Raw genomic sequence first — 123,500 nt, forward strand, 5'->3', positions numbered from 1 at the left:
CCTTCTCTTTCTCATCCATCCCATTCTCGTTTTCCTTCTCATTCTTATCCTCTCAAACAATCTCACCACTACCTCCTCCTCCTCCTCCTCCTCCTCTTTCTTTCCTCCAATTCCTTCTCTTTCTCATCCATCCCATTCTCATTTTCCTTCTCATTCTTATCCTCTCAAACAATCTCACCACTACCTCCTCCTCCTCCTCTTCATGTTCTCCCTCCTCCTCCGCCTCCCCACGCAGTCCCCTCAGCGGCGCCTAACGGGGTGGAGTGCGACCCTCTCTCCTCGCAGGCCATCAGGGTGCGCTGGAACCCCCTGCCGCTCAACCTGTCCAACGGGCCGGTGCAGGGCTACAAGGTGTTCTACAAGCGGACCTCCAATATCGAAGGTGAGGCCCAGGTAGACGGGAGGACAGGTCGGCGGGAGGTGAGAGGAGAGGAAGTGAGAAGAGGAAAGGAAGGTGAGAGTGAGGTGTGATAGTGAGGTGAGAGTGAAGTGAGTGAGTGTGAGTATGTGTGTATGTGTGTGTGTGTGTGTGTGTGTGTGTGTGTGTGTGTGTGTGAGAGAAAAGATGTCTTTAGTTTCTTGAAGATTAGTGTTTTAATGTTTATTTTTTATCATTATTACCATTAACTACTACTACTACTGCTACTACTACTACTACTACTACTACACCACCACCACCATCTTACCATCCTATCCACCTCTCCTCTTACTCCCTTCCCCACCCCACGAGTTCAAGCCGCAACCATACCTGGTGAACACCTTGCAGGAGCCAACGCCGTGGAGGTGAAGCGAACGACCAACCTGGAGACAAGCTTGCAGGGCGTCGGGCGGTACACCAACTACAGCGTACGGGTGCTGGCGCTGACGGGGGCGGGCGACGGCGTGGTGTCTGCTCCTGTTCACTGCGCTACCCTACAGGACGGTGAGTAGACGGGAGGGAGAGAGACAGAGGGGGGGGAGAGGCAGAGCTAGAGAGGGAGAAATCTATAGCCGCTGGGTGAAATAAATACGTAATGCTTTTGATATCTCTTGTGTTTTCCCGGCTCATGTATGTTGCAAGGACGGTCTTAGAGAGAGAGAGGAGGAGGAAGAAGAAGAAGAGGAGGAGGAGGAAGGGTAATTGTTAAAAAAAATATATTATTCCCCTCATTACCTGTATATAAACATTGTGGTCGGTAATTTTTTTCTTCCTTTATGCTGTTTGTTTGTTTGTTTGTTTGTTTCGGATTTATTTCATGTTGTGTTTATTTTCCTTTTTGCTTTATATTCTTTATATTGTTGTTTATTACTTTGATCTATATATAAAAAACTATTATGTCTCCTATTTTTCATTTACGTTTTTCTTTTGTTTCTCTTATTTTTTTCTTCTTATTTCCTCTCTTCATTTGTATTTTTGTTATTTTTTTCTTTTATTTTCTTTCCTTTATATTTTTCTCTTTCTCTTATTTTTTCTGTTCTCTATTTTTTTATTCTCTCTCTTTCTCTTTATTTCATCTATTCTCATTTTTATATTTTTTTCCTTTTTCCTTTAATTTCTTATTTTCTTTATATTATCTTGTTTTCTCTTATTTATTTTTCTCTATTTTTTCTTCTCTCTCTTTCTCTTTACTTCCTCTATTCTCATTTATATATTTTTTTCCTTTTTCCTTTAATTTCTTATTTTCTTTATATTCTTTTTTTTCTCTGGTTTATTTTTCTCTATTTTTTCTTCTCTCTCTCTTTCTCTTTATTTCCTCTATTCTCATTTATATATTTTTTTCCTTTTTTTCGTTTAATTTCTTCTATTCTCTATATATTTTCTCTTTTTTCTCTAATTTCTTCTCTTTTCATCTATTATTTTCTATTATAATCTCTTCTTATATAATCATTGTAATCGTTTTTGTTTTATTTACTTATTATTTTTCTTCTTCTTCCTGTTTCTGGCTTAGCGTTTAATTTCTTTTATTCTCTCATCTACATATTTTTTCTTCCTATATTTATTACTCTCGAGATACACAACATTTTTTTTCTTTTTATTGGTGTTTCTTGTCATGTGTTGTATTATTCTGTTTTCTCTCGCGTTTCCGGTTCACTTTTTCATTTTAACATCTTGCTGTCTTGTATTTCCTTGTTGTTGTTTTTTGTTTTGTTTTTCAGTGCGTGTTTCTCTTACCTCAAAACAACATCAGTATCATTTATTTTATTTTCTCCTGATGTTCGTATTCTAATTTTCTTTTCTTTTTTTCTTATTCTCTTTCGTTTCTGGTTTAGTATTTCATCTTTACGTGGTTTTTTTTTTTTTAGTTTTCTCGTTTATAATTCCTTTCATTCATTTATTTATTCATGCATTTGTTTATGTTATTTATTTTCGTCACTGCTTCGCTATATTTTTTTTATATTCCTACTTTTATTTATCTGTTTACTTCTGTTCATTTATTCCTTCCATGTATTTTTGCTACAGGCTCTCTTGCTCTTCTTCATCTCACCACTTTTATGTATTTACTTATTTCATTCATTTATTTATTTCTCAGTTTTCATTTGCTAATTTAACATAATCTAAACTAAAGCTAACCTTAACATCATTCTGCTTTTTTTTTTTCTCTTTTAGATTCGCTTTTCTCCTCTATTATGCATGTTTTTTTTTCTTTACAGTTCCTGGTGTTTATTGTATATTAGTATTTCACCTTCAATTTGTTTTTTCCTCTACTGTATTTTTTCTTTTACAGTCCCAGTATTTCTCATTATTCTTCCAGTTTTAGATTTCCTTTTCTTCTCTGCTGTAATGTATAATGTGTTTTCTTTTCTGTCTTAACCTAACCTATCCTGACCTAACCTTTATTCTTCTTTATCCGTCCACTTCTAGATTTCCTTTTTTTTCTCAACCATATATTTGTTTTCTTTTTAGTCCTAACCTAACCTAACCTATATTTTCTTGTACTCCTCTTAAGGTCTCCTTTTTCTCTATTCTATAAATATGTTTTCGCGTCAGTCCTAACCTAACGTAACCTAACCTAACCTTTATTTTTCTTTATTTCTCCACTTGAGCTCTCCTTTTTTTTTCTATTCAGTCCTAACCTAACCTAACCAAATCTAATCTAACCTCCATTTTTCTTTATTTCTCCACTTGAGCTCTCCTTTTTTCTATTCAATTCAAACCTTACCTAACCTAATCTAACTTTTATTCTACTTTAATCTGCCAATTCTACATTTTCCTTTTTTCTCTACTATTTTTTTTTTCCGTTCCAGTCCCCGGTCCTCCGTCAGCCATCCGCGCCCTGCCCTCCGGCCCCCAATCTGTGGTGGTGTCGTGGTTGCCCCAGGCGACCAACGGCGTCTGACACACTACACCTGTTTTACCGCCCCCTCAACGCCCACAGGGTATGTACTGCACTGGGGAGACGGAGGAGGAGACTAGGAAGGGGTTGGAAGAGGAGGTAGAAGGAGGAATTGATATAAAGACATGAGAGAGAGAGAGAGATCAAGGGGACGGGGAGGGAGGAAAGGGAGGAAAGAGGTATTGGAGGAAAGGAATGAAAAAAGGAGAGAGAATATGAAAGGAGGAGAGGCAGAGAGGTGAAAAAAGAGATTGATATAGAGGTGAAGAGGACGAGGGAGAAAGGGAGAATGAATAAAAAAGGAAGGAGGTTATGGAGGTGACAGAGTGAAAAGGAGAGAATGTGAAACGAGGTAAAGGGAGGAAAAGAGGGGAATGGGAGAGGAGGTGAAAGGAACGAGGAGAAGGAGAGAGGGAGATATGAGGGGGAAGAGTATGAAAAAAGGGAGAGAATGGGAAAGAAGAAGACCAAAGGGAGGGTGAGGGGAAAAAGGGAGAATGGGAAGGGAGGGTGAAAAGGGACGAGGGAGAGGGGAGGAAGGGATATAAAAGAGGAGAGAAGGAGGTAGGGAGGGAGTGTTTCAAAAAGGAGGGAATGTGAGAGGAAAGGAGGATAGGGAGGAGAGCTTAGGGAGAGAAGGAGGGTGAGGGGAGAAGGGAGAATGAGAGGGAGGGAGAAGAGAAGAGGGAGAATGGGAGAAGAGAGAGGATGAAGAGTAAAAAAAAAGACATCAGATACATCACCACACTTCCCTGTCCAACCTTTTCACTTCATCACCACCACCACCATCATCACCATCACCACCACCACCACCACCACCACCACTACCACCCCCACCACCACCACCGCCATTACCACATACACACCTCCCTTTTCATCACCATATCACGACACTACACCACACCACACTGCCTACATACTCCACCTCCCTACCTTCCCCTCATCACAACCATCACCATTACACTCCTCCTTTTCCTTTCCATCATCCTTCCATCACCACCGAACTCCACTTCACACCACACCTACGTTACCTCCTCACCATCATCACCATCATCACCATTCAACTCCAGCAGGCTCTCCGGACTGTGGTGGTGCCGGTGGAGGGCGCTGCAGGGGTGAGGTCGCCGTGGGAGGAGGTAAGCCGCGAGGTGGACGGTCTTGACGCCCACGCCCGCTACGAGATGTGGGTGAAGGCGTCGACTCGTGTTGGCGAGGGTGAGGCCTCAAGAGTGGTGTCCCAAGCTCCGTCTACTACCGGTAAGGGACGTGAGGGGTGGGTGGGAGGGCAGGGGCAGGCAGGGTGTGTGGGAGGGGGTGTGTGTGTGGGTGTGTGTGGGATTTGTTTGTGTGTGGGAGGGCAGGGGCAGGCAGGAGATTGTGTGTGTGGAGGCAGGGGCAGGCCAGGGGTGTTCTGTCTGCGTTCCTCCCTTTACACGCCTCCTTCTCCTCTCTTCAAGTCCCGGCCAGAGTGAGATCCTTCGGGCAGGCGGTGGAGGTGAAGGCCGGCGCTCAGCTCACTCTCCCCTGCTCTGTGATTGGCCAGCCCGCGCCCCTCGTCAAGTGGACTCACCTGGGCCGAGACACCATCCCAAACTCACAGGTAAGAGGGGATGGGGGGTGGGAATGAGAGGGAGGGGGAGATAGAGGGAGAGAAGCAAATCCGTAACTTCTTCCAAACACGTCATGGCAATATTATCCTTTTCCCCTCTCTTCTCTCCTCTACTTCTTTGCTTCCCATCTATTTATCCACTTTTCTTTTTCTTCCTCTTTTTTCCTCCACTTTTTATTTGTTTACTTCATCTTCTAACTTCATCTATCCACTTTCCTTCTTCATCGTGTTATCGTCACCCTCTCCATCCGCAACCTTTGTCTATCCTCCTTTCCTTTCCTCTTCCTCCACCTCCCTCTACCTCTCTCTCTCTCTCTCTCTCTCTCTCTCTCTCTCTCTCTCTCTCTCTCTCTCTCTCTCTCTCTCTCTCTCTCTCTCTCTCTCTCTCTCTCTCTCTCTCTCTCTCTCTCTCTCTCTCTCTCTCTCTCTCTCTCTCTCTCTCTCTCTCTCTCTCTCTCTCTCTCTCTCTCTCTCTCTCTCTCTCTCTCTCTCTCTCTCTCTCTCTCTCTCTCTCTCTCTCTCTCTCTCTCTCTCTCTCTCTCTCTCTCTCTCTCTCTCTCTCTCTCCTCTCTCTCTCCTCTAATGTCTCTTTTCATCCCCTCTGTCTTTGTCTATCTTTCTCTTCCACCTCTTCTCCACTAACTCCATCTGTCCCCACCTACAGAAGCTTCCGGACCACTCGTTGCACCTGCCCGCCGTGAGCTCCGCGGCCTCAGGTAGCTACACGTGTCACGCCCACAACCCCAGCAGGCAGGACCAGGCTCTGTGGGCAGTGAGGTGGTGGAGACGCCCCCGCCCCCCACCCTTCGGGTCCAATACTCCACCGAGACTACGCTTCACCTGTCCTGGCATACCGCGGGCGACGGGGGGAAGCCAAGAACCGGTGCGCGAGTGAGTGAAAGTGTGGGTGTGACGGAAAGTGAGTGGGGAGTGAGTGGGGTAAATGGGAAAGTGAGAGAGGGAAGGCAAGGGAGGAGAGAGTGAGTGAGAGAGAGGAAAGTGGTGAGAGAGAGGAAGAGTGAGGAGAGAGGTGAGTGAGAGAGGAAAGTGAGGTGAGGAGGAGGTGATGAGAGGAGGAGAGTGATGGAGAGGAGGAGAGTGAGGAGAGAGAGGAAAGTGAGTGAGGAGAGGAGGGTGAGGAGAGTGAGGAGGAGAGTGATGGAGAGAGAAGTGAGTGAGAGGAGGGAAGGTGGGTGAGAGAGGGGAAGGTGATGGAGAGAGAGGGAAGGTGGGTGAGGAGAGGAAAGTGGTGGAGAGAGAGAAAGGTGGTGAGGAGAGAGGAAAGTGGTGAGAGAGGAAAGTGGTGAGAGAGAGAAAGGAGGTGGGGAGGGGAGAGAGAGAGATGTTTTCAGTCTGCTTTTATAGGTTGAAAAAAATAAAGGTTACAAAAATGACAGTTAACAGCATAAACCCATTACACTACCCTTCCCATTCTCCTTTCTTTATGGCTCCCTTTTTTCCCCCTTGTCTCCCTTTCTCCCTCTTTATCTCCCTTTTGTAAACCTTGATCAAACCTATTTACGCCTTTTGTTTTTCCCTTCACTCTTGCCTTCCCTTCCGTTTACGATAACTCTTTCTTTCTTTCTTTTTTTCTTTCTTTCTTTCTTTTTCTTTCTTTCTTTCTTTCTTTTTTCTTTCTTCTTTCTCTTTCCTTTCTCTTTCTTTCTTTTTTTCTTTTTCTTTCTTTTTCTTTCTCTTACTTTCTTTTTCTTTCTTTTTCTTTCTTTCTTTTACTTTCTTTTACCTTTTTTTTTCTCTCTCTCTCTCTCTCTCTCTCTCTCTCTCTCTCTCTCTCTCTCTCTCTCTCTCTCTCTCTCTCTCTCTCTCTCTCTCTCTCTCTCTCTCTCTCTCTCTCTCTCTCTCTCTCTCCCGACTATCCCACTCCCCCCTTACTACTCCCTTCGTTCCTTTTTCTCATTCTTTACTATCTCATTCCATCATTCCTCACCTCTTCCACCCTTCCAACCCTCTCCTTTCCTCTCCTCCCTCCCCAATCTTTTCCTCTCCCCTCGTTATGTTTGATCAACTCACCCCGAATTCTCTCTCCCCACCCCACCTCCCCCTTCGTCCCCTCCCTCAGGTTGGTCCCGTCTCCTGGGGTCTGTTCCCTTCTCCTATAATTCCTTCCCCTTCTGTCTCTCTACGGCATATGACCACAGATGTTGCGCCGACTAAACGAAACTTTCCAACTTTTTTCCTCCTTCAGGTTACATCATACGGTACCGGCTGGAGGGTGGGGAGTGGCTGGAGGAGGCGGTGGAGCCGGGCGAGACGACCCACGTGCTGCAGAAGCTTCGTTGTGGCTCCACCTATCACCTGCAGGTCGCCGCGAGGAACCTGGTGGGCCGCGGACAGGCCTCGCGCACCGTCAACACCAGAACTCGAGGCGCTGGTGGGTGGTGGTGGTGGTGGTGATGTGATGGTGATGGTGGTGCTGTAGTGGTGTATATGTGTGTGTGTGTGTGTTTGTGTGTTGGTTTGGATTTGTAGTGTATGAGAGAGAGAGATATATGTATTCAATGAGAGAGAGAAAGAGAGAGAGAGAACTGATGGTTGGGAGAGGAGGAGGGAGAGTTGACAGCTGCCGCCACCTCCAGTAATCAGTCAGCTGTTGGTGATGACTGCGTGGTGGTGCGTGGTGGTGACTTTATGTGGTGATAGGGATGGCGCAGCGACAGGGAGTGGTGATAAATTGTTGGTGTTGGTGCATGTTGGGTGTGGTGGTGGATGGTGGTGGTGGTGGTGATAGTCTATGTAATGGTGGTAGTGATGATGATGGTGATGGTAGATATATTGTGGTAGGGATGGTGGTGATGGTAATAATAATGGTGATGGTGATAGTCTGTGTAGTGGTGGTGGTGATAGTGGTGATGATCAAGACCTATAAAAAAATAGTGGTAGTGATGGTGATTGGGATGTTTTTCTGCCCATATTTTTGCTTTCTCAGTGATTGTAGTTGTGGTGTCACGTCATACATCCACACATCCACATAATACAATCACCAGTAATACCTACCATGCCCAGTGCGCATATTTAAAGCAGAGACTCGTTAGCTCGTGATCCTGAACCAGTTTCGTTTGCTCGGGTTCGTCTTTCCACTCCGCTTCCGATTTTTCAGCCTCTCCAGTGTTCCTGGTGAGGGCGTGCTGGTGAGTGCGTGTGGAGTGAGTGCAGGCGATATACTTGTGTGCGTAAACTCAGACGCTTTTGGTTCACACAACAAATATTTCCGAAGGCCACAGATTTTACTCTTCGTGTTCCATTCCTATTTTCTTAATCCTGCCCTTCCTGCTATTGTCCTCTTTCGTTTACTCTGTATACAGCCCTTCCTGGTATTGTCTATCCGTCCCTCGCAGCGCCAAAACAACTCCGCCACGGTCTTTGCCTCCCCGTTTGCGTTTCCTCGTTACTAACCTTCATGTTCCTCCCTCTACCTCGCAGGCCCACAACAAGCAGAACTAACCTAACTGCTTTTATCCCTTTCCCTATCCCTCTACACTGCCCTTCCTGCAACTGCCTTTCTCTATTCGTCTATACTACCCTTCTAACTTTCGTCTTCTCGTTTTCTCCCAGCGCCCCGGCAGCCGCGCCACCAAGACCTCGTGAGCGTCAACTCCTCCTCGGTGACGCTGCAGCTGTACACGTGGCCCAGCGGCGGGTGTCCGATCGTCCGCTGGAAGGTCGAGTATCGCGCGCACTCCGAGGCCTCCTTCAGCGCCGCCGCCTCGCACCTCGCTGGGGACACGGACTCCTACACCCTCGGGGACCTGGCGCCCCTCACGTGGTACCAGCTGCGCATCACGGCCCACAACACCGCCGGGGCCACCACTGCCACCTATGATGTTGCCACGGCCTCGCTGACTGGAGGTGAGTGTGTGAGGAGGGGGTTTTGGGTGTTGGGGGTCAGGGATTGGGTACGAGGGGGTAGGGGATTGTGGGGATTGAAGATTGGGGTGTTGCGGACCGGGGGAGTTGTGAGGTTGGGGGTGATTCTCATTTGTTTGTGTTTTCTATGTTTGACTTTTTTCTGTTGTTCTTTTCGGGGACATAAGTGAGTGGACCAGTTTTGAGGGTACAAGTATTTAGTGTCATTTGATAGTGGCGGAATGTATAGTTTTTGAGATCGATTTAATGCTTTATTAACTACCAAACTTGTTTCCCCACAGTTCATAATTTCATAAGTTATTCAACGGAAAGGCTATTCACCCGCACCACTAAAATCCTTCGTTATTTTATAATAGTCGCTAAACATCACGGAAACAGAACAGCTTTTACATAAAATACAAACAAACCCCGACATTTTCATCACAATAGTTCAAAAGGTAAGTCCACAAATGAAGAGAAAGACGCTCCATCACACAACACGTTCGACCATTTTCCTTTGTGTGTTCCGAGTGTTACATTCTCCTTTTGTTGCGAGTGTTGCGAGTAACGAGTTGTAAGCCGAGACAGGTAGGCCACGCAACCCCTTCCTCCCACCTCCCTCACCGCCCCCTCGGCTTCCCCGTCCGCAGCCTCTCTTTTCCCCTCGCTCCCCTCTCACCGACCTCGCGGCTTCACCTGAGAAATTTTTTGGTATCGCGATTGACCTTGCTGATGCTTCGATTATCCAATTGTGACCTTTTCTGTCGTTTTCTTAGGGAGGCGAGTTAGGGTTGTTTTTATTGTTTTATATTGTCATTGTCTTTACTCCTTTGCCATAAAATGTATATATATTAACCTCTATGTTAGTGTTAATGTATTTTTTGTTGGGGCAGCGACTTAAGGGCTTTTGTTTTACCCTTGCCTTACCAACCTCACCCTACAGTAAAACGTATATATATGAACCTCCAACCAAATATTAATTACGGATATTTTCACTGTGTTATTGCAGTTTTTCTAATATTAATGTTATCTTCGCCTCCCGCCCCGCAGCCACCCTCGCGCCGGAGTCCGTGGTGGAGGTGGTGGACCGGCGCGGCTCTCCCCTTTACCTAGACCCGCACATCCTGGCGCCCGTGGTCTCTGGCGTGGCCTGCACCCTCGCCCTCCTCCTCTGCGTGGGGCTTCTCGTCTCCAGAGGGTAAGCGGTGCCTGCCTGACCCTCGCTGTGTAGAATAGAAAAAAAGAGAAAATGATACGCTATCGAAATTGGGTGCTTTTTTAAATTGTTTTATGTGTGCTTGTAAAAATACACCCAATATATTATTTTGTTTTTGTTGTATCGTTGAGCTGTATCCTAAACTACTTGTTCAAATGCAGGCTGTTTATTTTTGTGCTTAGGTTAGGTTAGGTAGGCTTGCTCGTTTGAAAGTTAGTAATACCAGAGAAACATCTGAAGTTTCTATTCACTAAACTCATCATTCATATGGACATTTAAGAACTTTACTTATCGTACTTCTAAATGCAGGCGTACGTATTCTTAGTGGGCTAGGTATAAGGCTTTCAGGGTTAGGTTAGGTTAGGTGTGCTCTTTCAGAATCATATTACCACTGGAAACATTAGATAAGCATTTAAGAGTGGCGTTGAGTGTACGCAGTGTTAAATCGTATATTGTTATCTCTCTTCTTTGTAAATACCGAGATTGCTGCCACTTGTGTTGGTCGGTGCTGTAGCTAAGCACTAATAACGTAGTATAAGTCATCCTCCTAAAAGTTTGTTCTACCTCTGTCTTGTCTTTTCTTATTTATACGTTCGTTGTTCTTTCCTACTTTTTTTTTTGTTCTGTAAAATCTACTGTGTTCAGTATCCCATTTGCCTACTGTAATGGTGTTTGTTTTCATTTTCCAGGCGTGCGCAGTTCATGAAAGGTGCTGACGGTGGTGGAAGCAGCGGCGGCGGCGGGGCAGGAGGCGGAGGCGGAGGAGGAGGCGGAGGCGGCGGCAACACGTACAGTCGCTCCCTCGCGGAGATCCAGAACCACCACAACGACAGCCAGGAACAGCTTTCGCCCCCGCCCGGCCCTCGCAGCAAACACGACGAGGCCTATTCCGGTACTGTTCCTGTCCGTGTGTCCTGTTATTGTTACTTATTGGTTTCAATGTCACTGTTTGGTGTTTTATCGCGTTTTTTTATTATTCTAGATGACAGGACCGCACTAGAAAAATTACATACCTCAAACTACCTGAAGTCACCTTTGGAATACTAGTAACGCAATACCAAGAAATCAGTAGCCCAATATAACGAAAAAAGAACCCTATTTCAGAGGCACCAAATCCTGACTAACGTTGCCAGATTGTCGTACTCTGTCTCTTTATGTTCGCCGATTTCCAACCCAAAAACTGCTTTCATCACCCAAATAACTGCCTTCATATATGGCTAGCGCTTAAATGGTTAATTATTGGTGCTTCTTGGCAACAATTATGGGCCAGAAACCGGTAAATACGCGGCTCTTGAGTACGATAATCTGGCAACGGTGATCCTGACTGCTGAGGAATAGTAACGTAACACCCATCGAATAGTAACACAATCAAACTAAAAAAAGGGTCAGGTTTCAAGCTTACGAATCCCAATCTCTCAACTTAACAAAAATAAAAGTTACCCACAAAAATATTGAACGTAGCTCCACCAAAAGAGGACCAACAATAGTCTCATTTCACTTAAGTGGTAGCATCCTAACCATCCTAACCTAACCCAAACAGTAACCTGACCCCCTCTCTCAACGTAACAAAAAAAAAAAAAAAAAAAGTTACCCACGAAAATATTGAACGTAGCTCCATCAAAAGAGGACCAACATTAGTCCCTCATTTCACTTAAGTGGTAGCATCCTAACCTAACCCAAACAGTAACCTGACCCCCTTAAATAGTAAACTAACGCCTTTGTAAAGTAGTAGGGAGAGAAATTTGGGGTGATCAGGTCTTACTCTTAAAACAATGCGGTCCTGTTATCTATAATCTAACAAACTAATAATAATAATAATAATAATAATAATAATAATAATAATAATAGTAAATCTTGGCCTAACTAATGCTGTAATACTAATGATTAATACTAACAAATCTTGGCCTAACTAATGCTGTAATACTAATGATTAATACTAACAATGCTGACTTTGTTGTTGCTGCTGTTCTAACTAATAGCACTAATATACTGAAACTGTTAATACCTCTGTTAATACTTATGATTTTCACTCGCGCGTGATCATAACCAATCATCAACTTTATTTATGCCTTTAGTTTTCAGTATTTAGTGTGTGTGTGTGTGTGTGTGTGTGTGTGTCCATTACTACTAAATCACTGTGTAGTTCTGTGGTGCCGTTAAATGTGTGACAAAATCCGTGTCTTTGTGCTTCTTCTTAGTTCTCCTCTACGTGTTCGTCCTTCCCACTTCCCCCAGAAAAGCTTGTTACAGTTCGTCCACTTTTTATCCCTCTATCTCTGTCTTGTCTGTTTTTATACGTCAGTTCGTTTTTCCTTCCGTTTTTCCTTCATTTTCTGGTCATGTGTTAAGATCTAGTGTTGTTTTTTTGTGTTTTATCATCATCACGGTGTCTACTTTTCCTGTTGATGTGTTTTTTTGTATGTTTATTGCGACAGACTTAAACCTTTCTCGCGGTCAGCCTGAATATTAAGTTTTCTTTGTATAGTGTCACTTGCGGATGTCTTTTCTTCTTTTTTTGTCTTCATTTTGCTTCCTCGAGGTTGTGATGGTGCTGCGTTATGGCTTCAGCTGCGTCCCGTTGTGTTCACTCTTATCTCACCCTCATCCTCATCCTCCTCGTCCCTATTATCGTTATATCATGAGTCAGTGATGTAGAGAGACTCCCCCTTCCTTTCTGTGTGACTTGCATTGACGTTCCTACTCAAGACTGCGTGCGTGTCATTACTGTGTTGTTATCTGTTAGTCTGTGTTGGATGCGTGCTTCTTGTTTACTGTATCTGTAGGCTGCGTGTGACGTGCAGAAGATAGTTTACGTCTGACTTAATACTTAGCTTACTTGTGATTTGAACTCCGTTAGATTTATTTTACTTTCCCGGACACGACTTTTGACTTACTGAAGACTACTACTGATACTTACTTTTGACTTACTGAAAACTACTACTGATACTTACTTTTGACTTACTGAAAACTACTACTGATACTTACTTTTGACTTACTGAAAACTACTACTGATACTTACTTTTGACTTACTGAAGACTACTACTGATACTTACTTTTGACTTACTGAAAACTACTAATGTTACTTGGTGAGACGTTTTGACTCTGCGTTGACTAGGAATGGCTGAGATATACCCAACCATGAACTCAGAGCAACTTTTTTTGTTAAACTCGTCCATAGCCTGACACTGACATTGACCCGTAAACAACCTTAGCCGATTATTGCCTCAGTTTAGTATAACGTATAGACTGAGAAAGACGCCCTTTTGTCGGGTTTCCTTGGGGTGACTATAGCGTTCCCCTCCATCCACCATTCCCCGTGTCCTCCCTCCCTTCCGCCCTCCGCCCTTCCCTCTCCCCGCTCCTCCCGCCTCACCGCCGCCTCGTCTCGCCCGGCAGTGGACGAGCCCTACGAGATCTGCCCCTACGCCACCTTCAGCATGCCCCAGGGACCTCGTGCCCCGGGATCAGGGAGGGGCACACTCGACTACACATTACAGTTTCACACCTTTGGCCACCAAGAGTGTTTCGAGGGCCAGCCCGCCCCCCCCAGGTCCTCCATCCTGGGCGGCCGGCGGCGTGACGGGGGTGGAGGATCAGCAGCCGGTGCCTCCGTGGGTCAGACCTGACCCCTGCCCTACCCTACCTCCCTACCCCACCCTACCATACCCTGCTGCCTACCCTGCCCTGCCCTGCCCTGCCCTACCAGTTCCTACCCTGCCCGGCTCTTTCCTACTCTTCATATCCCTTTCCTGCCCTTCCTATCCCTTCCCTGCCCTTCCTATCCCTTCTATTGCCTTCCCTGCCCTTCCCCACTCTTCCTATCCCTTACCTGACCTTCCCTAGTTACCTCCTCCACCTCCTTCACAGCCCGAATAACCCTCCTCCTCCTCCTCCTTCTGGTTCCGTAGCTCATCGTAAGGTGGTCAGTCTGTCTGCGTTGCCCTCCCCTCCTCTCCGATGCAGATTTTCTAGACATACCTGCTCCCCTTCCCTTACCCCACCCTTGCCCTTCCTTACCTTACCCTTGCCCTTCCTTACCTTACCCAACCCTACCTTTCATAGTAGCCCTTCAGTCCGGCCAGTAAAGGATCTGATTGATTTTACTAGTTCCAGCTCTTTAATTTCTCGCTTTGTCTGGGAATGGCTTCGACTCGCTCCAACGAAGCAGCTTCACGGTGTCATGGCCCAGCTCCTCTTCCCTCTCCTTCACTACGCATGCCGCCTCTGCCACCTCTTAGCCCTCCGCCTCTCGCTGGGAATATGCTCGCCTTGCCTGCCCGCCTGCATGATGGTGTGATGGCTGCCTGCATGACCCTGGTAACGTTAGCTCCTCTCCTCACCTTCAGCCTCGCCGTATCACCCGCGGGGAGGTCTTGAGGTCTCATTACCGCGTGTTTTGCAGAGATCGCGTGCATATCCAGCCAGCAGACCCTCCCTATCTCGTGCGTGCGGGGCGGGGTGCGGCGTGGAGTCAAGAAGGAGGTGGAGGAGGAGGAAGGCGAGGCTCACGGGGGTTCGGAAAGTGAGCAGGACACCAGTGGCAGTCCCGGCGGGGTGCGGGGCGGCACGCGAGACACGTACAAGGTGCCCGTCAGGCTCAGGCGAGGTGAGAAAGTGAGGAGGTGCCATTAGAGTTACCTGTGATTGGTCTGTCTTTTGTTTGAGTGCCCCCTTAACCTACCCTGATCATCTCCAAAGCCGGTATTCTCTAACCATTTCAACTTGCTATTCTTATTTCAGTTTCTATTTCATCTATTTGTAGGGGGCTTCGTGGTGCAGTGGTTAGCATACTCGGCTCACAACCGAGAGAACCCGGGTTAGATTCCCGGGCGGAGTGGAAAAATTTGGGCAGCTTTTCCGATACCCTACGCCCCTGTCCACCCAGTAGTGAATGGGTACCAGGTATTAATCGGGGGTTGTGTCCCGTCTCCTGATATGTGTCCTATAATTCCTTCCCCTTCTGTCTCTCTCCGGCATATGACCACAAATGTTGTGCCGACTAAACGAAACTTTCCAAGTTTTCATCTATGTATTTGTATTTCTAACATTACCTATTGCTATTTCTATTTGAGTGCCCCCTTAACCTATACCCTGATCATGTCTGGGGCCGGTATTATCTAACCAACTATTTCAACATTGTATTTCTGTTCTATTTTGGGGACACTACTGCGAAAGCCTTGTCAAATATATGTGCCTGGGGCTTGAATGTATAAGAATATGACCCCAGTACAGTAAAAATTGTTAATACCGTAAACGAATCCATATAAACTATTTTGGGGGACACTCTGCATCCTGAGCCCGAGCAGAGGACACTAATAATAAGGGTCGTATTATAAGACATTTCGTCGCCCAAGAACACATATTTGACAAGCCTTTCGTAGGAGTTTTGGGCATTTCCAGGAATACTTTTATGACCCTGGTGGTAGTTTGACCTTTCTTCTGTACCGTGAACCTAAAGAAACGCTCATTAGAACCCGATTGATCCCCTCTTTGACCTTTAGAAATAGATGATGTGAGAAGGGAAAGTATCTTATAATACCGACCTAATTCTACGCCATTCTCCGCAGGTGCTGACTTCAGTTTCCACCCAGACTCCAGCACAGAGAGCAATGACGGCGTTCCCCGTGCCCCCCGCGACCTCAGCACCTCCCCCACCCACCTCAGCATGCCTCTCACAGACTCCATGCCTGTACACCTGCTCCAACACCTTCACAGGGCCTGAGGTGAACGTTTAGCCCCCGTCCTCTCCCTCACTCCCCCTATGCCTGATTCTCTTGTCTTTTGGCTTCTACGCTGCTGGGTTTTTTTTTATCTTTGGCGTCTGCTTCTACTTACTGTCTCTGCTTTTCTCACTCCTGCTTATTCATTATCTCGTGTGTCTTGGCTTCTTACTCCTCAATATTTATCTTTTCCTCTGCTTCTTTCACTGTTTCTGCTTTCTCTCTCCTGCTTATTTATTATCTCTTGTGTCTTGGCTTCTTACTCAATATTTATCTTTTCCTCTGCTTCTTTCACTCTCTCTGCTTTCTCACTACACCTCTGTCCCTCCTACTCCATCACTGCTTTGCTAACTCCGCCTCTGCCTTATATTCTCTACCTCTGCTTCTCTTATGGCTTTATTTGCTTTCTCCCTCTATCCCTGCTTCATTCTCAGCCTCCTAGCATCTGTGTGTCATTAAAAGTTCCCCTCTCTGGCTATTTTTACTTTTTATTTGCAGTCATGTCCTTGCATATTTTCTCTATTTGCTTAACTTTCTTGGTTTTCTATTTTTACTGTCTTTTTGTTCTCCCTGTTCTGTGTCACTCATCCATTTAGCTTCTGTCTCACTGCCTTCCCTTATAACTTATTTACTCCTCCATCCGTTTAGCTCCTGCCTCACTGCCTTCCCTTATAACTTATTTACTCCTCCATCCGTTTAGCTTCTGTCTCGCTGCCTTCCCTTATAACTTATTTACTCCTCCATCCGTTTAGCTCCTGTATCGCTGCCTTCCTTTATCCTCCATCCATTTAGCTCCTGTCTCTACTGCCCTTATAACATTTACTCCTCCATCCGTTTAGCTCCTGTCTCGCTGCCTTCCCTTATAACTTATTTACTCCTCCATCTATTTACTCCTCCATCCATTTAGCTCCTGTCTCTGCCTTCCCTTATAACTTTTGCTCCCTCCATCCTTTAGCTCCTGCTCCATCTGTTGAGCTCTGTCTCGCTGCCTTCCCTTATAACTTATTTACTCCTCCATCCGTTTAGCTCCTGTATCGCTGCCTTCCTTTATGATTTATTTACTCCTCCATCTGTTGAGCTCCTGTCTCGCTGCCTTCCCTTATAACTTATTTACTCCTCTGTCTCCCCGCTCTCTCAGGCCAGTCATAGAGAAACCTTATTGCCTGCACCCAGTGGACTCTCAAACCCAAGAGGCAATTTTGAGTTTTATTAAAGTCTGATAAGTTTAAAGTATTACAGTCCTGGAATATCAAGTTCATTCATGGGATAATTGAGTTTTTTTTTTCTAACAGTTCCAGAAGTTTGATAATATTGGGTGCATCATGTCTTCTTGCACTTCTACGAAATCGCATCCTTTAACATTTTAGTGAATTATAACTCAAATATTCATAAAAGTTTTCAGTGCATTATGACTAAATATATTCACATACAAGTTTCCCATTAACCCAGTAGCAGCGGGGATCATGTTAATGGTCCCTCTAAGTGAGAAAAAATCACCACTCACAAAAACCATTTCATAATATATATCAATGCATTTGTGATCAATTTATACATCATCTATTTTGGGGGGTTTATATTATGGCACAAATTTGGCCCGTCACTGCGCTGCTACACAGTAAAGCCACAAATTTGGCCTGTCGCTGCTACCGGGTTAACCATGGCACAAAAATTCACATACTCCTACATCCTAACTCAAAAAATTCACATATGTACTTAAACTTTCATTGCAACTCAAAAGGCCAAGTGTGATTTGTCTGGAGTCCTCTGCCGCATAATTTTCCTTTAGTTGCAATCTCTTCCTCTCTTCCCTGTGTTGTATTAAATTCCTCAATGATATATCCCCTATTAATCTGTAGTGTTTTGAATGGTGTTTGCAGCCTGTGTGTGTGCGTGTCACTTTTACTGCAGTATTTTTAGACGTCGTACCGTACACTGGAATTCCCTGTTTGTATTTGCATCATGTTGGCATTTTCATGATAGGAGGGCACGGACAAGGCTCATTTGGAAAACTAGAGAAAGTGAGTGAGTGAGTGAGTTGAAAGATAGAGCGAGAGATTTAATTCATGTCTGCATATAGCTGTCATTTTGTCACTCACTGATTGTAGCCTCATGTCTCTCACAGCTTGATTCATGTCATGCACACACTCATACCCTTGTGTTGTGAGGTTAGTGAGAACCTTCCTCCTAATCACCTTCACCCACCACCTAACCCCTCCCACCTCACAATGAACTCTCTCACTCCCCTTACTTCCCCATCACTGTAAGATCCTCCCCTTCCTCCCTTACTACACACCCCATTCCTTTTTCCCTTCACACCTATTCCTCACCCCCATTACTCCCTCAGACAGAATCCAATGCTCTCTACCTCCACCCCATCCATACACCCCCTCCCATCACCCCATTACCTCACCACAAAACCCCTCCCTCCACCCCCTCCCTCTCCCTAGTCACCACCTCCCTGCTGTGACCACCCCTGCCCCCTCCTTCAGGCCCAGCAGTACCCTGGACAGCGTGTACTCTGTGGAAGGGCGGTTGGGACCCTACGTCCCCCACTGGGTTCTCTGACTCCGTGAGCTCTCTGAGGCGGAGTGTGACCGAGACCTGGGACAGGGAGGTCCAAGGAAGGCCACAGCAGCATGGCAGGTGGGGTCACAGTGGGAGGGAGACCACTAGAGGAAGGGTAGACCATGACAGGGGAGGATAGACCAGAAGAGGGAAGAGTAGACCACTAGAGAGGGATAGGCCACTAGGAATGTGTTCGTCTTGTTGGTCTAGGTTAGGTTGGTCCATCAGTCTAGATGTATTTGGTGATCTGAAGGGTAAATTACGCTGTATTTATCCCAAAGGAGTTGAGCCGAGATGATTCACAGAAGGCTTTGACCATGAGTTTCCTTTCCAGAGTTTAGATTTTGCATGGACTCCTCAGCGTTTCATTCCCACCATGAGAGTCACGCTTGGAACGGTCTGTGGAAGAGTCTATACAAAATGATGTCCTCTTGAGTAGCGAGTCATGTACAATGGTCAAGATTTCCTGTGGATCAATTCAACTCAATTCTCTTGGTGTGATTGTAGCCTTATTCCTAGTCTGGTGTGGTGTAATTGTGCATTTGTGTGCATTTGTGATGAGGCTTGTTCTGACATCAGGTTTTTCTGGCGTGTGTGTTATTTCTGGAGTCAGGTATATGATTGTTTGGTGGGTATCAGATGTGGTGCCGGGAATGTGAGTAACTGTATGGAGTGTGCCAGATGTGAAGTATGCAGTCAAATGGTGTATCAGTTATTGGGTAGGCAGTTGTAAAGAGTGTGTCAGGTGTGAAGTATCCGTTAACTGGCCATGGTTTGTGTGCGTGCTTTGGTGCAAGTCCTGTAGGTGTTACTTTTGGCATATGCATCACACATCTAAGTGGTTGGTCTTGAGGTGAATGGGCTGTTCTTTCCTCCTCTTCATCTTTCTTTGATAAAACAAGACAGATGGTGTTCCTGTCTGCCTTGTTTGCTCCTGTTCTCTTATGTGCAGTTGTTAAGTTGCCGTCTCTTTCTGTAGCCGTCGTCTGTAGCCAAAAAAGAACATTACTCTTACTCTTTGCAGTATTAGACATAGGATGAAATGTATTCTATATGATATACTACTCTGGTTGCATGGTAGTGAGTAGCAAGTAGAATAGCTGTGTGTATGCGTCTTTTAACCCGGTAGCTGCGGGGATCATGTTTCTTAAAGGCCCCTCTAAGCGAGAAAAATGAGAAAATATCATCACTCACACAAATCATGTCATAATATATATCAACACATTTGTGATCAGTTTTTGCATCATCTATTTTGGGGGGTTTGTATCATGGCAAAATTTTGGACTGTCGCTGGTACACGGTAAAGCCACAAATTTGGCCCGTCGCTGCTACCGGGTTAAGCTGACTAACAATGCAGAGGTACTAAAGAATTATGTCAGCCACTGTAGTGTGTTTTTGAGTTGTTGATGAAAAACTTAGATAAATTATTGTTTCTGATATTGCTTCTCCCCCCTTTTCTTATTCTTTTCTTTAATTTACTGTCTGTTGGTTGATTTATGAACAATCCACTAACCACGCTAACCTCAGTACATAATTGTGAAACTTAATATTTTTGTAGTTTTTATTGAATGGTAGTGTAAGGGATCAAGTCTTATATGAATAATACCTGCCTCTCATTAGTTTTTATATCCATGTCAGCTCATTGAAGGGACTATGTTTGGGTCTATAGGAATTTCCAATCTTTCCTTTATGCCCTCTCATTCTCGGTAACAATAATAATAGTAACGTTACAGTGTTTCATTCTCGGTAACAATAATAATAGTAACGTTACAGTGTTTCATTCTCGGTAACAATAATAATAGTAACGTTACAGTGTTGACCCAGTTCTTCAGGGTGCTTTCTCATCACTAACATAATTATTGAATGATATGGTGTGTAGAGATTAAGACAAATAAACTAGGAATATACTCACTAACACACTAACTACATGAATTTACTATTTTTCCTCTATGCCCTTTCATGTATCTTGGTAACAACAGTAATAATAACGTTAGTGTTGACCCAGTTCTTCAGCGTGCTTTCTCATCACTAACATGAGTACTGAATGAAATGGTGTGTAGAGATTAAGACAAATAAACTAGGAATATACTCACTAACCCAGGCCATTCTATCACCTTGCAGACGGGCCTTCCCTCCTCGCCCTCCCACGGACTACAGCATCCACGTGTGACCCTCAGTCTTGGGGTTGGACTAAGGCTGGGTCAAGGTTATGGGCGGAGGGTTGTGAGCATTCCCTAACCCCTTTCTAGTCCATGTCGGAATATTCCACGTTCTGTAAATACGTACTTCAGTGAGGGAAATAAATACTCCAGATTAGACTATGTGTAGTGGAGGTTTTATCGGTTGTCTGTTTGGGTATTGAGTGGAGATTGTGATTGGCTGTTTGGGGTGGTGTAATGTGTGTGTGTGTGTGTGTGTGTGTGTGTGTGTGTGTGTGTGTGTGTGTGTGTGAAAAATATTGTGATCCTCGGGTCAGACCCCATATGAAACACTTCCCACGTGGTTGGTAGTTACGTTTTATTTCCCCCCTAGTCCAAGAATTCTGAATGTTAAGACACACACGAATGTATTTTTGCCGTAGACTAACACAGAGTGGGATTAATAATTGTACTAAACCTGCTGCATATCACTCCATCATATCACTGTTGTCTTTGTATATATTAGTGTGTGTATGTGTGTGGGAAAGGGTGCGTGAGCGTGTGTATTTGTGTGTGTGTGTTCAAGTTTCCATATATAGTGTGTGGGAGTGGGGTGGGGTGAACGTTTGTGTGTGCGCGAGTTTCCAGTCTAACCACAGAATATTTGTCTCCGCCGCGCCTCTCCGTCGGGAAAGAGGTGGGAAGTAGTGACTTGGGGTTCTGACCTCTCTATGTGCTAAGGCCAAATAAATCATTACTACATGTGCCCAAAGTGTGTAACTACTTGAAATTTGGTCCTTCTGGTTAACCTCTCTGCTAACTAACTAACCAACCCTTTTTCCTGTTGCTGGTAGATAGAAATTCCTTACAATCTAAGTTCATTAACCTTAATTTGGAGAGCCTATTGATTTTGCATTTAAGTATTGTCCATGAGTCTTGAATTTGTATCTTATCTGCTTTGAATTTTTTGCCGTCACATTACTTTTCTGTTGTTCTAATGGATTGATTTATATCTCGGTCAAACATAGCCTTGGCAACATCTTCTTATGCAGGACTGACTTCTAGCTTGAGAATATGCAGTAAGCCCTCCCTGGCCAGCTTCATCTTCTAGCCTCTTGTAGTTTTCATCCATTCAGCTTTTGGTGGGTTATCTTCTGTCTCTTGGTCTGTAGTGCTCTCCTTACAGTAATGCTGGAAAATAGTATTGTGTTGGTAAGCATGCACTGGGTGAAGCTGAAAGGTGTATCTGAAGAATGAGTTTTTAATTAGGGGATCTTCAGCTGTCTTAAGTAACTAATTGGGGAGGATGTTAATTTTACAGCAAAAGAGGCATGAGAAAGTTGGGGAACCTCTGATGCACCTCTGAATGGTCTCAATGAAACTCTTTATATTATTTGCTATAAGATAGATTTCCAAGGGACTTAGCCCTCCTACAAAGTAACAATACATTGGTCACAGTCTTCCTGTAGTGTTCCGTGTCTCTGGTGGGAAGGGGGAGGCCGCTGCATGGGGTGTGGAATGGTCGCCTTTTCAGATATGGCTTGCAAGCTTCACTGGTATGCTGCTCATGTGCTTGTGCTCGGCTGGCTGGAAGCAGAAAAGGGTAACGCCCCACAGACACATCTAGGCAAAGTGCACGGCAGAAGTGACCACCACCACAGCAGTTGAAGCAAGACTGATCTACTTGGCTGACAGCTGAACTGCACTGCCTCACCTAACCCAGCCTCGCCTCTACCCAACCTCACTTGCAGGCAGTTTGTATAGCAGCCTTGTGGAGGGTGCTTCCTGGATGGTTAGTTTACTCTTTCTTCTGCGAGTTAATAATGTTTTGTATATATATTAAATCTTAAGTCCGTGAAATCAAAATAATCATCATTCTTGTAATTGGGATCATAAACTTGACATGGTGTGACTGATTTCAACATTTCTTACTCTACAGTGTTTTCAATAACTGCTAAAGGAGATATTAACTGCTAAAGGAGATATTAATGAAAGAATATTAAGTTAATTTTGCATGATAAATTTTTTCTTGAAGCTTAATGTGTATCACCTTGCTTGCATTTTCTTGTCTGAACACTGAACACTATCATGCTTGTGCCATCGCCTTCACCCCACGCGCTGGTCACCTCTGCCAGACACGCTATTAATTGGATACTTTCCCTCGCGTCAAAAATAATTTATTTCTACTCTTTTCTCTAGATTAAGGCAGTGGTCAGGTATGGTATTTGTTATCATCAAGCCTTATTGTATTTGACAGACAACCTACTAAAGGGGATATGGCAAGTGTAGAGCAGAGTCCAGAGGAATTGTGGAGCTTAGAGGAAAGAGGACCTTTTATAGTGACCTGCCTGATGTGGAGAGCCCCTTAAAACCCACTCGGCTATGGAGGTGTCTCTTCAGCGGAATGCTATTGGTGGCTTCCTGTCTGCCTGGTTGAGAGTTCAATCCCTCGTGTAGGAAATGTATGTTTGCCCCTTTCCCAGTCCGAGATCAATTTCTTGTGTGTTTGGTTATTACAGAGATGCCGTGGATGATGGGAAGAGGATTCTGGGCATTACAAAATTCACTTTCCCATCATCTACGACATCTCTGTAACCGAAGTTGGTACAGTTATTGGTGTCAAACTGGAAAGGAATACACAAAAATGTGATCTTAGACTGGAAAGGGGTAAAGAAACATTTCTGACACTGGGGATTGAACCTGTGACCAACCAGCCAGGAAGCCACCACTACCATTCAGCTAAAGAGATGGCCCCCTCACTGAGATGACTCAAGTTACTGGTCTTTCCCATACTTCGTGTTCTTCAAATGGCCATGGTCCAATCCATGTTTTTCTTTCCAGTTCAAACGCTGGACTTGAAGACGCCAACGAGTGAAGTGCCAACATCACGGCCAAGGTGTGTGACTCCCTCTGAGCTCTGTGACTCCATCAGTAAGATCCTGAACCACCTGCACCGCCTGTCTGTGCCGCGCAAGTCAAGCTCTCGGGACCTCGGAGAACTGGCGGAACTCTTTGAGGATTCCTGTACTGAGCTGCAGGTGTACTAAGCAGGTGCTCCCTCAGTATGTTCATCACATCCCCTGTAGTGGATTCACCATTTGCTCAAAATCTGTCCGTATCCTTTGCTGCCAGAAAGGTGTCGGCTCCTGCAGGTCCTTTGCTCCTCTCTGCTCGGCCACACAGTCCCAACACCTATCTCTTCCTCTCGTGTGTTACCTATAGCTAACACATGAGAGGAAGAGACTATCTGATGGGGCTGTGTGGCAGGCTGGGGAGAAAAGGATCTGAAGCAATCAAAAACAATCTTGCCAATCTGGTTTCACTGTAGTGCCAACCCCACCTAGTCTTTGTCTCTTTTGATTGGCTGAAGTGGCAGCTAATCATGGTAAACACTCACTTATTTGCAGACATCACATGCAAAACTTCTCTACTGTTGAGTGCGAATGGCCAGTTGGAATTCTTGGGAAACGATCATATTCGTAGTACAAAAAGTATACGTTGCAAATACAATCTTGTCATTGAAGGATATGGACAGGTTTTGGACAAGGTGATGAACAACAATGGACATGATGAAGATACTGAGAGTCTGCAGAGTGGCTGTGATGGGCAGCAAACACAAGATTGATGGCAAGAAGCAACTTTTTTCTGAGGGCCTCTGAAATATATCTGACTATAAGCCTTTCATGTACACCAGTAATATGTTAATTCTCTGTGTATCTAACTTAGTTAATAAAATTTAGTTGACTTACCACAAGCTTTATTTCTCCCAGTTTTGCTTCACCTGGTATAAGGGTCACTTCTTTGGTAATAGGTGAGGAGGACATCTTTCTTCTGGACCTCCTTAAATGAATGTGGACTCCATGATTGATGCTGTACAGTCATTGGAGTCAAACTGTAAAGAAAGAAAAAGAAAAAGTAAAAGCTCTGGACTGGGCAAGGGGTCTGAAAGGAGCAGTGAAAGGAAAGAGATAAACATAGGATGATGACTGTACAAAGATTAATAAAAATAAAGAATTGCAATGTTGAAATCAAGAAGCCATGAAAGTGGGAGTTATTTGAAGGATGAAAAGAGGTGCTGGTGTGTTTGTGAAAGACGGTGAGGCTGTGAAGGAGAAAACAGGACAATCAAATTACTACACAGGACTATGGGCCAGTTTTACAGTCCTATACACTGCGTTCGTAAGCTCCCCAACCAAACACAAAACATGACCAAACTCCTTGTAGCCCTAGTGTTTGGCATTGAGATAAAAAGGAGAAGGAAATTTTAGGAAACCACACAGGTAATCTCTTTATTAGTATCTGGTATTGAGTAGAAATAACGGATCACTGTGGTGAATATAGGTTGGTTTGGGCGCTTACAATGACACGGTGTTGGACTGTCGAACTGGCCGTATGACCATGGAGAGAGAGGAAGGGGTATATAGATGAACCCCTTTTCCTCCCTGGTCTAAGATGGAGTTTGGTATGATCTGTAAGTGATAATTAACAACTGAACACTGTCTGAAATATGCTTAATTAACATAATCTATGACCACACTAAAAATAAAAGGAAATCGATACTCCCTTGATTACATGTCCTAAATAACTGCAAAGACTGAGGAATAGAAGCATGAGTTAAGAAGTTTAAGTGGACAAAGAGACAGAGGGTGGAAAGGGGGGGGGGGGAGACAATGAACTGATGATGATGACAATTATTGATTGATTGATTAATAGTTTATTGTTGCAATTCAAAAACATAGTAGATGTGAATAGCATGCAATACATGGAAACAATAGTATGTATTGAGTACTTTAGGTGGACAATGTTATAAATAGATGAAGAAAAAGAAAAGGAAAAAAGCATGACTAATTATAGAAGAAAAAAAGAGCAGACTAACGATTACTTATATGAAAAGCCATTACAATACTGATAATGATAACAACAACAACAGCAACAATAATAATAATAATAATAATAATAATAATAATAATAATAATAATGATAATAATGATAATAATGCATAATAATGCATAATAATGATAATAATGATAATGATGATAATAATAATAATAATAATAATAATAATAATAATAATAATAATAATAATAATAATAATAATAATAATAATAATAATAATAAAAAGAAGGAGAAGGAGGAGACCGAGAGGCAGATAAGAAACCGTGACACACACACACACATATACACACACACACACGCACACAAACATCCTGTCAACACTTTATAATCACAAGTGGCTGTCAGGAGCGTCAGGAGAGCCAGCCAGCGTGGACGTCAGCCCTTTGTATTACTTTAAGATGTGAGAGACAAACGTTGAAGATGTCACGCGGATCGGTGCCTCTCCCGCTCCTCCTCTTTCTCCTCCTGACGGCGACCACAACGACGAAGGGTAAGGACATTGCTTTCTCTCTCATCTAGTTTGTCTCAGTAATTTCTAAATCACTCCTTTACTTTAGTTACTCTCTTTCCTTCCTCTCTTTCTCCCCTTCCATTCTTCCCTCTTTCACTCACACGGACATTTTATATTCCCTCCTCTCCTTCCTTTTTCATTCCCTTTTCTCATTTATCAACTCCATCACTCCTATTCTTTCCCTTACCCACTCTTCTCCTTCCTCTCTGTCTCTCCTCTCATTCTCTTTTCCTCGCTTCTTTACTTCAATTCTCTCTCTCACTCGCATTTACTCTCTTCCCTCCTCTCCATTTCCCCTTTCATTCCTTTTCTCTCACTTTGCACCCCTTTCTCCTTTCCTTTCCTCTATTATCCGTTTACTCTTGTTCCTTCACTCTTTAAATCGCTTATTAATCTCTCCAATTATTTCGTCAGTTCTCTCTTCTACTCAAAGTCTTTCCTCGTCTCCATCTCTCTTACTACTTCCCGTATACCTTTAACTCTAATTGGCGACACGCACGCAATCCTATACAACACACACACAACATACACACACACACAACACACCGAAAGAAACACAAGCAGAACTCAACACTGTGCTTACGTAACTCTTGGGTCAACAACCTCCGTGTCCTCCCTCCGCCGCAGGACTGAAGGCGGGGCACGACAACTTCATCTCCTGCAGCGGCGGTACAACTAGCGGCTCCATCATCGACGAAATCCTCTGCGACCCCGATGGCCTTGTACCCCCTGTGGAGAGTGAGTTGCTTAGAGGAAGGTTTTTGTGTTAAGAAGAGGAGGAGGACATGATAGGATAGGGGATGAAATATAGTGATTGGAATGATAATGATGGGGTGATTAAAAGGTTGAGAAGGTGTCTGTATGTGTGTGTGTGTGTGCCCCCCTCCAGGTCACAACATCTGCCAGCTCCTGATGAAGTGTGGCGGGAAGGCGGGTCACGTCAGGGTGGTCATGTTCCTCGCCGCCACCTTCACAGCCCCCGACGGTATGGTGGCGCCCTCTCTTTCATTTCTTTACTTCGCACCTTTTCTGATACACCACGATCCTCTTTCTCCTCTCTACCGATTCTCTTAACTGTCATTTCTTTACCTGGCACCTTCTCTCATACGTTTCTTTTCTCTTTTTCTTCTCCCCCAATTCTATTTAAACTATTTTTATTGCTTGGCCTCCTCTCTGATGCATATACTTCCTCTTTATCTTCTCCGCCGGTTTCATTAACTCTACTCAATTCTTTAATTCTCTCTTTCATACCCATTCATATTCACTAGCTTAGCCATTGAACCTGAAACTAACCTATAAAATATTGATTCTCGTACTTCGAACTCCTGATTTTCAACGGAACTCGCTCTCTGTATTTTAGTAAACATTGTGGAACCTTTGAACTCCTTCACCTATTTACCGCCTATTCACTATCTTGGCCTTGGGAGTTGAATATCTTAGCCTCAGGAGTTGAAGCAAGACGTAAAATACTGATTATCTTCGAAGTCGTGATATCTCGTACGTACCTCAAACCCATGATCTTTTAAAGGAACTTGCATCTCTCCCATTCAGCGAACATTGTGAGGTCCTCGAATTCCTACTCTGCCTCCGCCTTCGCTTCCGCCTTCCCCTCCGCCTCCGCCTCCGTCGCCTCCACCGCCGAGAATGTGACAACTGAAGATGATGGTGACGTGGATGACAGGACGAGTATTAATCTTCTGAAGGAGCTCGTGGTGGCCTCTTACAAACTAAACGGCTCCTCCTCCACTTCCACTACCTCCAAAACCAACAACGACGACAACACTTCTACCTCCTCCACCACCTTCTCTCCATCCTCCATTCTCCTCGTGGTGGCGATCAAGGACCCGTTTCAGGTATGTTACGAAGTCTTGGAGAGCTGATTTGTTTGGATTTACTACTACTACTACTATTACTACCACTACTACTGCTACTAGTACTACCTCTGCTACTACTACTACTACCTCTGCTACTACTACTACTACTACTACTACTACTACTGATATACGTGTGGAGGCTGACTGCTCTCTTGAATCATATAGTTCTTTTTCTTTATATTGAAGTAAACAGCTCAAAGGGCAATACAAAATAAAACAACAAAAAACAAAAAAGCCCGCTAAGCATTGCGCCTATAAAAGTAAATAGGATCGAAAGGGTAGAAAATAAATCAGTGTATCGTCGTCCCTTTTCACAGACTCACTTTATCAGATCCATATAAATAACGGGTTGGTGATGCTCAGTAAAGGGGATTCTAGGTTAGTGGCCGCTATTTATAGAATCAAGTCGTATTCGTCGTATTGTGTCTCTCAATCTCGTCTCCTCTCCTCCTCTCTGTCCGCTCCCCGAGACCTCCTGGGTAGAAGCCCCATATCTGTCTGTCCACACACATCCTGAGATAGCGAACCCTTCCCGCCCACCTCTCTCTCCATATATACCATACAGACACACATTGACACCCTCTGATATTGTAACTTCAGCTAACTAATGTAAGATACGAGCTCTACACATCTGTCTGTCCACACACACATCCTGAGATAGCGAACCCTCCCCGCCGGCATCTCCATCTCCATCTCCATCTCCATCTCCATCTCCATCTCCATCTCTCTCTCTCTCCATCTCTCTCTCTCTCTCCATCTCTCTCTCTCTCTCCATCTCTCTCTCTCTCTCCATCTCTCTCTCTCTCTCTCCATCTCTCTCTCTCTCTCTCTCTCTCTCTCTCTCTCTCTCTCTCTCTCTCTCTCTCTCTCTCTCTCTCTCTCTCTCTCTCTCTCTCTCTCTCTCTCTCTCTCTCTCTCTCTCTCTCTCTCTCTCTCTCTCTCTCCAACTTAATATCAACTAGAGTTGAAATGCAATGTTTTGGAGCCTTCTGATTAATGTAAAATCACTTAGGTTTAAGGACAGACCACCTAGTCTGGACCACGGGGTCTGTGTGGTCTGATTCTCTCTCTCTCTCTCTCTCTCTCTCTCTCTCTCTCTCTCTCTCTCTCTCTCTCTCTCTCTCTCTCTCTCTCTCTCTCCATATAGACCATACAGGCACACATCGACACCCTCTGATATTGTAACTTACGCTAACTAACGTAAAATACGAGCTCTTCACAACTATCTGTCCACCGCATTTTAAGATCGCGAACCCTTCCCGCTCGCTTTCTATACAGATCATACAGACATATAGGAACACCCAGACCACAGCGAACAATGTAACTTTTTAATACCCAGAATTCCATTGTCCTATACATCCCCACGACGTCTGCCTGCCACGAAATACACGAGCAATTGATCCAGATTCCTGATCCGGCACCTTACACATCTGTCAGTCATATCATATAGGAGAAATACCAACAGCGCTCTCTCTGTTTCTCTATATTTAGCTTTCTATTTTCTCTACTTATCTATCTATCTATCTATTTATCTATATTTCTTCAATTTTCTCTACTTATCTATCTATCTATTTATTTATCTATAGTTCTTCTATTTTCTCTACTTATCTATCTATCTATTTATTTATCTATATTTCTTCAATTTTCTCTACTTATCTATCTATCTATTTATTTATCTATATTTCTTCTATTTTCTCTACTTATCTATCTATCTATCTATTTATCTATATTTCTTCAATTTTCTCTACTTATCTATCTATCTATCTATTTATCTTTATTTCTTCTATTTTCTCTACTTATCAATCTATCTATTTATTTATCTATATTTCTTCAATTTTCTCTACTTATCTATCTATCTATTTATCTATGTTTCTTTTAACTTCGCCGCCATTTATGCACCCCATTTTATCACCTCGTCAACTCGTGCCAGATTATACCGTTTTTCTTATCATGGGATCTAATTGTATACTCTCAAGGGATGCAATTACATACTCGTAGACTCAATTCCCCTCGTTTAGAGTCGCACCTTCAACGGCAAATACTACGCCATCGCCGCTACGTACTTCTGAGATAAAAATCGTCTTACTTTCCTCCCCTCTCAAGTTCGCTGTCACCTTCATTATCTACACCAAGTACGGGACACTCGAACCTTCTGCTTCTCATTATAACTTAAATGCATTATAGGATATTCGTGGGTGTCGCTGGAGAGTTTAGGTTCCAGTGGCATAGTCAATCGATTCTGACCTCTGTCGACTACTCTCTCAACTCTTTACAGGAGCAGCGCTAGCGGGATTCTAATCTTTCGCCCTTGAGCTGTCTCCTATACTGTATAAAATTAAACTATGCGCCCTTAGCTATACAACTTTTAAGGGGAGGCTCATTTGTATTGGATTGGGTATTTAGCGCTGGTGTATGGATTCACGAGAGCAAGATTATCTTAGCTCAGGAATAAGGTCGCGCATATTCTTGGACGCTACCGACTCACACATCAGTTATTTCTAGAAGCTAAAAAAAGAGGAAAAATGCCTTCTCATGAGTGTTTTTTAGAGTTCGTGATAGAGAAGCCTTGTCACATTCCCACCAGAGTAAAAAACAAGGCCAACAACTACGAAAGCCTTGGCAAACACGTAAACTTAAGCGCTGAAATGTTTAATAATATGACCCTAATTAAGACACTAATTCATGCTTGCCTGCAGGTGGCGACGTGGCACAGCGCGGCCCTGGACGGTACTCTGACGAGGGGGGCGGTGGAGGATGTGGAGCGGCGGGCTGGGACACCGTTGGACCAGCAGTACTTCTCCTCCGCCGTGGTGCACGTGGCCCAGGAGCTGTGTCAGGTGAATAGATTAGTGACAGCCATACCTGCTTCCCCCTTCTGTCTCTCTGCCTGTCAGCAACTCCTCTCCTCCTCCTCCCTTCAGTGTAATATGCTCCTCGTGTGACAGATAATATAGATAAGTATATAACCAAAAAGCGATTAATACTATCATGACAACTTAATTTAAAGAGTCAAGTTGTAAATAAATACACAGATATATAACCAAAAAGCGATTCAAACCTCATCAGAACTTCAGTAAATGCGTCAAGTTGTGAAAGAAGACAAATATATAACCAAAATGCGATTCAAACTTTCTCAGAACTTCATTAAATGCGTCAAGTTGTGAAAGAAGACAAATATATAACCAAAATGCGATTCAAGCTTTCTCAGAACTTCATTAAATGCGTCAAGTTGTGAAGAAAGACAAATATATAACCAAAATGCGATTCAAACCTTACCAGAACTTATTCAAACGGCGTCAAGTTGTGAAAAAAGACGACGAGGAAAGGCCATTTAATTTAACCACATCCAGACTTCATTGCGAGCCAGTTCATTAAGGCCATCAGTTTAAACCCAACAACCCACCCGTGCTTTCGTTATTTTTTGTTATTTATAGACAGAAGGTGAACAACAAACAGCACTGCCGAGGCCTGTATTGACGTTTTGACTGGGGAAGAAAAACCGGTAAAAAAATCTACGTCTAGCGCTTCGAGTAACGGATGGTAATGTGTGTGTGAATAAAATAGCAAACTACAGGCTCACCTTGGTTGGCTCGTCCACTTCCTGACTGATCAATGCAATCTTTGTCACCACTGGCGGATTCAGATTACATTATAGGCTTTCAGGTTGTGTGATGGTGGTGGTGACGGGTGGTGATGATTATTATGATGGTGGTGATGATTATTATGATGGTGGTGATGATTATTATGATGGTGGTGACGATTATTATGATGGTGGTGTTGGTGGTGAGTCGTGGTGGTGATAGAAGATAGATTATGTTAGCGGTCTCTAGTACTGTTTGTTGGTGGTGATGGTGGTGGTGTTAGTGAGCTCAGAGGTTGCTTGTTAACAGTTTAGCAGGTTACTGTAGGTTGTAAATACAGTGAGGCTAGATTAGTATAGTGGGAGCCTATAGATTAGAACTTTAGTAAGGCAGGGTTGCGAATTGTAAGGTTAGGTTGCAGATTTCGTGGGGCTAGGGTACTATGGTGTGGGGCTACGTTACAAATATAGCCAAGGTTATAATATGGTTGACAATCTAATTTATATGGTCATTGTTGGTTAATTCGAGATAGAGTCCAAACTTGGTACGCATGAAGTAGCTCTCTTTTGTCTCTTATCAGAGGAAGCCAATTCTGGTGACCTAGAGAGAGCGAGAAAGAGCGTGTGCCTGGTGCCCAAGACTCGCCCCAAATGTCAACGGGTAAGACTAGGAGAGGATGCAAGGACACGCACACGCACACACGCTCACACACTCACAGGCTCACACACACACTCACACACACTCTAACACGCTCACACACGCTCACACACACACACACACACACACACACACACACACACACACACACACACACTTGACATACTCTACAAAATAATAAAAAAAACGAAAACAGCGGCATGCACTTCATATGGATGCACAAATTAATGAAAAAAAAAGTCAGGCAAAAGTTCATTCTCATAAATTAATCGAAGGCGAAGCAAAATTTAAAGTAATGAATGAAGGCGAATGAATTTAAATCGTTTTCGTGTACTCGAGAAACGCTATTTACGTAATATTTGAAGTCTGATTCCGACATATTTCTGAAACGTACACAAAATCTCATTACATCAACTTCGCTTCCTCCCTTTTAGCATGTTTTTATTTTTTTATTTTTATCTGCACTTAACTCCATATCAAAGCAGTGTGCATGGATGGCTCTCTATGCAGCACACTATATGCATCGCAGGGTCACTTTTAGCACGCGCGGGGAACAGGCTCAGGGCCAAAATATCAAATGCACACTTGAGGATTCCGTAACCCGTTTCAAGTTTTTTCTTCCCGTTGTGAAGGTCAACATTACCTGGTGATGGGAGGAGGAGGAGGAGGAGGGGGGATATTTTTGCCCACTTACCTACTGAATTTCTCTCTTCATCTCCCTGCTTACCTACTGACCTATACTAACCGTCTGCTAAGGTAAGTAGGCTAACTATCTTCAAATTGACTGTCCGCCCGGGTGGTAGATCCATCTCTTCACCTTGACCGCTTGTACAGATAAATCCACCTTAAATTAACAGCTATATACGTCTCCTGTTTGCCTGTTTGTTCCTACTCTTATTATAGTTTACCAATATTTAGGAGCAGTAAGTAGCGGGCTTTTTTTTATTATCGTTTTCTTTTTTTTTACGCTCTTGCACTGTCTCCTCTGCTGTAAAAAAATAACGTATATTATTATTATTATTATTATTATTATTATTAACATTATTATTATTATTATTATTATTATTATTATTATTATTATTTCATGTGATGGTCAGGAGCAGATAGATAAGCGTACCCTGAAAAGCTTAGGTATAGAAAATGGTATAAATAAACCTAGCATGAAAATTATTAAGTACAGAAAATGACATACCAAACACACTCTCTCTCTCTCTCTCTCTCTCTCTCTCTCTCTCTCTCTCTCTCTCTCTCTCTCTCACCAGAAGAGCACACGGCCGAGGGGGTCAAGGACGCTTCGGGACATCGCCCTCACTGTCGTCTGGATCGCCTTCGTCGCCGCCTTCTTCGCTCTTCTCCTGACCATCGGTGTGTGTGTGTGTGTGTGTGTGTGTGTGTGTGTGTGTGTGTGTGTATGTGTGTGGTGTTCCCTCTGATTAGTACACCGTTTTTTTTCTTTTCCCTTACGTCCTCTCTTGCCTTCAGTGCAGTCTCCCCTTCCATTACATTGTTCTCCTTTTTCTTTCTCCCATTTATCCGTCAGCGTCAGCGTCACTATCCTTTGTTGTTTACTTGCAACAATAAACTATCAATCAATCAACCAATCACTATCGCATATTGCCACTGCATATCCACCGCATTTCCACTCAATAACACTTTTCCATCACTATCACCACATTCAGTACCTCTTGCCTGACGCAGAGTAACCAACCACCTATTCACTCCCTCCTCAGTGGTGGCGCTCCTCCGGGCTCACCACCGCGCCGGGAGGACACGCCGCGTCGAGGCCGGACACGAGCAGGTGAGGCGGAAGGAATCGTCTCGGCCGTTCGCCATCACCAGCACCTCGGAGATCCAGGACCTCGGCGCCGTGTACTACAAGTCCTCGGGCAAGGTTCTCCTCGCCACCATGGACATCACAGCCGTGCCCCCTCATAACTGTTCCTCCACTGACAACTTGCTGCAGAATTGAGGTCGCCCGAGGAACGACTGCGTGAGCGTTTGAGATGGAGAGAGACAGCGGTGCGTGAACTCACATTACAACTAACGCTTTGAAGTCCTCGAAGTAATTACGAGAACGTTATTATAGTGCCTGTGTAAAGGAAATGCCAATGAAGTGTCTGAAGAGGTGGGTTTGATGTTCTCTTTGCTGTAGAACTAAGAAAACTGAACTCTTAGAGGGATTCAAGTTAGCGTTCGAAACAGCAGACAGACACCGAGGCACTACACTGCGTCTAAAGCCACCATCAAGTCGTCACAATTAGAATAAGAACTGCATTACTTACTGTACATATATAAAACTAAATAGACTAGCCACGAAAATGAAAAAACGAAGAGGCTGAGGTTATTAAATGGCTCTGTGGGACATGAAACTAAAACAGTTACCAAGGATAAAAAAAAAAGTTTGGTATGATGCTCGACCCTCCCTCCACGGACCTCTGCTATTTACGAGGCTGTGTGAATAGGGGGCGAGGGGTGCCATCTAGTGCGACTATGGGTGTACTATGACGTACAGGGTCATTGGGGATATCATTTGAAATACTGTAGCAAGTGTTTTACATTAAGGTCAGCATAGTGTGTGTATGTGTGTGTGTGTGTGTGTGTGTGTGTGTTGCATAAATAAAGCATGTAATTAGCTATTTTCCTTGATTTTTTTTCCACGACTCGGCAGTTTAGAAACAATATAAGTGTTCCTGACACTAAACTTGACCCACATTATTGTCACAAACGCTAAGGATGGATAACTACGTAAAATGTGAGTTAGGTCAACATCGTCTCAAAGTCTGTAAGCTGTTTTATCGTGCTCACCGCGGAACATTCCATGATGCTTGGCGTGTTGTCGAGACGAAACTCCAAGGCACAAACAACGATCTCTTACCTTTGCCTTCAGGAGCGCCAGGCCGTCACCGCAACCCTTGGTCCACACACTGGCGGCGGCAGCGCAGCGCCCGTGGGTACGCCAGACACGCGGGAGTGATGCTGCTCCGTAAGATGTGCTCTGTCCGTCCCGCCGGCCATTGACCTTCCCTATCACGGTGATAACCAACGGGCGTACGTTATGAACGGGCCGCCGAGGGTGCGATAGCAGTAGTAGTCAGGCCGGGACGCCGCGGGTATACACGAGGGAGAGGCTCTGGCCGTGGCTGGTGTAATGTGTGAGCCAGTGGGTTTTGGGTGAGGCCTGTCACGCCATGAAGCTCGCCGCGCCCCTCTTGCTCCTGCTCCTGCTGATGGGAGGGGCAGCCGGGGTGTGTGGGAGGCAGGGGAAGGCTACATCGCTGGACCAGTTCATGGAGGAGGTGCGGGGAGCGCTGGCCAGCCACTGGGAGCTGCTGCAGAACCTTCGCTACCATACGCTGGGCATCAAGGTGCGTCTGGTCCAGCTGGAGGCGCAGATACAGAACCTCTCGGAGCACCTGCACGCGGGGAAGGGCGGCCAGGACACAGGTGAGGTTTGCTAGCTACGACTTGACACAAAGAATCCAACTCTCCCGTTTCGTGTTTTTGTTTTTATGCCAGACTTTTGTTTTACTCTTACGAACGGGTAGGGAGCAAAGTGTAAAGTGATTCCTTGGTGAGGAGTAACGGCTCTCTGCCCTGACAGAACCGCACGATATTGGGGAGCGAGGATCTTGTAGGAATGGGGACGGAACTATCGGGGATGTCGCGGAAGAAGTCGCTGAAGGAGGAGGAGGAGGAGAGGTTGATGACGAAATGCAAGACCTGTTGGAGGCCATGAGGAATCTCACGGAAGTGTACTCCACCCTCGCCGCCGCTAACAGGCTGTGCGGCGGGATAAAACCTGAAAACGACGGGAGGGCCTCGCTGGGGCCTCATACCACAACCCTCACCACCACGCCGCCCACTGGTACACCACTACGCCTTAGCTCTGAGTGAATGGGTGTGACTAAAAAGGTGTAAAGAGATACCACTGACTCATATCACGTTTAAGAGAGATAAGTGAGTTGATTTCCTCTCTAGGACGCCCTATATTCTCAGACGAGGAGGTGACGCAGGAGAGCGGGACCGAAGACAGCCTGCACACTAACGTCACGGCGGAGATCGGCTCAACGGCTGTCCTGAACTGCCGCCTCGACCGCATCCAAGACCCAGAGGTAAACACTAAACAGAGCTCTTAGTAGGCGAGAGGGAGAATGGTGGGTGGACGTACGAAGCGATACACAGCGATATAGATCAAAAGAAGAAGTAGAAGGAGGAGGAGGCAGTTACGTTCAATTTTAAGTTCAACACGATTATTTTTTTTCATTAACACGCAGTCTGCTCCAGTTTATCTTCTGTTATTAGTGTTCGCTTCTTTCTCTTCCTTATTTTCTTTTCTTCCCTTTCTCCATGTGTCCTCCATCTTTTTCCTTTTTTGTCTTCTCTCCCTCTTCTTCCTGTGTCCTCTTTCTCTTTCTTCCTTTTAAATGTTGTCACTTTTCTTCCTCTTCTCCATATGTCCTCCTTCCTTATCCTTTTTTTCTCATTTTCCTCCTCTCATCTATTGGACCACATCTATTGTCTTATTTTATCGATGGTTTATTTTCGTCAGTAGCAAGACACTTATTACTGGTCACTATCTCAATCTCACTCCATTGGTCTGTTCTTATCACAAACTCGTTGACTCTCACTTTCGCTTCCTCGCCTGCCTCTCTCGGTCGCCTCTCACGCTTCTTACTCTATTTGTCTACCGTATTGTCACCTCTCCTTTGCACCCATCCGCTCAACACGTCTCTTGAATTCCTTTTACATTCTTCTTCATTTGCATTACTCAAGACTGTCACCACCTTCACCTCGTTCAAACTTTCCTTTTTCTCTCTCATTCCACCACTCATCACCTCTTTCTCTTTCCTTCTCTTCCTTATCCCCATCTCCTTCATCTCTCACGTTCCTCCTATCTCTCATTCTCCTGCCCTCATCGTCTCTTCACTTTTCTTCTCTCTCTTATTTCCACCCTCAACAACTCTTTCTCTTTCCATCCCTCTCTCATTCCGACCCTCGCTTTCCTTCTCTCTCCTTCTCTCACTACTCCCCTCCGTTACCTCCTTCACATTCCTTCTCTCACTCCCTCACTCTCTCTCTCTCTCTCTCACACTCTCGCCCTTCCCACCTCCCCTACTCCAGCAAGTCTCATGGATTCGTGTGAGGGACCAGAACTGGCTGTCACAAGGGAGGCACAAGGTGGCGGCCAACGAGGCAAGGATCTCCGTGGACTTCTCTGACGAGGCGCTCCACTACTACAGGCTGTTCCTCGAGGACGTGCGGCGCGAGGACGAGGGCGCCTACGATTGTCACTTGTCCACCACCCCGAGTCTTCGCCGAACGATCTGGCTGACGGTCGCTGGTGAGGAGGAAGGGTGGATGGACGGGGAGACAGACGCAGGGCTAAACAGGCAGATGGACGGATGGAGAACAAGACAGATGGACGAAAAGACGATTAGACGGACGGAAAGACAAACAGACGGACGAAAGTAACAAACAGAAGGACGGAAAAACAAACAGGTGGAAGGAAAAACAGACACGCATGGAAAAAAAAAAAACGTAAATGAAGCTAAGTGACAGAAATACGGACGGACGGAAAGGACACAAAAAAGACAAAAATAATAATACCAAACATATTTCTGAAATCCTCAAATGTCGAGTTATTTCTGAAGCCTTTTCATGTACATCTTCTTTACCTCCTCCTTCTCTTCTTCTTCCTCCTCCTCCTCCTTTTCCTCCTCCTCCTCAGACGCCCCTCCTTCGCCTCCCCATCTGACGCAGCTCCCGCAGGACACGCTTACTGTGGAGGGGCAGGACGTGACTTTGATTTGTATGGCGTCAGGTTCCCCGCAGCCGTCTGTTACCTGGACGCGGAACAAGCTACAGGTGTCCCCCTCGGCAAGGCATCGGATCTCACCTGCCGGGGATCTAACTATCAGGTGAGTGAGGTAGCTTTCCCTTTCTGTTGATGTTCTTCGTTTTCTTCTTTTCCTTCATTCCCATTAGCATCAGATTTCGGCTCATCTCCCGTTCTCTGTCGCTGTGGCTCTGCAGGGACGTGCGGCGAGGGGATGCGGGGCGGTACGAGTGTCGCGGCGTGAACTCAGAGGGCGAGGCGAGGGGCGCGGCGCTACTGACGGTGCGGCAGCCGACCAGGATCGTGCGACCACCTCGGGACAGGGAGCGACTGGTGGGGGACAAGGTGGTGATGAGGTGAGAGAGAGAGAGAGAGAGAGAGAGAGAGAGAATGATAGGGGTGATGGTAGTGGTATTAACGACCTCAGATGTTGCGTATTGGTGTAGATGCTGGTGGTGGTGATTGGTGGTGCAGGTGGTGGTGTAGCGCGGCCCCTCAGGTGTTTTTGGTGGTGCAGGTGTCGGGTGGAGTGGGACGAGGGCACGCCGCTGCTGCTGGAGTGGCTGAAGGACGGGGAGGTGATCGATTTCTCCGACGCCGCCTTCGGGAACCGGTTTTCGCTCCTCCCGAACAACGCCTTGGTGGTAAGCTTCGTGCACCTCCAGGACGCGGGCGTGTACACCTGCCGAGCCTCCACCCCGTTCGATTCCACCTCCGCTGCCGCCACCCTCACCGTACGACGAAGTAAGGGGGAAGGGGTAGAAGGTTGCGGGGGGTAGTTTAAGGGGAGATTTTTTTTTCATTGTCATTGTGTTTTGTTTTTTATTCGTTTTTCCCTCTCCTTTTTTTGTTGTTTTCATCGTTCTTATTTTCGTTTTTCTAATTCCTTCTCCGTTTATCCTTTTTATTTTGTATTTATTATTATCGTTGAACTTATCTCAGTTTTGCTTTGTTTTTGTTTTGCTCTGTTGTTCTTGTTCTTCTTCATTATCATAATCTATTTTAATCTTTTTCTTCCTTTCTACTTGTTTTTCGTCTTTTCCCTTTCCATCCCTCTTGTTAGTGGAATCAAATCCTCTTAGCGTAATCCAATCCTTCTGTTAGTGTAATCCAAATCTAATACTGTTTTTGTTTACGTCACAGGAAACAATCAGAAGCATGCAAAAGCCCTGGAAGACCCCGCAAAACTACTGTAAACCGATTAAACTAATTCAATCTCTCTCTCTCTCTCTCTCTCTCTCTCTCTCTCTCTCTCTCTCTCTCTCTCTCTCTCTCTCTCTCTCTCTCTCTCTCTCTCTCTCTCTCTCTCTCTCTCTCTCTCTCTCTCTCTCTCTCTCTCTCTCTCTCTCTCTCTCTCTCTCTCTCTCTCTCTCTCTCTCTCTCTCTCTCTCTCTCTCTCTCTCTTCCCTCCCGTAGCAGTACCAGCCGGGACCTCAGCCACCGCCACCACCACTACCACCATCACCGCCGCCGCCGCCGCCACCACCACCACCGCCGTCCTCCGCCTTGACTACTGCCCACCGCCCTTCGACAGGATCCAGAAACACGTGTGCGTCAAGGAGGTCACCCACATGAAGCTCAGTTGGGACGAAGCGGCGGAGCATTGCAGGTGTGGGTGGGTGAGGTGGGGGAAGGGGGAGTGTGTGTGTGTGTGTGTGTGTGTGTGTGTGTGTGTGTGTGTGTGTGTGTGTGTGTGTGTGTGTGTGTGTGTTCTAATCTTCATTGTTATCATGTTAATCTTCTGTTATCAGTGTTTTATTATTTTTTTTCTTTTCCCTTTTTTTTATTTTTTTCTCCCTGTTTTCTTTTTCTCTCTTTCTTTCCTTTCCTTCTTCCTTTTCTCCTTCCTCTACCTCCTTCTTCTCCTCCCATCTACATCTTCATCCCATCATTGTATTAATCTTTCTTACTTTCTTAACTTCTTTCTTACTTTCTTACTCCCGTCTCAATAGGTCGCAGGGTGGACAGCTGGCGTGGGAGGCCGAGGGAAAGCGTGTCATTCAAGACTTCCTCGATGTACGCTTCGGGCTGGGACGGAGCAAGACGTGTAAGTAGACAGAGGAACGGAGGAGATCATATGCAGAAGGGACTGTTGGGTGGCTGGGGGTTTATAATACTGGGGGCGAGGGATAATGAAGGCTGTTGTGTTGGTTTCTTTGTCGTTTTGCTTCTATCCATGTCCTTCTCTTCTCGTTTCGTCTTTATTTCCTTCTTCGACTCTTTCTTTTCCTCCTCTTCCTGAGATTTCTTTCTCATGTCCGCGTCTTCTCATCTCCCTCCCTCCTTTCTTTCTTCTCCTTCACTTCGTCATTGTCTTTTTTCTCGTCTTGGCTTCTCCTCATCTCCCTCCCTTCATCCTCCTCCCTTGCCTCGTATCTGTCTTTTTTTTCTTATCTTGCTTTTCCTCATCATCTCCTTCCGTGCATCCTCTTCCTTTAGCCTCGTTTTGATTCTTCCTCATCTCTGCTGCTCCTCATCTCCTATGCAGCCTACTCTCACCTCATCTCTGTCTTCTCTCTCGTCCTTTCCTTTTTTCCGTCATTTCATCTCTATCTTCTGTCTCATTAGTTATTGTTTACGGCACAGTAGCATCATAAATCATATAGGTTTGTTTAAAGTGGCACCTCCTTTTGCCCCCACAGCGGCGAGTACTCAGTGGCCATTCTGGGTCGGAGGGCGAGAGGGCGATGACGGTGAGTGGCGGTGGCTGGACGGGGCGCTTGTATCGGTTGACGTTTGGGCCCCGCACCACCGCAGACCCTCGGGCCGCCGCGCTGCCAAGGGGGACTGGTGTCTCATGCTGGACGGCTACCAGGGCTACAACGGCACCGCCCTCCCTTGCCACTCCAAACGGTACTTCCTCTGCCGCCTGAAGTGAGCCCCTGCCCTGCCACTTCCCTTTCCTGTCACCCCAAGGAATACTAATGTCGCCCGGAGTTTCCTGAAGGCGAAGGGACACTCGATTTGAAGTACTGGTAAAGGAGGTGTTGACTTTCTCGTTGACAACTCTGTTGCCCGGAGTGTGCGTCAAGACGACGAAACAAGACTCAAAACACACTCCAGTCCTCACTAATATTCTGCGCCTTCCCAAAGACTGATAGAACAAACGTTGACGTGGCTGTCGATACTTTATATAAGAATAACTATGGACATGAATGAATGTCGTCTGAAGAGTGGTATTTTTTTACTCCCCACCAGCCTTTCTGCTGCGGTGCCGGTAGTTCCGTGTGATTTTAAAACACGAATACTAAGAAAGAAAATCATTCTCTCACAGCAGCAAAACAAAACTGTACTTAAAACTGATTTCATTATTTCTTCACAGCTACACATCATCTAGAAGTCAAAACCTTACTGAACTTGAGGCAGAGGTCAAGGTCGGGGCGGCGCGCCTGCAAGAAACCTAGAGTTATAATCCTTGGGTGGCTCCCACAGCTTCCAGCACTTCAAACCCGTGCCCCTAAACAACCCTCACGCCCGGGACACGATGACACCAGTGATCTCCAGATTATCAGTCGCATTCCTTAGTTTTCTGTTCATCGATCAGTTCAGATGAGATGAAGTAAATGCAGTGGTAGGCGGCGTGCTGTCTGCCTGTGCCAAATTCGAATCTGGGTCCCGTGGATAAAATTTTGGCGAATCACTTCGCCTCGAAGGTGTTCTTACTGATACTTTACTGTAAACAGGACACAAAACACTAGTCTATTATCAGGACGCTCCCGTGATCTTCGAAAACACAGCTCTCGTCACTGCCATGCCGTGATATGACCTTCAAACAAGACGGATGCAAAAAATGAATTATTCACGTGAAAGTAATACTTCTACATCAGTGCTAGCTCACAGTGTGTGGACATACTCTACGCCATTAAGAGGGCACAACTTACACTACTTTTTACAGTTTCACAAAGTTTGTGCAGCTACATATTCTACACCAGCACGGTAGGCCCTTTAGCCTCCAAAATAGTTTCACTTTATTACAGCTTTAGTTTTACTTTTGTTGATTTGTTCTCAACTAGGCGTGCATCTACGCACTCTACCTTAACATATACAATTGTTTGTAAGTTCTAAACTACTACTACTGTTGCTTAACTATGCTTGTACGTGCGAATTAACACTACACATCCACAGCGGAGTAACATAATTGCTCTGACCACACACCGATGACCTCGCTGACTGCACCAATCAAACTGTGTTGGATCTGGTGACGGCTCTGTCCGGCTGGCTGGCTGCCTAGGGGACGGAGAGCCTGAGCAAGACGAGGGCGACGCCGAGGAGAGCGGCAGGGATCGAGGCGGCACTGGAGGCTCGGTTGATCACTGAAACAGAGAGAAAAAAATGTTCAGGTTTGTATAAGACTGGGAGAGAGAGGCATCGAGGTCAATTGTGGCTATACCTTGTCGCCTCGCACAGCTACATGTGAAATCTTAAATCCTGGCAGTGTTAGAAGGCTGATGATGACACTCACCGCAGCCTAAATGCTTGCTCCTGAACAGCGTTCCATTCTCCAGTACCCATGTGCGACTCTCCTTTACGCACCTCACTATCACCTTGTCCCGGGTTCCGTCAGCTTGGTAACTCTCCTTGCAGGTCACACTGGACTGCTCAAAGATCAGAGAATGTTATAATCTATACGAATGAAATGTTCCTGTAGCCCCTTAGCAGTGATTTTTTCTTTTTACAGCAGAGGAGGCAGCTCAAGGGCAAAAAACAAAAACAACAGAAAAAACATCAATAAAAAAAACGCTAAAGGGTGTTCCGGCAAAAGAAAATATGACCGAGAGGCCAAAAGAGAGGTCAGTTTCGGGTGGAGAGATGTCTTGATACTCTGTGATTGTCAGTATTACAAAGGAAAAGACATCTGTATTGTAGGATAACCAGGTTGAGTGAGTGTTTGTAAAGGAGAGAAGAAAGAGTGCATTACATGCTCATTATTCGTCCTCCTAACATATGACTGATGTAGTAATGTAGATTAAATCTGTTCGGGGGGTATAGATCAGAGGTATTCGCATTGTCGATCACGGAGGCTGTTGAGTAATGTAAAGGTGGTTGGCTGTGCCCGTAGAGTTTGCCGCGTCACTGCCCAGGTAACGCCCCTCCGTTGACACATTTTCTTCTTGTAGTAATTGAAAAGTTGATGGTATTCCGGTGGACATTTTGCTGAAAAAACACTCTGCTGATTATCTTGCTGGTGGTAAACTTGACAGGACGTTTCCGGAGACTTTATATTATTTAACTGGACGGAAAAAAAAATCTAACACTGAATTCGTTGCGTATGCTCCAGAAAGCTGTCGAAAAGTTTGCGTTGGAAACTATAATGTGTACAGGTGCTCCAAACCCCACCCCCACCACCATAGCCACCACCACCACGGAGAGGCTCTAAACTCTTATAGGACTCACCTCCGCGTCCTTGTGCTCGCCGAGACAGGTGATGTCGTCCTTGACGTATTTTATGTGATGGTATGCCTCCAGGGGCGGCTCCGGACATCCCCGGTCATGTGCTGCGGGGCAAGAGGAGTGGTGAGAAAGTCCATACACTGAGCTGGAGTTAATATGGTGTATATTTAGATGTAAATATTTACATGTACCGTCCCTATGGACGCCTTGTGTGTGCCCCGTGCATTGGCGGGCACACACGGCCATGCATAGTGGTGGTTAATCAAAGTCCTGGTCCCTCTCCTAATTGGATGTTGAAAGTACAAAGAGGCTGGCGGAGAGCTGAGACACGTCCTCTCAGCGTGAGTGTTTGTCCCCCACTGGCGTCCAAGGACGCTGCGGGCAGCGGGACGCGGAAAAGCCCGCCAATGCATGGGGCACACACAAGGCATCCACAGGGACGGTACATGTAAATGTTTATATCTAAATATACATCATAATAGAGGAAACCTAAGACTCTGTACAACTCTTGGGATGACTGTCTCTGACAACATTATGAAACTGACACTTCTGAATTATAAAAAAAAGCGCACATAACAATTAAGAAATCCCGGTTGCCCAATATAACGTAAGGGATCGTAACCTACTATGTTCATGCAGACAATTCGGTAATATTGCCAAGAAAAAAAAAAACGAATCCCGCTTAAATAATGGGGATATTTCAAAAGCGTTGGGAATATTTACAGTGATGGCTGTAGTGACTTATGAATGAGGTGATTATTGCGGTGATGGTGACTGGCTGATAGTGAGTTAGGAGTGAGGAGTTTGCTGCAGTGATGGTGACTTTGGTGCGCGGCGTTTCTTAGTGGCAGTGTCAGGTACGAGGAGTCTGCTGCAGAGACAGTGACAGTGACTCACGGATGAGGTGCTCGGGAACACAAAAACTCGTGTGGCATAACGCAGCGACCACCGAAGGGATCAGCCACATGATCCTCCTCATAAAAGGCTTTGGTCTTGCCGCTGCAATCCTCGGCTCAAACACAACTCTGGCGAGGCGCCGCGACCTGAGCTTCTCAACAGAACACTCAGATCTTTTAGATCAAAATGAGACTGACTTGATTTCTAGTATTTCATGCTTTAAAAAAATCGTTTCATCAGCTTGATATTACATGCAGTGAAGGTGTTTTTTTTATTAGCTAATTATCTCATGTCGATCAGACAGGGCGGCCCCAAGACTCCCGCACCGAGCTGAAGAACACCCACCTGGAAGGTGAAGTCGGAGTAGGAATACGTGACGGATCCGTTGTCGTGATTCAGGATTCTCCAAGAAGTCTTGGGGATCTCGTTGTAGAAGCCGCCCGTGGCTATGGAGTGTAGACCGGCGCTCACCTCGGGCTTCGGGAACATGGCCAGCGTGGAGTAGCTGGTCGTGTAGCTGCAGCCGGTGACTTGGATGTGTAGGGTGGAACGGTGCGATACACTGTCTGTCGGAGCAACAACACGGCCAAGCACTTAGCACGAAGTAATCATAAAAAGACAAAGCAAATGATTAAATAAACTCTTCTCCGCCATCAAAGATGATGCTCTAACGCAGTGGTTCTCAGCGTTTTTTGTCCCGTTCCCCCTTTTCAAATCACTTTTTCACCTGTGGACCCATACAATGAAATAGGTTGTGGGGCACTCATGACCATCCCAAGGGCCAAATTTGTCACGTGGGCCGTGAGTTTAACACCCCTGATACCGTTAGATAATACAGAGCAATTCTTGTATTTAAGCATTCAGCTTTCAGGATTGTGTACAGTAGTATGAATTTCATTCCTAGCCGCATGTCTCCTAACTCCAATACAATAAATTTAAAAATAATTAGAATCTCTATGGACCCCTTGAAATTCTTCCATGGACCCCTGGCTGGGAGCCACTGATCTAACGCAACCAATATATACTTTTCCTCATTCGTCCTTAATTTCCTGCTCTGATGAAAAAGTAGTTGTCTGAGTCATAAGGAAAAGTTTAGTTAGTCATGAATGTTGAGGGAGAGCAGAAGGTGAGGCGCGTGCGTCGAGACTCACCCACGATGAGCACCTCCCAGGGCGCCGTCGCCGCCTCCTCACCGTTGCTCGCTACAGCGCGGCATGAGTACTTGCCGCTCAGGTCGTACCGCAGCTCCGTCAGCTGCAGCGCCCCGTCGTTTCGGCCCAGGTTCACCACACCCTGCAGCCGCCCGCCGGCTGCGGCAGAAGGAACCGTCAGGAGGGAAGGGACAGCTGCCTCACAGTTCACCTGATCACTATTCCTGATGCTCGAAACTGATGCAGCTCATTCTCCACACAGCTGTGGCTAGAATACTCATTCTCGGTATTCTGTATCCTACTGCAGCCTGTTTGTACTCAAGTGGCCAGTCGAGTAACTACAGTATATAATTAACTACTTCACTGTTAATTTTCTCACTAGCACTGATAATTCCAGCTTAACTTTTCTATATGAACTAAGGTGGTGTGTCAAGTTACTGCGGTCTACTTTTTAGCCTCAGACAGCAGCAAGAAGCGTGTGTGAGGGCCCGAGGGCTGCCGCGTCACGCCCCTGTGCCCCTCAAGCGGCGTGCGGACAGCCTCAAATGGGGAGCTTTTTGGCTCCTTATAAACCTTTGTTAGTGCCGGCAGCCTCCCAGTCAAAGGTTCCCACGCTGGCCCCGTCAATTCTGAGCTCCCACGACACCTGCAATAGCTCCTCATCGGCCCCCAGCTCGAAGCCGCAGAGCAGGAGGCTGTTGTCCGGCGAGGCTCCCTTCGTGAAGTTGATGAAGCGGTTGTTGTTGGCGAGGGTAACGGGACCCACCGTCAGGGCGGAGGAGGAGGCTGGGCACGTGAGGGGGAGAAGGCAGACAAAGATGATTACAGCAATAATGGAGTAAAAGACAGACAATTATATTATTGAATAAATAAATGTCTGCTAGCTTTATTTTCAGACATCCCTTTTTTTCTCAGATTTGCTTTTATAGTTTTTGACGTATCTTTTACAGGCTGCAAGGAAAAGTCTTGTTTATGATCATTTTCATGTTATTCTATCTTTTGGCCTTTGTCAGAATGACTTGCTCTGTTCCTGCCTCTCGTCACTCCATGGCTATCTCACTGCCCCATATACACTCCGCACCTTTATCATTTCCCTTTTCATGTTCCTTCATCCCTTGTTTAGTTTACCCTCTTCTGTCCTTGCTCCGCTTCACTCCATCCCTATCTCACCCTGTTCCATACCCATATCCCCCCCCCCACACACACACACCTTGTTAATACAAATTAAGGCAACAGATAGTCATAATGGCATCAGGTGTAGCCATAATGAGGTAACAGGTAAACAAACCCAGTGTAGCCAGAACGGCGAGGTCAACCTGCCACATCATCCTGCCGGGAGCCTGGGACAAACCAACACAACCATTAGTAATACGATGCTATAGAGACGCTTCCAGCTACCACGACCAAACTGACGCCATTCTGTGGTTAGTTCGAGTTACATACACTTAGAAGCAGACCATGACGTGATAATCGAACCGCCGGAGGAACTGACTAGCCGGTGGACAGGACGGGAACTACATAGAACCAGCGCCTCGAGTGGGTAGAAGGAACTTGAACTGAGTGACTGACTGAACTTCTTGACACGATAAGAGGCTCGGCTTTGGAGGGACCCACCAACCGTCCGGCCGGATAGAATAAGATAAGCCGTGAGTCAGCTGATAGGGAATATATTTCGTTGAATTTTCACATCTGCGAGAGTTCGTTGATGTCTAAAAGTCTCGTTAATTTTAAAAGGCGTATTTTTGAGAGTTAGATTGGCAGTCTTTCCGTTTTTTCTTTGATGATAGTTTTTGTTGAGGAGAGAGAGAGAGAGAGAGAGAGAGAGAGAGAGAGAGAGAGAGAGAGAGAGAGAGAGAGAGAGAGAGACCTGCACTAAGCCACGCATTATCACCTAGGGATTAGATAGACCCAAAACAGGATCCGACACAAGATCCGATACCTTATCTCGCTGCGGCGTTACACCCTCCGAGCATCGTGACGGAGGTGGCACTGGGTCGAGAGTTAGTTCAGCAGCACTTGACTCTTGGCAGCCCTGGCTGCAAGAATGACAAAAATGAGACAAAAAAGCACCCTCCTACGTCACTTTCTCCCCACCTGACTCACCTGCAATCAAGAGAGGGCAGAAAAAATAAAAATGAAAGGAAGAAGCTGAAGTTGTTTGCTTTATTATCATTCTTAATCTACTAGTTCGGGTGTATATCATTACATATATACAGAGGAAGGGAAAGGTTCAGTGGATTACTACAATCATCTCTATTCGTATACAGGTAACATATGTAGTAATTAATTAGTCACAGGAAATTATACACCTTTCACCTTACATCATGTCACTTTTCACACACACACACACACACACACACACACACACATGGGGGGGGTAGGTGTATGACCCTGGTGGTAGTTTGACGAAGCTTCTACACCATGAACGTGAAAAAAAAAACTCGTAAAAACGCGGTTAATCTTCTCGGCCTTGGAGAAAAGTTGATATGAGAGGAGGAAATGCGTCTGAGGATACCGACTAACTAAGCTGTGTGTGACCTGTTAATCCCCGTGTCTTAGTGGAAGATTTATTCATACGAAGCGATGCAAGAAGGTAATGGCGGGTGTGAATAATTAAGAGAAAAGGTACAGGTGAGGAGTGTTGGCATACCTGCAGAACACCTCATGCATGTGCAAATTCTCAGGTGGGCTACTAATTATACACCTGTGACGTGTTTCTCATTAGCGCCCTTCGTGTGTGTGTGTGTGTGTGTGTGTGTGTGTGTGTGTTCTGCGTTGAGAAGTTGAATGAGAGAGGAAGAGAGGGATAAAAGAAGGAGGGAGGGAGGAAGGGGGAAGGGAGGAGGAGGGAGAGAACACAGGAACATAAGGAGAGAGGGAGGGAGGGAGGGAGGAAAGGAAAGAAGGAAAGAAAGAAAGAAGGAGGGAGGGAGAGAACATTAGAACATAAGGAGGGAGGGAGGGAGGGAGGGAAGGAAGGAAAGAAAGAAAGAAGGAAGGAGGGAGAGAACATAAGAACATAAGGAGGGAGGGAGGGACGGAAGGAAGGAAGGAATGAATGAAAGAAGGAGGAAGGGAGAGCACATAAGAAGAGAAGGAGGGAGGGAGGGAAGGAAGGAAGGAAAGAAAGAAAGAAGGAGGGAGGGAGAGAACATAAGAACATAAGGAGGGAGGGAGGGAGGGAGGGAGGGAGGGAGGAAAAGAGGGAAAGAAAGAGAGAGAGAACAAATGAACATACGGAAGGGATGGAGGAAGCGAGGAAGAGTGAAGTACACACAGACTTAACACTGTATATACTTAACCTAGCACAACCCTCTTTGCTATCACTCAACATACCATTATATCACCATGCTGGGGGGGGCCGGCCCACCACACAGCTACCCCCGGCACCCCCAAGAGAGATACTGAGGGGGGAAATACGTGATGGGGAGCGATCAGAGAGAGAGAACGAGATGAGATGAGAGAGAATTATGAGAGAGAGAGAGAGAGAGAGAGAGAGAGAGAGAGAGAGAGAGAGAGAGAGAGAGAGAGAGAGAGAGAGAGAGAGAGAGAGAGAGAGAGAGAGAGAGAGAGAGAGAGAGAGAGAGAGAGAGAGAGAGAGAGAGAGAGAGAGAGAGAGAGAGAGAGAGAGAGAGAGAGAGAGAGAGAGAGAGAGAGAGAGAGAGAGAGAGAGAGAGAGAGAGAGAGAGAGAGAGAGAGGCTAAGGGAGGGTGAGAGAGGGTGAGAGAAAGAGGGGGAGAGAGGATGTGCTGGGGGAGGTGAGAAGTAGTGATGACGGGGGTTACGTGGTGGTGGCGTCTGGGGCCCCGCATCACCGCAGACCCTCGGGCCGCCGCGCCGCCAAGGGGGACTGGTGCCCCATGGTGGACGGCTACCAGGGCTACCTCGGTGCCGCCCTCCCCTGTCACTCCAAACGATACTTCCTCTGCCGCTTTAAGTGAGCTCCCCCCCTGCCAACACCCTCCCAAGGACCAAGCCGTACTTCCTCTGTCCCGTAATGAACACCACTGAGTGCCGGGGATGGAACTCGTGCCTTCTGAGTAGAAGTCAGGGCAGCATACCAACTACGCCACCGATGAGCTAAAAGGTCACCGCACCAGAGGCCACTTCTGAAACACGAGTGTGGGCGGGGTCACCTTTACCTTCATGCCCACAGTGCTGGGCGAGGGCGTCAGGTAAAGGGTCGCACAAATGGCCTCTGGCGCGGTGACCTTTTAGGTCATCGGTGGCTGTTGTTGTTGTTGTTTGATAAATTTATTGCGCAATAGCGTCAGACAAAATTTTTAGCAAATGCATCTGGTTTAACTATACACACACACACACACACACACACACACACACACACACACACACTAAAACAGGAAGCAAGTTGATGCACTATACACAATTCATAAAGATATATCGGTACAAGTGCCGCGTAGGGCACATAACATCATGAAAATCCACCAAAACGAGAGTGGCGCACCAGGATTGCATCGAGGAAATCGTGGTTCAAGACAGCAAACCACGAACAGTGGGGCAGGCCAGGCAGTAATGTTCAATGGTGTTCGACATCGGTGAGCGGCACAGGCGACATTCCGTGAATACAGGCTCCCCCTCCACCCCGGCGTAGTTGGTATGCTGCCCTGACTTCTACTCAGAAGGTACGGGTTCGATCCCCGACACTCAGTGGTGTTCATTACGGGATTTTTCACTGTGTTAGACTAGTTTCTCTAACTTCCTCTGTCATCTGAAGTGAGCCCCAGCCCTGCCACCGCCCTTCCTTTTCACTCCAAACGGTACTTACGTCGCCCTAAGTTTCATGAGGGTGAAGTGACACGCGATACGAAACACTGCAGGTAAATAATATGTTGTCTTTATCGTTGACAACTCCGTTGCCTCGAACAACTCGAACTCGAACAACAAAACTCAAAACACACTCCAGTCTTCACTAATATTCTTCGCCTTTCCGTAAGTAGTGGTAGAGCAAATATTGACGTGGCTGTCGATGCTTTATATAAGAAAACTATGAACATGAATGAATGTTATCTGAAGAGTCGTATGTTTTAACTCCCAGCCAACTTTTCTTCTGTGGTGCCGGTAGTTCCGTGTGATTTAAAACACGGGTATTAAGAAAGAGAATCATTCTCTCACAGCAGCAAAACAAAACTGTACTTAAAAAAACTATTTTTATTATTTTTTCACTGCTACATATCTTCAAGAAGTAAAACTTACTGAACTTGAGGCAGAGGTCAAGGTCGGGGCGGCGCGCCTGCAAGGAGCCTAGAGTTAGAATCCTTGGGTGGCTCTCACAGCTTCCAGCACCTCAAACCCGTGCCCCTAAACAACCCTCACGCCCGGGACACGATGACACCAGTGATCTCCAGATTATCAGTCGCATTCCTTAGTTTTCTGTTCATCGATCAGTTCAGATGAGATGAAGTAAATGCAGCGGTAGGCGGCGTGCTGTCTGCCTGTGCCAAATTCGAATCTGGGTCCCGTGGATAAAATTTTTGAGAATCACTTCGCCTCGAAGGTGTTCTCACTAATACTTTACTGTAAACAGAACACAAAACACTAGTCTATTATCAGGACGCTACCGTGATCTTCGTGAACACAGCTCTCGTCACTGCCATGCTCGAGAATTAAAAACAATGACGTGAAATGACCTTCAAACAAGACGGATGCAAAAAATGAATTATTCACGTGAAAGTAATACTTCTACATCAGTGCTAGCTCACAGTGTGTGGACATACTCTACGCCATTAAGAGGGCACAACTTACACTACTTTTTACAGTTTCACAAAGTTTGTGCAGCTACATATTCTACACCAGCACGGTAGGCCCTTTAGCCTCCAAAATAGTTTCACTTTATTACAGCTTTAGTTTTACTTTTGTTGATTTGTTCTCAACTAGGCGTGCATCTACGCACTCTACCTTAACATATACAATTGTTTGTAAGTTCTAAACTACTACTACTACTACTACTGTTGCTTAACTATGCTTGTACGTGCGAATTAACACTACACATCCACAGCGGAGTAACAGAATTGCTCTGACCACACACCGATGACCTCGCTGACTGCACCAATCAAACTGCGTTGGATCTGGTGACGACTGTCTGTCCGGCTGGCTGGCTGCCTAGGAGACGGAGAGCCTGAGCAAGACGAGGGCGACGCCGAGGAGAGCGGCAGGGATCGAGGCGGCACTGGGTGCCCGGTTGATCACTGAAACAGAGAGAAAAAATGTTCAGGTTTTTATAAGACTGGGAGAGAGGAGTATCGGGATTTAGTGTGGCTATACCTTGTCGCCTCGCACAGCTACTTGACAAATCTTATATCCTGAACGTGTTAGAAGGTCACTTTGGACGATTCTGGGCATATTCTTCCTACTCATCCCCCCTCTGGCTCCTTTATGCCTGTTATTAAGATTCTTAAGAATGATGTTTTCTATGCCCTCTCTGGCCTCAACTCTCAGAAGGCGTATGGACTTGATAGCGTGCCTTCTATTGTCCTTAAAAACTGTGCTTTCGTACTGACACCATGCCTGGTAAAACTCTTTCGCCTCTGCCTGTCAGCATCTATCTTTCCTCCCTGCTGGAAGTACGCCTTCATACAGCCTGTGCCTAAGAAGGGTGACCGTTCCAATACCTCAAACTACCGCCCTATAGCTTTACTTTTCTGTCTATCTAAAGTCTTTCAATCAATCCTTTACCGGAAGATTCAAAAGCACCTTTCCACTTCTAACCTTCTATCCGATCGCCAGTATGGGTTCCGCAAGGGGTGTTCTACTAGCGATCTTCTTGCTCTCTTAACTGACTCTTGGTCATCCTCTCCTAGCCGTTTAGGTGAACATTTCTCAGTTGCGCTAGACATATCGAAAGCCTTCGATTGAGTCTGTCACAAGTCTTTGCTTTCTAAACTGCCCTCTTACGGATTATATCCCTCTCTGTTCCTTTATCTCCAATTTCCTTTCCGGCCGATCTATCTCTGCTGTGTGTGTTCTTCCCCTAAACCTATCAACAGTGGTATTCCACAGGGTTCTCTTCTATCACCTCTTCCTGCTATTCATCAATGATCTTTCCATAACAAACTGTCCTATCCACTCATACGCTGATGATTTCACTGTGCATTATTCAACTTCGTTCAACAGAATACCCTCTCAACAGGAATTATATGACTCCAGACTGGAGACCGCAGAACGCTTAACCTCAGACCTTGCTATCATTTCCGATTGGGGTTAAAGGAACCTTGTGTCCTTCAATGCCTTAAAAACCCATTTCTCCACCTATCACCTCAACACAATCTTCCAAACACCTATCCCTTATCCTTCAGCAACACTTTGTCACCTTCTTCATCACTCGGTCTATCCTTAGCTCAAAATCTCAACTGGAAACTTCACATCTCCTCTCTCACTAAATCAGATTCCTCGAGGTTGGGCGTTCTGTATCATCTCCGTCAGTTCTTCTCCCAGCACAGTTGCTTTCCATATATAAGGGCCTTGTCCGCCCTCGTATGGAGTATGCATGTCACGTGTGGGGGGGCTCCACTCACACAGCTTTTCTGGACAGAGTGGAGTCTAAGGCTCTTCGTCTCATCAGCTCTCCTCTTACTGACAGCCTTCTACCTCTTAAATTCCGCCGCCATGTTGCTTATCTTTCTATCTTTTATCGATATTTTCATGCTGAATGCTCTTCTGAACTTGCTAACTACATGCCTCCCCTCCTCCCGCGGCCCCGCTGCAGACGACTTTAACTCATGCTCATCCCTATACTGTCCAAACCCCTTCTGCAAGAGTTAACCAGCATTTCCATTCTTTCATCCAGTTCACTGGTAAACTCTGGAACAGCCTTCCTTCGTCTGTATTTCCTCCTGCCTATGACTTGACCTCTTTCAAGAAGAGTGTATCAAGACACCTCTCCATCCAAAATTGACCTCACTTTTGGCCACTCTATACTAATCGCTATATGAGAGCAACAGTTAACGGGCTTTTTTTTACATCTTCTTTTTGTTGCCCTTGAGTTGCTCTCTGTGCTGTAAAAAAAAATAGTGACACTCACCGCAGCCCAAGTGTTCCCTCCTGGCCTGCGTTCCGTCCTCCAGCACCCATTTGTGAGTCGACTCTTCGCACCTCACCAGCACCTCGTCCCGGTTCCCGTCGGCGTGGTAACCCTCCTTGCAGGTCACTGTAGCCTGCACGAAGGTCAGAGAGTGTTATAATCTATTTAAATGAAGTGTTACCGTGACCCCTCAGCAGTGTTTGTCAGTGTGATGAAGGTAAGTCAGATGTGTTGGAAAGGAACTAGTGTTTGCAGAGGAGAGAAGAAAGAGCGCATTGCGTGTTTATTACTTGTCCTTCTAAGATATGGCTAATAGAGTGATGTTTGATAAATCTATTCATGGGGCATAAATTCGAGGTATTTGCATTGTCGATCACGGAGTATGTTGAGTAATGTAAAGGTGGCTGGCTGTGCCCATAGAGTTTGCCGCGTCACTGCCCAGGTAACGCCCTTCCCGTAACACATTTTCTCCTTGTAGGAATTGGAATGTTGGTGGTAATCTGGTGGACATCTTGCTGAAAAACACTCTGCTGATGATCCTGCTGGTGCTAAACTTGACAGGACGCTACCAAAGACTTTATATTGTTTACATAAAAAAAACAAAAAAAAAAAAAAACATCGGTGTAACAACGGATTTGTTTTCTAAGCTCCAGAAAGCAGTCGGAAACTTTGCGAAAGAAACTATAATGTGTGCAGGTGCTCCAACTACCCCACCCCCACCACCACCCCCACCCCACTACCCCCACCACCACCACCCCCACCCCACTACCCCCACCACCACCACCATGACGAATCTCTACACTCTTATAGGACTCACCTCAGTGTCCTTGTGCTCGCCGCGGCAGGTGATGGTGTCCCGGTGGTATTTTATGTGCTGGTACTCCTCCAGGCGGGGCTCCGGACATCCCAGGTGGTGCACTGCGGGGCAAGAGGAGTGGTGAGAAAGTCCACACACCAAGCTGGAGGATACCTAAGACTGTACAACTCTTGGGATGACTATATCTGACAACATTGTGAAACTGACACTTCTGGATTACAAAAAAAAAAGTATTTAAAAATTAAGAAATCCCAGTTGCCCAATATAACGTAAGGGATCGTAACCAACTATATTCATGTATAGAAATCGGTAACATTGTCAAGAAAAACACGAATCCCACTTAAATAATGGTGATATTTTAAAAGCGTTGGGAATATTTGCAATGATGGCTGTAGTGACTTATGAATGAGATGATTATTGCGGTATTGGTGACTGGCTGATAGTGAGTTAGGAGTGAGGAGTCTGCTGCAATGATCGTGACTTTGGTGCACGGCGTTTCTAAGTGGCAGTGTCAGGTACGAGGAATCTGCTGCAGAGACAGTGACAATGACTCACGGATGAGGTGTTCGTCCTTTGCGGAGCTGACGGGGATGAAGTTGCCGTCCGCCTTCATCACGCCGACATTCACTAAGAAGCTGACGTCCTCAGGCGTGCGCGAGTCCAGCTGCAGGAGGAAATGTATGTCAAGGCTTGAGAGGCCTCTCATCGGGTCAGGGACGGGGGGGAGGAGGGAGGTCAGGGATTGGTCCGGGAACATAAGAACATAAGAACGTAAGGAGTCTGCAAGAGGCCGGTTGGCCTATACAAGGCAGCTCCTGTACACTCAACCCCACCTTACCTCACCATCCATGGCTTTATCTAACCTCTTCTTGAATGTATCTATGGTATTGGCATCCACAACATGGCTCCCAAGCCTGTTCCATTCGTCCACCACTCTATTGGTGAACCAATTCTTGGCTATGTCTTTGTTGAATCTGAATTTGTCTGACTTAAAACCATTGCCACGCGTCCTACCTGGCTCTTTTACTCTCAAAATTTTATTGACATCCCCTTTATTAAATCCCTTCATCCATTTATAGAATTCGATCAAGTCTCCTCGCAACCTTCGCCTTTCTAGGACTCCTAAGTCTCTCTCACGCCCAGACCTGCTTAGAGGAGTGTCATTTAAGGAGTAATTGTGTAAGGTGTTATTCCTACCTACACTCAAAATGCTACACTTCCCGACATTGAATTCCATCTGCCACTTCCCCGGCCAATCATATAGTCTGTCAAACTCATCCTGGAGAACGGTAGCGTCGCTGTCTGATTGGATTACTCTACCGATCTTGGTATCATCTGCGAACTTACTGACATCACTACTAATTCCTGTGTCCAAATCATTGATGTAAATAATAAAAAGCAGAGGATCCAGCACCGACCCTTGAGGGACTCCACTCGTAACACTGCCCCATTCAGATTTTTTTACCATTGATTTGCACTCTCTGCTTCCTATCACTAAGCCACGCCCTGATCCAGTTCAAAACTTTCCCATCTACGCCGTGAGCCTGTAATTTTAGTAATAGCCGGTGATGAACATGATGGGTTCTGCCCTCCTCACCCACCTCAGACCCTACATCAATGACACCTTCCCACCACAGTGTGCCCCCTGTAATAAAACGCTTTCGATCGGAGTACGAGGCAGCGAGTCGGCCTCTCGTGTATTACTGTGATAGGATGGGCGTGCCCCTCGTCCTCTGCTCCCTGCTCGGGTACGGTCATCCAGATGTGATCAATAGGCTGATGACTTTCCTGAAGGAGACGAACTTGATCGGTGAGTTATAATTTACGTCATGTTTTTTGGTAGCGGTTATAATTTCTTAGAGTATGCTTGTGTAGGGCTGAAAGTAATGGATGCTTGAATGAATGCTGTATATTTCTATGTACCAATATTGTAAATATACATATATATATATATATATATATATATATATATATATATATATATATATATATATATATATATATATATATATATATATATATATATATATATATATATATATATAGCCCTTCCGCATGTCCTTGTCCTACCGACACAGCTTTGTGATAGGCCCCAATACTAACACTGTGGCATTGTACGTATGTATGAATGGTTGAGTGAATGGTGTGCATGCAAATCTGAAAACTAAATAAACAAACAGGAAAACGAAAATTATAAAAAAAAAAATCATTTGACCATTAAACTGGCCTAATAGCCACTATCGGCTGGTGGCAAAAAAAAAAAAAAAAAAACGGGAACAAAACTCGTGCGGCATGACGCAGCGACCATCGAAGGGATCAGCCTCATGATCATCTCTCTCTCTCTCTCTCTCTCTCTCTCTCTCTCTCTCTCTCTCTATATATATATATGGTAGGCGGTGGCTGAATGGTTAACGTGCGGGTCCCGTATACACCGCGCCATGGACGACGTCGGTTCGAATCCGCCCGCTACCACCTGAGATTTTTCAGTCACCGCCGAGTGGCATAAGACTACCCTCATGGTGGCCTGAAGACCAACCATCCACCCGGACTCTAGAAGAATCCGTCCAACTTAATCAAGAATGATTTGGCTCCACTATAAAATTTGCCTGCGCCATGACGGGCTTGGGCCGACCTCCAGGCCCATGAAAACAGGTTACTGGCGCTACAGGCAAGACATAATATATATATATATATATATATATATATATATATATATATATATATATATATATATATATATATATATATATATATATATATATATATATATATATATATATATATATATATATATATATATATATATATATATATATATATATATATATATATATATATATATATATATATATATATATATATATATAAGGCTTTGGTCTTGCCGGTGCAATCCTCGTCTCACACACAACTCTGGCGAGGCGCCGCGACCTGAGCACCTCAACAGAACACTCAGATCTTTTAAGTCAAAATGAGACTGACTTGATTTCTACCATTTCATACTTCAAAAAATTCCGTTTCATCAGTTTGATTTTACATGCAGTGGAGGGGTGTGTTTTTATAAGCTAATTATCTCATGTCGATCAGACAGGGCGGCCCTAAGACTCCCGCACCGAGCTGAAGAACACCCACCTGGAAGGTGAAGTCGGAGTAGGAATACGTGACGGACCCGTTGTCGTGATTCACGGTTCGCCAAGAAGTCTTGGGGATTTCGTCGTAGAAGCCGCCCGTGGATATGGAGTATAGGCCGGCGCGCACCTCGGGCTTCGGGAACATGGCCAGCGTGGAGTAGCTGGTCGTGTAGCTGCAGTTGGTGATTTTGGTGTGGAGGGTGGAGCGGTGCGATACACTGTCTGTCGGAGCAACAACACGGCCAAGCACTTCAGCACGAAGTTATCATAAAAAAACAAAGCAAATGACGAAATAAGCCCATCTCCAACATCAAAGATGATGCTCTGACCGTCTAACGCAACCAATATATATTTTTCCTCATTCGTCCTTAATTTCCTGCTCTGAGGAAAAAGTAGTTGTCTGAGTCATAAGGAAAAGTTTAGTTAGTCATGAATGTTGAGGGAGAGCAGAAGGTGAGGCGCGTGCGTCGAGACTCACCCACGATGAGCACCTCCCAGGGCGCCGTCGCCGCCTCCTCACCGTTGCTCGCTACAGCGCGGCATGAGTACTTGCCGCTCAGGTCGTACCGCAGCTCCGTCAGCTGCAGCGCCCCGTCGTTTCGGCCCAGGTTCACCACACCCTGCAGCCGCCCGCCGGCTGCGGCAGAAGGAACCGTCAGGAGGGAAGGGACAGCTGCCTCACAGTTCACCTGATCACTATTCCTGATGCTCGAAACTGATGCAGCTCATTCTCCACACAGCTGTGGCGAGAATACTCATTCTCGGTATTCTGTATCCTACTGCAGCCTGTTTGTACTCAAGTGGTCAGTCGAGTAACTACAGTATATAATTAACTACTTCACTGTTAATTTTCCCACCAACCCTGATAGTCGATATTTCAGCTTAACTTTTCTAAATGAACTAAGGTGGTCAGTCAAGTTACTGCGCTCTACTTTCTAGACTCAGCAGCAAGAAGCGTGTGTAAGCGCCCGAGGGCTGTCGCGTCACGCCCCTGTGCCCCTCAAGCGGCGTGCGGAGAGCCTCAGATGAGGTTTTGGCTCCTAACAAACCTTTGCTTGCGCCGGGACCCTCCCAGTCAAAGGTTCCCACGTTGGCCCCGTCAACGATGAGCTCCCACGACACCCGTGACAGCTCCTCACCGGCCCCCAGCTCGAAGTCGCAGCTCAGGAGACTGTTGTCCGGCGAGGCTCCTTTCGTGAAGTTGATGAAGCGGTTGTTGTTGGGGAGGGTGACGGGACCCACCGTCAGGGCGGAGGAGGAGGCTGGGCACGCGAAAGGGAGAAGGCAGACAAAGGTACTTGAGAATGGAGTAAAAGACAGACAATAATGTTAAAGAATAAAGAAAAGTCTGAAGTGAATTCTACTTTTGTTCTACCCATTCTTCGACAACACTCAGCTGTCACCTTCTCCAACACTAAACATCCCCGGTCTATCCTTAACTCAGAATTTCAACTGGAAACTCCATATCTCCTCTCTTACTAAATCACCTTCCTCGAAGTTGGGCGTTCTGTATCGTCTCCGCCAGTTTTTCTCCCCCGCACAGATGCTGTCCATATACATGGGCCTTGTCCGCCCTCGTATGGAGTGTGCATCACGTATGGGGAGGCTTCACTTACACAGCTCTCTTGGACAAAGTAGAGACAAAGGTTCTTCGTCTCATCAACTCCCCTCCTCATATGACAGTCTTTTACCTCTTAAATTCCGCCGCCATGTTGCCTCTTTTTCTATCTTCTATCGATATTTTTATGCTGACTGCTTTTCTGAACTTGCTAACTGCATGCCTCCCCCCCTCCCACGGCCCCGCTACACTCGACTTTCTACTCTAGCTCATACCTTTTCTGTCCAAACCCCTTATGCAAGAATTAACCAGCATCTTCACTCTTTTATCCCTTACACTGGTAAACTCTGGAACAGCTTTCCTTCGTCTGCATTTCCTCCTGCCTATGACGACCTCCTTCAAGAAGAGTGTATCAAGACACCTCTCCACCCGATATTGACCTCTCTTTTGGCCACTCTTTACTTGTGTCTATTATGTGAGCGGTGAGTAGCGGGCGTTTTTTCTACACTCTTTTTGTTCCCCTTGAGCCACTCCTTTGTTGTAAAACAAAAAAGTGTGTTTCTACAGTTCTTGACTATCTTTTACATACCTCAAGTTAAAGTTTTACTGTTGATCTTTTCCATGTTGTGGTGTTTTCTTTTGTTGTTTGGCAGCGTTATTTTCTACACAAGAAAACTTTGTCGAGTATATCGTAAACAGACAAATCTTTCGTGTGTGAGGTTTGAAATTGACTTGGACATCTTCCGAAAAAAAAAAGAGAGAATATCATGCTATTTCATCAATGGGGCACGTGGGAAGTAGGGATTAATTCGTTCTTTTAACAACACCGATGATAAGCTAAAAAAAAAAAAAAACATTATCAACCCGATTCACAGGGTCAAATGCCAAGTGAGTGGGAGGTCTCCTGGTGCCTCGCGGGTCAAGGTCACGGAAGATACCCACTCCCGAGTTTGGCACACACAATTAATGAATTACAACCGACGTCCTCTTTAGTCAACCTGATTCGCAGAGTTAAGGATTGAGAGTGAGTCGACTTCGTTTATCAAGGTCACTGCTATATCAAGGTGACTTTCGATTAGTTAATGTTTAGAGTGCAGGTTTAAGGTTTTCTACAATACAATAATTTATGTCCTTATTTTAACCTTATTTGCAGAGTTAATGACTGAGAGTGAGTCGGCGCCTGATCTCTCATCTGTATCAAGGCCACGGTCGCTATCAAGGTGACTCAAGCAGGTATTGTTTAGAGTGCGGGGTAAAGCTTCTCTGCACACAATTCGTTCTTTATCTTAACCTTATTTGCAGTTTTTATTGCTTCCAGGGGGCGAGTCGTCTCTCTAACGTTCGTTTATCAAGGCCACTGAGGCTATCAAGGTGACTCTCAGGCAGGTGTCGTTAATTAAGAGTACAGTTTCAGACGTTCTTACTTTCATAATATTCGCGGAGGTGAGTATTGTAGTTCATGAGTAAATCGCCTCTTCCAGTCTTTTCTTTCAAGGTGACTCTTCGATCAGGTATTGTTGAGAGCATAAGAAAACGATGAACAGGAAAGGAAAACAAGGAAAGAGTGAAGTTAAACACGGAGCGGCCAAGTAAACGGGGTGAAACATAGCAAAGGGAAGCAAGCGGGTTGTACGTCGACAAAGGCAACTCCTACAGACCCGGCGTGCGATAAGGAATAATCTGTCTTCGGCGTCATCCACAAAATTATCTCGCTGCCACCTGCTTCACAAACACAATTAGCGAGAGAATACCAAGTCGTCTTCTAATACCTGGTCGGCCAAGGTCACGGCAGACACCCACTTTCATGCAGGTGATCCACGTGACATTCGACCAGGTGTTGTTAAAATTCTAAGAGTCATCCGCAAAACTTTCTCGCTTTCACCCGATTCACAAAGGCAATAAGTGAAAATGTACCAAATTGTTGCCCGGTACCTGGTTTGCCAAGGTTACGGCAGGCACACACTTCCATGCAGGTGATCCAGGTGACACTCGGTCAGGTGCTGTTAAAAGCATAAGAACACTCTCTCCTTCACCGGATTCGCAAAGACAATTAGTGAGAATGTACCAAATCGTCTCCTTATACCTGGCCGCCCAAAGTCACGGTAGGCACACACTTCCATGCAGGTGATCCAGGTGACATTCGACCAGGTGTTATCATGAGAGGTTATGAGTAATCGTGTCCCAGCCTTTTATCCTTGTTCATTCCTCGTCTCTCGGCCCAGGCCCGGCAGTACACTGATAATAGAGGCTTTGTGTCCTTATCAGTGATATATGTGTATGAATCCACTTCTCCTCTGAGGGACACTTTCCCAGATCACTGCCAGAAACCTCGAAAATTCATTGAAAAGTGTTTTGTGTTTATGTATAAGTTTAAGTTTGAGGAAGCTATGCGAGAAATCTTTTAAAATTCATTGTATTGCGTTCGGTGTCCGTAAATATTGTAAGTTGAGATAAAAGTTTTGTCGCCCTTTCCTTTTCCTCTTATTGTCTTCTTCTTTCCATCTTTCACTGTACGTCTATCAAATTAGTGTTTTTTTTATTTATTTCCTCTTTCTTTCTTTCTGTCTATCTAGTTTGTTTGTTATTTTGTATTTTCCTTTTTTTCCTACTTATAGTTCTCTCTGCCCATCCGTGTAATTAGTTTGTGTGTGTGTGTGTGTGTGTGTGTGTGTGTGTGTGTGTGTTCCTGGCATACACTACGCTACCCACTCCTACGCATGAACGATGTAGTCGCGCCTGTGGTATGTCGGGCCTATGAAGGGTAAGCGTATTGGATGGATGTATAATGAATACTGATGCATAATGTGTAAGTAAGTAATGTAAGGATAATGTGAGGAGGACACAGGGCGAGCCAGGGCGAGTGAGTTGTTTGCAGCGCCTAAAAGGCTTAGATAAGGAAGGGCTCATGGTTGTTCCTGGGGTCAAATGAGGGGCCAGAGACAGGTTCGCCTCTAGCGGGAGCACAGACGGGAATAAAACGGCGTCAGAGGTAGACGGAACGGCCGAGTATCTGTCTCCCACGGCTGACGAGAAAGAGAGGAGATGCAAAAGCTGTCATTAGACCCTCAATGTCGTGAGTTTAAGAGTGCATTGTTAATGGTCTGCTGGGATAAGGTGACATTTGTTATACTCGATGTGCCTGTATCAAGTATCTGTTATGCTGTGTCGTGTGCTGCATGATGAAGTGAATGTATCGCTTATCCCGCAGGTAAACCGTATTAAAGCGAGTGTACGACAAGGTCTTGTGTGATTAATCCTGCTTCAGTCTCAATGGCGACTACAAACGAATTAGAAGAGACGGCGCCCACCAAGGAGACTATAGTACAAATATAGTCTCCTTGGCGCCCACTCTCCATCCCCAACCGATGGTGACACGCTGAAAATAGGCGACGCTGATGACAGATTGCCACTCCTTATCACGCGCCGGGGATGTAGGAGTTGCCTATGTCGATCTACCCGCTACACTTCGTCCCGTTTCACCCTGTTTCACGTAGCTATTACCTGTTTTAACCTCACTCCATCTTTGTCTTTCGTTTCATTGTTTTCGTCTTCCTTTTTCCTGCTGTTTAATCTGTTTCACCCTGTTTCACTTAGCTGGTGCCCATTTTAACTTCGCTCCATCCTCGCTTTTTCTCATATTCATCGTTTCTCCAATGGTTTCTCTCTCTTTCCCCTTCATATTAACCGTTTTCTTCCTTGTTTTCTCTCTGTTTACTCTGTTTCATCCTGTTTCACGTAGCTGGTGCTTGTTTTAGCCTCACTTCATCATTGTTTGCCTTCATATTCATCGTTTTCTTCTTCGTTTCCCACTTTTCCCTCCATTATCATTGTTTTCTTCCTTGTTTTACTCCCGTTTCGTTTATTAACTTGTCCCCGTTGCATTCTGCTCCTCCAACCTCTGATTTTTGCTTCAGTGCTCTGTTTCACCTCGCTCCTCACTCACTTCCCTTTATCTCTCCCCGTTTCCCTTAATCAATCCACGTTTCATCTTGTTCAACCTCTGTTTCGTTCCACTCCGGGTTGGTTCACTCAGCCACGCCCCTTCTCGTTTCACCTTTGCCCTCCTCTCCCTGCCCTGCCCCTGTTTTGTTTTATCTGTCCTGTTTCACCCTGTCTTATCTCTTCTCTCCTTCACCTTACCCCGTTTCACTGTGCTCTACCTCTACGTGTCTTGCCTTTTTCCTTTTAACCTGTTAATATATCTCTGTTTTCCTTTATCGTTCCCATTTTTCTATTCGTGTTTTTGTTTCCACTCATCCTCCCACTTTTCATGTCCCTTCATCCTTTGGTAAGCTTCATCTCCCTCTGTTCCCACTTCTCTTTACTCCATGCCTGTCCCACTGCCCCATATACCCCCCACACCTTTATCCTTTCCCTTTTCATGCTCCTTCATTCTTTGCTAAGCTTCACATTACTCTGTCCCTGTTTCGTTTCACTCCATTCTTATCTCACACTGCCATTCACCATTCACTTTGTCATTATAAATTAAGGGAACAAGCAGTCCTAATAGCATCCAGTGTAGCCATAATGAGGTAACAGGTAAACAAGGAGGTAGCTCGACTCACCCAGTGTAGCCAGAACGGCGAGGACAACCTGCCACATCTTCATCCTGCCGGGAGCTTGGGACAAACCAACACAACCAGAAGTAATACGATGTTGAAGAGACGCTTCCAGCCACCACGACCACTCTGACGACCTCCCGCTGAGAGTTCGAGTCACGTACACTTAGAAGCAGACCATGACGTGATGATTGAACCGCTGGAGGGACTGACTAGCTGGCGGACAGGACGGGAACTAGAACCAGGGCCTCGAGTGGGTAGAAGGAACTGGGAGTGTGGGATTGGCTGACTTAGTGGCATGATAAGAGGCTCGGCTTTGGAGGAACATCACCGGCCGGCCGGATACGATAAGATAAGCCGTGAGTCAATTGATAGGGATTTTTTTTTTCGTTGAATTTCACATCTGCGGGTTTGTTGAGGTCAAGAGAAATGAAGAAAAATAGGTTGGTTGTTTATCCGCTTTCTTTATAATGATCGTTTTTTTTTTAAGTGACGATGGACAGAGAGAGAGAGAGAGAGAGAGAGAGAGTTGAGGTAGGCTATTATCGTTTTACCACCCACAAAGCTGAGAGAGAGAGAGAGAGAGAGAGAGAGAGAGAGAGAGAGAGACTTGCACTAACCCACGTATTATCGCCCACGGATTAGACAGACTCAAAGCAGGATACGACACCAAATCCAACACCTTATATTCCTGCGGCGGGTACACCCTCCTAGCATCGTGACGGAGGTGCGCACTGGGGCGAGAGTTAGTTCAGCAGCATTTTACTTTTGGTGGATTCAAGAATAACAAAAACTGGACAAAAATGCACGTTAGAACAAGTTAGGAATAGGTCAATGAACGCGCGCAGCCATCACCCACGCAATGATACTAAGTCCGCAAGTCCATCCATAGAAGATTTTCCGTGATTCCATGTTCTTAACCCGGTAGCAGCGATGGGCCAAATTTGCGGCTTTACCGTGAACCAGCGACGGGCCAAATTTCTGCCATGATATAAACCTCCCAAAATAGATGATGCATAAACTGATCACACATGCGTTGATATATATTATGAAATGGTTTGCGTGAGTGATGATTCTCATTATTTTACCTAGAGGGGCCTTTAACCTAACCTAACCTAACCTAGCCTAAGTAACATGACCCCCGCAGCTACCAGGTTAAACGTATCGGGCTCCCATTACTGGTTTCCAAGGCCACAGGAAAGATTAACCGGGTAAGTATGCAAGACAATTAGTAAAGCAAGAATACATTAGACAAACACACACACAAAAAAAAAAAAAAACACAAGACCCTCCTGCGTCACTTTCTCTCCACCTGCCTCACCTTCAATCAAGCAAAGGAAGAAAAAAAAAAAACTGTAGTTGTTTGTTTTATTATCATTCTTAACCTATTTGTTTGTGTGTACATCAACATTGCGTAACAAAAGAAAGAAATAGTTCAATAGATTACTACAGTCATCTCAGTTTTCATACATGTAACATATGTAATTAGTCACAGGTAATTACACACCTTTCACCTTGCATCATGTCACACACACACACACACACACGCACACACGCACGCACGCGCACACACACGCACACACACACACACACACACACACACACACACACACATACCCACACTTGTAACCTGAAAAAAACATTGCTAATATATATATATATATATATATATATATATATATATATATATATATATATATATATATATATATATATATATAAATCTACTAATACAAAAATAAATATATATTCTTTGACTACTTTTAAATAACTCAATCTTCTTAGACTCACTTTCATTACCACGATCACTTATTTTTTATTTTATCTGACGTCGTTGTTTGCTGCAATTCCTATCTACAGTTTTCACTCACAACATTCTAAGTCAAAAAGCCTAAGAAATATAAAGAATAACTAGGGTGGAAGTTATCATTAGGTTATTAGATTAGTTATTTGGATGAGAGAGGTATGAATGTTAAATTAGATATTCATTACCAGCATCATCATCATCACCATCACCATCATCATCGCATAATACCTTTAATGGCCGAGCAGATGGATTGTCAAAACAGCCCCAATCGTGACCACTCTTCCACTCTGTTCTTGGCATAATGGTTCAGCCCTCAACTTTGACCTATCGCATCGTGGGAGCTTCACCGAAACACACTCACGAGATACGCTAGCTGGCCATATTCCTACGTATTATTAAACATTTCAGCGCCCAAGCACACACATACACACACACACACACACACACACACATACACATACACACACACACACACACACACACACACACACACACACACACACACACACACATTTGACAAGGCTTTCTCGTGAACGCGGTTAATCTCCTTTGAGGTCTTGGGACAAAGTTGATATTAGAGGCGAAAATGCGTCTGAGGATACCGATTAACTAAGCTGCGTGTGATCTGTTAATCCCCGTGTCTTAGTGGAAGATTTATTCACACGAAGCGATGCAGGAAGGTAATGGCGGGTGTGAATAATTAAGAGAAATAAGTACAGGTGAGTAGTGTTGGCATACCTGCAGAACACCTCATGCAAGTGCAAACTCTCAGGTGGGCAACTAATTATACACCTGTGACGTGTTTCTCACTAGCGCCTTTCGTGTGTGTGTGTGTGTGTGTGTGTGTGGGTGTTGGTTGGGTTTGGGTGGTTGGGTGAGTGGTAGAGAAGAGAGGAGGGTGGGATGAGAGGGAGGAAGGAAGAGAAGAGAAGGAGAAAGGGAGGGAGGGAGAGAACATAAGGAGGGAGGGAGAGAGAAAGAGGGAGTGAAAGAGGGAAAGACGGAGGAAGGAAGAAAACAGTAGAACATAAGACCATAAGACGAAGGGAGGTAGGGAAGGAGAGAGGGAAGGAAGAGAGAGATAGAGGGAGGGAAGAAAGGAAAGGAGGAGGGAGAGAGAGAACATAGGAAAAGGAGAGAGAAAAAGAGAGAGAGAAAGGAAGGGTGACAGCGAATAGCAAACAGACTTATCACAGTACACACTTGGAGCAGCACAAGACTTACTGCTATCACTCCATATATCATTCTATCACCACGCCAGGGGGCACACAGCATAACATAGCATACCCCGGCACCAAACAGAGATACCGAGATGGGAAATACGTGGCCGTGAGCGATCAGTTAAAACCGCAACGAAATGATATACTTCCTCAAGCCTTGCCTCATCACCTTACCTCGTTGATTATCATTGGCCAAGAGAGAGGGAGAGAGAGAGGATGTGGCGCGCGTGAGGCGAGGTTATTATGTTATGAGGCATGTGATGGCGTGGGGATGGCGTGGGAGGGCTGTGTTGGCGTGTAGGAAGATGTTTAAAGGTTTATGTGTGGGTATTAGCGTATGGGAGGGCGTGTAGGGGGCATGTAGGTATGTGAAAAGGCATTGTGTTGGCGTGGAAGGGAGTGGGAGCGTCTAGGAGGGCGTGGATGGAGTTTATGAGCGAATGGGCGTGTAGGGAATCGTTGAAGAGGCGTGTGGATGTGTAGGATGGTAATGACGAGGTGTGTTGGCGTGTAAGAGGGAGTTGAAGAAGTGTGTGGGCGTGGTGTAGGGATGAAATAACAAGGCGTGGGTGTGCGTAGGAGGGCGGTGATAGGTTTTAGGGCGTGGAGGCATGTGGGTGAGTGGCGTGGCGTGGGGGAGGCGTGGGATGGTATGTTCGTATGTCGGTGATTATTGTACAGTGCACCCCTCCCCCCCCCTCCTACCCACCTGCCTCCTCCCGCTAATGGCCTCGATTCACCTGCCTCACGTGACGGAAGCGAAAGGTGAAGGGCTCTCCTCTGCACTAACTCACACTCTCTCCTCCTCCTCCTCCACCTCCTCTACTACTACTGTTGCTTTTTTTTTCTTCTTCTTCTTCTTTTGGTCTGTATCGCTTTAATCGTTTCCTAGGTCCTCCTCCTCCTCCGCTTGATTGTTCCTCTGCTTCCTTAGTCTCCCGTCGACCTCCCGTTTTCTCTGAGTTAACTTTGCTAATGGTTCTTCTCCCGAGACTTTGATTTCACTGGTGGTCATTGTATTCATCATCGAAGTATTGTTTTTATTTTATTTTATTTACGTGCGTACGATTATTATCTCTCTTTTATTGGTGTTTTCTCTCTTCCTTTTTTATTGCATTTTTTTTATTTACTGTCAGACATTTTTCATTTTCTCTTTCTTTTATTTTCTTCTTTATTCTTTTTTGCATATTTTTTTATTTCCTGTCATTCGTTTATCAGTTTCTCTTTCTTGTTGTTTTCTTTCTTCTTTTATTGCATTCCTCATTTGCTCCCATTCATTTATCACTCTCTCTCTTTTCTTGTTTTCTTTATCTCATTTTCTCCTTTGTTGTTTACTTGCAACAATATACTGTCAATCAATCAATCATTTGTGTGGTGATCTGTTTTTTCGTTGCCAGATTTTCCTCATCCACGGTCGGTCAAACGCTTCTTCACTGCACTAGCGAATTCTTTAGTAAAACATAATAAAATATAATCACTTGTATACTTGCTTATAAATAGACTAACAATTAAGGGTTGTCTTACGCTACTATCACACACAATCACGCCGCTTATAAAAATCAGAAACGGCATAACTCGTTTGGTACACTATTTTGTTTGCCATCTTGTGTTGCGGGTCACGGAGGAGACGCAACACTCATACCCTCGAGTCTACAGATTCTCGCGGCCCAGGACGAGGAGGAGGAGGAGGGAGACGAAAAAGAGAGAGGAAGACAAAAGGGCAGATCTGGGACTTCCACCTCCTCCGCTTTCGATGTCGGTCTTCACTGTAAGATAAGAAAAAGAAGGCCAAGTGTCAGCGTTTTGAAGTTCGTTGAATCATTGCTTTGTTCTTTATTGTTATGCACGTGTTATGTGTGAAGAGATAGATAGATAGCGAGAGGGATGAATAAATAGAAAGATAGATTGATGGAGAAAGATAGAGTGAGAGAGAGTGAGTGCAGCAGCTACGTAACCAAACACAACCTCCACTACCCACCACACACAAGGTCCTCATCCAGCGCCGTGTGTCCCTTCTCCGGCCTCCACGTCAGCGAGTCGGCGTCACACCGCAGCACCACTGTCCCCACTTCTCCTTTCGGCTGGTAACCTCTCTTGCACACGATGGTGGCCTGGACGGGGTGAAGACAGAGAGCAGAAGAGTGAAAAGGTCAACAATATGAACTCTGGACGGAAAGAAACAAGAACACCCGAGTAACACAAAGTAGTTAAACACAGAGCAGCGAAGGAATAGAATGATGAAAACGAAGAAAAACAACAACAGCAAAAGGAGAGAAGAACAGCAATATCTATAATATGAACTCAGGACTGAAAGAAACTAGACACACAAAAACTGTTAAGAAATAGAATACAAAGAAGGAACAAGAAAAAAAAAGGAAAGGAAAGGCGTCGCAAAGGGAGATCTCCGTAATCCATAGTCTATACATTATAAGAGGACTGGCTTGAGGACATTGCGGAGTACTCGAGGCTGCTTCCTGTTGATACTCTTTGTTTTCTGGACTTGTTTACCTATCATCACTATTATCATGCTTATTATTGTCACGGTCTTCTTACCTTCGTCGTGGGCTTCCTTCCGCCGCGACAGGCGTAGCTACTGCCGGGGAAGAAGTAGACGTCCTTATTCGTGCCCTCCTCCACGTTAGGGCAGCCGTACTCACCCCCTGCAGGGAGAGAATGGGAAAACGTCACACACACACACACACACACACACACGCACGTAGCCTTCCTGAGCAAAAGCCTATATGCGTGTAATGTTTTCGAAGCATTCAGAGTAAACATAGTCACCGTACAGTCGGCTAAAAAGGTATCGAACACTCCATAGGTCGACTGAATAGAATTGAGGCGAAATCTATAGGTGAACCAATTCCATAGACACACCAACTCTATAGACACGCCAAATCTATAGACACCACTAAATCTATAGACACACCAAGTTTAGAGACACATCAAGTCGACGGTACGTACACGAGGAGCTGTTGCTGATGAGTTTGCCGAGGGAGATGTAGTCCCCGTTGGCCTTGGTGAAGCCTAAGCTGACATCGAAGACAATATCGTTCGGTGTCTCGGAGTCGATCTGCAAAAAGAAAACGGGAGAGTTTTTTTTTATAATGTGGGTCAGTGTCGCGGAGTTAATTAAAGTGTCCACGCGTGCTGTTGTTTACGTGAACCCTGAAAGAGACTGAGGAAGAGATAGATAGATAGATAGATAGATAGAGAGGTAGTTGGAAAGGTAGACAGATAGATAGATAGTTAGATAGATAGATAGGTAGATAGATAAAAAAATAAAGACGAGAGAACAAAAAAAAACCGGATATAGTATTATATTAGGCTATCATGTGTGTTCCGCAGTGGACCTTTTTTTACGGTAAACGGCTCAACATAATGATGATGATGATGATGATAATAATGATGACACACACACCTACAATTAACCAAAGATGACACACGAAATCACACACACACACACACACACACACACACACACACACACACAAACACAAACACACAAACATCCCCAACTAACAAAACCAACCTTTCTACTTCCCGTACTGACCTCAAACGTGAAATTCCTGAACGAGTAAGCCATGGAGTCGTTGGGGTACAGGATCTTGAGCCACTCCATGCTTGAGACCTGCTTGATGTACCGGCCCTGCGACTCCGAGTACATTCCGGCACTCAGCGTGGGCTCGGGGTACATGGTGGGCGAGTTAAAGCTGGCCATGAAGAGACATTTTGGACTGTAGGAGTTGAGGTGACTAGAGCCGATGACGTCTGCAGAGGAAGGAGGTGGGAGAGTAGAATAAGGGCCGCTTTCACAGTCATTTTGTTTGTTTCGATCCTTTACAAACGTGCCGTAAAAGGGTACCATGTTTTTTTTTTTTTTTTTTTTTTTTTACAACAAAGGAGACCGCTCGAGGGCACATAAACAAGGAAACTATAAGAAAAAAAAGCCCGCCACTTGCTGCTCCTACATAAAAAATCAAAAGAGGTGGCCAAAAGAGAGGTCAATTTCGGTTGTATAATAAACAAGTGAAACACCTTCGTCAGCCTGTTGCAAGTGGAATTGTTTACATCATCGAGTGAGTGTGTGTTTCCGGCAAAGATAATATTGGTAACGACTTTAATAGCTTCCGTGATTAAGTGGGCGGCATGTATAGGTTAAAGGGTGTCAGATTGTATTCCCCTGTGGCACACCTGCTTCAGCGTGTCGCAACTCAACTGCCTTAACATATACCTATCCTAGGGCCGCTTTCACAGTCTGTTTTTGATCGTTACCAATGGCGGCGATCGCGCTATAGTATTTCCACGTAAAACTGGCCAACGGGGTACTGGCGGCTGCGGGGTTAGCCTAGCCCCGCACCTTACGACACATTCTCAACAGCTCTCCCCTCCTCTGCAGCCGCCACTACCCCATAGGCCAGTTTCACGTGGAAAATTATAGCGTCGATCGTCGCCATTGGTAACGATCAAAACAAACAAAGTGACTGAAAGCGGCCCCAAGAACGAGGGATTTTGGCCCCAATGGTGTTTGCAGGAAAAATAGGACGATGAAAAAGAAGAAAGGTAATAGTGTTGTGATTATCTTTGGCTGCACGGGCTCAAATGACTGTCCCTACTGACGCCTGTAGAAGAAAGAGGAGGAAAAGAACAATAACAAGAGTGATTATGTGGTTTGCTCGGGTCAGTAGAGTGTATTGAGTAACGTCACGCGTCGATACTGGTTGCTAGAAGATATATGATTACATAGGACCACTGTATGTGTTTAGATATATGCTGGGAACGGCCTCAGTAGTGCGTGTAGTGAAATAATGACGGAAAAAATAAGAAAGGAAAGTATTATTGTGATTTTCTTAGGCTGTAGGGGCTCAGGGTCACTGGCGCCGATGATGTCTGCAGAAGAGCGAGGAGGACAAGAAAAATAACGATGATGTGGTTTGCTCAGCGTTTACTAGTATAGGCAACGCCACTCACCAATATTGATTACTACACTATTGATGATTACGTTACGTGCATCAGGACCAGTGTTGCCAAATTATCGTACTCAGCGCATTGCATTTCTGTAGTGTCTGATCGATAACTATAGCAAAAGAGAATGAAACCCATCAATATTTAACAGTTTTAACACTAACTTTAATTTCCTATCGTTATTTGTGTGGTTACGACCGTCTTGGAGCCTAAAAATGATAAATGCAATGTTCAGTGTACGACAATTTTGCAATGTTGATCAGGACTCACCCACGATCAGCACCTCCCATGGGTCGGACTCCTTCGCCTCGCCGTTGTTCAGCTCCACGCGGCAGGAGTACTCGCCGCCCAGGTCGTAGCGCAACTCCGTCAGCTCCAGCGCCGCGTCGTCCCGGGTCAGGTCCACCACGTCATGCAGGCGCCCGCTGGCTGCAACAGGAGGGACCGTCAGGGGGGAGGGAAAGTTTGGGGTGAGTTCGGGAGGCGAGAGGATCACATGCATTGGGGCTACGTGTTAGTGTGTGGGTGTTTGTGTATGTGTGTGTGTGTGTGTGTGTGTGTGGGTGTTTGTGTGTGTGTGTGTGTGGGTGTGGGTGTTTGTGTATGTGTGTGTGTGTGTGTGTGTGTGGGTGGGTGTTTGTGTATGTGTATGTGTGTGTGTGGGGGTGTTTGTGTATGTGTATGTGTATGTGTGTGTGTGTGTGTGTGGGTGTGGGTGTGCTTTCGTGTGTCATCCTCCGTAAACTGTAGATGTTTCGTACATTTATTGCTTTCTCTTTTTTTCTTTCCTTTTTTCATTTGAATCGTGATTTGTGTTTTCGTTGTCAGGTTTTCCACATTCACGGTCAAACGCTTCACTGCACTGTCAAATTCCTGAACAAAAATGACTTGTAGTTGCTTATATACATAGACTTTCTTTTAAGGTTGACTTACTCTATTATCACACAGTCATCCCGCTTTTGAAAATCCGAAATCATTGCCATTACTAGTTATTACTATCACCATAAGACGTTGCTAGTTTAATGCAGGAGAAATAAATGTAATATCCAAAACAAATCAAATATCCTCACACACTGACCTTGGTTGACTAAAATATCGGTGTCATGATTCTCGAAACTCACACACCTTAATTTCTTTTTCTCGTAAGGCTGTGGTGAAATTATACTCATTCCTGAGGTCTTAAATCTTAAAGTTGGTTATTATGTATAAGCTCAAGTGGTCAGGTTAGTAATTACAATGTATTTCCACACGGCATGGCTGCTTCACATTTACCTTGCTCTCCAACGCTGATATTTGTAAGTCTGATTAACATAAGAGAACGGAGTCACCATACCTCTTCCCCCAGCTCTAGGCGACCACACGTATCCGCCCACCTCCTGCCCCTCCTCAAAGAACTTCCAGACCACCTGTGACACCCGCTCCCCTTCGTTCAGTGTATAGGGACAATCGATCACGCTGTTGTTGGCTGTGGTGTTGAGGGCGAAGGTGATGTAGCTCCGGTTGATAAGGCGCACAGGATCCACCGTAAGTCCCACCGCCGCCCCTGTTTGGTAGAAGGAAAGGAGGTTAATAGAGAGATGGATTAGCAGTGGCAGTTATGGTGGTGGAGGTAGTAGTATAGAAGTGGTTGCAGTAGTAGTAAAAGGAAAGGAGATGAGCAGGGAGGTAGAGTAGTATTGGTAGAAAGGAGGTTAATAGAGAGATGGATTAGCAGTGGCAGTTATGGTGGTGGAGGTAGTAGTATAGAAGTGGTTGCAGTAGTAGTAAAAGGAAAGGAGATGAGCAGGGAGGTATAGTAGTGTTGGTAGTTGTTATTGTAGTAGTATTAGAGGCTGTAGTAGTGGTAGTAGTGGTGGTAATAGTAATAGTAAGTGTCTTTGTTTAATTATGTCGCCGTTTCCTGTGTTATTAACTGTTTTTTGTCGTTTTTGTTTCGCTTGATTGTTACAAGGAAGAGGAAAACGATAATTTGTCATGACGTGAGTAAGAGTGTTATTTTTTTTCCTTGTTTGATTAGATTGCTGATAAAGACAAGGCAACCACTCTCTCTCTCTCTCTCTCTCTCTCTCTCTCTCTCTCTCTCTCTCTCTCTCTCTCTCTCTCAACTTACCAAGGAGGACGGTGAGGCAGAGAAGGCTAAGGACGTGGCGGGATGTCATGATGTGTGTGTGTGTGTGTGTGTGTGTGTGTGTGTGTGAGCCAGACACAGACCGGGCCGCCAGTCACTTATCGTTCTCTCTCTCTCTCTTTTTCTCTCTCTTCTTCTTCACTCCTCCCTTTCTCTTTTCTTGCCTCGTGGTTACGTCAGCGTTATTTGTCGGTCTGAAAGGGAGTGAGAGAAATACATTATAATTAGATCACTTAATTAATGAGGTAATTGCTAGAGGTGAAAGTGTTGGGTAAGGTACTTTTGATTGTTATTATTATTATTATTATTATTATTATTATTATTATTATTATTATTATTATTATTGTTACTGTTTTGTATCGTCTGGTTGCTCATATGAACGTTTCTCGTCGCCTCCGTGAACGAATAAAAGCACAACGCACATGAAACTAAACACGCACACACGAAAGTAAACACACAGAGCACACGCGAACACACACACACACACAAGAAAACATTAACATCAGCTGTGCACGGGTCTCTCTCTCTCTCTCTCTCTCTCTCTCTCTCTCTCTCTCTCTCTCTCTCTCTCTCTCTCTCTCTCTCTCTCTCTCTCTCTCTCATAATAATAATAAGAGTTTGATCATTCTTCTTTTCGCAGTTTTCTTTTTTTCTATCATCATTACTTTCCCTGCCCAACTAATTTACATAAGTTTTCTCTTGCGTTCAAGGTCGGGAGAGAGAACTTGTTTGTTCCCGATCTTACTCGTTTTAATATAGTGTACTCTCTCTCTCCCTCCCCCCCTCTCTCTCTCTCTCTCTCTCTCTCTCTCTCTCTCTCTCTCTCTCTCTCTCTCTCTCTCTCAAAAATGGTAATGATAGTGAGGAAGGAAATTCAATTCTTTTTATGTGTCATTTGTTTGTACCATTCTGTTATCTGGTCTCTTAACAACCCCATTATTTTGTTTCTTGTGTTGCGTATCGGCCTTGCTTTGTCCTACTCGTTGCAAAAGTTTAAGTAATAGGTCAAAGAGTCCTCTAACGCCTATACGAACAATGGGTGCCGAGGATGGAAGGAAAGGCCTCACCAGTGGAATAAGGAAGTGACAGCTGAGGGCGGTTGGTCACTTTCCTATCTTCCTTACAGATTCGGCTCCTACGTAGAAAAGAAAGAGATAATAAGAAGGATAAGGGAAATAGAAAGAGCTCGAAAAACAACCACATCAGAACACTTAACGAACCAGCTACACCAAACAGCTGTGCACTCTTTCGTCGATATTTTTCATCGCACCACACCGGTCTCTCACATCAAGTATTCATAAAGACCTCGAGGAAGATTAATCGGGTTTTAATGAGTGTTTCTTTACGTTCATAGTGCAGAGTAGCGGGCTTTTTTTTATTGTTTCCTTTTTTGTGTGCCCTTGTGCTGTCTCCCTTGCTGTAAAAAAAAAAAAGAAGAAGAATGGTCAAACTACTATACCAGGGTCATAAAAAATACTCCTGAAAATGCCTACAACCTCTACGAAAGCTCTGTCAAATATCTGTGCTTGGACGGCTAAATGTTTAAGAATATGACCCTTGCTCTTTTTCCTTTTCCCTCTAACTGTGCCTTCCCCATTCTTCCACTTCCTCTTGTTACTCTACCCTTGATTAATGAAGAAAGGTAAGAGGAAGGGAGCAACAGTCTTTCTGGAGCCTTACAAAGGGGCTATTACATTGGACAAATTTTCCGTGGATCTTCAGTCAAACCACGATTTCCGCTGGCGTGGTTCTCATATCTCCGTGGTTTTCTGACGTGTCCACGATCTTCCAAAGCTACGGTAGATTTTCCCGAAGGACGACGGTATTACTCACCATCATCATCATCAGCAATAACAAGAAACACATGAGAACCACGCTAGCGGAAATCGTGGTTTGACTGAAGATCCACGGAAAATTTGTCCAGTGTAATAACCCTTAGCCGGTCTGTTAGAGAACGTCCATGGATCAGTCAGTGTCAGTCAGTCAAGCGTGGAGCGGCAAATGGAAAATGAGCTGTCGCAACACTTGACATTGACGGATCGTTGTTGCGTCTAAATGGAGATAAAAAGAAGAAAAAAAACAGCCCCGGGGATTTTTACGACTTTCAGTGCTGCTGCTGCGTCACTTCCGTCTCATTCAACCTCCCTCCCTCTCTCTCTCTCTCTCTCTCTCTCTCTCTCTCTCTGCGATACACTATCCAAACACATAATCCGGGGCGAGGGAACTAACATACACTTTTCCTAATTCCTTCACGAGCTTCGATTTCCAAGACAACAACACAACGCCACGCACAATGAACGCCGCTACTGATCCGCGGAATAACCTACTAAGTCCCGCTGGTCATGGAAGAGGCAAGCAGGAGACAATGCCACCCCTGTAATACCAGAGTTCAAGGCCGCAAAGCACAAAACATCCACGCAGCGGGTCCTGCCACCTCGGGCCGTATTCACAAGACTTTTTCGGCTCTCATAACATACATTCCCAAAGGCCATGCACAAGAGAGATTAGACGGGTTCCCATGTGTCTTTTTTCAAATTCACGGCATAGAAGCCTTGTCAAGCTATGTCTAGGCTCGTAAAACAACCCATAGATATACCCAGAACCTCTACGAAAGAGGAAAGAGAGATTAGACGGGTTCCCATCTGTCTATGTCTAGGCTCGTAAAACAACCCATGGATATACCGAGAACCTCAACGAAAGCTGAAAGAGAGATTAGACGGGTTCCCATGTGTCTTTTTCACATTCACGGCGTAGAAGCCTTGTCAAGCTATCTCTAGGCTCGTAAAACTACCCATGGATATACCCAGAACCTCTACGAAAGCCGACAGAGAGATTAGACGGGTTCCCATCTGTTTTTTTTCACATTCACGGCGTTGGAGCCTTGTCAAGCTATCTCTAGGCTCTTAAAACTACCCATGGATATACCCAGAACCTCTACGAAAGCCGACAGAGAGATTAGACGGGTTCCCATCTCTCTTTTTCACATTCACGCCGTTGGAGCCTTGTCAAGCTATCTCTAGGCTCGTAAAACAACCCATGGATATACCCAGAACCTCTACGAAAGCCTTATCAACTCTGTGTGTGCTTGTGTGAGCTCCGAAATGTCTGAGAATGTGGACGAAGTGAGAGTGAGTGCGAATCTGTCAGAGCAACGAATGACAAGCAAGAGGTGAGTGAGACCAATGATCAAGGCCCTCAAGGATCGCTTATGACTTTCACGCCTTTAAAATTTATTGTGGGTGTCGTAACATTGAGGTGTCGGGTTGTAGTACGTCGGGAGGTCAACGCGTGTGTGTGTGTGTGTGTGTGTGTGTGTGTGTGTGTGTGTGTGTCTCTCTCTCAGTCTCTCTCCCTTGAGCTGACCAGTGCACTCAAGACCTTTATGTTTGTAGGACGGCAACAACGGAGTGGGGAGCAGTCATGTTTGTGGCCTTTTGCATGGAACCTTGATCTGTATGTTACTGGGAGCGCGAAATAGGTGACGTCTTTATTATAGTCTTCTTTTTATATATCTGGAAGCCTGATCAGGGAGTCGTGTTGCAATGAATGAATGTTAAAAGTGCTGATATGGACCGTTAAAAGTGGATGTAATTGATTTCTTTGCTGCGAGGGCGAACGAAGCATGAAATAAGTATCGTTTTCTCTATTTTTTAAGGAAAGTGAGGAAGAGAGAAGGGAAAAGGTTAGGGGAAGGGGAAACGATGAAGGAAAGTTGAAGGGGAAGTAAGCAACGTAACCTACGACTTGAACTCTTTCAAGAGGAGGGTATCAGGACACCTCTCCGCCCGAAATTGACCTATCTTTCGGCCACTCCTCCAACTCTTTTTAGGAGCAGTGAGTAGCGGGCTTTTTTTTCACATTTGTTTCCTTTTTTTATGCCCTTGAACTGACTCCTCTGCTGTAAAAAAAAAAAAAAGGTTCTATAATAGTCTCCTTTCTATATACCTGGAGTCGGATCAGGTAATCATGTTGCAATAAATGAACGCGGAGTGCTGAGGCGAACCGCTAAAAGTGCATCAACGAATTCTGCAAACAGCAATAATCCATTTGGTAATTGCCGCGGCTCGACGCTCTCCAGGAAGCCTTAAATGGAAAGAGGAAACCCTGCCCAAACAAATAAACCTTTTGCTCTACTTTACGTCATTTCTTTGTTATTTAATCCTGTGGCTTGAACGGTCATGCAAACGTTTCCTTTCTGTTGTGCATGATGACACGAACGTAACATGTGGCGGTGGTGGGTAAATCACAGGTTTTAGTAGTGTGTTGCCGCCCTCTCCTCCTCCCTCTCCCGCCTCCTCCCCCTTCTCTTCCTTCACACCAGCAAAGTTTTTTTTTCTTTTAAGTAAACACTGTAAACACTGCACCTGGGTTACGGCCAAGTCCTTGGTTACGGCTAAGTCTGTACTGCGTTTTCTTTTTCCTTTCAGCGGCGCCCCCCTTCCTTTCCCTCCCCCCAATCCTTCACACCTCTTACTCACACCCTCATACGAGCCACGACGCCTAAAACACCTATAAAGCTTTTTTTCCACCGTAAACACTGCCAACACAAGACCAAGGCTGTGGAAAAGTCTTTACTGCGTTTGTTTTCCTCTTCTTTTCCTTTTCTTTTCCTGTCCTTTTCCTGTTCGTCCACATTCAAGGTCTCTTTTCCGTAAGCGGTGGATTTACGACGAAGTCTTTATACCGCGTCTCTTTTCCTTTCAGCTTTCAGGGTGTTTGCGTGTTTATAATCGTTTTAAGGAAGTGGTTTAGCCCTCCCGGGAAGACTAACACCTGGGCGTCACTACTTCACCTCCAACAAGACAGCCTTCCCTCGTGTGCGCCAACTGTAGGGCCTTGAAAGGTGTGCGGGTACTGTTTTAGGTCTCCACGAAGACTACGCTACCTACCAACGCTATGACGCGGCTACGAACAGGTTACATCGCCTGTGGGAGAGCCACGAACAATCCTTCTTTACTGACGTCAAGATAATAATAATCAAGATCTTTATGGCACCGTGACGACGCAGAGGAAGGGGAAGTGCCTCTGGGTGGTATTCTCAGACGCTCCCTCCTCACAACAAATATTTCCAAATGCCACAAAGGTTATTAGAAAGGTTCCCATGAGTGTTTTTTCACGTTCATGGTACAGGACACTCCTTTGACTTCTGTTCAGGAGCAGTAAGTAGCGGGCTTTTTTAATATTTTTCTTTACGCCCTTGAACTGTCTCCTTGGCTGTAAAAAAAGAAAAAAAAGGAGCTTTGTCAAATTACCACCAGGGTCATAAATCTACCCATGGAAACACCCACAACTCCTACAAAAGCCTGATCAAATGTGGGTGTGTGAGCCCTGAAACGTTAAGAATATGGTCCTCTAACTCTACGTGGTCCCTGAAGTCCTCCTAATTGTCGCTATCATACATACACTTATTCACACGTTGATCTCTTTTACCTATAGTCAGCGTTACCAGATTATCGTATTCACCACATCGTATTTATTACTTTTAAGCCTCAAACTCTCGTACCTACACAAATATAACGATAGAAAATTGAAGTTTGCGTTAAAATTCCTATTTATTGATGAGTGTTTGTTTGTTTTTGCTATAGTTATCGGGCAGAAAGTACGAGAATGCAATGCGATGAGTACGGTAATCTGGCAACGCTACCTATAGTCCTTACGTCGGTGTCTAATTAACGCATAACGCCAATAATCAATAACCATCCTTTCTCATGGGCCACTATATAACAACCCTTCAGCGTTCTGGCATATACGTAGAGGCGTGAAATGTGTTACTGATACTACGCCTTTCAGAGTGTTGTGAAAGGTTTGTTACGGGTCTTCAGCTTATCACGATGGAATGCTATAGATGTGATATTTCCTAAGGGTGTTATTTCCGGTTATTACTTGGGGCTTCCTGTTTTGAGAGAGTGATAAGGGGAGTTAAGCTATACGTCAGTAGGCTATACAACCGTCCCTCCGGAAATACGAGACAGTAGTAGGAAAAAAGTATATAATGCGCATTGCTCTGGTGTACGACGGGGATGCAGGCTACCCTTATTTAACTAGGCTATGGTACTATTGAAAGAGTTAGGTTACCATTTTCAAGGGGCTCAAGCATACCATTTAAAGTGGGTTCGAGTATTATGTGAAGGGGCTCAGATTACCCTGTAGAGATTACCAGTCAAGGGGTTAAGGGGAGCGAGGCTATTACTACTGCTATTTGAATGGGTGGGGGTTAGGTTACCATAATATAAAGGGCTGGTTTACCATAGAAAGGGGCTAGACTATTACTGAAAGGGGGCTGGGCTAGTATTCAAAGGGGGGATGGGTTACGATAATAGGAGGGGGACTGGTTACTATTTATGGGAGGCTAGTTAGTTGCTATTCAAGGGGGGGTAGACAAATAAATACAGGGAGGTTGTGTTATATACCATTTTAATAGGAAGAGCAATGAGGTGACATGAATCTGACTTACCCATCCCCTCCCATACACACACACACACACACACACACACACACACACAGAGCTCTAATATATGAATAACGTTTAAAACTTATAGTAGCGATATTTGAACGCTCTCAGAGGCCATAAAACGATAACGATCAACGGCAACAACACAATCGGTATATAGCACCATGACATACAACTAACGGTCCGGTAACACACACAGACATACACACACACCCAAAAAATATAAATAAAACGTTAACATGAAAAAACGAAGAAATGCTTACGTTGCGATATTCTGCCGCACTAAGAAGTCATAATAACGAACAGCAACATTACGAAGAGCTTATGCAACACACACACACACACACACACACACACACACACACACACACACACACATACATAAACACGAAGAAAATAACATTGATATGGAAAAAAAAGCGAAAACTACTTACGTTGCGATATTCCGCCGCACTAAGTCACACCAACGCACAACAACACTAGAAGACCTTACACAACACTCCAGCCCCACACACAACACAACACAGAACGTAAGGCAGGTGTGAGAGGTTAATTACTTGGAGGCTTACCTGTTGCTCACTAGACAGGTGCGAAAGAGGCCTTACACTCGGTCTGCGCGGAGGAGCCTCTCACCTGGTCACGAGCGCCTGGTGAACTGTCTTGTGTGTTGACTGTTGAGGCACCGTGTGGGACGCTTGGCAAGGTGACCGGCAGATAAGAGGGTGCCAGCTCGTGTATTTATCCGTGGCACACCTTCCATAGCGTGTTGCAAAGCCTATTCCTAAACGTATCGGGCTCCCATTCAACGTTGCCAGATTGTCATAAGAACATAGGGAAACTGCAAGAGGGCGAGTGGCCTACACAGGGCAACTCCAGAATCCCCCCCACTACTCACGATGGGTGAGGTGTAGTTTCAGGGGTTACAGGTAGAGGCTTGATCCTCGTTTACCTTCGGTACGGGCGTACGCTCCAGTACCCTGTCTCCTTACTGCACCCACACCTCACTGTCACCTGTCATCCTCGTCCATGTAGCTATCCAGTCTACTCTTAAAACAAGCTATCGTCCCTGCACTAACTATGTGATTGCTGAGTTTATTCCATTCCCCCACCACCCTATTACTAAACCAATGCTTGCCTATATCTCTCCTAAATCTATACTTCTCTAATTTGAATCCATTACTGCGTGTTCTATCCTGCTGGCTAATTCTCAGTACTCTACTTATATCGCCTTTGTTGTAACCCTTGACCCATTTGAATACTTCTATCAGATCTCCCCGCACTCTTCGTCTTTCTAGTGAAAGTAAGTTTAGATGTTTCAGCCTATTTTGATATGGGAGGTTCCTCAGCCCCTGAATCATCTTGGTTATCCTCCTCTGAACTAATTCTAGCAAGTTGATGTCCAATCTGTAGTGTGGGCACCAAAACTGGACAGCATAATCTAAGTGTGGCCTAACTAACGCTAAATAGAGTCTGAGGATGACCTCTGCACTCCTGTTGGTTACCGTCCTGTTAATAATCGTACTCAGAGCATCGTATTTATCAGTTTTTGACCCCTAACTATTAACAAGAAACATCCATAGTTGACCATTTCAACGATAACCATATATGAAGGCAGTTATTTGGGTGATGTTTGCAGTTTTTGTTTAAAAAATCGGCAAACATAGGAGGCTGAGTACGAAAGTCTGGCAACGTTGCTCCCATTCCGACTATTTCCCAAGGCCACATAGAAGATTCACCGGATTTTCAGGGGCGGTGTTCCCGTTCAAGATGGAGCAGTCGGGTAAAACTGTCACTAGGATCACAAAACAGTCCATGAAAACCTAAGAGCTTCAACGCGAGGCTTTTCAAACAGGCGAAATGGGGTGGAAAGGGTGCTGTAGCTAGTCTTTACCTGCGGAACACCTGCATTATCGTGTCCCAGGTGGAGGCATTAATCATATATCCAGGTGTGACTCTCGTAATTTTCAAATGTTTGGGGCTCATGTTGCGTGTTTGAAGGCCAGAGAGGAGCTACGTCCAGTTGTCATGAGTGTAATCTTTGCTCTTGAAGGTGAAGGGGAGAGGGAGAGATATGATAAACAATCCCTCCCCTTGACGGCTCCCCCGGTGGCTGATGTTTCTTTTTCCGTTCATATCGTGGAAGCAATCCAGAGGAGGGAGCTGATGGGGGCGGTGAGATTGAGACAACTGAAATTTTTTTGGCATGTAATGAGGAGAAAGGGGCTGGAGAATCTGATAATGACAGGAATGGTGGAGGGAACCAGAGGGAGAGGAAGACCCAGAGTGAAATACTTGGAGGGATTGATAAAGCTGGCACGGGGGAATATGACGGGTGGACAGTTCATCAGAGCCACGAGGGACAGAAGATGGAAGTCCATGGTTGCCCACGTCCTGGAGAATATGGCACAGCGGTAAGGTAAGGCAAGGTAATCCAAAACTGCCGCCAGGGTCATGAAACCACCCATGGAAACCCCGGCCTACAACTTCTGCAGCCTTTTGAAACAGATGGACGAAGGCTTCCAAGAATTTGATGACAGGCACCTAAGAGTCTTTCCTTCTTTAGCGTTTCGCAAATGGAAGTATGTTTATAAACTGTGAACCTAAAAGAACACTCAGTAGAACCCGATCAATCTCATATTTAGCCTTTGAAAATAGTTGGTGTATTCAAATTCTTAAACGTATCGGGCATCCACTATACGACTATTTTCCGAGGCCATATAGAAGATTAACCGGGCTTTCATGGCTATTGTTCCCGTTCAAGATGTAAAGTTATCTCTAGGACCACAAAGCAGTCCATGAAAACCCAGCAACTTCTACACGATGCTTTTCCAACAGGCGGACTGAGGTGCCGATACTTTGATTATGCAAAAGGGTACCATCTTTTATTTTTTTTATTTTTTTTACAACAAAGGAGACAGCTCAAGGGCACATAAACAAGGAAACTATAATAAAAAAAGCCCGCCACTTGCTGCTCCTACAAAAAAAAATAAAAATCAAAAGAGGTGGCCGAAAGAGAGGTCAATTTCGGTTGTATAATAAACAAGTAAAACACCTTCGTCAGCCTGTTGCAAGTGGAATTGTTTACGTCATCGAGTGAGTGTGTGTGTCCGGCAAAGATAATATTGGTAACGACTTTAATAGCTTCCGTGATTAAGTGGGCGGCATGTATAGGTTAAAGGGTGTCAGATTGTATTCACCTGTGGCACACCTGCTTCAGCGTGTCGCAACTCAACTGCCTTAACATATACCTATCCTAGGGCCGCTTTCACAGTCTGTTTGTTTTGATCGTTAGGTACCAATGGCGGCGATCGCGCAATAGTATTTCCACGTAAAACTGGCCAATGGGGTACTGGCGGCTGCGGGGTTAGCCTAGCCCCGCACTTCACCACACACTCTCAACACCTCTCGGTTCCTCTGCAGCCGATATTACCCCATAGGCTAGTTTCACGTGGAAAACTATAGCGTCGATCTCCGCCATTGGTAACGATCAAAACAAACAAAGTGACTGGGAAAGCGGCCCTTGAGTGAGAGTGTTTTCGGGAGAGATAATACTGGTAAAACCTTTGATAGCTTCCGCAATTGTTCTTATAAGAGATGTTTCTATGTGTGTATTGTCGTGGTGTTTGTTATTATGGCGTAACGAAAGTGTTGTTTATGTTCCTATTGTTTCTTGGGTAATATTAAATAACTGTTCCCGAGTCTTGCGATACTTATTTCCTTCTTCTGTTACACGCTTATTGCATACTTATTCTGGCATTGACATGAGACATCACTGCAACACTATCTGAGAGAGTTGTTTATCTCACTGTATCTTGTTTTCTATCTTCTCTAAGTCTTTGCCATATATGTTTTCACTAATCGTATCGTATGCCATAATAAGCCTTCCCTTTTGAGCCCCTTGAAATCTTAACCAAAAATTAGAATGTTTTTTTTTTTTTTCATTCTGAGGTCACCTTTTTTCATTTACTTCTTTATATTATTTCATTCGTTTCCTTTTCCTTGTATTTCGTTTTTCCCACAGTCTTTTCCTACTTTCTTTTCCTTCCGTCTTTCCATATCGCCTCTCCCTTTTATTACCTAAGCATGGGATCGAATATATATCATACATTCTGATCTATCATTTTTCTTTCATTGATTTCTTTATATTATTTAATTATCTTCCTTTCTCTAGCATTCCGTCTTTTCCCACAGTCTTTTCCTTCCCTCTTTTCCTACTGTGTTTCCAATTCGCCTTTTCCTTTTACTACTACCGCGTATTTTGTGCAAAGCGTCATAAGTTTTATTCCCTTCCCTTTCACACAAGACTCTTCACTCACTGTTTGGGCGTCTCATAATTGTGTTGCGTTGCTGTGTATCATGTCACACGTTGCATTTTCCTGCTATATGATTAGCATTACCACATCATGCCTCCACGGGCGTATTTAGGACCTTTGAAGTTTGGGGGCTTAGCCCAGCCCAAAATGCTGGGTGGTTGGAGGCGAGAGAAGCGCGGAGTTTTTAGGGTAATTCTGAGGCCTCTCTGACATACATTAGGGCCAATTTATGTGTTATTGTATTTAGCAGTAACACTGAAAATATGGCAAGTGTGTTATAATAAAACTTTCAAATTCATTATCAAATTATGGTACAGCATAAGCACTTAAGCGCTTAAGACTGATGCATCATACATATAAATGTACTGTACAGACAATTTCAAATTAGTTTTTTGCTCTACTCACCTAAAAAATAAGAAGAAAACAAAATTCAGCCTTTAGCCTTATAATAGACGTATTGTTTATCCCGTTGTCATGGCCCTGGTAAACATATCGCGATAGTATAAATAATGTGGCCTGTCAAGTTTCATCTCCTGCTGCCCACTACTCCTCTACTCCCTCTCTCTCTCTCTCTCTCTCTCTCTCTCTCTCTCTCTCTCTCTCTCTCTCTCTCTCTCTTTTCAATGTAGCCAAGATCGATATTGTTTGATTATAATAATAATAATAATAATAATAATAATAATAATAATAATAATAATAATAATAATAATAATAATAATAATAATTCATCATTATTATTACTATTATTATTACTATTATTATTATTATTATTATTATTATTATTATTATTATTATTATTATTATTATTATTATTATTATTATTATTATTATTATTATTATTATTATTATTATTATTATTATTATTATTATTATTATTATTTATTTTTATAATATTATTATTATTATTATTATTATTATTATTATTATTATTATTATTATTATTATTATTATTATTATTATTATTATTATTATTATTATTATTATTATTATTATTATTATTATTATTATTATTGTTATTATTATCATTATTACTGTTATTATTATTATTATTATTATTATTATTATTATTATTATTATTATTATTATTATTATTATTATTATTATTATTATTATTATTATTATTATTATTATTATTATTATTATTATTATTATTATTATTATTATTATTATTATTATAATCAAGCAATATCGATATTGGCTACATTGAAAATGTAGAACGGGCTGGGCCGACCATCAGGCCCCACCGGGAAGAAGCCTACCGGGGCAATAGACCGCGACGTAATAAAAAAAATTAAATTTAAAAAAAAAAAAACTGCACTTCTGACATAGTTCTGCCTTCTTTCTCCTTATTACACCAACACCATCACCTTTCTTTTCTCCAACCTTCCTTCCTCTTCCTATGCATGCCCATCCTCCTTTTTCCCATTTGATGCTATTTTTTTTTTTATCCCGTTCAAAGTGTAGAATATCCAGCCACAGTGTTTTGGTGTGCCGTGTTGGCTGATGACTTAGCAACGGCTCATTGAAAAACGTTATCATTTTCTTATAAACCAACTATTTTACATCTTTCTCCATTGATACAGTCTCATTTTTCACTCTCGATACTCAGAACACCTTTATTCTCTCACTATCACATTTATTTTCCCCCCAAAAAGGTAAAACATAAGCCTGAGCTGGGCATATTTGGTCCTGGTCTGGGTGTCGGCCGCTCCTCTTGGTCCTGGTCTGGGAGGCAAGCAGTGAGGCAGAAGAGGCAGTTAAGCATCACACGTCAGCGAACACATGTTGTTATTTAATGCCACGCTTGCAAAATTTACGATATATCTGGCTAGCTCGCATGTACCATTGCCCTGGAGAGCCTCAAGTGTGAGTGTGTGTGTCCTGCGAAGAGGCGCCTGAAGAGAGATACGAGGGGCCATATTGTACAGGTATATTGGTCAGGTTGTCTTGTATTATATTAAAAGTGAAGTATTTAAGAGTTGTTGAAGAATAGCTCATCGAAAAAGTACATTAAAATATCTTACAAAAACGAATTAACCACAGAAAAACACTTGTTGACATTTTTTATTATGTCCAGTCATTAAAACAAATAACCCCCCCCAAAAAAGGCAGTTAGAATGTTTAAGAGTCCATTGTTTGTTTGTTGGTTTATTGTTGCAAAAGTCCACAATATATCTGTCTTGACTCAAATTCGTATATGCTTCTTTACTCATGAGACTTTCAATATAACAGAATGAGGTCTTTGATTTATGCTACAAGTTGTTGGCTGTCATGTGTTTGAAGATGCCCTAAACTTAATCTAACCTAACAAAACCACAAAGTTATCATATGTCTTGACTCAGTAAAACTTGTATATGCTTCCTTACTAATGAGACTTTCTACATAACAAAATGAAGGCTGTCATTATTAATTTGTGCTATAAATATCTGTATATCATGTGTTTGAAAATTTCCTAAACTTAACCTAACCTAACATAACATAACAAAACCCCGAACAGTTACCGTATGTCTTGACTCAGAAAACTCGTGTAGTGACACGACTTGCCTGATGGGCCAGCCTCCCATAACCCACTTAGCCAGTGGGGTACCTCTTTATTACGACTGGTAAAGGTGCTCTCCCATTCGCTGGTCGCGGTTTGATCCCCTGTGACAAACCTCTCCATGTCTGGATTAATTTCTCGTGTGTTTCGTTACACGCAGAAGACGTGTGGGAGTGTAGAAAAGAAAAATTCAGGCATTTCACTCGTATATGCTTCCCTACTAATGAGACTTTCTACATAACAAAGTGAAGGCTGTCATTGTTAATTTATGCTATAAATTTCTGTATATTGTGTGTTTGAAAATTCCCTAAACTTAACCTAACCAACATAGTAAAATCCCAAACAGTTACCATGTCTTGACTCAGAAAAATCATCTATTCTTCCTTAATAATGAGGCTTTCTATATAACATAGTGAGGTTTTGCCTTATTAATTTATGCCATAATATGCTGCCTATCATGTATTTGAAAAAAAAAAAAAAATCTTTTTAGCATAATTCTTTTTTAGCTTGTTTCTTTGTTACCTTATGTCTCCCCTTTATACTCCTTTCTTTTTTAGACTATATTCAGTAATATTTTGGAGTTGTACCATGTCTTGAATCCTCCTTCCCCTCCCCTCACCTCACTACCCGTTTTCTCCCCCAGAAGGCAAGATGGGGCTGGAGGACTACAAGGACCTCATCTCCACCGTGGGCACCATTGTCACCATCATCCAGTTCCTGAGTGGCATCGACATCTGCCGCAGGATCGTCAGGCAGGGATCCACGGGGGACATTTCCGGCTTCCCCTTCGTCGGGGGCGTCTTCTCAACCAGGTGGGTGAAGGAGGATGGTTCTAAGGCCCTTGGGTTGAGTTGTAGTGAATCACAGTAAACCCTTGCTTGAACGAACCAATTGGGGAAAGGGGGTGATGTTATATCTGAGGGATCCAAACTCTTGGTGTATAATGAACTGTTATATGAGCTGAAAGTTTGCTGTTTCTGACCATTTCCATATATAACAAAGCAAATACTACACTCATACAGGGGAATTAAAACTATTTACAAATTGGACACTGTTATGTTGACTGGTGTGAGTGTACATGCTCTGCCAGCCCACCGCTGAACATAACCCTGCATTTACTTAACTTGTTCGTCAAATCCCCCACAGATGCCAGAAAGGCGAAAATGTTTGTTAAAGTAGAAATATGTTATATCAAGGTCTGTAACAGTGAGGGTTTACTGTATGTGTTGTCTTGAAATAGTAGACTAGGTATAGAGACAGAGATGAGCACTGATGTCATGGAGTAACTACAGTGTCTGCCTCAACTTTACTTGTGTGTCACATGCTGAAGCAAAATGAGAGAAAGGAAGATTGTGTTGATGTTAAAGTAAATTTTCTCTGCAATGGTGAATAACTACTAAGCTTGTTGGTGTAACTATTTGTTATCTATCTCCAACATCATGTTCCTCAACATGGTAATCACAACAGAAATTCCACTTTCCCTGTTGTTTCACCACTAATAGATTAAGAGCGCTTTACAGTGGTCTGGTATGCAGCACTGTAACCAAAGGCCCTACCATCCTGGTAGCCGTTACCATTGCCTCGATCACTTGCACAGTTGCTGTTTTTAAGTGGTATGGCGACTATAGCGTGGTAACAATCATGACATAGCAAGGCTGATTCGGCAGTGTTAATTATGCCAGGCGATTGGGAAATGTCAACATTACATCAGCTGGGCGGAGGATTATGAAGGATAAATGTGAAAAGGAAAATAAATGTAGAAAAGTAAAAGGTGAAGAATAAATATGAGAGAATAACTGTGAAGAATAGATATGATGAAAAAATGTGGAGTGTCTGTAGCTGTAATACCACTCTAAATCTGCTATTGATAGCCCAGTCTTTCCAAGGGATAATAGGTGAAGATTTATTTAATAATTGTGACAAGTATTAAAGTTCTATTATTTAACAGTGTATCAACCAGAGACAGACTCTTCACCAATATATATATATATATATATATATATATATATATATATATATATATATATATATATATATATATATATATATATATATATATATATATATATATATATATATATTTTTTCATTATTCACTTATTTAGCAGACTGCATATATTTTTTTACATAACAGGCTGATTTAGATTATATGTATGCCCAGCGCATACATATGAGGCTATCTAGAATAATGAAAGTTTGACCAAGAAAGGCATAACAGCTAGGTGAACAATGGTGAGCAGTATTAAAGTCCTCCTTCTCCTTTATTGTGTATTTTGCAACAATCAATCAATCAAATTGAAGTTCTCTTGGGGCGTTTACTGGTCCAGCAGGTGAAGTGAAGTTCATGTGCATTCAAAGTCTTCTAATTTTTTCTCATGTTACCATTGAAGCCCTGCAATGTGTGTTGCTTTATTGTGTAATATTTTTTCATCCATCTAAATAAATAATATAACTTCTTGAGAGCAACAATTTGAATCGATATTTCCATGCTGACTGCTCTTCTGAACTTGCTAACTGCATGCCTCCCCCCCTCCCGCGGCCCCGCTGCACGCGACTTTCTACGCATGCTCATCCCTATACTGTCCAAACCTCTTATGCAAGAGTTAACCAGCATCTTCACTCTTTCATCCCTCACGCTGGTAAACTCTGGAACAATCTTCCTTCTTCTGTATTTCATCCTGCCTACGACTTGAACTCTTTCAAGAGAAGGGTATCTTGACACCTCTCCTCCCGAAATTGACCTCTCTTTCGGCCACCTCTTTAGATTTTTTTTTGTGAGCAGCGAGTAGCGGGATTTTTTTTATTATTGTTTACTTTTTTGTGCCCTTGAGCTGTCTCCTTTGTTGTGAAAAAAAAACGAAAATATCGATAGAAGATAGAGAGGGAGGAAACATGGCGGCGAAATTTAAGAGGTAGAAGACTATCAGTACAGTAAGAGGAGGAGAGCTGATGAGACGAATAGCCTTAAACTCCACTCTGTCCAAGAGAGCTGTGTGAGTGGAACCCCCCACACGTGAGATGCATACTCCATACGAGGGCGGACAAGGCCCCTGAAAATGGATAGCAACTGTGCGGGGGAGTAGAACGGCGGAGACGGCACAGAACGCCCAGATTCGAAGAAGGTGATTTAGGAAAAGAAGATACATGAAGATTACAGTTGAGATTTTGAGTTAAGGATAAACCGAGGATGTTTAGTGTTGAAGAAGGTGATCGCTGAGTGTTGTCAAAGAATAGGGGATAGTTGTTCGGAAGATTGTGTCGAGTGGATAGGTGGAGAAACTGTGTTTTTGAGGCGTTGAAGGACACCAAGTTCTTCTTGCCCTAGTCGGAAATAATAGTAAGGTCTAAGGCTAAGCGTTCTGTCGCCTCCATCCTGGAATCATTTAGATCCTGTTGCAGGAGTCCTCCTCCCCACGACTCGTCTGCTCCGTGCGTCTGCCAATCCTCCCATTCCACCTCCATGCAGTTGAAATCACCCATTATAATTATAATTTCACACTCCCTCAACATTTCATCCTTGCAACTCACCGTGTCTTGTATCATTTGTTTATATTCCCGCAACCCCATACGCTTGTTCATTGGGGCACATACCCTACTACATAATGGCTCCTTCTTCCTTCAGCACCCACAATTTTCACTTTCAACACCTCTGTCAAGCCTTCACCCTCAATTACCTCCTCCACCCTAATGCCTTTTTAACCCTCAACATCACACCTCCTCCCTGTTTTATCTTTCTGTCTCTCCTCCATATGTTGTATGCACCTTCTCCAATCCCCACCACCTCAATTGAGTCACAACTTAGTTTCCGTCAGCCCCACAATATCAGGTTCTTTGTCTCTCAAATAGTCGTTAATTATATCCATGATGAAACTATTCCATTAATATTCGTATATGTCACTTTCCACCCTTCATCCTTTTCTGTTAGTTTTATTCCCTTCTTCCTCTCGACCCTATGAACTACTTTCTCACTTTCATATCCATTACTCTGCAAAAAAACTCCCTCTTCTCTTCTTGCGATCTCTTCTCATTTAAATCACGAACCTCACCTCTAAAGGCGGCTTTACACCTGGCAATTCGCGGCTGGCAATACAGGCGCGGCAGCATTTTTGGTCTGGGTCTGGGTCTGGGAGCTCTTCTCGCGGCAAGTTCTCTGTAGCTGAGCGTGTCCGTCTTGTATTGCCGACTGGCGGCCGGGTAAACAACATGTCGGCGCCAATAAAACAAGAAATGACAAATGCAGATAACAAGATTTGGAGCCGGGAGGCAGAGGTGGCATTGCTAGAGGAAGTGAGACAGCATCGACACTTGTGGGACCCACAAGATAAGCTCTACAAGAAGCAGAGTCTGTTCAAAACAACTTTTGAGAGAGTGGCAGCAACATTGCGGGAAATGTTTATCTCTTAGCGATATATCGAAGGAGGTATAAGGAACGGTTATTTTCGTGTATTATATAATCACACTTATGTAATGCCTGGGGGTTGGGATGGCATGTTCCTCCCTTCTCCTTTGTTGTTAAATGCAACAATAAACAATCAGTCAATCAATCAATACTGCTTATGATAAGCCTCGTTTACTTAAAGTATTTCTACAATATTAGGCTGATGGACCAAACTCATTGTGGTTTTAAGATATGGTAGTAGCCTTTTGGGGTGTCTGGGGTGAATTCATGCCCTTGCATTTACTAGCAGTTTACGTCTTGAGCAGCAGGTACCCTCCCGACATGAGCAAGTGCTCTTTATCATCGATCTATGGGTACTGCCAGGACCTCACACACCACACACCCCATCCCCTTTGCTCAAAGGGGGATAGTAACCACACCTATTCAATGGAAAAAATCCGGAATGAGCGGGCTCAAACTGCCGCGCTGTCAGAGAGTGAAGCGTGTGTGTGTGTGTGTGTGTGTGTGTGTGTGTGTGTGTGTGTGTGTGTGTGTGTGTGTGTGTGTGTAGTTCATTCATCACAGCCTGATCACGAGTCTCTCTCTCTCTCTCTCTCTCTCTCTCTCTCTCTCTCTCTCTCTCTCTCTCTCTCTCTCTCTCTCTCTCTCTCACACACACACAGACACACACACACACAGAGAGAGAGAGAGAGAGAGAGAGAGAGAGAGAGAGAGAGAGAGAGAGAGAAATATCAGCTGGCCGTTCAATAAGCCGGAGAGCCTTACTGCACCCACACCTCACTATCACCTGTCATCCTCGTCCATGTAGCTATCCAGTCTACTCAAACCAAGCTACCGTCGCTGCACTAACTATGTGATTGCTTAGTCTATTCCATTCCATTCCAGAGAGAGAGAGAGAGAGAGAGAGAGAGAGAGAGAGAGAGGCAGGCCACACTTGCCATGGAGGTGGGCGGGCTGAGAGCCGGCAAATCAGCGAGGAGTGCGGCGCGGGGCTGAAAACTGTACCTACCTTCGTAAATATATAAAGGATGATAAAGGAATTGTACTGTACTGTATTCATGCCCTGCCTGTGATTCTTCTGTCTCTTCCCTGCTGCAGGATAATGTCTGAGGGCGGCAGTCGGGGCGACGTGGCAATGAGGGTGATCGCGAAAGTCCACAGGCCGGGGGTCACGCCGGAGGAGATGGTGGTCGGCTACAACGAGTGGTCCGAGAACTACGAGGAGATGGTGAGAGAGAGAGAGAGAGAGAGAGAGAGAGAGAGAGAGATGCCTTCGGTACCAAGTGCCTACGCAGAATCATGGGATATCGCTGGAATGATTTTGCGTTAAACCGGCGACTACTCCTTGAGGTCCGGGAGTAGGGTGATGCGGCCCCTGGGGTACCCACCTGTAATCACCCGCTTTCCCGTCCCCTTAGATGATCTGGAAAGGTGGGTACCGTGGCCCCGCCATCATGCTGGAGGAGGCGCTGCGTTGGGTACCCCCGGAGCGGCGAGCTAAGGCCAGGGTGCTGGACGTGGCCGCTGGGACGGGCTGCGTGGGCCGCGAACTCCACCGGGAAGGTTTCAGGTGGGTGCCGCAGGGCCGCAGACAGGGGGATGTCCGGTCACCATACTTAAATATCCTCCAGTCCACTCCCTCCTGCCTGCCAGTGCCTCAGCCTCAACACGAGTCCAACGCCAAGAGATGAAGATGATGTGTTGGAAATTACAGCTGCTTGTGTAGAGGCAGGGCCGCTGGGTGGGAACTGGGAGCGGGCAGGAGCGGCATTACTATAGTCCATCAACTCTAACTTAAAATTGAGCCCTGTGACTTGGCCCGGGGAGACCCCCATTGTTTACAGATCTAGCGATGACCTGCGCATGACGTTTTGTCTCACTGTTAGTCTGTACGTTATCTATTTATGTGCGTGGTGTTATGAATGGCTTGGGATTAGAGGGATTGATTGATTGATTGATATAGAGTTTCTTTCATGGCGCCGCAACATCTTGGTCATATGGCACCGGAGTAATAAAATGGAAGGCAAATAATTAAAATAATCTAAGGGTGATAAAAGTTATTAGGAAGATAGTTTTGAAATGGTCCATTCAGATATAGCACTAGTTTAAAATATAATAAAATGTTTATTAAAAATGCATTAGTGAAATACAAAGAACTTTCTATGAAGAGACCCTACAAGAGATGGAGGATGCCCATCTCCTGCAGATACCCCATGACGTCATGTCCAGGGGTGAACGCCTTTTCACCCAGCATTAGGGAAAGGGAAAAATTCCCATGTACATCACGACACCGGGAGAGGTACTGCTCTCGCAGATCCCGCAGACTGGGGCACTCGACCTGGGATTAGAGGGAAAGACAACGACTCCGTAAACCTTCCATATCACTTGGCAACGTGGCTCATGCAACTTTGCCGCCTGACGGACCTTGGCAACAGGCGTCAGGCCGCAGCATTCAACGTTACGCCACAATGGACAAATGAAGTAGATCTCACTCTCGCGCCCTGCGCAGCCATGCAGAGAGAGAGAGAGAGAGAGAGAGAGAGAGAGAGAGAGAGAGAGATAGCCACCCTCTCTGAGGAGAGTAATGGAGTGATGTGGCACCAGCGCGGTCTCGTGAGGAATCCTTGTGTCGCGCCCAAGGGCTCAAGTTAAAATCGATTGACTATACTATGTTAGGAATTAGGCCAGTTAACCGGGGGACTAGACAAATTAACTATTTCCCTTATGGAACTAGTCTCGGGCCGAGAGTTCAAGCCAACTATGAGTATCGTCTGAGCTCAAATAAGCCTTGGATGGTACTTAAATACTTCGGTCATCGGCTCCCAAACCGAGACAGAATTAACTTATTCACTGCCTGAAGACTAACCACATTTACCATGAGAGGAATAACAATAGTGAAGTGTTTCCTTTCATGAAATAATAACTAATTGTTCTTGCTGAATTAAAATTAAAGAGCAAGGATAATTTAACCTATGGAAACAGAGAGGAAAGCCACGCCATCTGGCGAGAGAAATACAAAATATCGCTTCAGACCCACGTGGTTGGTTTTCTCTCACTCCACCACCGGCCTTCACAAAGTAAAGACCAAGGCACTGCAGCCCACCCATTAACTCGGACACAGTGTGCCTTCTATTAACTGACTGAGGGATACTACACCCGGCAACGAGACTTCAGAGACAACAATATCTTTTGAAACCCGCTTCTCAGCTAAGTGCCCCCAGCAGTTATTTGAGACAGATAGATTTTACTACACGGATCCGGTAGGATTATTATTTGTTCGGCTGTCTGGAGGTGCTTGTTGGATACCTTCACCACCTAAAAGCTGGTAAGCACTTGTTTGTTTGGGATTGTCTGACGGGTGTGTTATTCACTTTGCGAGTGACCTAACTGTTGGGTAGGGTAAATTTACTGATTCCCAACAACTACTACTACTGCTATAACTTCTACTACTACTACTACTACAACTACTACAGCCACTCCCACAGGCACATAGACGCTGTGGACCCGTCGGAGGGCATGATGAAGCAGCGGGAGACTGGCATCTATACCAACGACTTCCTGGAGTGTATCGGCAGCGGACACTCCACCGTTCCCAAAGGTATTAGTAGTTTTTTTTTTTTTTACATCAAAGGACACGGCTCAAGGGCAACAAAAAGAGTACAAAAAAAAGCCCGCTACTCGCCGCTCCCATGAAAGATAAAAGTAAAGAGTAGCCAAAAGAGAGGTCAATTTCGAGAGGAGAGGTGTCTTGATACACTCTTCTTGAAATAAGTCAAGTCATAGACAGGGGGAAATACAGACGAAGGAAGGTTGTTCCAGAGTTTACCTCTTGCATAAGGGTTTTGGATAGTATAGGGATGAGCATGAATAGAAAGTCGTGTGCAGCGGGGCCGCGGGAGGGAGGGAGGCATGCAGTTAGCAAGTTCAGAAGAGCAGTCATCATGAAGATATCGATAAAAGATAGAAAAAGAGGCAACATAGCGGCGGAATTTAATTAAGAGGTAGAAGGTTGTCAGTAAGAGGAGGAGAACTGATGAGACGAAGAGCCTTAGACTCCACTCTGTCCAGGAGAGTTGTGTGAGTGGAATTACTGTTATTGTTGTTGTTTCATATGTAAAGATTAATATACGTATTTTTCTTTTACATCTCTCTCTCTCTCTCTCTCTCTCTCTCTCTCTCTCTCTCTCTCTCTCTCTCTCTCTCTCTCTCTCTCTCTCAGACACATACGACCTGGTGGTCACCTCGGGCGGTATGGGCGAAGGTCACATCTCACACAGTGGCCTCGACGACGTTGTGCGCGTCGCAAAGATCGGTGAGTGAGTAAGTGAGCCTGCGTGCGTGCGTGCGTGCGTGAGTGTGAGTGTGAAAGTGTTTTTACAAAAAAGGAGACAGCTCAATGGCACAAAAAAAAAACAATAATAAAAAAAAAGCCCGCTACTCGCTGCTCCTGAGAAAAAGAAAATCACACGAGGTGGCCGAAAGAGGTCAATTTCGGGAGGAGAGGTGCCCTGATACCCTCCTCTTGAAAGAGTTCAAGTCGTAAGTAGGAGGAAATACAGATGAAGGAAGATTGTTCCAGAGTTTACCAGCGTGAGGGATGAAAGAGTGAAGATGCTGGTTAAATCTTGCACAAGGGGTATGGACAGTATAGGGATGAACATGAGTAGAAAGTCGTGTGCAGCAGGGCCGCAGGAGGGAAGGAGGCATTCAGTTAGCAAGTTCAGAAGAGCAGTCAGCGTGAAAATAGCGATAGAAGATAAAAAGAGAGGCAACATCGCGACGGAATTTAAGAGGTAGAAAACTATCAGTTGGAAGAGGAGAGCTGATGAGACGAAGAGCCTTAGACTTCACGCTGTCCAGAAAAGGTGTGAGTGGAGCACCCTCCCCCCCACACGTGAGATGCATACTCCATACGAGGGCGGACAAGGCCCCTGTATATGGACAGCAACTGTACGGGCGAGAAGAACTGGATGAGACGATACAGAACGCCCAACCTCGAGGAAGCTGATTTAGCGAGAGTGGAAATATGAAGTTTCCAGTTGAGATTTTGAGTTAAGAATAGACCGAGGATATTTAGTGTTGAAGAAGGTGACAACTGAGTGTTGTTGAAGAATAGCGGATAGGTGTTTGGAAGATTGTGTCGAGTTGATGGGTGGGGAAATTGAGTTTTTGAGGCATTGAAGGACACAAGGTTTATTTTACCCCAATCGGAAATGATTGCAAGGTGTGAGGTTAAGCGTTCTACAGCCTCCAGTCTGGAGTCGTGTACTTCCTGTTGGGATGGGCTTCTATTGAAAGAAGTTGAATAATGCAGAGTGGAGTCGTCGGCGTATGAGTGGACAGGACAGTTTGTTATTGAAAGAAGATCACTGATGAATAACAAGAAGAGAGTGGCTGATAGGACAGAGTCCTGTGGAAGACAACTGTTGATAGGTTTAGGGGAAGAACAGTGACCGTCTACCATAGCAGAGATACAACGGCCGGAAAGGAAACTGGAGATAAAGGAACAGAGAGAGGGATATAATCTGAAAGAGGGCAGTTTAGAAAGCAAAGACTTGTGCCAGACTCTATCGAAGGCTTTCGATATGTCTAGCGCAACTGAGAAAGTTTCACCGAAATGGCTAAAAGAGGATGACCAAGAGTCAGTTAAGAGAGCAAGAAGATCGCCAGTAGAACGCCCATTGCGGAACCCATACTGGCGATCAGATAGAAGGTTGGAAGTGGAAAGGTGCTTTTGAATCTTACGGTTAAGGATTGATTCAAAACCTTTAGATATACATGAAAGTAAAGCTATAGGGCGGTACTTTGAGTGATTGGAACGGTCACCCTTTTTAGGCACAGGCTGTACAAAGGCATACTTCCAATAGGAAGGATAGGTAGATATTGATAGGCAGAGACGAAAGAGTTTGACCAGGCAGGGTGTCAGCACGGAAGCATAATTTTTAAGGACAATAAGAGACTCCATCAGGTCCATAAGCCTTCTGAGAGTTGAGGCCAGAGAGTGTATAGAAAACATCATTTGGAAGAATCTTAATAACGGGCATAAAGGAGTCAGATGGGGGGTGAGTAGGAGGAATAGGCCCAGAATCGTCCAGGGTGGAGTTCTTACAGAAAGTTTGAGCCTTAGAGACAGATGAGGCGGCAGTGCTGCCGTCAGGGTTAAGGAAAAGAGGGAAAGAGTAAGAAGTGAAATTGGAGGAGACATTTTTGGCTAGATGCCAGAAGTCACGAGAAGAATTACAAGAAGCAAGGTGTTGACATTTTCTATTGATTAAAGCAGTTTTGGTAAGTCAGATAATAGATTTATACTGTTCATTGTCCTTTGGAAGGTCAAGGGAGCTCCTTAGAGCCCGAACGGCATCCACCGTCACCCGGTGTATGTGTGGTGCTCCGTCGATACACACATCACTGCCCGTTGGAGGAGCGTTAGGTAACCGGATTTTAACAAGTTTTGCAGCACGATCCGGAACTACTTGAGGACCTTCTACGACTGCCGTTACTGTCCGCCACAAGTCTGTAATGTTTTCGTGTGGTTTGACCGTAAGAGGTGACACTTGGGCGGTGGGAGACCCTGAGTCTGTGGTGGGTTGGTCATTTTCCCCCTCTGAGGACGGGATTACAGGTGACATATGCGATGGATTTACCATCCCCTGTATGCGTCGTCCTTGATACACGATCGCGTTGCTTTCAGGGTTTATGGTTATGTGCAGGTCTTTCATGGCGTTTAATCCTAAGATCCCATCCACAGGTAAGGCAAACCTGCTAGATACATAAAAGAAATCTCGAAAGGAACATACCTTTTCATGTAAGCTGACTGTTAGTGGTACTCGCCCAAGGATTCCCAAAGTGGTGCCTTTCACGCCTACCACATTCAGGTCGTTCTCTTGGAGCGGCCAATTTCCCCCTCTCGCCTGTCGTGTCAGTGACCTGTAAGCGGAGTCTGAGATTACATTGACTGTTGCACCTGTGTCTACCGCTAAGGTGAGTGAAATTTTGCCCACCTTGCAAGGGAGGGGAATTATGCTTGTCCATCCCAAGGCGGCAGTGACTGAGTCAAGTTGCTCCCAATTAGTATCGTCCTTATGGGATACTTGGATGTACGCCTTGGGGCTGTCACAAAGTCATGCCTTTTTATTCTGAGAAGAGGAAGAGTGTGGTTTACTGTCCGCCGAGTACTTGTTCTTCTGTTCCTCCTTGGCCTTTTGTATTACATAACAACTGTCTGAATCATGGAAACAATACCCGTGGACATGGCAAAAGGCAGCCTTCCGCTGATGGTTTGGCCTAGGGTTCCTGTGTGATGAGTGATGGCCACCCCTGTAACCTCCTGATCTCCTATCAGATCCCTGTCTTGAGTGTGTTGAGTCCCTACGTTTCGCGAAGCAAGAATTCTCGGAATGTCCTGATTGTTTGCAAAAACTACAGTTGGGAGATGCCTTACTTTGTGCCTGCAATGCTGCGGCAGTTGCGAGGGGTTGATGGTGAGTGTGTTCTTGAACCTTGACTTCTAACTCTGAGACGAAGTCAACCAACTTCCCGCCCGGTTTGAAGGTCAAGGGAAGGGCAGAACGGCGGTTCTTCTCTGAAATATGAAATAAGTAAAAAAGCAACTCGAAGACTGTCTTCACCTGGTGTTTTAGCATACTGCCCCCTGAGAGCCATTGCGCGTCTTCTAGACTTTTGACACAGTCAACCGCCAGCTGATTTGCCTCAGTCATGGCGTCCCAAATCGGCTTTGTTGAGGATTTTTTTTTGGAGGGGCTCAACCGTGTGTGCGATCTGTCTAACGAAGCTTGGTTTACTCCCGCCTCCGAAGATTTTTATGAAATTCCTTTTAAAAATCTCATAGTTTACTCCAATGTCCACCGAAGCAAACGCTGAGGACTGCATCAAATTTAGTGCCCGAGAGCCTGGTAGTAACCCGGACCGAATGAATGCAATTTTATCATGATCTTCCGTAATGGAGGAATTTACGATGGCAGACTCACATAGATCTAGGAACTGTCTCGCCGAATAATCTGACTCGCTGCCGGAGAACTGTCGAAAACTGGCGTGAGTTGGAATGACCCGAATCGGTGGAGGGGGGGGGTGGGGGGGGGAGGTGGATTGGTAGGCACTGTGACCGGTTGAGTGGGGGTTAAGTATCCCGAAGAACCCGGAGCTGAAGGGTCCCTGTTTGGAATTGAGGAATACTGAGTACCTGAACGTAAATTTACAACATTAAGATCATTGGTGCCTGAACCGTGTTCCACTTCCTCCTTACCTGAGGGACTCGTTAACTGTTTAAAGGTGTCACCGAGTTTAGCGAGAGTGTCTTTGTTCATATTATGGCTTAAATCAGTTACAATATATGAGCATATTTTAACGTAACGCGTCTGAGTTAAAAGTTTGAGCCGTACCCCTAAAAACATGAAGGGATGGTAAGCAAGGTGGCCGTTAGACGTAATAGAAAGTTAAGGTTATAATGTCAGGTTATAATGTAATGTTATAATGTTATGGTTATATGAAGTAATGACCCAATAACGCAGCCGTTATTTGGTTAGGAGAAATAAGTGAGCATGCCCTTAAAGTGCGGGTTTCTCCCAATCGGCGAAGATAAAACGGAGCAAGGGCACACTGAGGAAGTTTGAATTAGAGCAGGGAAATCACAGATTTACCGCTAACAGACAACAAGAAGGATCAATACCGCATGCAAATGATCGTTACTCTCATAATTACGACTGATTAACAGTGTTAGATACACATAAATAAAAGAGTCGTGCCTCTGATGCAGTTTTGCTGAGTTTGCACTTGTGAAAATATTTGGAACAGGTACAATACCGATAATATTCAGCTGACGTAGAGCTGGTGACGAAGGATGTCGTCGCTCATGGGGTACCTGGAGCCTTTGGAGTTGCGTTGGAAGACCTTGGCCGCGGCAGGAGCGCGTGGAAGGTTGACTGATGGCATGGAGACTGATACCCGTAATGGCTGCTGGAAACTGCTGACGATATAGTCGGGCAGGTGCGTGGCAGGGCGGGCGCCGGAACACTGCTGCCAGACGTAGGACGGCTGCGATGCTCTTGTTATTTTGAGAGTTGTGGGGGCAGCGGTTGTAGATATGGCAACCTGGGTGTGTAACCTCTTGAGAAGGCGCCTTGTACTAACGGGTGGGTACTGCTTGCAGTCACCGGGAGATGTCCGCGTTTGCCCTGGTTGACTGTTTGCCGGAAGAGGTTTGGGCCGATGCTCCCGGCAGCGGCGGTGTTGCCGCTGTGTTGCTTGGTGCTTGTGGGCTCTGCGGGGAGTGCCTCCTTCTGCGTACCACGGAGGGCTTGGAGTGAGCTGGGAGTGGCTGGTTGTTGGCCTGTAGAGAGCTTGTAGAAGGCGTAGGCCTGTAGTTGGCCTGTAGCAGGGATTTTGACTCCTTCCTTCCTTCTACACCTGTCCCCGGATTTGTTGGTGAGTTCTTGTGGCTTGGAGCTCTTGTAGGACAACTAGGTAGCGAAGGGCTCGGGCGCGTTGGGACACCGTCTGCCACCGGTGAACGCTTGGTTGCGGGGACTTGCGGGCGTGAAGGGAAACTCTTGCTGTCTTAGAAGAAATATATTCTTAACCTAAGATACAGCGTAGCGTGGGTGAGAGACGAGACGCTAGGTGTGTGTCGTGCGAGCTCTCTCGAAGGAGTGACGAGTTTCAGAGTGGAAAATAATGAAGTTACAATAGGTCACGTATGTCAAGGTGACCTCTAAGCTTGATGAAATGCTTTGTATACAAACTGAGATGGTAAACACTGACAGCTGACATTCCTACAAGGTGGCGTGATCTATCTGTCGTGTTCTTTTTTCCATTGATATACTGCAATTACTATAACAAGGTCGTCCCACCGAGCTGAAGCAAAATGCCAGAAGCATCGCCTCTTCGGTGGGTCCAGAGGATGTACAGGAGCGATAGGACAGGAAACAGAAATAAGGTTATGGTCGGAGGAACCCAACGGAGAGAACAGTTTGACAGAGTAAGCAAAAGGATTAGAGGTAAGGAAGAGGTCTAGAATGTTGGGCCTGTCTCCAAAACGGTCGGGAATACGTGTAGGGTGCTGAACCAACTGCTCTAGGTCGTTGAGGAGAGCAAAGTTGTAGGTTTGTTCACCAGGCTGGTCTGTGAAAGAGGATGAGAGCCAAAGCTGGTGGTGAACATTCAAATCACCCAAGATGGAGATTTCAGCGAAGGGAGAGTGAGTCAAGATGTGCTCCACTTTAGAATTCAAATAGTCAAAGAATTTTACATAGTTAGTAGAGTTAGGTGAGAGATAAACAGCACAGATGTATTTAGTAATAGAATGATAATAAAGTCTTAGCCAGATGGTGGAAAATTCAGAAGAGTCAAGGTCGTGGGCACGAGAGCAAGTGATGTCGTTGCACACGTAGGCGCAACATCCAGCTTAGGATTAAAATTTAGGATAGAGATAGTAGGAGGGAACAGAGTAGAAGTTGCTGTCAGCAGCCTCAGTAACCTGTGTTTCGGTGAGGAAGAGAAAATAAGGTTTAGAGGAGGAGAGATGGTGTTCCACAGTATGAAAATTAGAACGAAGACCACGAATGTTGCAGAAATTGATAAGGAGGAGGTTCAAGGAGTTATCAGGACACCTCTCAAGTCGGCAGCCAGAAGGGGAATTTATGGTCCCCCCCCAGGCGGGGACTCCGAGGCATTGTTATTTTTCGCCATTTTGAATTTTGAATTTTGTGAAAAAGTGTGTGTGTTGTGTGAATGTAGTGTGGTGTAGAAAGAGAGAGGAACTGTCTTTAGAGAGCATGCTGAACTGCTCTCTGGTGTTGATGAGACAAAAGGGAAACGGTTAGTGAGGACATGGTCTTTGGAGGGCTTCAGCACCCTACTCGCTTCCCATATATCCTCACCGAGAGTAGGTCACGCCCGTTCGGTAGGTGTCTTCCTACCTACTCCTACTATAGGATCGCAAAACAGTTCATGGTAATCCCAGCAACTTTTACGAGAGGCTTTTCAAACAGGCGAACTTAGGCGCCGTTTAGGATGGGAAAGAGCCTACATAGAGACTTCAGATTTGCCTGGAGTAAACCTTGAGGCGGTCTCCCTAGGGTGGGCTAGACGACGCGCATGTGCCCCAATGATTAACTGATTTCCTCCTCTCCGGCACTCCAGGAGGCTTCGTGATCATCGTGATGCGCCTTGAGTTCCTACAGACCGTGCCTTCCTACAAGGACAAGCTGGAGCCTTACATGGACCAGCTGGAGGCGGACGGGAAGTGGAAGAAGGTAGGGAGCACCGTTGCCAGATTATCGTACTCAGAGCATAGTATTTACCGTTTTTTGACACCTAACTATTGCCAAGAAACATCAGGAATTCACTATTTTAACGATAGATATAAATGAATCTAGTTATTGAGCCCCAGGAGACATATTTGAAGTCGGAAGTTCGTAAATATATAAGAGGCTGAGTACAACTATCTGGTAACGTTGGTACAAGAAAACATTTACTTTAATCAAGGTTTCTGTCTGACGGGGCTGTTCACTGTATGGGCGCCTGTCACGACAATCTGGTATAAGGAGATGGTCAGGAGCTGGCCAGGGGGAGAAGGTCACGTATTTGAAATGATGGTCATAATTCCTTCAGGTGGAGCGGCGCATCGTCCCAAACTATTTCTGTGACAAGGAGGGTCTCGTCTTCGTCTTCCGCATCACTAAGCCTGAGTGAGGAGGAAGAGGAGGGAAGGGAAAGGAGAGAGATGAAGAGGAGGAGTTATAGTGATGCTGTGCCAAGGCTGTCTCTGTGTAACAGCCTTGGCTTTCGTCGCGGCACCCGAGACTGAGGTGTGAATTATCGTGCTCTGGCAACCTGGCGTCATGGCGTCTACGATGTTATATGATAGTTTACGCATAGGACACATTTGTCAGTATTAATCATATTATTGAAATTGTCGTAAAAATCTGTTTTAGTTTATAAGACTGAGGCTGCAGAATCCTTAACCTCAGACCTTGCTATCATCTCCGATTGGGATAAAAGGAACCTTGTGTCCTTCAATGCCTCAAAAACCCAATTTATCCACCTTTCAACTTGACACAATCTTCCAAACACCTATCCCCTATTCTTCAACTACACTCAGCTGTCACCTTATAATTCTTCAGAACTAAATATCCTCGGTCTATCCTTAACTCAAAATCTTAACTGGAAACTTATCATATCTTCTCTCACTAAATCAGCTTCCTCGAGGTTGGGCGTTCTATATCGTCTCCTCCAGTTCTTCTGCCCCACACAGCTGCTATCCATATACAGGGGCCTTGTCCGCCCTCGTATGGGGTATGCATCGGATGTGTGAGGGGCTCCACCCACACAGCTCTTCTCTACCTTTCGGCCACTCCTCTGTTGTAAAAAAAAAAAAATAAGATCGCTGATTATGTAACTGTATGTGTGTGTGCATGTGTAATAGCAAGTTGCCCGAGCACGATAACGAAGACCTCAGAATCATGTGCTGCGACTATAGTATACGTTTAGGAATGTCTGGTCTGGGTCTTGGGGTCTTGATGATGTACAGACATGTATATATATAATAAACGGGTGCCTACTTCCCCTCATAATCATGTTAATCTTTGTTCGTTTCTCAAGTTAATTTAAGTGATTACTCATCCTAATTTTAAATGCGTCTGCTGTTCCTAATTTATAATGTGTCTGCTGTTCCTAATTTATAATGTGTCTGCTGTTCCTAATTTGTAATGTGTCTGCTGTTCCTAATTTATAATGTGTCTGCTGTTCCTAATGTATAATGTGTCTGCTGTTCCTAATTTATAATGTGTCTGCTGTTCCTAATGTATAATGTGTCTGCTGTTCCTAATGTATAATGTGTCTGCTGTTCCTAATGTATAATGTGTCTGCTGTTCCTAATGTATAATGCGTCTGCTGTTCCTAATTTATAATGCGTCTGCTGTTCCTAATTTTAAAAGCGTCTGTTGTTCCTAATTTTAAAAGCGTCTGCTGTAGCCCTACGTGGCGCAATGCAGAGGAAGTTAACTTATTTAATCTGAAATTCAAGTGAAATGATCACCAAATTAAGTTAAGTAACAGAGTAGTGAAGTATATGTGGCAGTGAGCATGTGGAAGGATGAGATGGAACGAGAGAACAAAGATTAACGAAAAGAATAAAAACTCTCGCTCCCATCCCTCCCTCCCTCCATACTTCCTTCCTCGAACAGAGTCGTCCGCCACTGGAACAGCCTCCCCGCAGAAGTAGTCAGTGCGGAAACGATCAACTCCATTTTCACTGGCAGTAACTTTACTGCGTCGGGAGTGAACTGAACGTATCCAAGGTCACTTAATGTTCTTAGTTCTGTTATTTTCTTCTTCTATTATGAGATATCATCATCATCATCATAATTTCGTTTAACGTCCGTTTTCACTCTTCCTGAGCGGTTGGACGCTTTATGGGTCTCCTCTATTCTGCTCTGTCTTCTGCCTGATGCTCATCGAATCCCATCACTGCCAAGTCTTCCTGTATACACCTTCTCCACGTTTTCCTAGGTCTACCAACTGGTCTCCTTCCTTTTACTTTCAATCTCTCCAAAACTCCCAGCACTGTATCCTCCCCTGCTCTTCACATGTCCGAACTTTAGGAGTCTCCCTTCTGAGCACTGTTTCCAAGTTCTCTACTCCACATCTGTTATCCACATCTAGCTGCACTGGATACCCTGTCTTGCCAATCTCTCCACAACTCCCAGCACTGTATCCTCCTGCTCCCTTCACATGTCCAAACCATCGGAGTATTTCCTTCTGAGCACTGTTTCCAGGTCCTCTACTCCACATCTGTTAGTTACATCTGAACTGGGCACCCTGTCTTGCCAATCTCTCCAAACCTCCCAGCACTGTATCCTCCTGCTCTCTTCACATGTCCAAATCATCAGGTCTTTCCCATCGCAGTGGTTTTTTTCCAAACCAGGTCCGTCATTGAATAATCTTTCCTTCATGAAGTGGTAAATGCGAATACTATCAACTCTTCCAAATATAGAATCGACCATCATCACTTCCGCTGGTAAACTGAATAACTGAATTATCTGCTCCTCAATATCGAGGCGCTTTCATCCTTTCTCAATGTCGAGGTAGGTGCCATCTGCTCCCCAGGCCCCAAGTGCCTGTCGAGTGACAGTCAATCCAAAGCCGGCAACCTCGTAACAGACATTACAGCCAAACATGTTGCCTGCATTTTTCCATTCCATGTTTCTGAGGTGGTGGTGGAGTGGTTAGCGTGCCGGCCCCGCCTTCGCAGCGTTGATGATGATGAGGTTCGAATCCCGCTAACCACCTGGGATTTTTCATACACCGCCGAGGGGCCTAAGACTACCCACATGCTGTCCTGAAGACTATCCACCAACCCGGACTCTAGAAGAAGCTATGCAAGTGAAATCAAGAATGATCTCCGGGGGGCAGCATGAGCCAATAATAATTGCCACTATAAACAATTGTCTGCGCCATAACAGGCTCGGGCCCACCATCAGGCCCTAATAAAAAAAGCCTACCGCCGCTTTGGGTTACATGTAAAAAAGGAAAAAAACTGTTTCCAGGTCCTCTACTCCACATCTATAGCTACATCTGCACCGGACACCCTATCTTACCATTCTCTCCACAACTCCAGCACTGTGTCCTCCCTGCTCTCTTTACATGTCCAAACCATCGGAGTCTGTCCCTTCTGAGCACTGTTTCCTTGCAGGTCCTCTACTCCACATCTGTTAGCTACATCTGCACTGGATCGACACCTTCTATTATGTGATATGGAACAAAGAATAAAAGATAATTAATTGCTCTCCGCCCCCTCCTCCCTCCCTCCTTCCTTCATTCCTCGAAATGAGTCATCCGCAACTGTAACAGCCTTCCTGCAAGAGTGGTTAGCGCATACTGTGATTTTCAGTTAATACAAGACACATGTGTGCAATATTCATGCAGTGGATCGATTGATTGATTGATTTAAATTAGGCGCCGCAACAGCCAGGGTCATATGGCGCCGCATTCAATGAGTTAAAAACTAAAAAAAAGAGTTAGAAGAGTGGCCAAAAAAGAAGTCAATTTCGGAAGGAGAGGCATCCCGATACTCTCCTCCTGAAAGAGCTCAACTCGTTAGCAGAAGGAAATACAGATGAAGAAAGATTGTTGCAGAGTTTGCCAGTGTAAGGAACGGAGGAGTAGAGATGCTGGTTAACTCGTGCATAAGGGATTTGGACAGTATAGGGATAAGCTTGATTAAAAACTCGTGTGCAGCGGGGCCGCGGAAGGGGGAGAGCTATGCAGTTAGCAAGTTCAAAAGAGCATATAACACTTTTTAGAAGCTGCTGGGGCACCTGAAGTATGGTGATAGCTCATCTTCTCTTTGGCAGACGTATAGGATGGATGTATTGCTCCTCGGCCTCTACTGACGTACCACAAATCATGATGTCCCATAACAGCCAAGGTCAAACACAAAAACGACACTGTGTTCGTTTAGACAAGGCAGACATGTGTCCTATCTTTAAGCAAGTGGATGATCTCCCGGAAGCATTTTCCTGAAGTTGGGACTAGTATATACAGGCTCCGCCCCCTTGGCCGTCATCCTTGGCGAGGCTCCACCCCCTAGCGTATTACCAACAATGATTGCATAAATAACCTTTAAAAACGCACTTATAGTTGTTTAAACGAAGGGTACTTTATAAGTAATTAATGCAAATATGTAAGATACGGACCTATACCTTGAAGTTTCCTCCCTCCTTAAAGTATACTGTATAAAAGGCACATAGTATAATATGTTTGGGTGCATGGTAACACTGTACACCTTACCAATGTTGTGCATAACTCCACATCACAAAGTAGAGATACTGAATTTGAATGCATAATATTTTCTACGTAATATTTAGGTAAGACATATATTTACTTGTATGTCATATGACTTTTTAATGTTTGTGAATACTAATAAGACAAAGTAACCTATTGGTATTACGTTTAAGGCATATTCATTGATTACATCACCCGTTTTTATTAACAATAGATCGACATTCTCCCGCGTTAGTTCAGAACTGAACATGGAAGCTACAGTAGACGTGGATGGCTTCGAAACTGCAGAGATTGTGATAGGAGAGAAGTGTGTGACTTTCAGAACAAATGTCTCCTCATCAAGCCCATTCCATGCTGATATGCTTCTGTATGGAAAACTGTATTTCTTTATGTCCCTTCTGCAGACGCTCTTCTTCAGTTTCTTACTGTTCCCTCTTGTCTCCATCCCATCACGCACCACCAGATCCTCTTTGTCTATTTTCTCCAATCCCTCCTGCATCCTGTATAATGCTATCAGATCCCCTCGCTCTCTTCTTTTTTCCAGTGTTATTAGTCCCTGCTTTTTCAGTCTCTCCTCATAGGTACAGTCCCTCAGGGTTTCTGGCAATTTGGTCGCTGCTCTCTGTATTCTTTCCACTTTTCTAATTTCTTTTTTCAAATTTGGTGACCACACTAAAGCTGCATATTCCAGTCTTGGACGTATCATCGATGTTATCAACTTCTTTACCATTTCTTCATCTATATATGTAAATGCAATTTTTTTATTTCTGATAAGATTGTATGTTTCCCCAGTTATTTTATTTATATGTTTCCCAAAGGATAACTTATCCGTTACGGTCACAGCCAGATCTCTTTCCTCCGTTTTCTTCATGATTCTTTCGTCATTCAGTGAGTAGTTTCCTGTAACTCTTCTGTTACTCTTGCCAAACTCCAGCACGCTACACTTCTTCGTATTGAAAGCCATTTCCCATTTCGCGACCATTCACTTACTCTTTCAAGATCCTGATTTATTGCTGCACAGTCTTCTTCGTTTTTCACCCTTCTTAATATTTAGCATCATCGGCGAACATATTCATATAGCTTGTCACCCTTCAGTCATGTCATTTATATAAATTACAAACATAATTGGAGCCAGTACCGACCCTTGGGAAGCCCTGCTTGTCACCTCCATCCAACTTGACTTCGTATTTCTAATTACTGTTCTCATTTCCTTCCTGTCAAGAAATCTGTCATCAATCCAGTGTTGAACCTCTTACCCTCCGACATGTTTGAGTTTCCATATTAGTCTTTTGTGTGGCACTTTGTCAAACGCGTTTTTTAAGTCTAGGTACACACAGTCCACCCATCCATCCCTTTCCTGCACAATGTCGATCACTGTTGAGTAAAAGCTGATCAAGTTTGTTACAAATGAGCGTCCTTCTCTAAAACCAAATTGGCTGTCTGTCAATGTTCTGCTATTTTCTAGATGTTTCACCCTCTGTCATAATAATTTTTTTGTGTGTGTGTGTGTGTCACTCTCTCTCTCTCTCTCTCTCTCTCTCTCTCTCTCTCTCTCTCTCTCTCTCTCTCTCTCTCTCTCTCTCTCACTGAGGAAGTTTGTAATATCAGTATATTTTTCATTGTATAATTATTTTTGTAACTAGGTATAAGTATTACTGTAACTAGTCGTCATAAAAGGCAACATTGTACCTGATTTTTTAATCAATCCGTGCCTAGATGAGGCTGCAGGCGTTTTTGAGTTGACAGTTATTAATATAAATGTACCTACGAGTAATAGAAAGTAAGAATAGCCTATAGTTATATATTTCTTAGATATTATTATTAGTGTTGTTTTATATATAGTAATGTGGTGACTGGTGCCCACTACACAACTATGAAGTATAGTCATCTGGGTGTTGTACTGCTTCATCAGAGACGCGGAGCATCATGAGTGTCTCTGCCTGTCTTTAAGTCTTAAAAACAGGATTTTCTGCCTATAGTAGTTGGAAACTATAATTTTGAAGACAATTTAGTGAAGATTAAGAGTAAGAAGTAAACATGGGTAGGTCATATCATGCACAAAACTAAACATAAACTTGCTGAAGGACCAGTGAAAGGCGTGGACAATTAAGAGGAGAAATTTAAGCGCTACAGCATCAAACAAAGTGAAAGTGGAACACTGGCCCCAGACAGCAGGTACATTTTAATGGTTATGTTTATCGGCAATAAATATGGATGTTTTAATCAATTAATAAACCTTAAACGTAATACCAATAGGTTACTCTGTCTTATTAGTATTCATAAATATTAAAGTCATACAACATGCAAGTGTACACATATATATATATATATATATATATATATATATATATATATATATATATATATATATATATATATATATATATATATATATATATATATATATATATATATATATATATATATATATATATATATATATATATATATATATGTGTGTGTGTGTGTGTGTGTAATTAACCCACGGTCTTGATCACACGATGGCTAGCGATCGCCAGCAGCTTTACCTTTACAGAACGAGCTAGGAGCTCATTATCTCCGATTTTCGGTAACGCTGAGACCCACACACAACCCCCCCCCTCCACCTTGCTCAAGGAAGAAGAGTAACACTCCGGAGTCAGCCAGAAAAAATCTGAAAACAACTGCCGTCAGACTGAGCCATCCGAAGTGCGTATGTGTGGGTGTGTTAAGAGACAGGGTAAATTTGCAGAACAACACCAGTCTCGCATTTCTGGACAAAACTAGTTTTTTTCTGGTAGATTTTGGCTTGTTATGAATGAATCTGCTTGTCGTTTCTGTTGCAAATAAAAAAAAAATAACCACCTACCCCCCCTCGGTAAAGATTTGTATTATGCACCCCTCGCCAACTTTAATTAAAATATTTATTTTTGGATAGATTTGGATGTGTTTTTAATCTGACAATTCTTTATCCCGCAAATGACCGTTTTTAATTCTACCACCCCCACCCCCCTCTGTCAAAACCATTCATTTTCAAGAAAAACCAGCACCTACCCTACCTGATAGTATGTTCGGCGCATAACCTATCCTAACAGGGGCTGTGCCCCTCGACCCCCTTAGCTAACCTAACCTAACTGATAGTCTATTTGGCGCATAACATAACCTAACGGGGGGGCTGTGTCCCCCTCGACCCCCCCCTCAGCTAACCTGACCTAACTGATAGTCTGTTCGGCGTGTAACCTAACCTAACGGGGGGGCTGCGGCCCCCTCGACCCCCCCCCCTCTGCGGTAAATTTGCAGAGCAACTCCCAAAACAGATGAAATTTGAAAACCAGTGGCGGCGTTATAAAGAATTTGCGAGGGGTGTATATGGGGTTCAAATTACTCCGAATGACAAGCTCTATCTAATGAGAGGGGTATGAAAAGCCATCTCGATACTGGTGTTGTTCTGCAATAATACCAGAGACAGACGGACGAGAGAGAGAGAGACAGACAGACAGACAGAGACAAACAAGGGAGACAGAGGAGACAAAGACAGACATACAAACAGAGGAGACTGACAGAGACAACGACCAACAGGACACGGAGACAAAAGAGACAGAGACGTACAAACTGAGGAGACAGACAGAGCCAGATACAGACAGACAGACAGAGACAGAGACAGACAGTCAGAGACAGAGACAGGGACAGACAAAAACAGAGACAGAAACAGACAGACAGGGACTGACAAAGACAGCCAGACAACAACAAAGACAGACACAGAGACATACACAGACAGCCAGACACAAACACACAGAAACTCACACTGACAAAGACAGACATAGAGACAGAGACAGAGACAGACAGAGGCATAGACACAGACACAGACAGACAGAGACAGAGACACACACAAAGACATACACAGACAGAGACAGACACAGACAAGAGACAGATTCAGACATTTATATATTGTGTACTGGTGTTTTCTTTAAAAGGTAAATATAATAGTCTTTAAGTGTTTGGTTCTTCTTCTTCTTGGTGGTTGTGAGGGCTGTGAAGGTCTGTTAGACCCTATTCGCCCTGGTGAGGTCCTGTGAGGTGCTCACAGGCGTTTAAGTGTTTGTGTTGACAGGCAGGGAGAGAGAGAGAGAAAGAGAGAGTAAAGCTATTAAAAACGGGTGCTGTAATCAATTTGTATACCTTAAACGTAATACCAATTTTTTTTTGTCTTATTAGCATTCACAAGTACTAAGAAATCATACATTATACAAGTAAATATATGTCTTACCTAAATATTACGTAGAAAATATTATGCATTCAAATTCAGTATCTCTACTTTGTGATGTGGAGTTATGCACAACATTGGTAAGGTGTACAGTGTTACCATGCACCCAAACATATTATACTATGTGCCTTTTATACAGTATACTTTAAGGAGGGAGGAAACTTCAAGGTATAAGTCCGTATCTTACATATTTGCATTAATTACTTATAAAGTACCCTTCGTTTAAACAACTATAAGTGCGTTTTTAAAGGTTATTTATGCAATCATTGTTGGTAATACGCTAGGGGGTGGAGCCTCGCCAAGGATGACGGCCAAGGGGGCGGAGCCTGTATATACTAGTCCCAACTTCAGGAAAATGCCTCCCGGAAAACCAACTTCTGTGGCATAAATATAAACTGCTTGAATCATCAAAAAAAGAGTCCTTCAGTTCACATGATATCTAAGTGTGTTGCAGAAAAGATAGTTCACATTTACAGCCAGGAAAACATCCCCATAATCAGTCAGAAATGCATTGTTGACAAATTAGTAGCCTATCACAACAAATACAGGAACTCGCTGAAACCTTTTAAAGACCGTAAAAAAAAAATGCCCAACTTATGATAACAAAGTTAAAGAGTTCATCAGAGATGCTGCTAGATTATTTGAAGCAACAGCTTGCAGGTGCCCTGAATTCCAGTACTGTGCCTGTCCTCGACAGAAAAAAAGTCCCCAAAATAGAACAAGAATTTGTAGAGGACCAAATAAATGAACGTAAAATGTTCATTGGAGGAGTGGACAAATGAACAACTGAAGCCATTAGGAAAAGAGAAGAAAGAATAAATCAATATGCTGCAAGACCATCAGCCAGTTACAAGCATCAGGATGTCTTGTTCAAAGTGATACCTCGTCCTCAAATCTGACTGACTCAGAAGATGAATACACCCCTTCCAAGTACCAGCTCCATCATAGAAAACCAAAAGAAGGTGGAGCTGTGGGCAGTGGACCGCCAGCACTCCTCGGGCGAGCAGCCGGGTGGCCCTTCTGCAGAGGTGAGGGTGACCCCTCTGCGGTTATAGTCGACTGCTGGGCTGCTCGCTCGTGCACCGCTACGGGCTGCTCCCTGGGCGCCTGCCCGGAGGGCCCGTGCCTCCGTCGCTGCTCGCCGGCTGTTACCCGTGGCTGTGGCGGCGGCGGAGGTGTCCCTAGACCCGCAACGAGCTTCCATTGCTCGCCCACCCCTTACAGGGCCGCCATTCGGCCAAGGCCCTGTCCCCCTTTTATGGGGGTTTATCTTAAAAGGAAGGAAGGAAGGAGCTGTGGGACAACAATGTAGAAATGAAAAAAGAAAAAAAAGTAGAAAACAAAAACGTTTGTTCTCTTCTTTCCATGAGGTTTGTGACTGGGTTGGACTGTCTGATCGTGGTGGTGCATTACTATCTAGTGCAATCCTTGAAGTTTTACGGGTTATTACAAAAGAGGATCCTTCCAAAGTCATAGATATGAACAAAGTACGGAGATCGAGGCAATCAAACGGACAAAATTTGACAAAGGAAGCACATGGGAAAGTACAAGTTGCAAGCATCTACTTTGATGGAAGGAAAGAAACTCTTACTACGGAGAAGATTGGAAATAGAGACTATAGGAGAAAGGTAATTGAAGAGCATATTGCTATAGTGGCTGAACCAGGTTCAGAATATCTAGGCCAGTATTCACCTGCCACTGGTTCTGCAAAGAGTATTGCCACAGGGCTAAAACAGTTTGCTAATAGAGAAAGGAATTTCCATGGAAAACGTACTGGCGATTGGATGTGATGGACTACTGTAAATACCGGGAATAAATCGGGGGTGATTTGTCAAATCGAGAAAAGCCTTGCCCACCCAGTTCATTGGTTCATCTGTCAGGTCCATGGCAATCAGCTGTCACTACGTCACCTTTTTGAAAAACTCGATGGTAAAACAAGTGGGCCACATGGCTTCGCAGGACCAATTGGAGATAGAAGCGTTGCATTAAACTACAGTTTGACATCAATGGGAGGAAAATACTCGAAAAGATTATTAGAGACAAACTTGTCAAGTTTATATAAGACAATAATATAATCTCCGACACCCAGCATGGCTTCAGAAACAAGCGCTCCTGCATAACGAATTTATTAGAGTTCTTCCAAGGTATATATAAGAACTGGGATGCCCACACCCCCAGTGATGTTTTATACCTGGACTTTAGAAAGCCTTCGAAATGGTACCGCACGCGCGACTCCTTAAGAGACTGCACACGGCGGGCATTGGAGCCAATCCGATCACGTGGATAAGAGATTGGCTCACCGACAGAAAACAACGAGTGCTAATCAACGGACAGCCTTCCGATTGGCTTCCAGTCATTAGTGGAGTGCCTTAAGGGTCAGTGCTTGAACCCATTATCCTTATCATATATATTATTGACCTAGAATCAGGACTGAAATCCACGATATCGAAATTTATTGATGACATATATTGTGGTATTGCCTACGTTAAGTATTGTGATTGGGTTGTAGGTCCCCTTATTGTTTAATATGTTTATTGTGTTCCACACCTGAATGAGGGGTGTGGTGCGGTTGACTAGAGAGGTAAATTCTCGGCAATTATTGCGCTTGGCGGTTTTGATGACTTTCCTTGCCTGAACCCTTGCCTTTTTATATGCGATGTACTTTATCGGACTGGGCTGCTTGCTAAAATGCCTGTATCGTCTATTTTGCCTGTCGGCAATCTGTTGTCCACCATGGAACTCTATACTTTGTGGCAATTGAAGAAGTCTTGGGAATGGTGACCTCGGCGGCGTGTAATATGGAGCGTTGCATGTTATCAACCTTAGTGTCTATATCTTTCCCAGATATGTCCAAGTCGATGATCCTTCTGAAGGAATTCCAGTCTGCTTTTTTGAAACTAAATTTAGGGCAAACAGGGGCCCGTGTGCATGAGGTCGCGTGCATAAGAAATGGAGATAGGTAAATGGTCGCTGCCATACGAATCATCGATGGCTTCCTAAGAGAAGTCTGGTGAGGTATTTGCGGATGAGATAGACAGGACAATAGCTGATGCGCTACCGGTTCGATCGTCTACGCGAGTCGCACTACCGTCGTTCAGAAGACAGAGGTTTGTCTGCATCAAAAGGTTTGTTATTTGCTCTCCACGAGCATCGCACCTCATGCTACCCCACTGATGATGATGGGCGTTGAAGTCATCACCCAACACCACTTTATTCCCAGGGAGCTGAGAATAAGGTGATAGCATTGTGTCATCACCAAGGGGAACGCGGGGCGGAAAGTAGAGGGAGGAAATTTACAGGTAAGTGCCGTTGAATTTAACTCTGCACGCGACAGCTTCAAGAGTTGTATTCAGAGTCACTTTCGTATGTGCAAGTGTTTTGTGTGTGTAGACGGCTACGCCGTGACCTGCGTATTTTCTGTACGAGTGGTAGAGTTTTAGGGCAGGATAATCTGGCTGATCCTCAAACCTCGTCTCCTATAGACAAACGACTAACGGGCTGTGGGAGTTTATCAACAACGATAAAAAGTGTTCTTTATTACCAAGACTTATACAATTCCACTGAATAATATTGAACATGATGGTTTAAGAGTTACGGGGGCGGCCGTTGTTCTTATATTTATTTTTCTTCTTGGCCGACGAGTCATCGTCAGAAGAGTTACCGGGGGACCTCTCCCGGTGCTTGGCAGAGGAGATCTCCAATGACTCCCTCGAATCCGTCGAGGGAGAGGGTGCACGGCCGCCCTCCCGCGACGAGGCGAGGGTGGCGTTGCCGATAGAGCACTTAGGGAGGGAGGTTACGGCCGTACCATAAGGCAACCTCTTCGACTGTGGAACCTTTTCGGCCATTTTCTCCTTCCATAAAACTCAAAGGGTTTCCTCCGGAGCGGAATGGAAGATGTTGAAGGGCGAAATTATTTCGAGATAGGCACATCTTCGTCAGCCCCTTCGCATATTGTATGCGTCAATTCTGCATTTCGTTCATTAATATAGTAGTTAAGGATCCAGGAATTATAATAAAACGTATTTGATCTAATATGAGTCGGCAAAACTTTTTTAAATAAATTATTTAAAATGTTGTTTAAGACTTTAGGGTTGTATCATGGTATTTAACCCTTGCCGGGTCAACACGCCTCCTTGATTAACTCAAGCAGGTAGTCTTTTGCTGCAGCTCCGATGGGGCTCGATCACTTTTCTAACGGCTCCTTGCTTGACGGGATGGTAGCGAGGGGCAGAGGAGTGATAGCAGCAGGCACGTGTGGACTCCCTGGCCGAGTGCGTGGAGAGGTGGAAACACGGGCCGGGCAGGGATGCCAACCCTATCACTCACGCTATTTTCCCAATTATACCTATATTTGCCTTTCATTCAACCATTTTATTCGTGATTATACATTGAACAACATATATGATTACACTAATATATGTAAAATGCTTCAAATATCAATATTTCCGTGTAGAGATGCTTACAGAAACTACCAACCCAACTCGGAAGAAGCTCTAGCGAAGGGAGGGGCCGATATCACGTTATAGTGTCCGGCAGAAAGGGGGCACTGTTTAAGGGAAGAGGAAGAGGAAGGTTTAGAGGCTGCCTAATGGTACGGCCGTTAGGTTCAATGCATCCTTGTCAGGTTTCTTCACGAGGCGGGTTAATAACAGCAGTAGAAAAGCTGGGTGGAGTAGCAGTAGCGAGAGTAGTGTTATTAGCAGCAGTAGCAACATAAGGGTAGGCGGTGGCCGAACTGGTAGCGTACTGGGCCCACATTCACCGCATGATGGACGACGCGGGTTCGAATCCCCACGCTACCACTCGGATTTTTCAGTCACCGCCAAGTGGCTTAAAACTACCCACATGCTGTCCTGAAGACCACCCATCAACCCGGACTCTAGAGGAAGCCGTCCAAGCGAATCAAGAACGAGTTCCGGGGGGCTGCATGAGCCAATGCAAGATGGCGCCACTATAAACACTCGTCTGCGCCAGAACGGGCTGGGCCGACCATCAGGCCCCACCTGGAAGAAGCCTTGGGCCGACCATCAGGCCCAACCAGGAAGATGCCTACCGGCGCAACAGGCAACGACGTAAAAAAGAAAAAAAAAGTAGTAGAAGTAGTAGATGTAGAGGATGTAGTGGTAGAAGCAGAGCTTTGAGAAGCAGGTGAGGCAAGTTGAGCACTAGGCGTGACAGGGAAGGGGTCAGTCTGTACTGCAATCGTAGCTGTCTCCGGCTTCGGGTTCACCATTGCGGCGCAGGAAGTGCTTAGGGCGGGAGTAACAAGTTCAGCCTGTTGCTCCTTCACCAGCTTCTTCGCCTCAAAGTAAGTGATTCCCTTATTTGCCGTGACGGTGCAGACCTCTTTCTCCTGTTTCCACACGGGGCAGTCCCGTGAGAGGGAGGGGTGAGCATCCTCACAGTTTCGGCACTTCTGAACCAGTGACATGCATGACTCAGTATCGTGGCCCTCCGCCGCACACTTACTGCAGTACCTGCTAAAAGCCCGACAAGTGTTGCCATGGTGCCCAAAATGTTGGCATTTGAAACAGCGCAGAGGGTTCGGAACGTAGGGTCTGACCTTGACATGTTCATATCCATATTTGACATCAGCTGGCAAAACTGAAACGCCGAATGTTGCAACTAAAGCTCCAGTTTTCGTTTTCTCGCCATTGACCACTTTAGTGAAATGACTAATGTCGAAAACATGGAACCTGGCTAAACCATCCAGGATTTCCTCATCAGGGTCGAAGAGGACACAAGGATCGTACAGCACACCCTTGCACGAGTTCAACGATACAGGTATCGAAGCCTCGATTGGGATGTCGTGGAAAATTTTAAGTTTCAACAGTGATTTGACTTGAATGCAGATTGTTGTTTGATAAATTTATTAGGCAATAGCCTCAGACATTATGTACAAGATCAGCTGAATACAATTGTGATCAAGGGCGGATTTTAACTAAACCAATGGACACACACACACACACACACACACACACACACACACACACACACACCTATGAAAACCCCCCAAATCGAGGGTGGCGCACCAGGATTACATCAAGAGAGTCGTGGTTCAGGAGGTGGCGGCAGACAGCATCCAGCGGGTGTCCCTGGGGTAGCAATCCACGAACAGTGGGGCAGGCCAGGCAGTAGTGTTCGATGGTGTTTGACAGCGGTGAGCGGCACAGGCGACATTCGGTGAACACAGGCTCCCCCTCCACTCCGGCGACCTGCCACGGTGGACGGTAGCCTAACCGCAGACGTGCGGAAACAACATTGTGTCTCCGAACCATGAGGCCCCGGCGACGGTACGAGTACTTGTGGCGGCAGACGGCCTCATAGTGGTTGATGGTGATGCTGTGAGGCTTCTCTATATCCCTACGACGCCGTGCAGGAAGAAGGGCGGCGGAGCGGACTCTGGAGAGGTTGCAGGGCAGGGAGAGAGGACGGGCATCACCACGTGGAGGTAGGCAGCAGGCTTCCTTGGCAAGGCGGTCAGCTGTGGCATTATGGCATAAACCCACATGAGATGGCACCCATAAAAATTTGACGTGCAACTTACGAGCATTCATTAAAGATAAAAAGGACAGGATCTGTTGAACGACTTGAGGGTGGGTGGGATGGACAGCAGACAGGGACTGAAGGGCAGGCTTTGAATCACAAATAATAGCAGCATTTACTCCCCTTTGACAAACGAGACTGACAGCATCTAGTATGGCATACAGCTCACATAATGTGCAGCTGGAGTGGTCATGGAGGCGACGGCCAACCCAACCCCCAGGAGGCGGCTCCAAGTCAGGTGAGAAAACCGCACAACCAGCTGCACCGTCCGATTGCAGTGACCCGTCAGTGTAGAGACGGCGTGGAGCTGCGATGGAGGACGTCACTGTCGCTACGTGTTCCAGGGCCAACTGCAGCTGTAGGGGAGGCGGGTCCGACTTGGATGTAGGAGTTAAGCTGACCTCTGGCGTTGGTAACATCCACGGGGGCGGGCCAGGGGGCACGTCAGCAGCACGGACATCCAAATCAAGACTGCGAATCAAGGAAGAGACAGCTCGAATAAGGGTACGACCTGCGGGCAAGATAGGAGGAACAGGTCGAGCGGGTCCAAGCGACATCCTGATCAGCTGCGAGTAGTGGGGCGAGAGATGTGGGAGATGGAGGCACTTAACAGTGAGGCGAGTAACATTGGAATAAATTATCTCGACCAAGGGTGGAAGACTTAACTCGCATTGCATGTTTACAATCCTTGTAGACATGGGACACCCAAGAATAACTCTCAGCGCTCTGTTCTGAAATTTCTCCAAGGGCTCTAAAGTCGTTCGGGGAAGTTGTACCAAGGCAGGGGAGAGGTAATCAACGACAGAGCGAATAAAAGTAATATATATGGTCCTGGCCACAGGAATGGAGATGCCCGAAGAGTTGTTTGTGAGCTACTGGAGTGGTTGAAGCCGTCTCTGAAGGCGATCCAGCAAGTCACGAATGAGAGGATGGGTTTGACGCCCGGCGGGGACGACTGGCGAGATCTTGACAGGTGCGCCGAGGTAGCAGTACTGGGAGCACAAGGGAATGGCAGTCCCACCGACGGAGAAGTCTGGCAGAGTGGCAGGAGGGCGGCAGGAGATTATTCTACTCTTATCAGGAGAGACAATAATACCACAGTTAGAGCACGACACGGAGAAGGAGGCAAGAAAAAGTTGAAGGTCCCTTGGTGAGGTAGAATGAACACATATGTCGTCAGCGTAACATGAAATCGTAATGCCAGGAATGTCAGGTAGAGAAGTGAGTAGCCGATGCATTAAAATATTAAACAAAAACGGACTTAGAACACCCCCTTGAGGCGTACCAAGGAGAAAACTTATCGAGTGACTGTATGCACCGCTGAAGAACACTCGGGAGGTCCTGTTACTGAGGTAGCCCCTGATCCACCGTAAGAGATTACCCTTAATACCAAAGTCAACGAGCTGGTCCAAAATGATGTCCCTGTTAGCGACATCAAAGGCACTCTTCAGGTCAACGAAAGCCACCACGCTGTCCCGGGAGAGACGAGAGTACAGGTCGACGAGACAGTGGTGTGTGCTGCGCTGAGGAAGGAAGCCAAACAGTCGGGGCGAAAGGCGGTCCTGGAGGCGGTACATAAGACGGTTAACATTTTATTTCCTTGCCCAGGGACATTAACAAAACGTGCAAAGGGTACCTATCACCCTCAATTACCTCATTTACCTTCCTGAAATCGATGACAGGCCTGTAACTTCCGTCCTTTTCAGGGACTAGAAACAAAGGTTAGTTCCACGGTGATCCGGAATGCTGGATAACACCTTGTTCCAACATATATTTAATCTGTTCATCTACAATCTGCCTTTGACTGTGTGGCAGTCTATTTGCTGGAATATACATGTCTCTTTCTGTTAAGTAATCCTTCATCCATTCATTGACCTTTCTGCCCATTCCATTGTGTGTGTGTGTGTGTGTGTGTGTGTGTGTGTGTGTGTGTGTGTTCTTTACTATTTTTATTCAAGAAATATAGTTCCATGTCTTAAGTAATGGAGTGGGAAAAGGAGGGTGGTTCAATATGATATGTTTCTATTCACTTCACACCTTTCATTAAACTTGTGTAAACATCGTCATCATGACCCACATCCAGGACATGGACGATCAGATACTAAATGTTGGATAATATTTAATTCAGAACCACACAAAATTGAGGTTCCTTAACTAATAAATATTAGTTTATACATTAAAAAATAGCTTGTATATAATCATTTAGGAGTAGCCTAAGCACAAAAAATGTAACTAGAAAACTTGAATAGACTTTTTTTTCTCGCTTTAATAACCGCCAGCTTAGTCTCCTGATATGTGATGTGAATGTTGTCATTTGATAAATCAAATACTGAAGTCAGATCAATGGAACAATGTAGTTATTATTTTGTTGTTATTTTTCTAACAAATAGCACACTGGAAATCCAATTTCTGTGCTGTCAGCATGTCTATAACTGTGTATTCCTCGTCACTTCAACAGTCATCTTGCATGGAGAGAGTGGTACCTTATGTGAAAAGGAGTGGATATAGTTTTTTGTTAGTCCCCAGATAGATAATCCATTGAATTTTATAATAATGCAATGATTTTAATTGTCTATACAGAAACAAGTATTACTGTAGGATTTATTATGTAAACGTGCATAGAGTATTTATTGCACGGTCAGTGTAAATAAATATTTTCCTTAGAGTTTGTTCTTTGCTCATCCAGGTGCTTGGGGAACTATGGCGGGGGTGCCTGGCGAGTTGGGTAGGGGTCCCAGTGAGAGGGTGGAGGTTGGGGTTCCAGGGAGGTTGGAGGTGGGTTACTAGGGAGGGAGTGGGAGTAGGGGTACTAAGGAGAGAAGATGGGGTAGGGGTACGAGGGAGGGGTGGAGGAAGGGTACCAGGGAAGGGGAGAATGGGGAAGGGGTACCAGGGAGGGGGGTAGGGGAAGGGGTACCAGGGAGAGAAATAGGGGAAGGGGAACCAGGGAGGTGGGTGGGGAAGGGGTAGCAGGGAGGGGCTGGGAGAAGGGTACCAGGGAGTGGAGTGAGGGAAGGAGTACTGGGGGGGAGGAAAGGGGAACCAGGGAGGGGGGTGGGGAAGGGGTACTAGGGAGGGGGTGGGGGAAGGGGTACTAGGGAGGGGGTGGGGGAAGGGGTACCAGGGAGGGGGTGGGGGAAGGGGTACCAGGGAGGGGGTGGGGGAAGGGGTACCAGGGAGGGGGTGGGGGAAGGGGTACCAGGGAGGGGGTGGGGGAAGGGGTACCAGAGAGGGGGGTGGGGGAAGGGGTACCAGGGAGGGTGGGGGAAGGGGTACCAGGGTGGGTGGGGAAGGGGTACCAGGAGGGGGTGGGGAAGGGGTACCAGGGAGGGGGTGGGGAAGGGGTACCAGGGAGGGGGGTGGGGAAGGGGTACCAGGGAGGGGGTGGGGAAGGGTACCAGGAGGGGGGTGGGGAAGGGGTACCAGGGAGGGGGTGGGGAAGAGGTACCAGGGAGGGTGGGGAAGGGTACCAGGGAGGGTGGGGAAGGGGTACCAGGAGGGGGTGGGGAAGTGGTACCAGGGAGGAGGTGGGGAAGGAGTACCAGGGAGGGGGGGGGAACCAGGGAGGGGGTGGGGAAGAGGTACCAGGAGGGGGTGGGGAAGGTACCAGGAGGAGGGGTGGGGAAGGAGTACCAGGGAGGGGTGGGGAAGGTACCAGGAGGGGGTGGGGGAAGGGGACAGGGAGGGGGTGGGGAAGGGGTGCCAGGGAGGGGTGGGGAAGGTACCAGGGAGGGGTGGGGAAGGGTACCAGGAAGGGGTGGGGAAGGGGTACCAGGGAGGGGTGGGGAAGGGGTACCAGGGAGGGGTGGGGAAGGGGTACCAGGAGGGGTGGGGGAAGGGGTAACAGGGAGGAGGGTGGGGAAGGGTACCAGGGAGGGGGTGGGGAAGGGGTACCAGGAGGGGTGGGGAAGGGGTAACAGGGAGGAGGGTGGGGAAGGGGTACCAGGGAGGGGGGTGGGGAAGGGGTACCAGGAAGGGGTGGGGAAGGGGTAACAGGGAGGAGGGTGGGGAAGGGGTACCAGGAGGGGTGGGGAAGGGGTACCAGGGAGGGGTGGGGAAGCAGTATCAGGGATGGAGGTGGGGAAGGGGTATCAGGGAGGAGGTGGGGAAGGGGGGCAACAGGGAGGTGGGGAAGGGGTACAGGGAGGGGTGGGGGAAGGGGTACCAGGGACGGGGTGGGGGAAGGGGTATCAGGGAGGGGGTGGGGGAAGGGGTATCAGGGATGGAGGTGGGGAAGGGTACCAGGGAGGGGGTGGGGAAGGGGTACCAGGGAGGGGTGGGGAAGGGCACCAGGGAGGGGGTGGGGAAGGTATCAGGGATGGGGTGGGGAAGGGGTATCAGGGAGGGGTGGGGAAGGGCATCAGGATGGGGGTGGGGAAGGGGCATCAGGGAGGGGTGGGGAAGGGGTATCAGGGATGGGGGTGGGGAAGGGGCACCAGGGAGGCGGTGGGGAAGGGGCATCAGGGAGGGTGGGGGAAGGGCACCAGGGAGGGGGTGGGGAAGGGGTATCAGGGATGGGGTGGGGAAGGGTAGCAGGGGGGTGGGGAAGGGGTATCAGGGATGGGGGTGGGGAAGGGGTATCAGGGAGGGGTGGGGAAGGGCACCAGGGATGGGGTGGGGAAGGGGTATCATGGAGGGGTGGGGGAAGGGGTATCAGGGATGGGGTGGGGGAAGGGGTACCAGGGACAGGGTGGGGAAGGGATATCAGGGATGGCGGTGGGGAAGGGGTATCAAGGAGGGGTGGGGGAAGGGTATCAGGGAGGGGTGGGGAAGGGGTACCAGGGAGGGGTGGGGAAGGGGTATCAGGGATGGGGGTGGGGAAGGGGTACCAGGGAGGGGTGGGGAAGGGGTGTCAGGGATGGGGTGGGGAAGGGTATCAGGGATGGGGGTGGGGAAGGGGTATCAGGGAGGGGTGGGGAAGGGTATCAGGGAGGGGGTGGGAGAAGGGGTACCAGGGAGGGGAAGGGGGGTTCATGAATGGGGGGTATCAAAAGGGTATCAAAAGGGTTGCGATAGGGTCTATTTGTGTAGCTCTTGAAAGGGTATATTTGTAAGGGTTGTAAATGGTTATCGCTATTTCATCACTAAAAATACCCTTTTTCTACCCCTCTTCTACCCTTTTCTTCTGAGAGTGTATCATTTGTTTATATTCCCGCAACCCCATACGCTTGTTCATGGGGGCACATACCCTACTACATAATGCCTCCTTCTTCCTTCAGCACCCACAATTTTCACTTTCAACACCTCTGTCAAGCCTTCACCCTCAATTACCTCCTCCACCCTAATGCCTTTTTTAACCATCAACATCACATCATTAATAGCACGAGAACAAGCGTGATTAAACCAAGGCTTTTTAGCATGGGGAGTAGAGAAAGAACGAGGAATGTATGCCTCCATTCCAGAGACAATCACCTCTGTGATGCGCTGAGCACACACAGAGGGGTCTCTATCCTGGAAGCAATAATCATTCCACGGGAAATCGGAAATGTACATCCTCAGGTCGTCCCACCGAGCTGAAGCAAAATGCCAGAAGCATCGCCTCTTCGGTGGGTCCAGAGGGTGTACAGGAGCGATAGGACAGGATGCAGAAATAAGATTGTGATCGGAGGAGCCCAACGGAGAGAACAGTTTGACAGAATAAGCAGAAGGGTTTGAGGTAAGGAAGAGGTCTAGAATGTTGGGCCGATCTCCAAGACGGTCGGGAATACGTGTAGGGTGCTGGACCAACTGCTCTAGGTCGTTGAGGATAGCAAAGTTGTAGGCTTG

General features: G+C 45.3%; 4 protein-coding genes and 2 long non-coding RNA genes across 8 annotated transcripts; 3 read left to right on the forward strand and 3 right to left on the reverse strand.

The window, feature by feature from the left end:
- The first annotated feature begins 15,661 nt into the window (after positions 1–15,661).
- On the forward strand, positions 15,662–23,663 carry LOC126994808 (uncharacterized). 2 transcript variants are annotated; one of them, XR_007749628.1, is made up of 3 exons: positions 15,662–15,726; positions 20,410–22,218; positions 23,268–23,663. It is a non-coding gene; the product is annotated as an uncharacterized LOC126994808 (long non-coding RNA). The 2 variants fall into 2 exon arrangements; XR_007749629.1 differs by lacking the exon at positions 15,662–15,726 and adding an exon at positions 18,344–18,366.
- LOC126994809 (uncharacterized) lies at positions 20,686–26,548 on the reverse strand. The gene is made up of 3 exons (XR_007749630.1): positions 26,417–26,548; positions 24,176–24,318; positions 20,686–21,617 (listed from the first exon to the last, which is right to left on the reverse strand). It is a non-coding gene; the product is annotated as an uncharacterized LOC126994809 (long non-coding RNA).
- LOC126994807 (uncharacterized) lies at positions 25,645–34,241 on the forward strand. Of its 2 annotated transcripts, none has more exons than XM_050854089.1 (7): positions 25,645–25,812; positions 26,461–26,571; positions 26,723–26,818; positions 27,385–27,686; positions 30,404–30,544; positions 33,208–33,310; positions 33,676–34,241. In XM_050854089.1, the coding sequence occupies exons 1-7, from the start codon at positions 25,743–25,745 to the stop codon at positions 33,912–33,914; spliced, it is 1,062 nt and encodes a 353-aa protein (XP_050710046.1). In that variant the 5' UTR covers positions 25,645–25,742; the 3' UTR covers positions 33,915–34,241. The 2 variants fall into 2 exon arrangements, with proteins under 2 accessions (XP_050710046.1, XP_050710047.1); XM_050854090.1 differs by having other exon boundaries at positions 33,211–33,310.
- Positions 34,242–34,819: 578 nt separating this feature from the next.
- On the forward strand, positions 34,820–40,864 carry LOC126994806 (basement membrane-specific heparan sulfate proteoglycan core protein-like). Its single transcript, XM_050854088.1, has 10 exons — positions 34,820–35,389; positions 35,547–35,810; positions 35,942–36,057; positions 37,067–37,286; positions 37,674–37,863; positions 37,979–38,137; positions 38,299–38,525; positions 39,198–39,390; positions 39,734–39,828; positions 40,424–40,864. The coding sequence occupies exons 1-10, from the start codon at positions 35,134–35,136 to the stop codon at positions 40,657–40,659; spliced, it is 1,956 nt and encodes a 651-aa protein (XP_050710045.1). The 5' UTR covers positions 34,820–35,133; the 3' UTR covers positions 40,660–40,864.
- Positions 40,865–43,484: 2,620 nt separating this feature from the next.
- Positions 43,485–46,635, reverse strand: LOC126994810 (uncharacterized). The gene is made up of 4 exons (XM_050854092.1): positions 46,509–46,635; positions 45,794–46,006; positions 45,221–45,379; positions 43,485–44,635 (listed from the first exon to the last, which is right to left on the reverse strand). Exons 1-4 carry the CDS (start codon positions 46,546–46,548, stop codon positions 44,352–44,354), a joined length of 696 nt encoding a protein of 231 aa, XP_050710049.1. The 5' UTR covers positions 46,549–46,635; the 3' UTR covers positions 43,485–44,351.
- Positions 46,636–48,891: 2,256 nt separating this feature from the next.
- On the reverse strand, positions 48,892–80,611 carry LOC126994803 (uncharacterized). The gene is made up of 18 exons (XM_050854083.1): positions 80,461–80,611; positions 73,423–73,634; positions 72,646–72,855; positions 71,583–71,741; positions 69,901–70,118; positions 69,312–69,420; positions 68,901–69,007; positions 68,326–68,458; positions 68,002–68,113; positions 65,192–65,211; positions 63,327–63,485; positions 58,253–58,465; positions 57,682–57,840; positions 57,205–57,425; positions 54,631–54,739; positions 54,076–54,176; positions 53,259–53,391; positions 48,892–51,426 (listed from the first exon to the last, which is right to left on the reverse strand). Exons 2-18 carry the CDS (start codon positions 73,469–73,471, stop codon positions 51,341–51,343), a joined length of 2,298 nt encoding a protein of 765 aa, XP_050710040.1. The 5' UTR covers positions 73,472–73,634; positions 80,461–80,611; the 3' UTR covers positions 48,892–51,340.
- Positions 80,612–123,500: the final 42,889 nt, after the last annotated feature.

The sequence above is a fragment of the Eriocheir sinensis genome, unplaced genomic scaffold (genome assembly GCF_024679095.1).
Source record: "Eriocheir sinensis breed Jianghai 21 unplaced genomic scaffold, ASM2467909v1 Scaffold880, whole genome shotgun sequence".
NCBI lineage: Eukaryota > Metazoa > Arthropoda > Malacostraca > Decapoda > Varunidae > Eriocheir > Eriocheir sinensis.

What these genes read in the sequence shown, in the direction of transcription:
- LOC126994810 (XM_050854092.1), bottom strand. Translation starts at nt 46,548, where the DNA reads ATGATGTGGCAGGTTGACCTCGCCGTTCTGGCTACACTGG. An exon ending in CGCCGTTCTGGCTACACTGG is followed by an intron (nt 46,007 to 46,508) that starts GTTTGTTTACCT and finishes TCACGTGCCCAG; the next exon opens with CCTCCTCCTCCGCCCTGACG. An exon ending in GGCTGCCGGCACTAACAAAG is followed by an intron (nt 45,380 to 45,793) that starts GTTTATAAGGAG and finishes CTTCTGCCGCAG; the next exon opens with CCGGCGGGCGGCTGCAGGGT.
- LOC126994806 (XM_050854088.1), top strand. Translation starts at nt 35,134, where the DNA reads ATGAAGCTCGCCGCGCCCCTCTTGCTCCTGCTCCTGCTGATGGGAGGG. An exon ending in CACCCTCACCGTACGACGAA is followed by an intron (nt 38,526 to 39,197) that starts GTAAGGGGGAAG and finishes TCCCTCCCGTAG; the next exon opens with CAGTACCAGCCGGGACCTCA. An exon ending in GCTGGGACGGAGCAAGACGT is followed by an intron (nt 39,829 to 40,423) that starts GTAAGTAGACAG and finishes TTGCCCCCACAG; the next exon opens with CGGCGAGTACTCAGTGGCCA.
- LOC126994807 (XM_050854089.1), top strand. Translation starts at nt 25,743, where the DNA reads ATGTCACGCGGATCGGTGCCTCTCCCGCTCCTCCTCTTTCTCCTCCTG. An exon ending in GGCGACCACAACGACGAAGG is followed by an intron (nt 25,813 to 26,460) that starts GTAAGGACATTG and finishes CCTCCGCCGCAG; the next exon opens with GACTGAAGGCGGGGCACGAC. An exon ending in CCTTGTACCCCCTGTGGAGA is followed by an intron (nt 26,572 to 26,722) that starts GTGAGTTGCTTA and finishes GCCCCCCTCCAG; the next exon opens with GTCACAACATCTGCCAGCTC.
- LOC126994803 (XM_050854083.1), bottom strand. Translation starts at nt 73,471, where the DNA reads ATGACATCCCGCCACGTCCTTAGCCTTCTCTGCCTCACCGTCCTCCTT. An exon ending in CTGCCTCACCGTCCTCCTTG is followed by an intron (nt 72,856 to 73,422) that starts GTAAGTTGAGAG and finishes TCTACCAAACAG; the next exon opens with GGGCGGCGGTGGGACTTACG. An exon ending in CTGGGAGGTGCTCATCGTGG is followed by an intron (nt 57,426 to 57,681) that starts GTGAGTCTCGAC and finishes TTGCTCCGACAG; the next exon opens with ACAGTGTATCGCACCGCTCC.